The sequence below is a fragment of the Nelumbo nucifera genome, chromosome 1 (assembly GCF_055504915.1).
Source record: "Nelumbo nucifera cultivar China Antique chromosome 1, China Antique-T2T, whole genome shotgun sequence".
NCBI lineage: Eukaryota > Viridiplantae > Streptophyta > Magnoliopsida > Proteales > Nelumbonaceae > Nelumbo > Nelumbo nucifera.
In genome coordinates this window covers 58,035,806-58,164,514 of record NC_142649.1, presented here as the reverse complement: position 1 = coordinate 58,164,514, position 128,709 = coordinate 58,035,806, and the positions used below count along the sequence as shown (strand labels likewise).

The 128,709-nt window shown below is 40.0% G+C and overlaps 4 protein-coding genes across 44 annotated transcripts; 1 reads left to right on the top strand and 3 right to left on the bottom strand.

The window, feature by feature from the left end:
• The first annotated feature begins 10,468 nt into the window (after positions 1 to 10,468).
• Positions 10,469 to 112,554, top strand: LOC104585828 (uncharacterized). 38 transcript variants are annotated; one of them, XR_016080591.1, is made up of 7 exons: positions 10,470 to 10,863; positions 29,631 to 29,785; positions 29,987 to 30,183; positions 52,307 to 52,360; positions 53,570 to 53,731; positions 54,062 to 54,184; positions 54,335 to 56,105. XR_016080591.1 is itself a non-coding variant. In XM_088895149.1 (5 exons), exons 1-4 carry the CDS (start codon positions 10,650 to 10,652, stop codon positions 52,353 to 52,355), a joined length of 615 nt encoding a protein of 204 aa, XP_088751275.1. In that variant the 5' UTR covers positions 10,470 to 10,649; the 3' UTR covers positions 52,356 to 52,360; positions 55,130 to 56,105. The 38 variants fall into 38 exon arrangements, 6 of the variants coding, with proteins under 6 accessions (XP_088751275.1, XP_088751319.1, XP_088751245.1 ...); XR_016080438.1 differs by lacking the exons at positions 10,470 to 10,863; positions 29,631 to 29,785; positions 29,987 to 30,183 and adding an exon at positions 43,571 to 51,046 and having other exon boundaries at positions 55,130 to 55,240; positions 55,704 to 55,793; positions 55,935 to 56,105; XR_016080528.1 differs by lacking the exon at positions 52,307 to 52,360 and having other exon boundaries at positions 10,469 to 10,863; positions 54,067 to 54,184.
• Positions 41,200 to 42,681, bottom strand: LOC104585830 (putative F-box protein PP2-B12). Of its 2 annotated transcripts, none has more exons than XM_010242834.2 (3): positions 42,159 to 42,681; positions 41,922 to 42,023; positions 41,200 to 41,842 (listed from the first exon to the last, which is right to left on the bottom strand). In XM_010242834.2, the coding sequence occupies exons 1-3, from the start codon at positions 42,350 to 42,352 to the stop codon at positions 41,350 to 41,352; spliced, it is 789 nt and encodes a 262-aa protein (XP_010241136.1). In that variant the 5' UTR covers positions 42,353 to 42,681; the 3' UTR covers positions 41,200 to 41,349. The 2 variants fall into 2 exon arrangements, with proteins under 2 accessions (XP_010241136.1, XP_010241135.1); XM_010242833.3 differs by having other exon boundaries at positions 41,922 to 42,040; positions 42,159 to 42,590.
• LOC104585826 (putative F-box protein PP2-B12) lies at positions 82,137 to 83,610 on the bottom strand. The gene is made up of 3 exons (XM_010242829.3): positions 83,235 to 83,610; positions 82,925 to 83,043; positions 82,137 to 82,823 (listed from the first exon to the last, which is right to left on the bottom strand). Exons 1-3 carry the CDS (start codon positions 83,568 to 83,570, stop codon positions 82,328 to 82,330), a joined length of 951 nt encoding a protein of 316 aa, XP_010241131.1. The 5' UTR covers positions 83,571 to 83,610; the 3' UTR covers positions 82,137 to 82,327.
• Positions 112,555 to 113,376: 822 nt separating the features above from the next.
• Positions 113,377 to 114,766, bottom strand: LOC104585825 (putative F-box protein PP2-B12). 3 transcript variants are annotated; one of them, XM_088895396.1, is made up of 3 exons: positions 114,391 to 114,766; positions 113,578 to 114,199; positions 113,377 to 113,508 (listed from the first exon to the last, which is right to left on the bottom strand). In XM_088895396.1, coding segments are annotated over exons 1-3 (909 nt in total). In that variant the 5' UTR covers positions 114,676 to 114,766; the 3' UTR covers positions 113,377 to 113,506. The 3 variants fall into 3 exon arrangements, with proteins under 3 accessions (XP_088751522.1, XP_010241130.1, XP_088751498.1); XM_010242828.3 differs by having other exon boundaries at positions 113,377 to 114,023; positions 114,081 to 114,199; positions 114,391 to 114,764; XM_088895372.1 differs by having other exon boundaries at positions 113,377 to 114,199.
• Between the last annotated feature and the right edge of the window lie 13,943 nt (positions 114,767 to 128,709).

Sequence of the window (128,709 nt, the reverse complement as noted above, 5' to 3'; positions counted from 1 at the left end):
AAAGTAGATTCAACAACATTATTTCAGCAAAATCAGTTCCCAACTTGCTTGGATCAACATGGATGTGTGAACCTAGTATCCTCTAATGTTTTTCTTCCAAAAACACATTAGAGAACCGATGAGGATCAGCCCCTAACATAGTTGATTTGAATTAGGTTTTGTGGGAAGCAAGGGAGAAGATAAGAGAGCAAGAGGATGGAGAGAATAAAGTGAATTGTTCCTCCCCTCTTAGTCCCTTATATAGAGCACTCTCCTAATCCTATTAGGAGCTTATCCAAATCAGATTTGGATCAAGACTTTATCTCTAATTGAATAAGCATTATGTTCTTAAGAGAGTGGGTGCTCCATACCTAGATCCATTCCCATTTTCGATTCAAATAAAATGCATGTGATCACTTAACTAATCACATTAGTAATGAGCCTTAGGCCTATTTTTTTAATGGCTCACATCCCAAGGTGTTGTATGGCCACTTAAGGCCTGAATATTGTATAACATGGGACCCACAAAATTCTTACATAAATCCATAAGGGTTCAACCCCACCTAGAGAAGAGATTAGGCCGAATTCACTACTCAAGGGCAATGAACCCTTAACCCAATCAACTTGGACTCAGTTTGGGCCCAACATTACACATAAAATGATTGTTGGATTTAACCACCCTATGAAGATCCAAGGACAATGTACTTATGTAAGATGAAGCACAATAGGTAATCAACCCTATAATTGTCTCTTACACCTAACCTCTCGGCCTATAATCATCAAAACACTATTCATAAGGAAGGACATCTTCCTCTATTGCAAAATGTAGTATCACACTCTCTGCTTAGATGGATCTTGGGATTAAAACCTTTTTCAGAAAATAACAATATAACATATAAATACATTTTGCAAATCAAATTTCAAATACAATTGAAATCCACTATTGATAATTTAGGTTTCCATTAGAGAAAGTATAAATCCTAATATTCACTTTATCTGTCGATCCTATCACTATGACCACCCACTCATAGGAATGTCAATGAGTTAGCATATTTGGCTTTAGGGTTATATTACGGTTTTGATTCTTCAACCCAAGTTGAGTTTGGGTCGGGTTTGGGTTTTGATTGACCCGCCCTGTCGGGTCATGATACCTTGCATGTATACAATGTATTCTTGTAACTTTTTGACTTCCAACTCTATAGCTTTAAAGTTTAAGATTTATTTGCATGTTTGTTTTGATTTTCTTCTTTTTTTTTAAATGGGAAAAGTGACACCTTAAAATCTATAAAACAATTTCCTAACTTAAACTATTGGATTTTAGGTCTTCAAAACGTGTTAAAAATACAATTGAAATGCTATGGGTCAGGTCGGATTAGTATCAGGTTAGATTCTATAGGGTCGGGTTGGGTTCAGAAATTATGTATTTTTAAGACGGATCAGGGTTCAAGTTGAGGTCTTGGAAGGTTAGGTTAGGGTTGAGGCAAAACCATGTCAAACCCACCTTGTTGACATCCCTACCCTCTTAAGTAATTTCCTAAACAGCTCTAACATACCCAAATATTTGACCCCTAATGGATCGCATTGGTTGGCATATCAAAGACAATTTAATCCAAAACCTAGTGCAGTATCATAATAAAGTTTGTGGTTAAGTGCAACTTTCTAGTTTTGCTCGTTTATCTCTAAGGAATAGGGCATAACTGAAAATTAGTCTAAATTTAATGTTTCTTCTAAACACCAACTAGTTGTACTTAGGGTCTAACCCTAGCAGCTGAGACAAACTTGTCTACCAATTTAGCAATACACCAGTACCAGGCTTGTCAAGGTAAACAACTCAAATCTATCCAATGGCTAAAAACATTATAAACTAATACGAGTCTCATAAGTGTCTAGTTTAAGGAATAATTCATAAAACACAACAATTTGAACATAAAATAATAATGTACTTAATTTATTTATTGATAAATGTTTATGTACATCAAACTAATTGGAGCTAAGGGCATACACTATCTAATACATCCATCTATATAATGTACTGATGTTTAGCCATAATCTAATGTATTCCAAAATTAGGTTGATGCATCATTTGGATGTTTTTATTATAAATTTATGTTATTTTTGGTATTCTATTATATTTAATGTTTTTAGAAATTTTAATACATTAATTGAAGGGCTAAGGTCAATTGAGATATTTGGACTTACTTAGACCATCATCATCTTAGCGTTATCCCAACTATATGGGGCTAGCTACATGAATCTTGTTTTGCCATTCCATTTTGTTTAATTAATACCCATTTTTGTATTTCCCTAGCTCTTCTAACCTCTAAGCATGTAACCAAACCATCTCAGTTTACTTTCTCTTATTTTACTACTTGCTATATCTACTCTCAGGTTCCTATAAATGATATCTTTTCTAACCCTATCCTTTCTAGTTTTTTACTCATCCATCCTAGCATACATATTTCTACTACACTCATTGTTTTGGACATGTTTCTTGATTGCCCACTTATCTATACATAATTGGCATTACAATTATTCTATAGAATTTTTTTCCTTTTAATCTAAGTAGCATTTCTTTTCACATAAGAATTTTGATGCACTTCTCCATTTTTCCCATCCTTCTTTAATTCTATAGGTGACATCTTCCTCAATTTCTCCCTCATTATGAATTATTGGATTTAGGAAGATAGTTTTAATCAATATACTTAAGGAGGAACTTACTACGGTGGTCATGAGTAGGGGTGGATTCAATTCGAGCCGAGCCAAATAGTACCAGGCTCAAACTCGGCTCGAGACTATTCTACAAGGCTCGAGCTTGAGCTCGAACTCGGTTCGAGCCAGAACCTTGAGCTCGAGCTCAAACTCAGTTTGAGCCAGAACCTTGAGCTCGAGCTCAACTCAAGTCAAGAGTTCATAAGCTCGAGCTCGGCTTGGCTCATTTTATATTTTATAAAAATATTTTATAAAAATAAAAATTATATATTTAAAAATTAAAAATTATAATATTTTATTATATATATTATTTTCTATAATTTTATTATATATTATATATATTAAACATCAAATATATATATATATATATATATATATATATATATATATATTCGAGCCAACTCGCAAGCCTCACGAGCCAAGCTCTAGTAGGCTTGAGCTCGGCTCATTTAATAATTGAGCCACTGAATTGGGCTTTATCTCGAGCTCGATCTCGGCTAAAACCAAGTCAAGCCGAGCCGAGCTTTTCATGAGTCGAGCTCGAGCAGCTCGTGAAAAGCTCGGCTCATTGCCACCCCTAGTCATGAGTAATTAATTAATTTCAAGAGACCACTTTGATATCATAAATTCTTGGGTTGAATTATTTGGATGGCTCAAATTAATTCAAATCCAAGTACATGGATGGTTGGGATTAGTTCATTGATATTAGGAGCTAACTTTGATGTTCTCGATCTTTAGGTTGATTTGGTACATCAATTACATGACCTAAATTTGGTACAATACTTAAATGTAAAGAGATTACTTGATTGATATTAAAGGATGCTCACCCTATGTGTTTTGATGATAACAAACTCATTGAGAATACTAAAAGTTTGAAACATAAGTGTATAGACAATCCAATTATTCACTCAAATGGATTAAAGATTATTCAAAGGATGCAAACCTACTCTCATGGACAAGAATAAGAGGATGTTAAGTTGTAGATTCTACAAAGCATATTTTACATTTATTAAGGCTTGATGTAATCATATTACAAGAAGCACTACAGTGGGCTAAACTTAGACCTACCTTTGTTATACCACAACCTTAAAGACCAATGACTAAGTTAGAAAAAGCTCTTAGGTTTTTCCAAACTTTAACTTGGACAAAAACATGAAAAATCTATGTTTGGAAACCTAAGGAGTTGACTCCCAGACCACAGGAATTGCTTAATTAAATGAACTAAGGTTGGGTTACACTCAGTAATTGACTATTCAAAAGGTAGTAATCGATTAGCTATGATAGTTGAGCCTAGTGTCACTTAAGAATTGATTACCAGAAAGGTAGTAGCCAATTTAGTTATGATAGTTAAGCTAGATGTCACCTAGTACTCGATTATCCAAAAGGTAGTAAACTAAGTGTAATAGTTGAGATTGAGCTTCAATTAGTAGTTAGACTACCAAAGAAAAGAGATTCTCCCCTATGAGTAGTGGTAAATTACTTGGTCTTGATAGTTGACTACCTACCTCTAACAAGATGAAGCGATCAACTACTCGTTTATAATAATCGACTATTCCACGATGAAACATTATTTTTTTGACCATTTGAAAGCTTAACAACTTTTCTTCTTTTGGTAAACCTTTAACATCATTGGGAACAAGCTTTGAATGTTTCTTAGAGTGGATTCTTCCTCTCCCAACAGCTCAATAATGGCCATATGTTCTCTAACTTTGATTCATGCTATTTATGCATGAATTTGAGCAAAAAATTGTAAGGAAGTGCATTGTACAAAAGTTCTATCTAAGAAAGAGAGTAAGAAATAAGAGAGAAAAAGGGAATAAAGAGATTCTGAACAAAAAAGAGTTTCATCTTTGTGAGAAAAGCTAAAAATCCATTTGTGCTCGATTCTTACTAAAGAAACTTGAATCTCTTCAAGTGTTATAGTCCATATACTTTACTATGCATTCTCTTGCATAATAGTATAGTTAGTATTTGCATATAAGCTTGAAAGAACCATTATATTGTTTATCATTGATACACTTGTACTTGATTAGCTAGTGGTTTTCTAGTTGAGAGTTGTAGAGTATTTTGTGATTGAACACTACAAGGTTGGGATAGCACCCACAAGTCTATCTAGTGAAAGTTCTTGTTGGCACTCAGAAGTCCAATTGGTGTAAAGGTTTTGCTTGTACCCGGAAGTCTAGCTGATATAGTGGAAACTATCAAGTGTTGTGTTTAGAGAGGACGTAGTTTGAGTTTAGCTAAACCTCTACAAATTTTGTATGTACTCTTTGTTATTTTTCATTTGTTCTTGATATATCTTGTTGATGTTCAATATCAATCTTGTTGTTTTTGTATATTCTACACTTAATATTATTGTTCTCAATTATTCTTGCATTGATATTTATTTTGAGGAGGCAATAGTTGGGGAGGAAATATATAGAACCCAATCCACCTCCTTGGATTAAGTTGCTTGCCCAACAAGGGGTGTTTGGTATTGTGGATAAATAAAGCATGGAGCATTTCAATCTACTAGGCACTATTGTGACATGAGCCATAACACACTTTATCAAAGCATTTTGTACTATGGTGTGGATGCAAGGATTAAAGAATTGGTATTAAGTATCGTATCAGATAACTTGGGTACGGATATGGATATGGATACGCTTTGGAAACGCATGGATATAGACGAAAAACATGAAAACACTAGGAAAATGAATATTAATTCCATAAATATATTACTAACAATAGGTTTAATGTCAAAATAGCTACAAATAATGTATAAATATATAAGAATTGTATATTTTGACAGTATATATGAAGAAATATATTACAATTAATATAGAAGAATGTGTTATTATACAATTTTATTGATATGCATTAATCAAGATTCCAAGAAACATATTATATAGATTTTTACAAATTAATGAATGCACAAAGCCATTATTATCTTATTTTATATTAAATCCAAGGCACAAAACATACACAACTATTATATTTCAATTATTATATCAATTTTTTTTTCTATTTTACTACTTATAATTTTTAACATTAACAAAAATGTTAACTAAAAATTAATTCTCAAAATTTTGGTAAACTATTTTCATTTTTGTAAAAAATAAATATGTTATTATAAAATACAAATCAAAATTAACTGATAATTTATAAAAATATATAATCCTAATTTAAAATATATCAAATCTATTTAAATTTTAAAGATATATATTATATGAAATTTCACAAATTTGAATTACTACAATAATTATTTCATTATTAATATTTTTATTTTTATAAAATTCTAAAATACAAAAATTATTTTTTAATATAAATATATATTAGTGGATTTGATAGATTAAATTTATATTACATTTTTAAATATTTTATAAATGATATTTTTATTTTTGTAAATGATAAATACATGGTTATTTAATGCAAATTAAAATATTAATTAATAATTTATAAAAATTTTGAGATATATATCATGTGAAAATTAGTAAATTTTAAGTATTAAAATAATTATTCTATTATTAATATTTTAAAATTTCTTTAAATTAAAAATAAACTTTTTGATATAAATGTGGATTTGGTAGATTATTTATTCTATTGGTTTATAAAATATTAATTTTAAATATTATTCTTTTTAATTTATAATTGGAGTTGTTGAAGATAAGTGTATGTTGGTTGTTGGGATTTTATGTAATATTGAGTAATAAAAGCTAATATATTCCATTTATTACCATGAAAGATATGTTGTCTCAGTGGCTAAAGATGGATTATTATTCGGCGTTAGGTGAGTTGTGGTCTTGGGTTCAAGTTGTGCTAGCCGCATTTTTTATATTGAAGTTGTCAAACGGAGGTTTGATACGCTTCTGTATTGATGCGTTGAACTGTATCGGCTGATACTGCACGATACACACCAATACGGTGGCGTATCGATCGGACTAATATGCATGATTGGAAGGATACATTTCCAGTCGTAGTGTATCCTGTGCTGGTATGACCCGATACCGATACGATACACCCTATTCAATCCACATCCACGATATAGCGTGGATTGAACTGCTTAATTGTAGGTGCCAACCACTCCACACAAGGCATTCCCTTGCTCAATGGGGTCCAACATAAATGAAACAACCCCTATATCCAATGCCACTTAAAAGCTTGATTTGGATTGGTTTAAACCAATCTTCAAGCTGAACTTGAGCTTAGTATGTAGGCTCGTTTACTAATGTAGCCGAGCTCAAGCCTAATAAAGCTTAGCTCGTAAGACTTATGGGCCTAAGTGACCTTATGTTATATATAATATTTTTAATTTTTATATATAATAACAAATAATTTTTTATATGTATGACTTTTAATTTTTTATATGTATACCTTTTTATTTTTTATATGAAACTTGGCTCACTATCAAGCTTGAGTTGAGCTGACCTCGAACATATAAGCTTTTAAGTCGAGCCAAAATTGAGCTCATGTCTCTAGCTCGAATTGAACTCAAGCCCGAACTTAAGCCTGATGTTTTTATGTTGAGGAAAGCTCAGATAACCAGATATTTGGCTTGACTTGACTCAAAGCTACCCCTACTTAAAGGCATGGTGTGGCTAATATTTTCTAATAGAGGAAGACTCACAAAGAATAACCAGTGACAACAAGAAAAGTTGCAACAGTTGATGATTGAAGCAGCAAAATAATAATAACCTCTCGGTTTTGTAACTCATAGAGGCAGTGATCTTAACCTTTACTCAAGTAGATGATTGTAGGAATTTTGGGGGTCTTTGTGGCTCAAAAATAAGTTCAACAAGAGAGAATAGGAAGAAGATGCCTAAGGGAAAAAGGTAATAGCTTGGTTCAATTTAACCAAAAAGTTGTCTATTACAAGGCTTAGCTTAGCTTATATAAGGCTAAGAGAAAATGTTTATAATTTTGGTGCCCAAAACATTGCACCAAAATAGATAAGCAAAAATGTGATTAAAGTGAATAGACAAGTAGTAGCTAATAAAGGAAATTAGCAAGGGAAAGGTGTTTGAATACCAATTTGAATGTGTGAGGTAGGTGACTACTCAATCGAAATTAGACTTGTTCATGGGTCGGGTAGCCCAACGGGCTGGCCCGGACCGACCTGTTCTAAGTCAGGCTTGGACATTATTTTAGGCCCGTGGTCTCAGGCTCGGGCTTTCTCACAAAAGCCTGGCCTGAGCTCGACTTTATAATATATATATATATATTATATAATAAAAAATATATTTTATTTAATTACATATAATACTTTTTTCTTTGTTCCTCTTCTCTTTTTTCAAGTAATAATTGATCTTTTATTATTTTTGAGTTTTGAGGACTTTTAATATAAATAAATGTTATTGAATAAAAAAGAAAAAATCTATTTTTAAATTTCTGGCTGGGCTTGGTCTCGAGCCCAAGCTTCGGGCTTTATATAAGGGCCAAGCTCAGGCTCAAGACCTAGGCCCGATGGTCGGGCCGGGCTCGAGCTCGAACTTGAATGTTTTCTATTAACACATAGGCAAACCTGGCCTGACCCATGAATAGGTCGAACCTAAATCATGCTAACAGTCCACATAAACTTGCACGCTTTGCCACTCACGAGGTTTTGACATGATGATGAGATCAAAGTTAAGGGTGCAATCTTACAACTTGGTGGCGATTTCACTCCAACCTTGTCCTTTGCCTTGTGGTCCATGGTCTCGTAGTCTACATTAGGGCATCAACTTTCACTTGCGATATATCAACACTCAAATCCAACCATTAACATTTTGTTAGTTATTGGAGTACGTGATGTCACGTGTGTGCCTTCTGAAACATTAAAAAATTACAAATGTCCCTTTGCATATTTCATGAGACTCTTTTGTACCCTCGTTTGTTGAATATCTAAAATCCTAGTTCTTAACCCTTCTTTCCTATTTTCTTTCTTGTAGTTGAATTAATGAAGAAACAATGCAATGATTAATGCACTACTCCATGAACATTTCGATAAATTTAATACTCAACATAATATCAATGATCGGACTTTAGACTTGAGTGTTGAATTTAATTTCTAAATTGACCATCTTGTCACAAATGAAAGTTGAGGTTTGTATTAGCTGAACATAATAACCGTTCAACAGGCTGTGGAACCAATGGTAATGCCCCATGTTAGTGATAAAATACATGGACCCATAGTGAGAAATTAAATGGTATGTTGTGGATTTCGTATATTTTATTACATATTTGGAGAGTTATATGGGTTCTACAACATGTTGAACAACTATTGCATTCAACTAGTCCTTATTGATCCTTACTCCTTTTTGAGTAGGGTAAATTGCTGAAACTAGACCTCTTCATGGGCCAGCCCGATCTAAGTCGGGTTTGGACAGGACTTCAAGTCCGCAAGTTCGGGCTCGGGCTTTCTCATAAAAGCCCTGCCCGAGCTTGAGGTCAACTTGATAATGTGTAATATAATAAAAATATATTTTATATAATAACAAATATATAATAATTTTTTTCTTTATTACTTTTCTCTTTTTTCAATTAATAGTGAGATCTTTCATTATTTTTTAGGTTTTGAGGTATTTTAATATAAATAAAGCAATTGTTTATTGAATAAAAAAAGAAACCAAATCTTTTTCCAATTTTCTAGTCAGACTTTAGGCTTGGGCTTCGGGCTTTATATAAAGGTTGGGCTTGGGCTCGAGGCCTAGGCCTGATGGTCGAGTTGAGCTTGGGCTCAAGCTTGAGTATATTCTATTAATAAAAGACAAAGCCCGACCTAACTCGGCTTGGCCCACGAATAGGTCTAGCTGAAACCTTCCCTAAAGTTTTTGATTGTTGCTAAAACCTTCCATAAAATTTGGTAATTACAAGCACCTCCCTTGAACTTTTTGATATAATTGGGAGTAGACCCCTATGTTAGAATCTTCTAATAAGAGGCATAAAAATGTCCAAAATACCCATACAATAATTATTGAGAACCATTTTTATAGAAAACAATACAAACTTTATGAACAACAAAAAAAAAAGAGAATTTTTAGTTGTGGGTTTACCTTTAAGCGATTGATGTGAAAAGGGAAAATTTCTGAAAATAAATAAATTTTACAAAATAAATTGGAAAGCGTTTAAGGCAACGTTCATATGAAGAGAAAAATTAGTAAATAAACATTTATGCTTATAGATTAGGGGTGTTGATGGGTCGGGTTGGGTCGGTTTATTGGGGTTTTCCCAACCGGCCCGACCTGATCGGGTTACTTGAGGTGGAAACTGAAACCGACCCACTGATAGGCCAAACCGACCTGGTCGGTTTGAGTTAGATGGGTTGGGTCGGTTTCGGTTTTGCTCCTGTACAAAAGGACACCTAATTGAATTCTAATTGTAATTGCCTAATGGGCCTTCTAGTTCTAGTAGAAGACTAGTTATAGTTAAGTAGGAAACTACTCAAACTAGGAACTACCGGACTAGTGGAAGACTAGTTCAGTTCGGGTGTGTAAAAACTGAAACCAACCCGATATATCATTTTATATATTTGCCCAACCCGAAACTGACCGGTACTGATGAAAACCCGGCCGACTCGGGTTGGGTCAGTCCGGGTTGGTCGGGTTGGACATTCTTATGAACAGCCTTATTATAGATGAATCTATTTGCAACTATTTTAGAAAATTTAGGGAGGTTACTATAATTATCAAATATAAAGAGAGAAACTTCAGGGACGTTTTAGCAATTTACCCTTCTAAAAATCGCTACCTCCAAATTACAGGCTAACTCCCTATAATTTTTCCTATTCAAAATATCTCACAAGGCATGTGGACATGTTCGTTCTTTCCATTCCTCTGGACGATGGTTTGGCTTCCACGTGACCTCCATATGGTTGAAGTTGAATTCCGAAAGTTCTGCAACTAAGAAGTCGAGAACATTTTTCTCGTCAATCATACCAAGAAATCCCGCCGACCCGCCCAATCTTTTGGTCCTCTGCGAGAGAGAGAGAGAGGAAGTGAGGGAGAATGAATGGGATTTCGGCTTATCCCTCTATATCTCCTCCTCAATTGAAACTCAAAACCAGCTGTTTCTGTTTTCCACCTACTTTTTCTGTTCATTATCAACGTCGCCGTTATCTCTCAGACAACAAACTAACAAGCATTAGACTCACTGGAGGGTCTTCAAAGCTCCAGGTACAGTGCAGCAACAGCAGCGGCAGACCTGGGGGTTCTGGTTCGGGTACTGTTTGGATAGATAAGCCTTCTGTTGGAATTGGATTATCATTATAATCTTGGCATTTGATAATTTCTGTCTTAATCGTGAAAATATATCATGTCAATTATTACTTCTGTTTATTTTTTAATCTAATCTCTTTATGGCCCTTCTTGATTCAAACGTTGAGATGATTTCATTCAGGAAAGCCTTTTACTTCTTAAGGGATTTCTTTGAAACCTGATACCTCAAATTTGTGTTTTACCATGATAATTTGGTTTTATGGATTGATATTGAATTGGTTAACCTCTGCTTCTCTTGGATTGTCGTTATGGTGTTGGCATTTGATAATTTCTTTCTTAATTGTGAAAATATGTTGTGCGAATTATTATTGCTTTTTTTATAGTTTAACTAATCACACAGTTAATGGGTTCAGAATCATCTGAGGAAGATTATGAAGATATTGTTATTGGTCAGAGGGAAAACGATTTTATTTAGTTAAACTCTCTTGGAGAGGTCACTGATTTTAGCATAGCAAAAGTTATGGTGAGGGTGTCCCCGAAGGATGTGGTGGTTGGGATCTATTGTTAGAGGAAGCCATGCAGGACCATAGGAAATTTTTGCTAGTATCATCAAAGTTTCAGAATGATTGCTAAGATGGATGAGTGGAAAAACTAGAAAGGATAGGATAAAGAATGAAGCCGTTAGTAGAAACCAATGTTTTAGAACGTGGAGGTGTGACGTGAGGAGTTCCACTACCTAGAGGCGTGAGGCATAGTTCAGAATGCAAGAGGCATAAGCCTCCCGAACACAAGGAGGTGTAAGCCTCCTTAAGAGGAGGGGGGTTAGGATGAGGATGAAGAGGAAGGGGGATCTCATTTTTTTCTTTATTTTTAATAAAAATCTTTTATATTAAGAAGAATAAAGATGCATAGCATTAGTTGAAAGGGGGGGTCTTGTTGAAGTGGAGGCAGGGGGAAAATCACTTTCTTTCCCCTTATCTTTTCTTCCCTTCCCTTCCCTTTCCTTTTCTTTCCTTTTCTCTTTTTTTCTTCTCTTTCTTTTTCTTTCTCTTCCCTTTCTTCTCTTTTCCTTTCCTTTCCTTCATTTTTTTTTTCTTTTTTCTTTTTTTTTTCTGTCTTTTTATATCATATGTGCATGAGGCGCATGTAGGTCTCATGAAAAAAGCGCAAGAGGCGTACGCCTCAGAGGTGTTAGTGCCTCTGGCATATGCCTTAGGGCATTTTGGGAGTGCCTCGCCTGGAGGCGTACGCCTCCCATGCCTTTTAAAACAATGGTAGAAACCTAGGAGTAGCTCCAATAAGTGATAAAATGAGAGAGAGTAGGCTAAGATGGTTTGGTCATGTGCATAGAAGACCACCAACAGCTCCAATTAGAAGAAGTGATTTGTTGCAAGTGGAAGGGGCTAGAAGAGCTAAGGTTAGACCAAAAAGGACATGGGTAGAAGTAGTAACAAATGATTTAAGCACTAATAATTTAACAGTGGACATGGTTTTAAATAGAACAGAGAGGTAAAACAGGATTCATCATTCATGTAGCTGACCCCATATAGTTGGGATAAGGCAAGGCTCAGAATATTGAAAATATCAGCGCGTATCGTATGATACATATCGTTTTTCAGGGTCACCAATACACAAAGTATTAAGATTTGGTAGGTTTTAAGAGTTTTAAATGATAATAAATGTGACATATCCTCTGACAAAAGATTAGAACCAAAAATTAAAATAATAGATTTTTGGTTCATTGAAATTCGCAATATACAAAATATGTGTTTTGAGAATATGGATACTTGAACCTTGGTATCATGGCAGATTCTAAGAAAGGTGTGGTTTGGCTGCATAAGAGACTTTTTGACTGGTTATCATCTTTACAGTTCACTGCAGTGGAAAATCATGGGGTTTATGTTATAGATGTTACATACATCCATGACTGAACTTGTTATGGCAATGCAAAGTGTAGTTTCCTTGGGGGACTTGTATTAAAAAGGTTATTTAAGAGGACTACTATTCCTTAAGATTTTTTCAGCTGCAGGCTGAATGAGGTTTGTCTTATCCTGGAAACTCTGATACACATCTGACCTCTTGGAGTTGGAGGTTGGACTACTTCAAATTACTACTGGGTTTAGTAAAGTGTATATAAATTGTTAAAGGTTGGGGTTTTGGGTCTTGAGGACAGTTTTCTACCATTTGCAGGGTTATGCAGAAAGGGAGGAATAAAAGTACCAAGTATACTATTTGTTGAAATAGTTTACTTTATTTCTTTTTTCTTATTTCGCCTAGTTAGGGTCTGTTTGGTCTGTTTAAAGTAATTATGTTATGGCTGTTATTGTACTTTAGTTACAGCAGGGGCACAAGGATCTTTTCCCTTTTTATTTATGGTCGCCCCATAAATATTAATATATTCTGGCGCTGCCAGAGATTATTATTTCTCGCCAATCATTTTTCTTCTCTTCTACCTTCACCCTTCTTCCTCTCTTTCCTCCTCCCCCTTACTTTCAGCTGTTCCTCTTCTGTTAAGATGGTATCAGAGTGGGTCTACTGGATGTGAGAGCAGATCGAACAAAGTCTTCCCACTTCAACTTGCTGTCTTCTCCAGACTGAGAACAAAAACACTGACCTACGACTGGTACAAACCTTCCTTTTTTTTTCCCTCTCTTTTCTTGGTCGTGTACCAAGAGGAAACTCAGTGAATCTGGTCTGCTGAATGTTGTGAGAAATTTTTGAGGTTTAGACCTTTTTTTCTTGGATCGTATGATCCTGTACCTGTGAAAGGGATGACTGTAGGTCACGGATGATCTGTTATTTCCCAGTTTTGGTGTGACTACAATTTTTTAAGGATCTCTCCTGATGGTTAATGCACTTAGACGTTCTGGAAGATTGGTAGGTTGGAACTGTTTACTCCGTACAGGTCTGAAATCAATCTGAACTTGCTTTTTGTTTGGAAATTGGTGTTGTTTGTGCTCAGTTTGTGTCTAAACCGAAGTGTGTATGTGGACTGCTTATTTGGTGTGGTGTTAGGATTTGTTTTTTGGTGTAAGGAGGGATCCTAAGTTGTGTGTTGAGACTGAATAGGTTTTTTTTTTAACCATGTCTTCTGAGAATTCTGCAACTTCTGGGGTTTCAGGAAGCCAAAACAGAATGAGAGGGGTTATGGATATGAGTTTTCCCATGGCTGTAATCCCCTTTGATGGACTAAACTACCTTGAATGGTCTAGGGGAATTAAACTTTACATTTACTGCTAGGGGAAAATAGGATATAGTAATGATAAAGTGAAGGAACCGAAGACTGGAAGTACTGAATATGACAGGTGGAACCAAGAAAATAGTATGGTGATGTCATGGCTCTTGGTTTCTATGCTGCCACAAGGAAGACATTCATGTGGGCTGAAACAGATTGTGAAATATGGGAACAAGCGAAATCTACTTATTCAGAGCATAGGCACTATGCCAAGATATACCAACTACAAGTTGAATCCTCTACTTGCAAGTAGGGGGAGAGAAGTCTCTCAGTGTACTACTCAGATCTGACATCAATTTGGAAGGAATAAGATCACTAACAAAATGTGAATTGGTAGTGCGATGAAGATGCAGGGCCTAAAAGTCACTTGTTTCTCAGCAACGAGTATTTGCTTTTCTTTTGGGGTTGAACCCTACATGAGTCTATTAGGGTACAAATCTTGGGAAGTAAAGGCTTATCATCAGTTCAGGAGGTTTATGCCTTAGTTCAGTTTCAGTTTGAAAAGAGTTGAAGAAGTATGATGAATTGTGTAGAGGGGGAGCCGGTTGCTCTAGCTGTCCGAGGGGGTACAAATTCAAATATCAGAGGCTCCTTTAAGAAGGGTGATTCTCAGAAGAGAGTGGACGACAAGGACAAACTTTGGTGCACTCACTGTTAGAAGACCATGTAAAGAGACTGGGCCAAATGGGCCATTATCTATTCTTGTAGTTTTTTTTTTTATTTGTTGCTAATGGGCCAATTTTAATGGGCCTGTTGTATCTTTTTTCTAGTTCTCTTTGTGTTACTGCCTAGCTGGCCGCCCACTTAAGGGTATACTTGTAATTATGTTAAGACTGAAGTTTAGTAAAAAGGACTAGAGAAGGGAGGGAAGAGACATTTGAATTCTTTTTCTTCTTCCTCCTCTTTTCTCCATCTTCTTTCTCTTGTACTGCTGTTCTCTTCTTTTCTTCCTCTTTTCTCTCTAATTTTTTCCAAGTTTACATTTGTTTTAGAGGACTGATTTACATCTTGGTATTAAAGCAGGCTTCTTTCTTCTTTCTTTTCTTCTTTCTCTTTTCCCATACACCCTTCGATTAAGAGGGTGTATGGAGAGATAGGTTCTCTATAGTTCAGAGGATCTTTTGCCTAGTTGGTAGAGGGTTTGGAGAGTTTAAATCTGGTCGGATATTGCCAAGAAGTGGTGCTGTACTGTTTCTGCCCAAAACCCTAGCTGACTAGAGATTTTCGAAGTTACAGGTAAAAGTGAAGCTTTGGGTGTGGCGCTCTGTGCTTGGGAGGTGTCTTTTGACTTCTAAAAGAGGGCGGTTTAGGTTTGGAAGAGATTGAGAAGCTTTGGTAGGAGCGGCTGTATCGTTTCTCTTTCTCCCCAATAGCCGAACGTAGTAAAACCCTAGTTTTCAAGCATCTGGGTACTGGTTTGACTTCAAGTAAGTTTATAAAGATAAAATTTCTGGTTTTTTGATTTTCGTTTGATTAATGGAGCAATACGGAAGTGAGTTCAAGTAGGCGCCGATTTCTGGGCTTGGCTCGGTAGATTCCGTTTTGATTGGTGTGACCACAATTAAGCTAGATGGGACAAATTATCTTGCTTGGGCACAATCTATAAGACTTTATGTCTGTAGCAGAGGAAAATTAGGGTACCTCATAGGCAGTAAATTGAAACCCTAAGAGACAGACCCTGAATTTGAGAAATGGATGCAGGAGAACTATACTGTCATAGGATGGTTAGTCAACTCTATGCAGCTTCATATAAGTCAGCACTATCTTTGGATGTCCTCGGCCAAGGAGATTTGGACAGTGTTACTGAAACTTATTCACAGAAGTTGAATGTGGCTAGAGTCTACAAGCTAAAAAGTGATGTGAAGAACCTAAGACAGGGGGAGAAGAGTGTGGCAATGTACTACTCTATACTGAAATCCTTATGGCAGGAAATCGATGTTATGAAGACAGTTGTATGGGAGAGTAAGAATGATGCAGAAATGTTTAGGAAGTTGGTGGAAAGAAACAGGGTTTTTGAATTTCTTACTGGACTCAACCCTGAGTTTGACATTATTAGGCAAAATATTCTGGCCAAAGATGAGATTACTCTTGCCCAAGCATATGCTATAGTGAGTAGTGAGGAGATTACTCTTGCCCACCTACGGAACACTTTGCACATGCTGGAATAAAGCCGAAGGGTCCAACTAAGAAGGAGCAGGTATGTGAATATTGCAAGAAACCGAGGCATATGAAGGACACTTGCTGGAAGCTTCATCATGATCTTCTACTTGATTGATTTAAGGATAACAACAATTTTAAGAAGGGCAGTCAGACAGGAAAGCCTAAGACAGTTAATGTTGCCACAATACCTGAAGGAGGAAGTAAGGAGAGTGAAGAGAAGTCCACCATTGAACAGTTGGCAGCAATGAAGGCAAAATTTGAAAAGTATGGAAGGTTGTTAAATCACTTGGAGGCTACTGTTTCTACATCTCACTCTTCAGGCAACACATCATCATCATCAACTTTTGCTCACTTAGGTATTCGTGCTTCTGCAAACCATGCTTCAGTTTCAGGAAATCATAAAATCCCTTGGATCATTGATTCTGGTGCATCAGACCATATGACCAGCTTGTTTAACCTTTTCTGTTCATTCCATCTTTTCTCTGGTAAAGAGAAAATATCCCTTACTGATGGGTCTTTTGCTCCCATTTCTGGAAAATGGGATATAAAGACCTCCGACACCCTTTATTTATCATCTGTCCTTCATGTCCCTAAACTTAATATAATTTTTTTATCTGTTAGTAGCTTAACTAAATTCATGAACTGTAGCATAACCTTCTTTCCCACTCATTGCATTTTTTAGGACCTACAGTCTCAGAGGATGATTGGGAGTGGCCATGAGGCGAACAAAATATACTTGTTGGACACACTTGATAAGCTCTTGGTCCACCTCATGGAGTTGCCTTGGAGTTAGTCTTGTCAGAGTTTGTTGACAAAGCCATGTTATGTCACTTTCGGTTTGGTCATTTGTCTTTTTCTGCTTTGAGTCATTTATTTCTAGATATGTTTAAGGGAGTGTCTTTATCAAGTCTTCATTGTGAGTCGTGTGAACTGGCAAAGCATTGTAGACAATCTTATTCAGTAAGCAATAAAAGATCTATTTTTCCTTTTCATATTGTTCACTCTGATATATGGGGGCCATGTCATTTGCCTACTATGGGGGGTTACAGGTACTTTATCCTTTTTATTGATGATTACTCTCGTTACACTTGGATTTATCTTATGAAATCCAGGGATGAAGTACCAACTATTGTGCAAAAATTTCATGAACTCATTCTCACCCAGTTTAACACCCAGATCAAAATATTCTGTTATGATAATGCTAAGGAGTATTTTGAGAAAAACCTCTCAGCCTATCTTGAAACTTTTGGGGTTATTGATCAAAGTTCTTATTCCTACACTCCACAATAGAATGAAGTGGCGGAAAGGAAGAACCAACATGTGGTTGAAGTTGCCAGATCCCTCATTTTTACATCCCATGTTCCTATAAAATTTTGGGGAGATGCTGTCCTTACTGCTACCTTCTTGATTAACCGTATGCCTTCCCCGGTTCTTAACTTCAAAACCCCCTTTAGCCTTATCTTTCCGGATGAGGATCTCTTCTCTCTTCCTCTCCGTGCTTTTGGGTGCATTTTCTATGTGCATGTTCACTGCCATCAAAGGCACAAATTTGAACCTAAGGCTCGTAAGTGTGTTTTTCTAGGATATGCCTCCACACAGAAGGGATATTGCTTTTTTGATCCAGTTAGTGGCACCCGCTTTGTATCTCGAGATGTCACATTTGCTGAGTCGACTCCTTTCTTTAGTATTTCTCCTAGGGGGGGGGGAGAAATTTGAGGAACCCTTTGCTATGTCTCTAGTAGTTCCTCTTCCCGTTCCTTTTGAGTCATCTCATGAGGTGTCCACTTCTCCCACTGGACCTACCTCCAATATTCTTGTTCCTCCTCCTCCACCTCATCCTCCTGTAATTCCTCCTCATCCTATTCTCCAAAGGTGGTACCAAAGGCACAGATTCAGACATGAGCAAGTTGTTTCCACTCCTACAGAAGAGCCTCTTGCTCCTCCCATCATTATTGAGGTAACAGGTCAGCCTTCCTCTGACTCATCTACTTCTTTCCCAGATCTTGATCTTCCTATTGCTCTCCGCAAGGGCAAGCCGAAGTGTACAACCCATTGTATCTCCAAACACCTGTCTTATAGCCTTCTATCTCCTACCTACTACTCTTTTCTTGCTTCTATTTCTTCCCATGTGATACTTAGGTCTGTACCAGAAGCCTTATCTAAACCTGAATGGAGAGATGCTATGATGTCTGAACTGGATGCTTTGCATAAGAACCATACCTTGGATATTGTTGACTTGCCTGAAGGGAAGGAACTAGTGGGTTGTAAATGGGTATTAAGGCTAGGCTGGTTGCTAAAGCCTACACTTAGATGTATGGTATTGGCTATCTTGAGACATTTGCTCCTGTGGCTAAGATGACCTCAGTCCGGGTTTTGTTATCTCTAGCTGCTACTTTTGATTGGCCTCTCCACCAGTTTGATGTTAAAAATGCCTTTTTGAATGGAGATCTACATGAAGAGGTCTATATGTCTTTGCTTCCGGGGGTGTATGGAAAGGAATTGCAGGGGAAGGTGTGTAAACTGCAGAAATCCATTTATGGTCTCAAACAGTCTCCTCGGGCTTGGTTCGAGAGGTTCATGGCTGCTCTTGTCTCCTTTGGTTACACACAAACTCAATCTGATCATACCCTGTTCTTGAAAAGAAGTGGCTCTCTGGTGACCTTTTTGATAGTTTATGGTAATGCCACCCAAGAGGTTAGTAAAATCAAAAGATTTCTTAACTCCGAATTTGAGATCAAGGATTTAGGAGATCTTCGATACTTTTTGGGCATTAAAGTTGCTAGATCTAAGGATGGTATCTTCATTTCTCAGCGCAAGTATGTTCTTGACCTCCTTGTTGAGATTGGTAAACTTGGTGCTAAACCAGCCTCCACTCCTATTGATCCCAATCATAAGCTTTCTATTACAGATGGTGAACTTTTATTTGATAGGGGAGTGTTTCAGAGATTGCTTGGGAAGTTGTTATATCTTTGCATGACTTGGCTGGACATTTCCTATGCAGTGAGTGTTATTAGTCAATTTATGCATTCTCCCAGAGATACTCATTTAGCTGCTGCAGAAAGAGTTTTGTGCTACTTGAAAGGTACTCCAGGGAAAGGTATTCTATTTGCCAAACATGGACATATGAAGCTGGAAGCATTCACTGATGCTGATTGGGCAGGATGTACTGACAATAGGAGATCCACCTCGGGTTATTGTGCTTTGGTGGCGGGGAACATTGTTTCATGGAGGAGTACGAAACAGTCTCTAGTTGCCATATCCTCGGCTGAAGCAGAATACAGGGCAATGGCACATGGTGTGTCAGAATTACTGTGGCTACGATCCCTTTTAGAAGATTTGGGGGTTGACTATGAGAAGCCAATGATGCTCTACTGTGACAACCAAGCAGCTATCAATATTGCACATAATCCTGTTCAACATGATAGAACTAAGCACATTGAGGTTGATAGACATTTTATACGGGAAAGAGTTTCCTCAGGAGAAGATTGTTTGCCATTCATCACCTCTGAAGAACAGTTGGCTGATATTTTGACCAAGGTAGTTCCAAAAGGGAAGTTGACACACTATATAAGCAAGCTGGGCATGATTGACATCTATGCTCAGCTTGAGGGGGAGTGTAAAGAGACTGGGCCGAATGGGCCCTAGTATCTATTTTTGTAGTTTGTTTTTATTTATTTGTTGCTAATGGGCCTATCTTAATGGGCCTGTTATTTCTTTTTTCTAGTTCTCTTTATGTTACTGCCTAGCTAGCCGCCCACTTAAGGGTATACTTGTAATTATGTTAAGACTGGAGTTTAGTAAAAAGGATTAGAGAAGGGAGGGAAGAGATTCAAACTCTTCTTCTTCCTCCTCTTTTCTCCATCTTCTTTCTCTTGTACTGCTGTTCTCTTCTTTTTTTCCTCTTTTCTCTCTAATTTTTTCCAAGTTTACATCTATTTTAGAGGACTTATTTACATCTGACTAGACACACTAGAGATACATGTTGGGAACTCCATGGGAAATCTAAATGGGCATAGGAATTGAGTAAGAAATCAACGACTGATGAGAGTAAGAAGCCAATCCAGCAGAATTAGAAGGGGAAGAGGGGGTGTTAGATACTCCCTATTCTGTTCTTTCCAGGCCTCCCTGGTTTCAGAACCTTCTTGGTCCTCTTTCTTATCAGAAAACACCTCAACAATTTCCTTCTTCTGTCCCTCCTGTGGTTCTCCACTTGGATCAGCAGAGTTGACAAGTTTCCCAGACTGTTTATCCTTGCTTTAGCTTTGAACTGGTTGCACCGACATGTTTCCTAGAAGTGGAGAAAGTGGTGCTTCACCAGGACTAGTAGGCTCTTCTCTTCTTAAATTTGAGACCTCCACAGTTCTATTTTTCCTTTGCTCTCAAGTTGTCTGAATGCAATTCTGGCTCAGTCCCTGCTTCCAGGATTTGGAACCCTTTCTCGCCTTCAAAAATCATTGCTTTGGTGTGGGCAGCAGATCTAGACAGGTGTCTGTCTAAGGCAAATCTGATCAGAAGGGGGGGGGTGCAGATTTATGATCAGAGTTGTATTCTTTGTGGGCAGGGGTCTGAATACACAAATCATCTCTTCATCCACTGTCCTGTTGCATCCTGTTTCTGGTGGCACTACCTTTCTGCTGTGGGGGTTTTCTGGTCATGCCTAGTACTGTCATGGATCTATTGTGGGGCTGGAACCTTCAAGGCCTCTCAAATCTTGCAAGCTGTGTCTGGGTTACTATCCCAGCTGCTGTGATAAGTACTGTTTGGGCTGAAAAAAAATAGAAGGCTGTTCCACCAGACCTCACAGGATATGGAGGAACTAATTTCCTTTTCTTTCAGAAATCTGGAATTTTGGGTCTCAGCTGCTAAGTGATTTCAGCAACATTACTTGGCATTGTTGCTGAGTTCTAAGCCTGTGGGAGTTATAGCCTTGTTGTGTTGTATTATCTTTGGCATGGCCAGGGGTTCATTCCTTGGGGGTTTGTTGTGATATTGTTTATAAAATTTACCAAACAATGACAATATAAACTCCAACCATATGAGCTTCTCCGATGGTACAGAGAGAAGGGAGAAGAATGGAGATGAGAAGGGAAAAAGGTGATTCAGATATTCCTTCTGTTTTTTAGGGTCTCTCATGAGCTATTTATATCTCATCATATCAGGCTTTCATCACGCCAATTACAAGCACATGGGGAGGTCGAGCTAGTTATGCTGATGTGGCCTCCTTGTGTATACAAACTTGATAGGCTGTGCTATATGAGATACTTCCACTGATCTGTTAGCTTTAATGCCTGAAGAGATGGCTGGGCTTGGGCCCTATATGCCAATGGGGGACTGCTGTGCTGGTCCATGTTCCTATCAACTCCACCCTCTTTGGAAACAACCTTGTCCTCAAGGTTAAAGTCAAGGAATTTGTACTGCAGCTTCAAAATGTCTTCCCATATTGCATCTTCCACAGGTAGGCTCTTCCATCTAACAAGAGCTTGCTTAACTTGTTTTGCACCAGACTTGATCCACCTGAAACCACTGACGGACTGAGGTTCCAAGATGAGTGCACCTTCCTCTGAACACTGGTAAAGTGTTGCTGACTTTGGCAGATTAGCTGATGGAGAGATGCATGGTTTTAGCAGCCTAACATGAAATACCGGGTGTAATTTGGATTTAGCAAGGAGATCCAATCTGTATTCAATCTGGCCCACTCTTTCAATCACCTTGAATGGTCCAAAGTAATAAGGTGCCAACTTTTTCCAGGCATGCTGAGACAATGAAGTCTGCAAGTAGGGTTGGAGTTTAAGGTAAACCAGATCCCCAATCTGAAACTCCAACTCTTTGTGCTTCTGGTCATATGAAAGCTTCTTTCATTGTTAGGCCTTTTATAAGTGTAATTTGAGGTTCCTGAGCATTTCATCTTGAGTAGACAACTAATCTTCCACTTAAGCAACCGCAGTAGAGCCCTTTCATAGGGCAACACGGTAGGAGGATCACGCCCCTAGAGAATTTTAAAGGTAGTACCTTCCGGGACTTGGTAAGAGGTGTCATTACCAGAACTCAGCCCATGGAAGCCATTGGGCCCATTGCTTGGGTTTGCCCCTGATAAGGCGACATAAGTAGGTCTCTAGACAATGATTGACGACTTCAGATTGCCCATCTGTTTGTGGATGATAGCTAGTCATGTGCAGCATCCAAACTCCTTGGGCTTGAAAATAAGCCTCCCAAAAGTGAGTCATGAATAGGGGGTCTCTATTAGTGAGTATGGAGCTAGGTGTTCCATATAACTTGACTATCTCCTTAACATAAGCCTTAGCCACATTGGTTGCTGTGTATGGATGCGGGAAAGCCACAAAATGAGCATACTTGCTCAACCTGTCAACTGCCACCAGTATTACTGATTTTACCTGAGACTTATGTAGTTGAATAAGGAAATCCATTGTTATTATCATCCCAAATGTTGTTTGGAATAGGTAATGGCTGAACCGTTGAAGCAAACCAATTGGAACCTGTGTACTGTATTTTTGTAGTTGCAAGTAGGACATTTGGCAACATATTCTTTTGATCATGGACTTCATCCCCTTCCAATAGTAATGCATGGATAGACATTTATAGGTATGTAAGACCCCAAAATGACCTCCAACCACTGAATCATGAAATATCTGAAGTAAGTCATCATAATGGGCTGAGGGGTTGGCAACCACTAGCTGTCCTTTGTAAAATAAGGTGGAATCAACAACTGCATGCCCTGGAGCAGATGCTGGATTAAGCTTCCACTTGGAACAGATCTAAATAAGAGTTGAATCTTGTTGGGCCTCGACCTTTATCTGATCCAAGAGTGGATACTTAGGCCTGGAAACTCCTGATGGGTGCAGCTCCCCAGCCTGAGAAAGCATATCAACTTACTGTATTGGCTGGACTGTGTTTATATTCTATGTGAAAGTCATAATCCAATAACTTAAAAGCCCAACATTGCTGCTCTGGGCTGAGTACACGCTGGTCCAAAAGGTGGTGGATGCTCCTATGGTCTGTGCAGACTGTAAACTTCCAGCCCAAGAGATAAGCCCACCGTTTTTGGATGGTTAGGACTATAGCCATTAATTCCTTTTCATAAGTAGATTTAGACTGGGCCTGTGGAGATAAGGCCTTGTTGAAATAGGCTATAGGTTGTCCTCCTTACATCAACACAGCATCAACTCCATGACTCAATGCATCTGTTTCAACAATAAATTCCTTGGAGAAGTTGGGTAGAATCAAAGTGGGTGGAGATGTCACTGCTTGTTTGAGGGACTGAAACACTTGTTATTGCCTTTTCATCCCATTTAAATGCATTCTTCTTCAGTAATTGAGTTAAAGGAGCTGCCAAGATGCCATAACCTTAGATGAATTGCCGGTAATAACTGGTCAGGCCCAAGAATCCTCGTAAGGACTTCTGTGAAGTGGGATGGGCCCATTCTGCCATACAACTTGAACTTATTTCCTCTGGATCAGTATAGACCTTGCCACTTGATATAATATGGGCCAAGTAATGGACCTTGGTTTGGCCAAAGGAACATTTGTTGGGCTTGACAAAAAGCTGATGTTCCCGGAGAAGAGTCAAAGTGCTACATAGATGCTCCGTGTGTCGCTGCCATGATGAACTAACTATAGACAAAAATGTCATCAAAGGATACCAAGATAAAACGGCACAAATATGGTTTGAAGACATCATTCCCAAGTAGTTGGAAGGTTGAAGGAGCATTGGTAAGCTCAAAGGACATAACCAAAAATTCATACTGACCATCTTGGGTCTAAATGTTGTTTTGTGAGTATCATGTGGGTGCACAGGTATCTGGTGATAACCTGATCGTAAATCTAGTTTAGAGAAGAATATAGCTTGGCCCAGTTCATCATGTAGAGACTGAACTTCAGTCTCTATACCTCAAACAACTCAATAAGAGGGATGGGAAATCTATCATTCACAGTGATGTGATTTAAAGCACGATAATCAACATAAAATTGCCATGATCCATCCTTCTTAACAAGAACGGGAGATGAAAAGGGGCTGCTACTTGATTGGATAAAATTCTTTTTCCAATAGGTCCTTCACCATTTTCTCAATCTCCATTCTTTGGTAATATGGGTAATAGGAATGCCCCACATTGGTGGGAGCTGCTCTGGGTTGGAGTATTATATTATGCTCGTGAGACCACTCTGATGACAAGGATTTGGGCTCCTGAAAGACATCTGAAAACTCCCTCAAGAGTTGCTGAAGCTCTGTTTGTAGTTCAGTGATATCTTTTCCATTGTATTTTTTAGTCAGAATTGGACCTTGGCCCATGAGGCCTAGATGCATGAAAGTGGAAATACCATAGGGTTGGCATGATTCAATATGGCCTTAGGAGATTCGTAGTGGTAGCTTTTGGTTCCAATCCCTTGAGCTGATGGGGCCCACTTGGTGGAGCCATGGGATACACGAGTCAATATAATATCAATCCTGAAGAACTCTAGAGGGTGTGGATCTATATAGAACGAACAACAGTGTATCCACAACCCAACCATTTTACAAACTCCATCAGACATGATTTTATGTCTGTTAGCCACATGGATTGCAAAGGGAACTATTGATTTACCACCATTCCCACTTGATTGATTAACTGGGTGGTAATGAAGTTCAATGAACTTCCACTGTCAATCAATATCACAACCTCTTGGCCCATGAGTGAGCCCATCATCTTCATAGTCTGAGGGGCCCTAACCCCAGTAAGGCATGTGAAACCTCATATGTTTCTTGAGCACTGTATCAGTGGGGTCCACTGGGGAATCTTTTGCCTCCTTGGTTTCGCTTTAACTTCCTCGGGTGTGTAAAAGAAATAGCTGTTGGGCCTTGCAACAGTGTCCGAGAGCGAAATTTTCCTCACAATTATAACACAACCCCTTATCTCCATGGGCTTGCATCTTGGCCCATGAGAGTTTCTTAATGTGGACTAGGACCTGGTTTGGTGTCTTGGGTATGCCCAATTCAACCCGTGTTGGAGGGGCCTTAAGGATTGACCCCTGTTCTAGTCTAACTGGTGGCTTAAGGGGGTTCTTAATGAGTGGTGCTAGGGACCGATTCACCTTCTTGTATCTCTCAATCTTTTCTTCAAATAGTCAGGCCAAACCCACAACAGCCATTACTGTCGATGATTACATAGTTTTCATCTCTAGTCTGATATCCTCTCCAAGGCCCCCTACAAAACACCCCGTTAATGCTCTCTCAGGCCATCCATGAATCCTAGAAGCCTGTCTCTCAAATTGGTTTTGATATTCTCTTACAGTCCCAATTTAGCATAATTTGACAAGCGGTTTGTTGAAGTCTTGAAACCTAGAAGGGCAGAAGCGAACTTTGAGAGTTTTAGTAAAATAATGCCAGGTTAGTTGAGGATGAGACCTTTTGTACCATTGGTACCATAGGCTGGTTTCCCTATCTAAGTGAATCGAGGCAATCTGGATCCTCTGAGAAGTAGGGATGTCATGAAATTGAAAGGACTGCTCAACTTTGTAAATCCAGGGTATAGGATCCTCACCTGAGAAGATTGGGAAGTTGATCTTCACTGCTTGCACAGATGGAGTTCCCATCTGTCGATGGCTATTCCCACTGGAACCTTCTTGATTGCCTTCCTTGTTCGATTGCATTGAGCTTTTGTTGAACTGAGAGATGAACACAGAGAAAGTTTCCTTCATTTCCTTCAAATCCCCATCTAGCTTGGTAAGTTGTACTTCAAGCTGATCCACTTGCTCATCCACTATGCTGTCTTTGGTGTTGGACATTCTGGATTGTTGACTTTGATAACAATTGAAAATTGATAAACCCTGAAGTCTGATCATATGAGCTTCTTGAAGAATGAATACAGCAAGAAGGGAGAAGAATGGAGATGAGAAGGGAAAAAGGTAGCTCAGATATTTTTGAGATGTTTATATCTCATCATATCAATCTTCCATTACACCAATTACAAGCACATGGGGAGGTCGAGTGAGTTATGCTGATATGGCCTCCTGGTGTGTACAAACTTGATAGGTTGTGCTATGTGAGATACTCCCACTAAGCTGTTGGCTTTAATGCCTGAAGCATGAGGTAGCTGGGCTTGGGCCCTAGGTGCTAATGGGGGACTTCTGTGCTGGTCCATGACTTCCTATCAGACAACATATTTGGTAATGATAGTTTAGCTTATTTGGAAATGTATTTTGTCTTCCAAGCGGCTAGTCTGTTTTCAAAGCACTCTATTACTGGATCCTATAGCAATTTTAAGATGCAACTAGCATCAAGTGGGAGATCCACATATCTTGAGTGGAGTATGCCTTTTCTGTACCCTAACATTGAGGCTAACTCATTTATTTGGATGCACTCCAACATGTATGATACTTTTGCCTGACGCTGCTAACACAAAAAATAACATGTCATTTGCAAACCACAAAAGCGAATCCTTCCTTGTCTCCCTACTGGAAAACCTTTAATAAAGCCTTAATCAATTCCTTTGTTTGTCAAGAGAGGACAACAGATCACCTTATCATGTTTTAAAACATGGAGGCGTGACATGAGGCATTCCACTACATGGAGGCAAACGTAAGAGGCGTAAGCCTCCTTAAGAGGAGGGGGATGAGGAGGAAGGAGGAGGAGGGGGAGGAAGAAGAGGAAGGAGGAGGAGGGGGAGGAAGAAGAGGAAGGAGGATCTCATCTTTCTTTTTTTATTAATAAATATCATCCATGCCTTATTCCCATATAGTTGGGATAAGGCATGGATGATGATGATGATCTTTTATATTGAGGAGGATCTTATTTTTTTCTTCTTTCTTTTCCTTTCCCTTCCCTTTTCTTTTCTTTCCTTTTTCTTTCTTTTTTTTTTCATTTTTTGTTTTTTTTTTTTGTATGAGGTGTGCATGAGGCGCAGCACATGAGGTGTACGCCTCTAGCACACCTCATGCCAAAGGCGTACGCCTTAGAGGCATCAACGCCTCTGGCATACACCTCCGGGCATTTTCGGGGTGCCTTGCCTGGGAGGCATGCCTCCAGGCGTACACCTCCCATGCCTTTTAAAACACTGGTCTAATTCCCCTTGAGCTTTTAAAGAATCCTGTGGATGATCCATTTATGAGAATTGTGAATTCCATAGTCATTACACATACCTTCATCCAATTTCACCAAGTCTGAACGAAATTCATCATATCCACAATATAGTAAATGCTGTCAAATTCTTTTCAAAAAAGGGTAATGAGTACTGCATCATATAAAAAATATGTTATCGGAGCTATTGGCCTTCTTCAGGGAAAACTTTGTTCTTGGTGATGATTTACCTACTTTACAAAACAATCTTTGTATGCATAAGGCTGATGAAAAAAAATTCTTGTAACTGTAAAGAGTTACTACAGCACTATTAATTAGGTTATAACTTAAGAGATTACTTAACATTTCCATGCATGTGATATTTACCACAATTTAAGGTATTTGTCTTACATAAAATGTGATACAAAAAGGGAAAAAAAAACAGTGTGGCTTTGTAGTAAAATGATTTTCTGTATTCCGTTAGGACTTAGGATAATAGGAAAAATCTCTTAAAACCTGAGGCCTTGGAGTGATGCTTTGGTGTTGAATTTCTTTAAATTGGAAGCACTAATAAGGCTATGGAAAATACTACATATCTTTCTTGTTATGTATCTTCTCAATAGCTTTTATCAAACTACATCAGCTTTCTTCTGACTATTAACTATATAACTATATATGAGGAATGAGTGTGAACTTATAAGATGAATTTATTTTCCAATTTTCAAGTTCGAAAGCCATTAACTTCTTGCAGGCTTCTCCTTTTGGTACTACCAATTCATTTTTGGAGTTTGACATTTCTTGAGATCTTCTATTTCTTTCATTTTGAAACATCTTCCCTCCTGCAGTACTATGTGTACCAGATTACATGGTTTAAAATGACCATAGGACTAAGAGATGAGATTTGGGGGTCCAGTATTGGATATAACTGGTTGATGTTCATATTAGAAGGATTCTCAGGTTGTCTCATTACCACATGGGACATGAGCACAATTAGAGGTGTCAATTGGACTGGATTTGGTCCAACCCGACCCAGTCCAATGTGAGTCCACTTACAAATGGACTGGACCCAATCCAATCCAAATCCAATACAAACCAAAACCAATCCAATCCATTAAATGTAAATAGATTGGATTGGATCCAATCCAAACCGAATGAAATATAAAAAATTAGATAAAAGCACTTTTGACATTGAAAAAGCACTTTTGTAAAAGTATTTTGATAAAAGTATTTTCATAGAAGTGGTTTTACAAAAGCACTTTATTGAAAGTATTTCGTAAAAGTGCTTTTGTAAAAGCACTTTTAGAAAAGTACTTTATAGACTTATAAAAGTGCTTTTGTAAAAGTACTTTTACAGTGCTTTTATAAAAGTACTTTTACAGTGCTTTTATAAAAGTACTTTCATAAAAGTCCTTTTGTAAAAGTACTTCCATAAAAGTGCTTTCGTAAAAATGCTTTTGTAAAAATGCTTTCGTAAAAGTACTTTTATAAAAGTACTTTCGTAGAAGTGCTTTTGTAAAAGTGCTTTCGTAAAAGCACTTTTGTAAAAATTCTTTAGTAAAAGTATTTTTATGTGTACTTTCGTAAAAATAATTTTCATAAAATTACTTTTATAAAAGTGCTTTTGTAAAAGTGTTTTTGTAAAAATGCTTTCGTAAAAGCACTTTCATAAAAATAATTTTATGCTGGCTTTGATTGATTTCAAATTGGATTAGGGTTTGGCCTCATGATCGGTTTATTGGAAATTTGGTTTAGGTCCAATTCAAACCAATAAGATAATGGACCAATTTATTTGCATTGGCCCAATCCAATAATTATAATGGACCGTCCAAATCCGATTTGATAAGGTTTGGATTGGATTGGATCCAAACCAAAACCGGTCGATAGACACCCCTAAGCACATTTTTAAAAATTGGTGAAATAAGAGGAACACTTTAAGATTTGTTTTAAAGTTGATTGTGCACTATGAACTCTTTTTTTTATTCTACCTTTCTATAGTTCTATTACTTCCTTTTTTTTGTCTTTTCACATTATATGGTTTTCTTGTTCTTGTTTCATCATAGATGGCTATCATGTGTTGCATCTAGGCTTATCTTTTTTAAAGAAAGGGAAACAATATAAATATCCAATAAAGAGACAACTGACAGGGAGAGGAAACTGTTTATGTTGTTATTCATAATCTTCAATGGGTTTACCATTCCATTTTTTATATAGATTAATACGGTTGATCTCATATTATCAGTACAGATAAACTTAAATACACTAGTGTTTAGCATTATATATTATTACTTCCTTTGATGTTTATTTGAAAAAGTGAGATTGGATCTTGCAGATGAAAATGAGAGCAGGAGCATTTTAGATGCCTTTTTCCTGGGCAAGGCTCTGGCAGAAGTACTTAATGAGCGTATAGAATCTACAGTTGGTGAATTGTTGAGTGCAGTTGGCAGGTTACAAGCTGAGCAGCAAAAGCAAGTACAAGAATTCCAGGTAGAACTCAGCTTTGACTGATGAGTTGCTAACTTGCTACTGCATTTTTAATGCCATCTTGGTTACTTCATGCTTATATTATTATGTTTAACCTTGAAAAAATACAGGTAATTAGTAATCTGCAAAGCGAAGACCTGCATCCTAGTATATTTTCATGCTATGTACACTTATTATGTTTATCCTTTTTCGTGGTTAACATAGGAGGATGTGATCGAAAGAGCCAAACGAGCAAAGGAGAAGGCAGCACGCGAAGCAATGGAAACACAAGGGCTTATTGTCAAAGCTGCCGCAGAAACACCTGCAGTCAGTGATGTGACTCCTGAAGTTTCATCATCTTCATCTGAGTCGACAATCACCAGCACTAATGGAGATCCTACTAACAAGGACCCCATACTTGGGTAATTACTTCCTTTTTTTAATATGGGTATGTGCCTCCATATCTGATCTGCAATTCAGATCTGAGCATACATGTTCATTTCCTAGTAATCCAGTACAGCATATGTTTTGTCAAATGCTCACTTGGCAATGGAAAGCTCCATGGTTGCTATCATATCCCATTTATTTCAACCAGGTTTTTCCAGTTGCAACTCAAGTAAATTTAGGATGCATAGGGATGTCATGGCAAATCCAGGTGGTTAATCTAATGAAGACCCTTAAAAATAGGCTTTGCTGCCATATGGTGCTGTTGGGGTTTGGATTCATACGTGTGGTCCCTTTTATGGGGCCTCCATTTTTTCATGTAAATGTAAATGGCGAAAATCATTTGAAAGAAATGGAGAATGAGGTTTCTGGCAAAAGGATGATGGCCTAAGATGAGGAGAAAGACCCAACACCAATGAAAGAAGTTATACTTCATCTTATGGTTCTTATCTATTCAGTCATTGCTTACTTTCTGTAAAGGTGGCACTTTTGTGTATCTGAACTGCTCAATTCATTACCAAGAAAATGCTCAATTCAATAATGAACTAATAGACATTTCTAACGAAGTAAAAAATCTTGAAGCAAAAGAAAAAAAAAAATCTTATAAACAAAATGGTGGCTAGAGTTGTAAATCGGATCATGCCGGGTTGGCACATGGCTTTGTGGGTTGCCCGTGCTTTGGCAGGTTGTGCTTGCCTCCTCTGGGATACATCAAAGGTCAGCCCCGATATGACCCATGGCATGGGTTGTGGGCTGAGCCTTGGGCCAGATCAGGCCATGAGAGGCTTATTTAAAAAAAAATGGAAAAATAATGAAAAATTGAAAATAAACAAAAGAGACAAAAATTGAAAAAATCTTAAAATTTTATTTTATATGAATTTTGATGTATATAATTGTTTATAAAATGAAATATTAAAATGAAATTAAAAAATTGCAATATAATTAGAATAAAATAGTTAACTAATGTACGTAGATTGGTGGGGACTTGTTTGATGTAACGACAACACCAACCATTCCTTGGTGTCAAGGTTCAAAGTATTGATACGTATCGGCCGATACGTATCATGCTGATGCTTACTGATACACCCCTCTAGGGGTTGTATCGGGCCAGCCATCTATTCAAAGGGTAGCCGGGCCTTAAATCGACCCCTCTGAACCGGTTTCGGAAAAAAATAAGTAAAACTAATAAAAATGTATCGACACAGGCCTATATGCCCTACCAGTGTATCGGCCCATGTCGATATTTGGAACCTTGCTTGGTGTAATGGAGAAATCTCGGATTGACAAACCAGAGAATACTGGTTTAGAGTAAGAGTAGCCACTTTATGGAAAAAAAAGGAAAAAAGGCCTTAAGTTCAGGTCTTGTATCCATAGGATTGCAAATGGGTCAAATTGAATATCTAAATTTGGATTCAAATGGAATTTTATCCATTGTTTCTTTCATCAAATACCAATCGAATTTGGATTGCAATTTTGATATTGAATAGTATTAATAAACTAAAAATAAATGATCAAAATATTACATATTATTAATAAATGAAACTTGAACCAACTTATTTAGTAAAAACACAACATTTAGATTAGCTTTACAAATAGATAAATATAAATTTTAGGCATTAGCCTTCGGTGCATTCTATGGAAATTGTAGCAGCATAACTCCAAATGCAAATGAACCAGTTATAAATCAATATGTTATAATGGCATCTTTGATGTTAAAGTCTTAAACACACTGTGAAATGTGGAAGTACACTTGTAATGTGAACCAATAAAAAGTAAATAAATCATGTGATGTGTTTAATGTATTGGTTGAAATTTTAATTAACATGAAACAAATATTTGAAATAATCATGGTTGGACTTTAAATTTTGATTATAACATGTAAGTTTTAATTAAATGGGATACTTGAATAAAAGAAAGAAAAATCTGTTTTCTGATGTGATTCAGAGAGAAAAAGAAGAAAGAGAAGAAAGATTAACCTAGAAACGAAGAGAAGAAGAGAAAAGAGAGAAGAAGAGAAAAGAAAGAGAAGAAAGATTAACCTAGAAACGAAGAGAAGAAGAGAAAAGAGAGAAGAAGAGAAAAGAAAGAGAAAGGGTGCAGTTAGTTAATTCTAGCCACCCCATTAATTCTTATTTATACTTGTAACTTAACAAAAGGTAGAATTCCCCTTATACCCCTACTAACTTCATAAGAAAACAAAAACAAATAAATATGGCCCAATTGGCCCAACTACCATAACTGTCATGAAGTAACATAAAGAAATAAACACAAAAATAAAGTGTGGGACCATACACTTTAGGGAAGACACACTTCCCTCAAGTTGGGAGTAGAAATTCGTCATTCTGAACTTGCGTAAATCCGTCTCCAATTGATTTTTGTGACTGTTTTAGTGAAGAGATTAGCTAGCTGTATATCTGAGGCAATATAGGGAAGACACACTTCTTGAGATGCAACTCGCTCTTGGATAAAATGTCTGTCCAACTTAATATGTTTAGTCCTGTCATGTTGTATTGGTTTGTAGGCAATGTTAATGGCAGCTTGATTATCGTAATACACCATTAGAGGTTTCTCATATTCAACCCCCAACTCATCAAGTAAAGATCTAAACCATAACACTTCTGCAACACCGTTGGCTATGGACCTGTTAGCTTCAGCATTGGAGCGATCAATAACATTTTGTTTCTTGCTTCTCCAAGAAACATGGTTTTCCCTTAGAAATACACAACACCCAGAGGTAGATTTCCTTTCATCAATACATCTAGCCCAATCAACATCTATACATACCTCTATCTTCATGTGACCACTATTTCTGAAGAGTACGCCTTTCCCCGGGCACCTCTTCAAGTAAGCAAGTATCATTTCCACCACAAGAAGGTGGATGGTCTTAAGAGAATGCATGTACTAGCTAACAACACTAACAACATAAAAAATATCTGATCGTGTTAGGAAAAGATAAAGAAGGTTCCCAGCCAACTTTTGATACATAGCTTTGTTCAAGAGGTTCTCCACCTGCACTTATTTTACGGTTCAACTCAATGGGTGTGTCAACAGGCTTTACTCCTAACTTTCCAGTTTCTTCCAATAAGTCAAGAACATACTTTCTTTGAGAGGCAAAGAAAGTCAATGTCAGTACAATATCACTTCAAAGAAAGTCAAGAACATACTTTCTTAAGCAATACTTTCCCAAGAAATAGTGCAATTCCCCCAAGTTCTTCACTTCAAATTCCTAGTGAAGATATTGCTTAAGAGAGTCAATGTCACTAATATCACTTTTTGTCACTACAATGTCATCTACATAGACAACAAGTGAAGTCAAGGAGGAGTTTGTCTTCTTGAAGAAGAAAGTGCGATCTGATTGAGCTTGCATATAACCAAACCTTTCCAAAGCCAGTTTAAACCTATCAAACTAGGCTCTTGGAGATTGCTTTAGCCCATATAAAGCCTTCTTTAGTCGGTACACCTTCTTTCTTGCTTCTGTACTATAAAACCAAGGGGTAACTCCATGTACACCTCCTCCTACAAATCTCCATTGAGAAATGCATTCTTGACATCCATCTGAAACAGTGGCCATGAGAAATTTGCAGCAATTAATAGTAGGACTCTAATAGCGTTCATCTTGGCAACTGGTGCAAAGGTTTCCAAATAGTCTATGCCATAAGTTTGTGTGAATCCCTTTGCAACCAATTTGGCCTTATATTTCTCTACAGAACCATCAACATTATATTTCACTGTAAACACCCATCTGCACCCAACATGTTTCTTCTTCTCGAGCTGGTCAACTAGCTTCCATGTATTGTTTTTAACAAGAGCATCAATCTCTACTTTCATTACTTCCTTCCACTCATGGATCAATAGGGCTTCTTGCACTGTTCTGCGAATAGGAATAGCAACAATCGATGCCAAGAAAGATCTATAGGATTTTGAGAGACAATCATAAGAAAGAAACTTGGAGATACAATGAGAAGTGGATGAAGTACAACAACACTTCCCTTTACGAATTGCAATTGGGAGATCAAGGTCATCTAAAGGAGAAGGCTGAGGCTTAATAGTGTTAGATAAAGCATCTGTAACAGTAGGCTCAATAGTGGAAGTAGTGTTTGGATATGGGGTTGTAGAAGATGTTGAGATCAGCCTGGACTGTTGAGGACAGGAATCAACTTGCTTCCATTGCGTGTGATACACTCCTAATTCCCTACACTTCTGACAACCCTCTTCATGGCACTCCCCCTCAATGACTGGAATAGGTAATGGAATTTTTGGGGATGAAATTGCTTCCTCACTACTCTCCCCCTGAGAAGAAACCCTATGATAATAGGGCACATCCTCAAAGAATGTAACATCCATAGACATAAAACGCCTCCTGAAATAGGCTCATGATAGCAATACCCCTTTTGATTTTGTGCATACCCAAGGAAAAAACATTTGGCAACTTTGGGATCAAATTTGGAGCGATGAGGTCCAAGGGTTTGAACAAAACAAGTGCACCCAAAAGTTTTAAGGGGAATAGTGAATAGATCATTGTCTGAATATAGGAGGATGAATGGTGTTTTCATGTCTAAAACCCGTGAAAGAATTTTGTATGTCTACCCCATTCTACTGAGGTATACGAGGACAAATGCTCTGATGAATGACTCCATGATCTAGGAGATATGAGGCCAAGGATTTTGCAAAGTACTCCTTGGCATTATCGGATCTGAGAATTTTGATCATAATTCCAAATTGGGCCAATACCATCTGATGGAAAACCTGGGTTAGAGAGGGGACCTCATCTCGAGAGTGCATAAGGTAAACCCACGAGAAGCGGGTATAATCATCAACAAACAATAAGAAGTATCTGAACCCCCCATAGCAAAAATATGATATGGTCCCCAAACGTCTGTATGCACAATTTCAAAAGGAAGATTGCTTCTTTTATTGCTCAAAGAATAAGTTGATCTACAATGTTTTGCAAGTTCATAGCTTTCACACCTCAAGTTAGACACTTGGATTGACTCAAACAAATTAGGAAACAGACTCTTCAAAGACCTAAAAGACAAATGACCTAATCGGTTATGCCAAAGCATAATCTGACTCAAAGATTGAGAAACAAATAACCTCCCAACTTCATTCTCCTTCCCCTATGGATGCTCAAGCAAATAAATTCTATTTGTCTCATGACCAATCCCAATCACCTTCCTCGTTTTTAGATCCTGAAAAACACAACGATCAGGAAAAAATGTCATTGAGCAGTTTTGATTCTTAGTAATACTACTAATTGAAAGCAAGTTAGAACTAAGTTTAGGGACATGCAATACTGAGAACAGGCATCAAACAGTTTAGTGTCTCCCTTGTCAGAAATAGGCACAAAGGAGCCATCAACAATATATACTTTGTCTTTGCCACAGGATAGACAATAGGTGGTAAACAAGGTGGATAAACTGGTCATAAGCACTTGAATCTATTACCCAAAAAGGTATAGTGTTACTTAGGGCTGATGTATGATATGCTGTAGCTCTTATTCCTGAGTGAGCAAAGGCTGAAGTGGGAGTAGCAGATGTAGTATCTGATGGTTGAGATGTGGATTTAGAAATACTAACTTCATTCTCCAATTGTGCCAAGGCAGCCCGAACAATAGCTAAGGCATCTAAGGATGTGGTCCTTGTGCTGGAAGTGGATGCACTGTTTGTATTAACTACCATATTAGAATTTCCCTTCTTGCTTCTGAGTCTTATTGGCATCAGGTGGGGATGCAACTTCCAACAAGTGTCCCTGGTATGTTTTGGCTTGTTACAATGATCACAAAAAATGTCTCTTTTATCTCATTTCTTCATTTCCCTTTCCTTCTCCCCTCCAACCTTAGATTTTGTTGCTGTTAAGGTTGACCCCATAGACTGAAATTATAACATAACCTTTCTCCTACTCTCTTAACTGTGTACCAATGCGTAGGCTTGAAATAGTGTCACACTTTCCCTAGTAAGTAGTTGTTGTCTTACAATATCAAAATTTAAATTTGGACCAGCTAGGAACTCAAACACTCTGTTTGTTTCAATCAATTTTCTATATGTTGTTGCATCCCTTTGACTTTCCTACTCGGTTGTTTCCAAGTGATCAATTTCATGCCATAGGGATTTTAGAGTAGTAAAGTAAACTGAGATTCTTCCCTTGCTTCACTTCGCACTTCAGCTTATAAGCCCTAGCAACATTAAGGGGTTGGGAGTATGTCTCTTTCATGTTGCCCCAAATCTCCTTAGTTGTTTTTGCCCATAAGTAGTTTCGGCTGATGTGAGGTTGTATAGAGTTGCATAGCTAAGTCATCACTAAATAGTTCTCTTGAACCCATTTGGGATGTAATGTGTCATCCTTGGTTGGCTTCTTTGTGTCCCTAGACACATAGCCTAATTTACCTCTACCTCCATTAGCCATCATTGCTGTTTGGGCCCATTCTGTGTAATTGGTTCCATTAAACCTAATAGTGGTAACTTGAAAATAATTTTTAGTCATGCTACCAGTCCCTAAAAGTCCTTCCCTTGAGTCTTCAGCTCACTTCTAGCCTTTTCCATTCTATATAGAACACTAACAGGTAAAGACTTCAAGAAAGCAACCATAAAAAAAAAACCTTTTTTATGCTGAAAACCCTAAAGAATTAAAAATAACAACCCAGAATTCATTCACAGCCAGGAACAATCATCATAGTCACCTTCCAAGAAAAACATCCACAATCAATAATCAACCACCTAATTCATCATCAGTATGAAAAATCAGTCTTTGAGTCTAAAAACTGATTGTAGGGTTTGAAAAACTTAGAGAAATCAGCAGGGAAGACAGATTTACCAACCACTGCTCATAGAGTGGCTTAAACTGCTTCTAACTAAGGTCGGCCTTACTAAAGAATGTACCTTTCTCAGAAGGACATTGATCACCACCTCAACTGAAACCCTGAGCTTGGACTCACCTGTTTTCTTTAATCCTTCCTGGCCACTAGGCAATCTCCAAGGATCTTTCAATTCCTTGGGAAGTTTCCAATACTCCAACAACCTCCAAGAATCAGGCACTACTGCAGAACATCCAGTCCTAAGGAGTTCTCATGCAGCCGACCAGATCAAGCTCACATGAGAACCCTAATATGTCTTCGCCTTGCTTTGATACCAACTTGAATAAAAGAAACAAAGAAAAATCTATTTTTTGATGTGATTCAGAGAGAAGTAGAAGAACTATTAACCTAGAACCAAAGAGAAGAAGAGAAAAGAGAGAGAAAGGGTGCAGTTAGTTATTTCTGGCCGCCCCACTAATTCTTATTTATACTTGTAACTTAACAAAAGGTAGAATTCCCCTAATACCCCTACTAAATTCATAAGAAAACAGAAACAAATAAACATGGCCCAACTGACCAAACGACCATTACTGTCATGAAGTAAGATAAAGAAATAAACACAAAAATAAAGTGTGGGACCACACACACTAACAACCTATCAACTATCTCTACAGGGATATTGTCTAAAACTTACCATGACTTTTTTGCATTTCTCTTATTTCAAAACCTCTAGAAAGCCCCCTATAAGTTATCTACGATAAAAAGATAAGTGGTGTTATCGGATTTCCAATCATATCCCTCCAAATATCCAGAACTGTTAGGAAAAGCATTGTTCATGTTTCTTCCCCCGGACGAACCAGAGATGCTTCTCTCTCTATCTCTCTCTCTCTTTTCCCCTTTTCTCCCCCTTCCTTGTTTGAAACCTATGGTAGAGAAGGTCTTCAATAAATCAAACACTGTAGCTGGGTCGGTTAATCAGTTTAAGAATATAAAGAAGTTCAAGCAATTTGATGTATTGTTCTTGAGTCAATCTGTCATGCCAGTTAGGGTGAGTATTTTCGATTCTCAAAATACAAAATGTGATCCCTTGGTTGGGTTCAGACAAGATACCCGTGTCCATGGTCACTGATGTCCTTTATGGCCTTGATGTCCTAGCCTTGAGAGCCTTGATGTCCTTTGTGGCATAAAGCACATGGCCTATGCTCTCTTTATCCAAATTGCATATTTGAACCTATGTATTCTAAATTCCAGGGATTTTCCTTGAAACCCACTAAGGACCCTTGCCAAGAGATTGAGAGCCCTTGTGCTCGACTGAAATTCAATCTTCTTGCACCAATCCATGTATCTGTGAATTGTTTCATAGTTCCCACCAATCTGTGCTTGATAGAAGCCATTTGCTTGTAGCAATTTAAAGTCGTTAAAAGTGACTGAATACCATTAAAATAATCTCATATTCAATAACCTTTGCTGGCTTTGGTTACCATCCTTTAGAGGTAACTCAAGGTCTATTCGTTTGCTCTGATGTCTAACATCTGAAAGTGCAATAATGACATTAAGAGGTATATTGGTATGGATGAACTTTTCTTTCCTTTGAACTCTAAGTGCAGAGAATGTTGTTCTAAATTATGAATTCTGAAAGTTGTCAAATATCCATTTTGACCCCATATATGAGAGTTTTTGTTTGTCTTTTTGGGGGTATCATTGGAAAACAAAAATTTGTATGATTGCACTTTAAGAGATAAGAGATAAGAAGAAATGAACAATAATTTTTCTCTTAAAGTTAAAAGATTTCTCCTAAGAGATAAGAGTTAAGAGGAAATGAACAGGCCCTCAGTTCCAAGCCCTCCATACAATAATGGTTACTAGCTTACCACAAATCTGCAATCTAAAAAGTACTTGTCACGCTTGTCTTCATTACGTCTACACATCCTATTGATTAACATCCATTGATCATACATTAACCAAAATTTGTCCACTCCAAGAGCCTCACAAACCTACAATAATGGATCCAAAAGATTCAGTTGTTGTAAACGAACATCGCCAAGACAAATGTTCCTCTATTTCAATGCTGCTGCAACTTATAACCAAAACAATAGAGTTTATCTCCACCGGAGCTCCATAATGTGGACTTCAGTACTGGTAAGCCCTGGTTCATGCTTGCAATGACCACCCTCTAACAGGGCTTGTAAGCACTTCGAACTGTAAACCATCCATGACAATTATGATTTTACACCCATTCGCCTTCTTTTTCCTCTATCGTTTCATATCAAGTTCATGTTATCAACAAAACCACCAAAAATTAATTCATTCACCGTTGGGTGTATTTTGGTCATATACATTACTTAATTGCTTACAGGACAACTTCTGTGAATGATCACTAATTGTGATATGAAATGCTAAAAAGTCATGGTAAGTTTTAGATAAATTCCCTAATTAAATTAATGGTGGATCCATATTCAATTCAATTATAAACGAATCAATTTTTGATCACCCTTAGATTAATTTGGAATTTGGAAAAATAGATACCATTTACATCTTGTATCTAATCCATCCATTCCATGACCATATAGCTGGGATACAGGATGGATAAAATTTGATATTGTTTTTACATTGTAGTCTTTCATTTTTCATTTTTCCAAAAATGGTCCTTGTATTTTGTTTTGCTCTTTAGGAGAATGGAGTCAAACGATGTAAATAGTTCAACAAACTTATATAAAAGATGCAACTTAAATTTATACAATTGGATAAAGTTTTAATGTTTATTTATGATGCAATTTCTTTTTCTCTTGTTAGTATACACAACATGAAGTATTAGGGGGTGTTTGGAAGTGCTTATTGTTTCTATACAGACTTCTAATAAGGGCTTATTAAATAAACAGTTTAGTGTTGGTGAAAAAAATGCTTATTTCAAATGGGGTAGTATAGGTGTTTTGAGCACAAAAGACGGGCCAAATATCGGATGGAGGGCCCTTGAATCCTCTCCTTCCTCAGTGATAGTTTTCCCTTTATACACACTCCCTTAGACCTTGTTCCTTTCTCCTTCGCTAGAAGAAATCAAGGGAATTATGGCTGCCTAATCCGTCTGAAGAATATGCAGTGCAGCCCCTTGCGGGGTCCTGCCACTTTTCTTGCTCCCTTCCAGGCAGATCAGATTTGGCTGTTTCCTTTGGACCTTTGGAAATCTCAACCATCGCAAGACGGAACAGGATCTGCTCCTCACACTTGGGCGCCTCACATGCACATCCACTGTGCATTGGGAACATCTCCTGTGAAAAATAACTTACAAGCACGGGAGATGTTCCCAATGCATGATAGGATGCGCGTGTGAGCCGCCCTATGTGAGGAGCAGATCCGGTCTCCGCCTGTCCATACCCTTGTATATGAAAAGTGGATTGGCTGGAGATAAAATCATGTACACGGGGATGGGTTACCTAGCACGATTGAACATACTAGTATTCACTGTGGGCCGTGTTCACTCATAGGTAGCCCAGCTCAGTCTGCGATTTTGTCTCCGACTCAAAAGCATGAAATCATGTTTGCAATGCTTAGGTTTTATCTTATTTTGTTGACTTGACCCAGATGCCTATTCCACCTTTAACCGACTAGCACTTCTATTAAGATACGGTTGTACATACCCATTTCAAGGTAATCAGGTTACAGCATATGATTCCTAATGATCATCTACTTGCTTGGTACAGTAAAAACACAGGATGTTAGATGTTTCAGGAGTTGGCTTCAGTCGGGGCAAAAGCCCATTCGGGCAATTTTTACTGACTCGCATTGAAAATATCGTGTGCTTTATTTCATGAAGTGATATTTCTAATGAGGCTGTTAAAATGGTGTGGGCACAGATTTGCCTGATAGAAGCCGATCTCATGTTTCAGACTTTGGACACAAGATTTTCAGAGAACGAACTACTGATTGGTTTTCAAGAGGCTGTCCAAACTTACATGTCTCTAACCCAAGGGCTACTCCTCCCAGTTGAATTATTAATGCTTAAATCATTTCTTACTATGTCTTGTTTGGACAATTAAGTACATATTAGAAATTTTTACACTGATTCACACTTAACGAATCCCAAACTGATTGGTTTTCAAGAGGCTGCCCAAACTTACATGTCTCTAACCCAAGGGCTACTCCTCCCAGTTGAATTATTAATGCTTAAATCATTTCTTACTATGTCTTGTTTGGACAATCAAGTACATATTAGAAATTTTTACACTGTTTCACACTTAACGTAATCCCAATCTGTGACAGTTTACATTACAGAAGCATCATTGAAAGTTTAAAAAGTTTAGAAGGTTCACATGTAATCAGTAAAGCTATCTGTGTGACAAAGGCACACCACACTGGTTTATTTACTCTGCTTGGGCCTGAGTTCAATTCCTTGGATGATGATGCCGGACTTCCAGTGACCTCCTTTCACCTCCATTAGACTCATCTCCACCTCTCCATCTTCTCCCGGGCCATTAAAGAACTCACCCATCTGAATCTCCATCCAACCATCTTCTCGCTCCCGGGGGAACTGTCCCTCTGCTATCTGCAACAACCGGGACACAAGTTGGGTTGTGTTGCGGAGATATCCGAGCCGCTCTTCAATAGATGGACGTTGCTGCCCGTATGTGTTGGGTTTCAGAAACACGTTGCGCGGACCATTACAAGCGCCCCCACCTCCGACGAACCTCACCGATGCCTCTGCCGGCTGAGTGTCAAGCCCGCGTCCGCCCTCCACAAACTTGAGCACGAGATAAGCTACATAATTTGTTGCAGTAGACAACATTCGTCTCTCCATTCTGCCATGGATTTCGAGCCATCGCACATTCAAGAGCTCAGCCACCTCCGAGAACCTGCTTTTGTCAAATTCACCTCTTATATCCATCTATTTCTACCATAAATAGAAGAATTTACAGAGAGAGAGAGAGAGACCTGGAATTAGGGAGAGATCTCCACCTCCAGTACTGGGGAACGTCTCCCCATACAATTGAAAGCTCTCTTGCTGCTATCATGAAAGATTTCTTTCCACTGCATCTGTCCAGTGCAAAACTCTGTTTCATCATTCATGCTTTTACTCAGAACTATGGATTAACAGCACTTTTTGTTGGTTCTAATCAACCCCAAACCCAAACACTAGTTTTTCTTTTTTTATTTTTCCTGGTTGGTTACCTTGTTGCCGTTGTCGATGAGAATGGGATGATGGCAGAGATGGAAAAAGAGGTGTTTTTTGGATGAGAAGAGGAGCGGAGAGTCCGATCTAGAGAGTATCTCCTTGTAGTCGGACGGCAGAAACCTCTCCCAGACGACGTCTGACTCTGCAACTGATCGGAAGACCAACGAGACAGCGGACGATCGGCATGCATCTCTAGGAGACGTGAGTGAAATGATGTCGGAGATGCAACCCTCTGGCAACGCGTAGAAATCCACCCTGGTATCAGAACCACTACTCTCTTCCTCCATTTTTGGAGCTCGTTATTCTTCCTCTCTTTTTTTGTCACCAAGATTTCCGTTCATATATATCAAATTGAAGGCTTCGTCGCAGGTTCTTCTTCAACTTTTGGTCAGAAAATTGAAGTTGGACTATGTCGTCTGTGGCTTAGAATGGTTGTTAAACGACAAGACCTTGGGCGGCTATAAACTATCGATATAAAGATAGAATGGAAAAAAAAAACACGTCATTGGTTTGATTGAGTTCACTTTTGCTACTGTGCTGGTGTGAGATCTAATCTGCTATTCACACAGCGCGCCTCACAACATCTTTACAGTGCATCGCATCGTGCATCAGGAACATCTTCCCAAGAATGATAACATCATTTATTGGAGATGTTTTTAATGCACAGCTGGCATGCACCGTGATGTTGATGTGAGGCATGCCTCTCTGAGGAGCAGATCTGATCTCTCCTGTTGTAGCGCAGGACTAAAACAGAAAATCATGGCCTTACATGTATTACATCTGCATGACCCCACCAAGAGTCAATTCATTGAAGATGGGGCCATGACAGCGAATCAAAGGTTTTGATTTACTTGTTTCAGCGCAGGTGTTGGACAGTATTGTAGCAAATGTGGGTTTTTTTTGAGAGGCAATTTACTCCTTTTTCAGAAAAATGATGCCACCCTGATGGGAAACGAGCAAATGACACCATCCTCACAGCCTTTTGCCAATGTGAGTCTAAATTTATTTCTCATAGAGCACATGGACTCACAGCATGTAGAATATTTCTCATATTTATAAATTATTATTTTATTCATGGAAGATGTTTCCATTAGATGATGAGATGTCACTGTGAGAAGCGCTATATAAGGAGAAAATCTCAATTCTGTCAATGCATAACTGCAAAGAGGTGTGGGAAAATGATCAATTCCAAATTTGGGTTTGATTTAGAAACTTGCCGTTAATACACAGACCAGAAACGGCTGGTTGAACAAGGGCTGAACGATCTAGCCATTAGGTTAATTGATAGGCAGGTTTTCTTGACCTACTGAGTTTGATTTTTCCGAAGTGGGAAATATATGTTTTTTTTATCATGTCAGTTAAATCACTGAGGTTTTAAAAGGAAGAGTGAGGGTAATAAAAAATGATTATCATGTGAAGCTCTAAACTTATATAAACACCCTTTCGCGCAAAACGGAATCTTACTGTTTTAGTCTAGTTAGCATTGTATCAATGAATTGCACGTGTGAACAGTGCATAAGGGATAACGCGTGTTACTCTATTTCTCCACTTCTCTCCTCAGTGCTCACCTCGCGTTCTTTCTCTCTCCTGATTTCAGACAAGTTATCTAAAATCACTTCTCTCTCCCTCCATTTTGCATGCATAACGCGTGTCTACTTTTTCCTCTCTGTCTTCCCACTCTCCCTCTCATCTCTGCCTCTCTTTCTATATGTGTCACTCTATTTCTCCACTTCTCTCCTCAGTCCTCACCCCGCGTTCTCTCTCTCTCCTGATTTCAGAAGTCAGAACTGAAGTCAATTTTCCGCTCATACTAGATGATAGAGAGGATTTGCGGCAAGAGTAGGCCACTCTATTTCTCCCTCTCTCTCTTCTTCTTCTTCACTGTTCTTTCCCGGTAGGGGTTTGCGGCAGGCCTTCAATGGAAGATATGTGATCCATTGAACGACCGATCTGCTCTTCAAGCCCATCGCTTCCTTGCTCTGTTTCTTTTTCGCGCAGGTATTTCTTTTCTCTTTTCTTGATTTTTCTTCACATACACTTATTTCTTCTGTTCATTTTTTAATCTCATCTTCCGTGCGTTGTTCCTGTCATCTAAGGTTTCTTGTTTCTGTCGTCGCTTCTCATCGTCATCGTCGTCATCATCTTCTCCATCGTCATCCTCTTCCTCTTCCCGGTTCCTTAACTTTAATCCCTCGGACTCCGACCTGCTTCTTGGGTTTCCAGCAGCAGCAGCAGTGCCCTCGGGTCTCTCGAACTCTCTTGGGTAATGCTCCCTCTCTCCTCGAAGACTCGAACAGTGAGTGAAGTCTTCTCCTCTCTCTGTCTGGAAAAAAACTTCAACACAAAAATAAAAGGGTGAGACCCACATTCAATAACCTCTCACAGAGCAAGACAAAATCAAAATGGATCTCTTAAACTCAAACCTTCAAATCCCCTCAAGCTTCTCTTGACCTTCTTAGCGCACCCCTCGCAATGCATGTAGACTCTAAGAACGACTTCTTCTGGTGGAGGAGGGGGCTCCTTCTCCTTGGCTTCTTCTGAACCCTTGGAATTCCTCTGTTTTCTTCTCCTCCTTCTCCCCACTTGGCTTATCGGGCTTGGCTTCTTCTTTCTTCTCTTGTTCTGTTTTCTTCCCTTCTTCTCCTTTCTTCTGATCTTCTACTTTCTTCTCCTCCGGTTTCTTCTCTTCCTGAAACAAGACACAATACCGTCAGTCCGTCACCAGTCAAGAAATCCAAAATCGATAAAAGAGAATGAAAAAAAACACAGAACAGATAGGTAGTTGGACAAGAAGAAGAGGGTGGAAGTTATGGTTGCATAACTCCCCATTTTGATTTTATTTTCTCTTCTTTCTTGTGGTTCGGGTTGCAGATACAACAATAAAGAGAGCTCGAATGCGGTAGGTGATGGGCCGCGAAGGTGGAACAGGGTGCCTACGCGCAACCCAAAGTACATAGACTAAAAGCCTTCATGCATGGCCCATGCAATCGGTCAGGGTGTTAGCCACAAGAATCGGTCAAGAAGTTAGGTTGTTAAGTTGTTGATTGTTAGTTTGTCATGGCATGAGAATCGGCCAAATAGGTTAGTTGTTATTCTTATTAAGTTGTTATTATGAGATGGCATAGGGATCGGCCATGTAATTAGAAGGCTAATCCCTTACTTTGAGGCTATCTCAGTGGTAGGTAGTTAAAACTTTTTGTATTTAAACATCATCCAACCACATGGATGGGGCAGTTGGAAGTTAATAAAATCTCGTGGTCTTATTCTCACCCTAAGCAGAATACTCTATCACTCTAGCTTTGATTGGGACCTATCATTGGTATTGGAGCTAGGCACCATGGCCACTAACAAAGAAAGAATAGAGAGTTTGGAAGCTGGGCTCGGGGGACTCCAAGCAAATTTGAGCAGGCTCGAGTTAGGTGTTAATGACAAGTTACACCAACTCAAGGCAGCTATTAGTAGGATATCCGAAGCCTTGTTGACTCGACAGGAACCATCTCTGAGCCACGCTAATGGTCGCAGTGGACAGTCCTCCCCCGAACCTTCTCGTGACAACACAGAAGGAGGATGACCCATGTTCTCCTCGAAATTAGCCAAGCTCGAGTTTCCCAAGTATTCCGGTGATGACCCAACCGAATGGTTCGTCTGTGTTGACCAGTTCTTCGAATACTAGCACACCGAGGAACCACAGAAAGTATCGCTCGCCTCATTCCATTTGGAAGGGGAGGCAAACCAATGGTGGCAATGGTTACGTTGGGCCTATCACGAAGACAGAAAGGAGGTAACATGGAAGATTTTTGTAGAAGAGCTTTGGGCTCGTTTCGGCCCAACTGATTGCGAAGACTTCGATGAGTCGTTATCAAAAATACGACAAACGGGGTCTCTGCGGGAATATCAGAAGGAGTTTGAAAGATTGGGCAATAGGGTGCACGGATGGACCCAAAAGGCGTTGGTGGGCACGTTCATGGGAGGTCTCAAAACGAACATAGTCGACGGAATTCGGATGTTCAAACCGAAATCCTTGAAGGAAGCCATTAGTTTGGTGCGAATGAAGGATGAACAACTGCGTCGTCATGAGAAGACTCTGCGTTCAGCCACCAGAACCACCGACGACTCTTTCCTGACAAAGACGAAGACGACTCCACCATTGAAACGTCTTTCTTAGACAGAAATGCAGAGGAGGCATGTTCAAGGTCTATGTTTCAATTGCGACGAGAAATTTGGGCCCGAACACAAATGCAAGGGGTCGCAGCTGCTACTACTCGCCGGAGACTGTACCGACGATGAACCAAAGGATGACGAACAAAGCTTCATCGACCCGCGCAAGGAGCCTGAAATATCACTCCATGCCCTTACGGGATGGTCGACGGCTAGAACCATGCATGTCACGGCCAAGGTAGGATCCCACGAACTGATTGTTCTTATCGATAGTGGATCCACCCATAACTTCATCAACGACCGAATAGTCGAACTGCTGCACTTACCGGTCGTGCCTACCGAGCCCTTCAATGTCAAAGTAGCCAATGGCGAACCCCTTAAGTGCCGAGGAAGATTTGAAAATGTGCAAGTCTTACTACAAGGTATCCCGTTCACCTTAACACTTTATTCTTTACCACTGATTGGGTTGGACATGGTACTAGGAATCCATTGGCTCGAGCAATTGGGCATAGTGGCGTGTGATTGGAAGAAAATGACAATGGAGTTTTCTTGGGCCAACCAACACCGGCTGTTGAAGGGGGTCGACAACCAACCAATTCAGCTTGCATCCTTCAAAGGATTCTCAAAGGGGATTAAGCAGGGACATTCGCTATTTACCGTCTGTCTCCAAGCAGTCATGAAAGAAGTATCACCACAACTACACCCGGATATGTAGCAACTACTGACCGAATTCAAAGATCTCTCTACCAAGAGCCCACACAATTGCCATCGCGGAGAGAGATCGACCACCGCATCAATCTCAAAGAAGGAACGGAACCCATCAATGTCCGCCCGTATAGGTATGCCTATTTCCAAAAAGTTGAAATAGAAAAACAAATACAAGACATGTTACGGTTGGGGCTAATACGATCTAGCACAAGTCCCTTTTCTTCCCCTATCTTGCTAGTTAAAAAAGAAGGATGGGACTTGGCGTTTCTGTACCGATTACCGGGCACTCAATGCCGTGACCATTAAGGATTGATTTCCTATTCCAACGGTTGACGATATGCTAGATGAACTACATGGAGCCTTTTTCTTTACTAAACTTGATTTACGATCCGGATACCATCAGGTACGGATCCACCCACGGGACATTCATAAAACGGCATTTCGCACACACAATGGTCACTATGAGTACTTGGTTATGCCCTTTGGCCTGTGTAATGCACCTTCCACCTTTCAGGCTATTATGAATTCTGTCTTCCGCCCCTATCTCCGAAAGTTTGTGCTAGTTTTCTTTGATGATATTCTTATTTATAGTCCCAATTGGAGCATGCATCTTGAACATGTTAGAACAACTTTTGAGGTTTTAAGGCATCACCAATTTTTTATCAAGTTTAGTAAATGTATATTCAGCCAGCCAGAGGTGAAGTATCTGGGTCACATTGTCACTTCCCAAGGGGTCAAGGTAGACCAAGGGAAAATTGAGGCTATGCTTAAATGGCCTCAACCCACTCATATTACTGACTTGCGCGGCTTCTTAGGCCTTACAGGATATTACAGGAAGTTCGTCCGCAACTATGGGATCATAGCTCGACCCCTCACTACTCTTCTCAAAAAAGGTGAATTTCGTTGGACCACCGAAGCCCAAGAGGCATTTACAGCCTTAAAGAAAGCAATGACCACGACCCCCACACTGGCAATGCCTAATTTTGATGAGCCTTTTATCATTGAGTCGGATGCGTCCGGGGCAGGTATTGGAGCAGTATTGACACAACAGGGACGACCCATAGCATTCATGAGCCGAGCTCTGGGCGTCAACAAACAAAGTTGGTCCACCTATGCCAAAGAGATGCTTGCCATTGTTCAGGCAATATGGACATGGCGACCTTACTTGTTGGGCCGAAAATTCTACGTCCAGAACGATCATCACAGCCTCAAGTATCTCTTGGAGCAGCACATTGGGACACCGGAACAACAGAAATGGGTGTCCAAACTGCTCGGGTACGACTATGAGATCATTTACAAGTCTGGACGGGAAAACTCAGCTGTAGATGCTCTATCTAGAGTACTAGGCAGTCCTAGCCTTAATACTCTCTATATTCTTCAAACATTTCTGTGGGACACCATCAAGAAAGAAGCCAACACTCACCCCTACATGATCCACGTCGGCAAGCTTGTAATGGAGAGTCCTGGAGTTCCCTACACATGGAAGAATGGACTGGTATGTTACAAAAACCGGGTCGTGATCCCTCCTCAGTCCCACCTCGTCCCTACCCTCTTACATGAATTTCATGACTCCCCATATGGTGGACACTCGGGGGTACTAAGAACATACAAGCGTATGGCACAGCAGTTCTATTGGCCCTCCATGTATAAAGATATTCAGCAATACGTAGCCTCTTGCGTCATTTGTCAAAAAAATAAGGCAGACACTTTATCCCCAGCAGGACTGCTACAACCATTACCCGTTCCCTGCCAAGTATGGGACGACATTACCATGGACTTTATAGAAGGTCTACCACCCTCCAAGGGCAAAACCACTATTTTCGTGGTAGTAGACCATCTCACTAAATCAGCTCATTTCTTGACCTTACCACACCCTTATACGGCGAAATTAGTAACCGAAAGGTTTGTAGAAGGAATTGTGAAGCTCCACGGTATGCCAAAGATGATCGTTAGTGACAGAGATCCTATCTTCGTCAGCCACTTTTGGCGGGAATTCTTCGAGATGTCCGGTACCAAATTGCACATGAGCTCGGCCTATCACCCCCAAACTGATGGGCAATCCGAAGTGGTCAATCGTTGTCTAGAGCAGTATCTTCGTTGCTTTGTTTTCCAGCAACCTCGGAAGTGGAGCTCCTTTCTCCCAAGGGCAGAATTTTGGTATAACACCACCTATCATTCCTCTATCGGAATGACGCCCTTTCAAGCCCTTTATGGAAGACCACCACCTCGTATTCCAAACTACCAAGGTGGAACACCCCCGGTAGAAGAGGTGGATCAAGTCATGCTCTCTCGAGATGCCATTTTGCAGCAACTCAAAATAAACCTACATGCAACAATTAACCGCATGACCCAAATGGCTAAGTCCAAAAGAAGAGACGTGGAATTCCAAGTGGGCGATCTGGTCTTTCTCAAACTCCACCCGTACTGACAGCAGACTGTTCATGGGCAAGCCTATCACAAGCTGGCCAGTCGCTATTTATGGACCATACCAAATTGAAGAACGAATCGGCAAGGTGGCCTATAAACTTTGACTTCCCGAGGGCTTGCGCATCCACCCAGTTTTTCACATTTCCCTACTCAAAAGACAGGTGGGCAAAACCACTGCCACTAGCACCGAGTTACCGCCCATAAACGAGGATGGAGAACTTGTCACAGAACCGGCAGCCATTCTGGATACCCGCTGGGTGAAGAAAGGATCCACCTTCGTGGAAGAAAGCCTCGCCCACTGGAAGAACCTTCCCAGCGAAGATGCCACATGGGAGAATTCTCAAGAGCTGCGCGAGAAGTACATAAATTTGGACCTTGAGGACAAGGTCCATCTGCAAGATGGGGGCAATGATGGGCCGCGAAGGTCGAACAGGGTGCCTACACGCAACCCAAAGTACATAGACTAAAAGCCTTCATGCATGGCCCATGCAATCCAACTCATCATGCATGGCCCATGCAATCCAACTCATCATGCATGGCCCATGCAACGGCCTAGTAGAATAGGAATCGGTTAAGGAGGTCAGGGTGCTAGCCACAAGAATCGGTCAAGAAGTTAGGTTGTTAAGTTGTTGATTGTTAGTTTGTCATGGCATGAGAATCGGCCAAATAGGTTAGTTGTTATTCTTGTTAAGTTGTTATTATGAGATGGCATAGGGATCGGCCATGTAGTTAGAAGGCTAATCCCTTACTTCGAGGCTATCTCAGTGGTAGGTAGTTAAAACTTTTTGTATTTAAACACCATCCAACCACATGGATGGGGCAGTTGGAAGTTAATAAAATCTTGTGGTCTTATTCTCACCCTAAGCAGAATACTCTATCACTCTAGCTTTGACTGGGACCTATCAGTAGGCGTAGGATAAGCTATTAAAGACGAATACGGCAAAACCTACTCAGACTAAAAACTCACTGTTTTTTTTCTTTCTCCATATCGTGACTACCATCAGATGGGAATCATCTTCCTGGTCTGCACCATCATCATAATGTGACATGGCTTTTCAAGGAGTGGCACATGCGAAGGATGGTTAATGGTCATAGTACAGTTAAGAGACAAATGGTACTGAAGTATTCAACGTTTTTTTTTGGACTTTTCTGGTATATATATATATATATATTGTGTACCTTTTTTCCTAGTAAAAATTTTGCAAATGTAAACATCGAATCATAGCCCTGAAATTTTTGTTGCAAAAAAGAAAAAACCGCAATCCAAGAGTTAAACGTGGAGACTGGAGCATAAACGAATCTCTCTCTCTCTCTCACATTGAATGGATGAGTAGTGAGGTCCTGTGAACTCTAATCAGATGGATAGCATGAACCAGTTTGCTGCTGGTTTCCCTGCATTTGTTGTAAGTTATAACGTCTAGGTCAAATGTGCTTTGGGCTGGGTTCGCACAACGAATTGGTATTAGAAATTATGGTTCACAACCAGAAGGCCCAGCATCAATGGTACAACTCATTGGAAGGAGGAGACACAACATTGAGAGAAATGAGGAAGATCTTAGCTTCAGCATGTGCATGCAAAAAACTTGTGCAGGTAAAAAGGTTTTGTCCTGGCTTCAAAATTATGAGTTACTTTTATCTTTATGATTAAAAGGTTTGTCTTAGATAATCTGCAAATATGCAGAGGAAGTCGTAGCATTACCCCAAATAAATGAAATTAACATTAAACTATCCTTAAAACATGTAGAAAACATAGAACTGATGTTCTTCTCTCACAATGATAATTCATCTCTATATTGGGATTCTGGATTGTTCATATTTGGAGGCTTCAAGGAATTGCAATTAAACATTTTATTTTCATTGATAAAAAAATTGAGCATTTTATTTTCAAAATTATTAAGAAGACAAATATATATTCTAACAAATTTTCTCAGAAAGTCATTAGGAGCAAGTTTTGACTCCAGTTGAAAGAGTGCAAATGCAGAATCATGGTCACATTCCTGATTTGATACGGTGCAAAAATTCTCTGTATTGGCTTTTTCGCCCGTTCTATACTGAAGTCATGTAACAAAAAATTGTTTTTTATTCTAATAACATATAGTTTAACAAATGTGTTTTGCGTGGCAGAAGATCCTGATTTATTGCAAAACAATCATTGTTGATTGTTTTGCAATAAATCTTAAAATTGCACTCACATTTGATAACTCCTGAAAAAACATTGTTTTATTTGTTTATATGATACATGTGCCTTTGTATATTTACATCTCAAATAAGATAGGGCTCAATAATTGTACTTTGATACATGAATGCTGGTTTTGTAATTTGTACTATTGTATTTGTGGTTTCCATGACATGTTTGGGAGTCTAAAGATACTGTTTTATATTCAATTTCTATTTTTGATTCAAATTTTGAATCTCATAAATGTATTTCAAGACTTATAACTGACAAGTAAGACATAGTGAGCTAATAATCTCAAATTAAACCATTGTTGCCAAGGAGAGAAGATGGCATTGTAAGGGAGAGTTTAGAGGTGTTTCTATCGAACCAGTTAGGATGTCGCACAATTGTAAATTAGCATACTCATTGAGCATTTGAGCACAAATTATCAAAAAAAAAAAAAACTCATTAAGTATTTGAGCACATCTTGGGTAAAGCAATAGCGATAAGAGTTGTGTTTTCTTAACTTAATTTTCATAATATTTTAATGATTAAGTGTTCAATTCAAATATGAGAATGAGATTCTACTTAATTTTCTATAATCTAAACTGCAAAAGGAACAGAGAATTCTACTATGTTTTTTTCCTAAATTAGAATAATAGTCTTGACTCTTGATACTTACCTTTGGGATTCAAGGGTGAACAATTTTGATGGAAGAAAAAGACAAGCTTCAACAGTTAGTTAATAAAGGTACATACTCATATAAGATCCTCTAGCAACATTAGACTCCTCAAGGCATTCATTATTCATTTATTTATATTTTTTGTAAGGACCAATGGCATTTATTATGTTATGTGGTATCTCCCCATAAATTTTTTACTATATTCCAGTATTTCTTATATTTCTTGATTAGTTGATCTTCTTGGGTTATGAACTTTATTTGTACTTTTCTTTCTATAGCTTTCATTTTAGCATAAAGTGATTGTGTAGGAAAATCTTACACTTTATTATCAGCCCTAATCTTCTTTGCATAGGTTTTTGCTAAGAAAATTGGAAAGGATACCAACCTATTGATTTCTACCCAATGAAATGGTTAACTTGGTTGTTTAACAAGTACAATCATAGACGAGTAATGACATATGTAAGGTTTATGTACATATAAAATGGATAAGGTTCATTATTACAAATGTCAGCCTTATACATCATGGATTTCTACAATGAATGCATTTTTTTCCTAGGACCTATAAAAAATTTGAATTATTCATATATACAGTTGCTTATTGTTGTACTTTGGATAGTTACTAACAATGACTTGATTGTTTAGGAGGAATAGCCTAGATAGTTATAGATACCAGGGAATGCATATAGGAGGGATTAGAATGTTAATTACATGTACAATTATAGATATTCAAACAGTGTTAGCTATCTATATGATGGGTTTTCAAGGGTAATCACATCTAACATTTCAAACTTAGACTCTTCAAACCAAGTACTTGAATTTCACCATTTTCTGATATGGAAAGTGTTGCTTAAAATGGTTCAAAATCTATTTTAACATTTTTTCTGTGTTGCCCCTCTTACACTTCGAACTTGATTTTATGGAACAAATCAAGAACTTCGAATTGAATTTAATTCCATCTAAGTACAAAGTATTCTGTTACTTTATTAAAGAAACCAAGTAGTTCAGTCTGTTTTTTGTTCCCCCCGCTAGTATATATATTAAAGCGAAAGGGGTGGTCTAACGGAATCTTACTATTCTTTCATTGTAGATTCAAATTCAAGCTTTTTCACGCATTCATACTTTTTTATATTTTTTTCATTGCATGTGTCCGAGCGATTTGGTTCGGCTACAAGGCCTTCATTGGGATCTAAAGTTTTTGCCTATTTTTTCTTTGTCTTGGATGCTTGACGATGTGTCTGATCATTTCAGTGGTGCCGGTGTGACGATGTGTTTTCTAGGGAGCGTCTGGCATGCAAAGAGCTCACGATGGCATCTTCACCTGGTTTTTTCATAGGAAGTGTCTCGTGTTTTCGTGGGCAGCATCTGGAGATTCTCTGACGAGATGGGTGCAACCCAGTTGTTCGATCAGCTTGCCCACCATGCCTTGGAACGCTCTTGTGGTGCATATCTTTTTCTACTAGTATTGTGATTTCCCATTACTGGTTCCGTGTTTCTGGGTTTCAAAGTATTTATTTCTTTGATTTTGCTATTTCTTTCCCTCAACATTTTTGTTGAAGGACTAATGGAGTGTTGAATCAGATCTCCACACCTTACCTTCTATTTCTTTCAAAGAGGGATTTTTCTTCTTTTTTAAGGGGGGGGGGGGGTAGGGGGTGAATGGAAGGCATTCTTTGTTCCTTTTCCTTTTCTATGGTTTTCTTTGTTCATACTTTAATAATAAAACAGAGAGAAACATAGACTAATTGTTCTTGCTCTGTTAATGTTTGTAGGATAGAATGGTGAGCGAGCTTCACTCACAAGGAAAGATGATTGAAGACATAGCGGGGTTGCTTGAAACGGGATCCATTGCATACCCATATCATCACAACCATTAAATCTAGGCATGCATTAGGGTAATTTTTTTACTTTGACATGATTTCTCTTTCCATTTTTCTTTTGTTGAGAGAAGAAGAAAAAAAAACTTTAATAATTAGAACTATTTTTTAGCAGACTGAAAATAATAAAAAAGAACTTTAACGCTGATCTTTTACAAAAAAATTCAGATAGAGAGATGTTGAGGATGATGCCCGATTGTCGACATTTCTTTCACCTCTGCTGCATTGATGCTTGGTTGAGGCTTAATGCTTCTTGCCCTGTCGAAGCTTATGCCATTATCGCAATATCTAGGGAATCGAGGGAGGTCACCCTTCTTGTTCCCTGACATGTTTTTGTTCCTCATCATTTCTTCAACTATCTATTTCTTGCATTAGAGCTAAATGTAGCCCTCTTTCTCATCATAAACCACTGATCAACGCCAACAGATGAGGGGTGGGTAGGTTTTATTCCTCATGTTCTTTATTTTATCTTTTTTTATAGCTTTTTTTTTTTTTCTTATTTTCTCTTCAATATCTGCTATCACTAGCAGCAGACTCTAAAGAGGGGAAAGGAAACAATTATTTCTTTAAAAATAACACGAAAAGAAAGGAATTCATTTTTTGTAACCTGTTTAGCCTTTCAATTTTACTATGTTTTCTCACTTATTCTATTTGTTAGTCAAACCAGGTCAGATAGCTAGGAAAGCATACCCAAGGACTTGCTACGCCCTTGCTCCTCATTTGAACATCTCTTTTGCCTGCATAATCCAAGTGTGATGGCAATATGGAATGCATCTGTTTCTTTTTTGGTGTAATTTTGGATAATCTAGTGATTAATGATGACTGCATCTTACAAATTGTATTGGATCTTTTCTTATTTATGTAATTTGCTTCATTGTTTTTCTTATTTATCTAATGGTTGAAGTTGTGCTACAAATGCTACTTTTCTTTCTTATTTATTTTTACTTTTTTAACACTGTGCAGGTTTTTGGATGAAGAGCAAATCTGTCAAGCCTTAATTGCATCTTGCATATTTAAGATAGTTGCTATGTGAGGTTGAAGATTTTGCATTTCTAGTGAATTATTAATATTAAGGTGAGCCTTTCCACTTTCCTTTATTGTTTTCAATGGATAAGGCTATGGTCATTCCAATTTCAAGTTGGTTCTAAAGGTACAACTAACCCACTCTGAGCCCAATATATGCTTTGATTAATCTCAAACAAGCTTGACTTCAAAAAAAGTTTAAGTTTGAACATGATATTTAGGCTGGTGGTTAATTCAGTTTCAATATTCAATAGTCTGGATTATTTAAGTGAAACCACCATAGAATTAAAATTGAACCCAATTTCCTAAAAATTGCTGTCAAGTCATGTCAAATTTTATCCATCATTTATCCATGAAACAATCTTTTGAACAATTCTTGGATCATTGTTGTTTTGGTCCTATCAGCATCAATACCTTGGTAAAAATTAAATTTTTGACCTTGGAAATGAATACAACAGATCTGTCCAATGTTCAAACTCTTTATTTTTTTTTTCTTCTGTTGTGTTTGGAATAGGAATTTGTTGTTGAATCTTGTGTAGTACTTCAACTAATTGGCCAATCTCCTATATGTTGAGTCTCCATGATTTGGGACAACATCCTACAGGTATTACATATTCCAAGCCTCTTGGTATAAAGGGGGAAGTGGGGAACCACATCATCTTGCATTCTATACCTGTATTCTCCTTCGTTGCTACTTGTATTATTTAGACCAGTTGACATATTGATGAGAAGTTGTTATTTTCAGTTGCTTTGTGTAACATGGGGCTTTTGTGATCAAGTGTACTAAGATTATTCAACTTTAGTGGCCAAGTCTAACTTCTATGAGAGGTATTAGAGGGAAGAAAAGATCCATAGATCTTCCTTGAATTCTTTTCTTGGAATTAATCATTAATGATATGAAACTTAAAATTCTGTACTCGTAAGCACTGCTTGATGTGTGGAATTCTTTACTTAGTGTTTATATATTTGGATGTTTGGTTTCTGATGACACATTGTTTAAGGCTTCTAAGCATTCTTTTATATATTTGGATGTTTCATATTCTTTACTTAAAACATTGTTAAGCAATGGTTCTGAACTATTGAGTAAATATACTCTTATGATCTTAGACCATAATTTGACCATGCAAGTAAGCATCTATTTTGAGCTTAGACCAAAATTTGGCATTCTTTGAATTTGGGTTGTATTTTTAGAGTTGTTATATGCTTTATTTTCTGAGTTGTTGAGTTATATTTTCAGTTTCTGAGTTGTTGATTATGAACTATTGAGTAAATATACTCTTATGATCTTAGACCATAATTTGACCATGCAAGTAAGCATCTATTTTGAGCTTAGACCAAAATTTGGCATTCTTTGAATTTGGGTTGTATTTTTAGAGTTGTTATATGCTTTATTTTCTGAGTTGTTGAGTTATATTTTCAGTTTCTGGGTTGATTATGATTAGACCTCTAAATTCCAGCTTTATTTTCCAAGTCCTTGGGTGCTTTATTTTCTAAATTGTGGTGTTTTATTTTTAGATTTTGGATTGATTAAAAAGGTGGTTGAGTGTTATTTTCATCTTCAAAAATGTCCAAAGCTCTCCAAAGTTGCTACCAAAGTAAGTGTCTGTTAAGTCTGTCAACACCATGAGCAAAGACAGGATTTTTACAAAATCTGGGGTTGGGAGGAACTCTACTAGGATGCAGGCCACATTATATAACCCCCAACCTGTGATTATAGTCTTCTAGGACACTTGAACTTTCCATTAAATACACTTCTATTTCCTCCATATCCCCAAATAAATAAATTTCTTTTTCTCCCATTAGAGGAAGGCCAAAGAGAGAATATCTAATGGGGAAGAGATGGGCTAAAAACACATCTAGGGAATAAGTGAAGAAATAAGTGCCCTCATACTAAGCCACCTAGCAATGGATTAACCTTTTCTTTTATTTGGTAATTGATTTTCCACCTTTTCTCGATTTTTGGAAGCCTTGCACTATTATGCTATGAAATCTCTCCTGAACTGCATCATTGGTAAGGTTTATCATTTATTTTCTTTTTTGTCCATGCGACTCTTTTTAGACCACTGTAGTCAAACTTTGGCTGCATAAAGTATTCTCTCACTTGCCATTGTATGGTGGAGTGATTTATGAAAGAAATACAATGGTGTTGAGATTAAAATCAAAGTTGCAGGAGATGTGTGGTCTCATGGTTGTATACAACAGTTTGATGAACATAAGAAATTGTTTGTTTCTTATCATGATTCCTTTCTTGATAACATTTTATAGTATCATTTATAGAATTATTCTTAGTGAATTGTGAAACCCATTTTATTTTATTATGCTCCTTACATTGCCATTTTTCTTTATCTGGATGGAATTGAATTATTTTGTGTGAACATGTCCCTTGCAAAAGATCTTGACTCTCATTGCAGCTTTGTGGTGTTAAGGCTCTTAGTAAGAGAGGGCTGATTCTTTGGGAGTTGGTTCCTGTAGTCATATGTTGGATCTTGTGGATTGAACAGGAGAGGCGTTAGATGATAGGATTTCCTCCCTATAAACAACCATAGGAAAAACATAGAGGTCCCTCTTTGAACAGGCAAACATACAGGAGTCTCATGCCTTGAATTTCTCCTTCGTAGCATAGAGTCATATGCTGGCTCGAGTTTCTTTTAAGATGGCTCTCTTATTAGCTAATTTTGGTTTAATTCTTATTTCCTGTTTTTATGTTGGCTATATGAAACATAACTGAAAGGAATGGTGTTTTGTCTTCACAAATGAAAGTATAACTTCTTGGTTGCATTACTAGCCAAATGCCAATTACGCATTGATGATTTCCCTTTGTTTTCCCTACAATTTGTACACAAGTCAAAAGTGGATTTACCTTAAATTGCCAAACTGGATAGCATAAAGTTGACATTGATGATACTCTTATCTCAATGAGGCCCTTCACGTCTTGCACAAATTCTTGCACTCCTAGTTGTAGGATGCCACGTTAGTATCAGAGCACGTGTATTTCACATGTGCAAGAAGATTAATAAGGTTAAATGTCCTCTCTTATTTGCTATTAATTTTCTTCATTTTTTATTTCTTTCAATTATTCAATACTATTCGCCTATGTTAAGCACGGGTACCCCTCGATAGTGTATATAAAAATAAAGGGGAAATAACACTTTAGTACCTGAACTTTGGAGGTAGTGTCAATTCAAATGTCTCACTGCAGTACCTAAACTTTCAGAAAGTGTCAAGTTGGTTGTTGCCGTTAATCGATTGTCAGTTATCTGTTGGAAATGTCAAAACTACCTTTCAAAAGAAGACACTGTTTATTGTCTTTTACCTTTAGATTTGAAATACGTTATTGTCTAGTTATTTTTTTGTTTTTAATTATTGTTTCCTTCTATCATATTTTATGCTTTTTTTTTCTCTTTTTCTTTGAAGATAATCGATTTAGTATCAAGGTAGAAAATAATGAACAATATCTTCTTTTGAAGGGTAGTTTTGACATTTTTAATAGATAATTGACAATTGATTAATGGTACGGACCAACTTAACACTTTTTGAAAGTTTAGGTATAATTTGATGTTGAAGTTTGACCTGCCATAGAATTCTGTTTTGTTCGTTGACTGTAGAGTAAAGTAGACAGCAAGAAGTAGGAGAGGAAAGAAGAAAAGAGAGAAGAGAGAAAAGAGAGAAAGGCTGGTTCGAATTAGGGAAAAAAGTTAATCCCTTGATTCGGCCAGACCTGTTATTATATTATTAACTTATTGGAAAAGACTTGAGTGCCCTTCTTTAAGTAAGAGGCACTCGAACTAATATAACAGTACACATCAGCATTTTCAACAAGTACAAAGACTGAAATACCCCTTCACTAACACCACTAACACTCCCCCTCAAGCTGGTGAGTATATATCATATAATCCCAGCTTGTTACATATGTAGTCCACTCTCCCCCGACTCAAGCCTTTTGTAAACAAGTCTGCCCACTGGTTTTCCGTACTAACATATGCAGTTTCTATCACCCCATTCAGCACCTTCTCTCTCACAAAATGAGTCAACTTCGATGTGCTTGGTTCTTTCATGAAACACTGGATTGGAAGAGATATGAACCGCTGCTTGATTGTCACAACAGAGCTTCATTGGAGTACTGATGTCATATCCTATCTCCTGTAGAAGGTTCCTCAGCCACACTAGTTCACAAGCAGTATGTGCCATGGCCCTATATTTTGCTTCTGCACTGTTTTTTGCCACAACTGTTTGCTTCTTACTTTTCCATGTTACCAGGTTACCCCTCAGAAAGGTGCAATAGCCTGTGGTAGATCGTCTATCAGACATAGAACCTGCCCAATCAGCATCGGTGTATCCTTTTACTACCAGTTTTTCACCACTTCTGTACAGCAAACCACGACCAGGAGCTCCTTTCAGATACCTCACAATCCTTAGCACTGTATTCCAATGTGGGACCAAAGGTTTCTGCATGAACTGACTCACCACACTAACCGCAAATGAAATATCTGGCCGAGTAATGGTTAGATAGTTTAGTTTGCCTACAAGTCGTCGGTATCTGCCAGGCTCTTCAAACACTTCACCTATATCACTGCTCAGCCTCGTATTTGTTTCCATAGGTGTCTCAGCCGGTTTGGTACCCAACAATCCTATTTCTTCCAGTAAATCAAGCATATATTTCCTCTGGCACAAATTAATGCCATGCTTAGATCTTGCTACTTCTATGCCCAAAAAGTATTTCAACGTGCCAAGGTCCTTTGTCTGAAAGTGTTCCTGTAGGAATGCCTTCAATCTGTCAATGCCCATTTTATCATTCCCAATCACAACGATATCATCCACATACACCACCAATATTATTTTACTTGTCGAAGAGTCAAGACTGAAGACAGAGTGATCAACTTGGCACTGTTTCATACCAAACTTCTTGACCACCTCACTGAACCTACCAAACCATGCTCGAGGGGACTGTTTAAGTCCATAAATAGCCTTCTTAAGTCTGCATATCTTACCATCCTCCCCCTGAGCAACAAACCCGGGTGGTTGCTCCATGTAGACCTCCTCGAGCAAATCCCCATGCAAAAAGGCATTTTTGATATCGAGCTGATGGAGAGGCCAATCAGACATAGCTGCAAGAGAGATGACGACACGAACTGACCCTATCTTAGCAACCGGGGAGAACGTCTCCGTGTAGTCAATGCCATAGGTTTGGGAGTACCCTTTGGCAACCAGCCGCGCCTTCAGGCGCTCAACACGACCATCTGGCAAGTACTTAACACTATACACCCACTTACAACCGACAACCTGCTTCCTAGGAGGAAGAGCGGTGAGATCCCAAGTGTGATTATGATGCAAAGCAGAGAGCTCTTCTTCCATAGCACGACACCACTCTAGAGAGGTAAGGGCTTCCTGGACATCCTTAGGAACAACCACGGAGGATAACAAAGATATGAACTGGCGATGGGAAGCGGAGAGGTGGGTAAGTGAAACAAAATTGGAAATAGGGTGAAGGGTGCAAGTACGCTTACCTTTTCGTAAGGCAACAGGAAGATCTAGGTCGGAGGCTGGTGTCGGAGCTGGAGCTGGATCTGTCGACGGTAATGAAGCTGGAGGAGCTGCAGCCGGTACACGTGGGCGATGTGTATACACGTGACGGATGGGTGGACGGTCAACCAATGGTGGCACCGGAGGCAAGGACGTAGGCATGACTGGAACTAGAGGAGGTGGATCAGCCACAGGAAGAGAAAGAGGAGGTGGTGATGTGGGGGAAGTAGCAGCACCGGACCCCACGAAGAACGGAGTAGACTCGAATATTGTAACATCAGCACATACCAAGGAACGACGAGAACTAGGATGATAACACTTGTACCATTTCTAAGTTCGGGAATAACCAAGGAAGATACACTTCATGGAACGTGTATCTAACTTGTCAATCCCGGGACTCAGATTATGAACGAAGCAGACACACCCAATACCCGAGGAGAAAGCGGAAACGGAGACATGTTGGGGAATAAGACATTAAAAGGAGAACGACCATCAAGGATAGACGTGGGCATCCGATTAATTAAGAAACAAGAGGTGAGCATTGCATCGCTCCAAAAAGTTTTGGGAACATTCATGTGGTGCATGAGGGAGCGTGTCGTTTCTACAAGATGGCGGTTCTTTCTCTCAGCAACCCCATTTTGTTGCAGAGTATAGGTACATGAAGTTTGGTGTATAATGCCATGTTGGTCCAAGAATTCTCGAAAATATGAAGACAAGTATTCACGACCATTATCAGAACGGAAAATTTTGATGTGAACACTAAATTGATTGCGGATCTCAGCATAAAATTTCTGGAAGATGGAAAATAATTCACTTCTTTCTTTCATTAAATAGAGCCACGTCATTCTTGAACAGTCATCAACAAAAATAACAAAATATCGGTATCCATTATATGACATCACTTTATAAGGACCCCAAACATCTGAATGAATTAAAGAAAAATGACTCGACACACGGTTATCGACCCTAGAACGAAAGGGAACACGATGGTGTTTCCCAAATTGACAAGACTCACAATCTAAAACAGAAAGTTGACTCAATGAAGGGACTAAGGACTGTAACACTTTCAGCGAAGGATGACCAAATCTATAGTGCCACTGGAGAGGAGAAATGGATGACTGAAGAGCCGTTGACGTTCGTCCACCACCATCAAGATAATACAGTCCACCGGCTTCATGCCCTCCACCAATCTTCATCCCCGTCTTGAGATCTTGAAAAACACACATAGAAGGGTAAAAAGTGATGGAGCACTTAAGGGACTTGGTCAGCTTACTAACAGACATAAGATTAAATGGAAGCTTAGGTACATATAAAACAGAGGATATGGATACAGGGTCTAGGTCAACATTACCAACACCACAGATAGATGACGTGGAGCCATTAGCAAGGGTAACAGATTGTGATGTTGAGCAATGAGTGAGAGATGAAAACACACCTGGAGTTCCCGTCATGTGATCGGAGGCTCCAGAGTCAATAATCCAGGGGTTGGGTGTGGATGCCAAACAAGCCATACCTGAGTGTGCAAAGGAAGCTGTGTTCTGCTGCGACTTGGATTGAACAAACCTCTCATACTCATCACGAGGAACACTCACCATCTCCTTGCCTGGACCATCTGAGGGAGTAGAAGGCATCGGGTCAGCTGACCGTTTCTCCTGTGTAGAGCTGAAACTGGTGTCACTAGTCATGGCATGGTTGGCCCACGTCGAGGGAGGACCATGTAAGTCATAGCAGTAGTTAATGGTATGTCCATCCAAACCACAGTGAGTACACTTCCGTGGATCCGAGCCACGTCCTCTACCACGAGCTCCCCCTGAATCTCTGCCTCCAGTACGACCACCACCACGGATATGTGTAGATCCACCACTACCACTCCTGCCAGGCTGGGTTCCTCGAGTCCCACTTCTGCCACCTCGGCCTCTTGACACTGCAAATGCTGATTTATCGGAGACATTAGAGTCCATAGATCCAATGGAAGCTCTCCGAAGACGAGCAAACACCTCCTCTAAAGATGGAAGAGCAGATCCCCCTAGTATCTGGGCTCGTACTGGTTCATACTCAGACTTCAGCCCCACCAGAAACCGTGTCACATCAAGCTGCTCTCGCTGTTGCTGTTGAACTTTGACATCTGAAGTGAGAGGATGATAGACATTTAACTCATTACGGATATTCCTCACATTGGCATAGTACTCCTCAAGGCTCTGATTTCCCTGTTGCAGATTGAAGTATTCCTGATACAGTTGATATACCCTAGTGGTATTATCCTGACCTGAATACAGTTTCTTAGCATGATCCCACACCTCTTTGGCTGTGTCAAGAAACATGAAGTTCACACTGATTTTGGGTTCCATACTGTTCCACAACCATGAAATGATTTGTGCATCTTCCTGTTCCCAGTCTTCATACTCCTGAGAATTTGCGGGGGGTTTCTCCTCTCTTATATTCTTTACTTTCTTCTTCGCCTTCAGAAAAACCTCTACAGACTTGGCCCAAGGGACATAATTCTCTCCATTTAGTTTAATGGAGGTCATTTGGACATTCAGGTAGTCAATAGATATCATGACACTAGGTTTACTATCACTGTTATCTGCCATTGCCGAACTCCCTTAATTCTGAGCACTGAATTAGGAGCACTACACATTGAGCACTACACACAGACACTTCATCGAAATCTGCACACTGATTTCAACAGCTGAGAACTGCAACACCACAAACCCTACTCACCGAAATCTGTACACTGATTTCAGCAGTATTAAATGCTGAAAGCTACAACACCACAACCCCTACTCACCGAGGTCTACACACTGATTTCAGCGATATCAAAAGCTGAAAACCACACTTGTAACACCACCAACATTAATCCACAACTATAGGAAGCTTCACCATTCAGTAGACACTATTGCCATTCGAATCACACACAAACCAGAATAAACCCTAGCATACTGCAATATGAAAAACCCATCATGCGAACTGTACTACACCTCTCATGTATTCCGTAGCAAAAAAAATATATAAAAAAACTTTACCTCGTCGCCTGAAGGCCAACCATACGAAGGGCTGAGACACCACTGCACCACACGTACCAGCCCTAACTAGGGCTTAGAAACCACAACAACCAATCACCAATGACACAATCGGAGGCATAGAGACCTCCTAGGGAAGAGGGCGATCACTCCTTTTCAGCCTTTTTCCCAGTCTCCAACTCACAACTGAGAACCCCAAGTGAAACCCTAATTCGAATGCGCAGAAGGCAGAATTCTAGCAAGTCTGATTTGGTAAACCTAGCTCTGATACCAGGTTGAAGTTTGACCTGCCATAGAATTCTGTCTTGTTCGTTGACTGTAGAGTAAAGTAGACAGCAAGAAGTAGGAGAGGAATGAAGAAAAGAGAGAAGAGAGAAAAGAGAGAAAGGCTGGTTCGAATTAGGGAAAAAAGTTAATCCCTTGATTCGGCCAGACCTGTTATTATATTATTAACTTATTGGAAAAGATTTGAGTGCCCTTCTTTAAGTAAGAGGCACTCGAACTAATATAACAGTACACATCAGCATTCTCAACAAGTACAAAGACTGAAATACCCCTTCACTAACACCACTAACACTTGACACTACCCCCAAAGTTCAAGCTACTAAAATGGAATTTTCATGAAAAATAAAATAATCTGTTCCGAATGGCCAAACAATAATATATAAAAAAGAACAAAAAAATGCAGTGAGCCTAAATTAATGATAGTGAGTTCAGCCATACCAAAGTGAAATTCACTAAAAACAAAAAATTAAACAGAGGCTAGCCCAACCAGAAAGTACAACAAAAATAGGCTATAGAAACAAGAGAATGGATAAATTAATAGAAATGGTAGGGTCATGGTAATAAATCAATGGACAAATTTCTTAATCTATCCTTATTTATTAATTGACTAATTTCTTTATTATTTACATATTGTCTTAAAAGTATCCCTGATCTTTAACTATTCCTCAAATTTGCAAAATAAAACCTAGATGATGAAAAGATTGTTAATCAACTGATTGTTATATTGTTATTTGCTTTTTTGTCATTTTTCTAAAAAGGATTTTGTATTTTTATTTGTCTTGATAACTCTTATATAATTTCGGATACTCAGATACCATTTATATCCCTAATGGTTTGTCCATCCCTCTCTTCCTTTATATAAAGCACTCTCTTAATTCTATCAGGAGTTGTATTCAAATCAGATTTGGATTATAATTTATCCTTGGATAAACTCTATATTATTAGAAGAATGGGTGCTCCATGCCCATATCCATGACCCATATTTGCCCTGTCACATTACAACTTAACTAGTTATATTAGTAATGGGACTTAGGCCCATTTTCTTTAATGGCTCACTTTCTTATACACTACAAGACCATGTAGGCTAGAACATTGTATGGAGTGGGATCCACAAACGTTTCACACAAGTTTATAAGTGTTCGGCCCCACCTCTAGAAGAGGTTAAGCCAAATTTACTATTCAAGGTGTTGAACCCAACATTTAGATATAAATGATCATTAGATTCAGCCACCCTATGAAGGGGTAATTGACTTATGTAAGATGAAGCCCATCATGTAATTAGCCCTGTAATGGTCTCTTACATTTAACCTCTCGGCCCATAATCATAAAAACACTGTTCACAGGAAATGATCTCTTCCTTAACTATAAAATGTAGTGTCACACACTTTACTCGGATGGATTCCAATATTAAAACATTTTCATAAAATAGTAATATAACATAATAGTATATTTTCATAATCAAATTTTAAATACAATTGAAATCTACTACCGATATTTTATGTTTCTATAAGAGAATGTAAACCCTAATATTAACTTTGTTTGACAAAGGGGATAATTCTGTCACTATGATCATTCACTTAAGTAATTTTTTTAAATTGACCCAACATGCTCAGATATTTGACCCTTGATGGATATCATTGGTTGGTACATCAAAGACGGTTTGGTCCAAAACCTAGTGTAATATCATAATTAAGTCAGTGTTTAAGTGCAACTTTCTAGTTCTGCTCATTTATCTCCAAGGTCTAAGGCATAACTCTACCTATGCGTAGGGTATAAGCCTATCAGTTGAGACAAACTGTTCCCCCAATTTGATAGTATATGGGTGTCAGTTTTGTCAAGATAAACTTCTTAAGTCTATCCAACGGCTGAGAATATTATAAACTAATATGAGTATAGTAAGTGTTCAATTTAAGGAGTAATTTACATAAACATATTAAATATGATCATAAAACTATAATGTATTTATATTATTCGTAAATGTTTGTGTACATCAATATGATTGAAGCCAGGGGCATATATGTTTAACAAATAGAGTAGAGTAGTTAGGACGCAATCTCATTCTAAAAGATTTTCAAGTGAAACACATGAAAAGAAAAGAAAAGCAAAAGAAATGTAAGGAAAAAATTTCTTAATATTGTATGAAAATAGAAAGTAGAAAAATTGGAATCCAAAACAAAATTAAGCAAATTTGAAGGAGACAACAGGATTAAACAAAGATACTGAAGATGTACCATGTAAAGAAAAAGGACTCAATGCTTATAGGCGGCACCACATTAGTCATGGCATTGAGTGCTCAAAAATCAGCTACTCCATTTGGAGTAACGTATGGAGTTGTCACTCATCATTTTAAATGAATTGGGAGTGATGAAAACGGTTCACTTGGACTGATTTGGAGTTGCCACTCATCATTTTAAATGAATTGGGAGTGATGGGTCTCTTGAGTTTTTCCACTTAAAATCATTTTGGTCCTTTAGTGACTAAAGGTACCAATCTAACCAGCTCAGGTAAGACTTGGATGGGAAAGGAAAGGGATTAGTCACCTCTCTCCCATAGTCAATAAGTAGGACCCACATGGGGTAGCAAACTACCAAATGGCATCATTCGATAATTAAGAGAGGGCCGTGTAGATATAAAATTTAAAGGGAACAATTGAACCGAGGCACAAGATGACAAAACGGTTAATCAACTTGATTCTTATTTGATTCGTATCAACTTGATTCTTACTACTTATTTGATTAGTATCAAAAGAGAAATTAGACGTTGACATCAGGAAGATAAATACAAGAATTAATAGGGATAGTACTGATGATGCGCGATCTGGTGTTCCTTGTTGGTAGACAGTTTGAATGCCAAACTGAGTAGGTCGCCTAGTTGAGTTGTAAAGAAAGAGATCAAAGTGTCCGAATTGTTTTACTTGGGGTGGGCACTCTGATGTTTAAGTCAGCGAAGAGTTTTGAGAGAGTTAAAAAGCGAAAAAGCTAGAGATCTGTGAGAGTTAAATCGCACGTACATTTTCTGTGAATGGGGGTGCCTTTATATAGGCTATATGCTGTGAGGCTCACGAAGCGCATCCGAGATCTCCGACCCATCTGGTTTGGAGGTGGTTTCATGCCGAGAGATGGACTCCACATAAGTGGGTAGTGTCTATCCACTCCCGAGTCGATGCTACTTTCGCAAAGGGAGTAGCTCGTTGTCAATCTCTGACCCGTGGTGACTCGTTTGGTCGGTTCGCAAATCACCTGGCCTATCGGCCTAACTCGGCTCGAGGGTGGACTAGCTCGTGGCAAATTCAAATTTCAAATTTTAAATTGGACGTGCAAGTTGGGTGCGCAAATTTTAAAATTCAAATTTTCCCGTGAGTTGTGTGACCTTCTCAACCATTGAGAAGGTCCCTGTAGGGGTCCCATTCGTACTGTTCTGAGATTTCTGGCGAGAGTGAGGCGAGTGATTGGAGGCGAATTCTGCTAGGAGGTCACTATCAGTTCGGTCAAGCGAGGTCAATTTTTGTTTCCCAATTCTGGTCAGGTGAGGTCGATTTTTATTTCCCAAAAAGCTGGTGAGTCTTTTTCCCTCTTTTTAGTCATGTCTTTGAGTGAGTTAGAAGGGGGTCCTCTTGTTCTGCTCGAGCCGAGGAAAGGACTTCGGTGCGAGATCGGTGAGGTTTCCATATTGGGACCTCAAATTCTCAGCAAGAACTGCAGTCCAACTCCTAGTTTAGTTCCAACGAGCTAAGCAGGGAAGAAATTTTTGGTTTAGTGTCTTCATTTCACATTCCGAATGAGTTCAACTATATTCTACCTGGCCCAGATCAGTTCCCTAAGAGCCATGGCTGAGGCAAAGTCTATGTCTTCGAGGAGGCATTGATCGCCGGCCTTCGATTTCCTCTGCATCCATTCATTGTTGATGAAGAGTTGAGTGTTGAGGTCTAATGCCTTATACATCAGCGGTTAATGATAGATCAGTTCTTGGCTGAGCCTATGCTCATTCGGGCTAGCCTGAGTCTTGTAGGTAGGTTGGTCTAATCGTCACTTGTCTTTATATTGAAGGTTACCTTCTAACTCAGCTAACTCACTTTTCTTTTGTGTATTTCATTAGAAATGGTGAGTACTACTTCCCTCCTGCCAGTGGCCAAGAGGCCCTCAAAAAAGAAGAGAAGGGTGGCTGACTCCTTAGTTCGCTCGTTAATGAAGGGTTCGTCGGCCAGTGCCAAGGAGAGGCCTACAATGTGCATACCCAAGGTCGTCGACCCTGAAGGGGGCGGCAATGCCATGTCCGTAGAGCCCGCTCAGGTCGCCATAGGTCCGACCGCCTCATCCCCTTAGGTTGCCCCAGAAGAGCAAACTGCTGGCCCCTCTCACTCTGGCATACCTCATTTCATCCCCAATATTGACATTTTGATTGCTGACTGTCTCACCGATCCTCTAGTTGCCTTGAGAATGGGGAGGGGATTCCTTCTCCCTGAAGAATTCTAGTACTACACCAGGCTCGATCCTACTAATGTCAGCATAAGTATGACTCGATGCATCCTACGGGTGTGTGATCTTCATTTATGATGTTTGCTTTTCTTTTTTTTCCAAGCCTTATTGTTATTGTTTCTTCTTTGTAGGCAAACCCGATGGGCCATGTTTTGCTAAATCAGGTCGCCTTATCTAAGCATGAAAAGCGGGAGATGCAGGCGAACATAGAGGCCCTGCAAGCCCAACTGGAAGGAGCTTGCCTGAGCGTTGAGGTAGCTCACTACAGTGTAGAGGACTATCGATGCTTCTACAAGCTCAGCGTCGGCATGCAGTGCGAGTTGAAGGAGGCCAAAGGGACCATCGCCGCCCTGACCGATGAAGTGCATAGCAAGGATCATCAGCTGGAAGAGCGGTGAACTACATATGCTGATGATATTCATCATGCCGAGGTCGTAACAGTTGATCATTTCAGCCTGTTGCCAGAGTATGAGCAGGAAAATATCAATAACACCCTTCCTTCTATAAAGAGGGGATTCAAGATATACCGCCACTTCTTCAAGTCCCTACATCCCAACTTTGATTTTGGTACTCTATCCTTTAGGTCAGTACCGGATGAGCTATCTGTGCAAGTTGACCAAGAGTCTCTAACTCTAGATGAAGAGGATGGTGAAGTCGGCGATGTGGTGGAGAACGAGGGGATGGATGAGGTCGACGATGACCTGTAGGGCGATGAAGAGGAGTAACTGCTAGTGGGGAGTTTGTTGGTGTTCTTCGAAGAATTGTTGTACTTAGAGCCTGCATGCACCTGAGTGCTTCTCTTTTTAGAGCTTGCGCGCTCTTAAATGTTTCTTTCTTTGCCCCACTTTTTTTGAATGACTGTGTATCCTCTTTCCTTTCCTTTTTGTTTTTGGATGAATGGACCAATCTTTCCTATACACTTTGCACCTTCTTTCACGCCCTTTATTTTCCATAACTGGAAAATAAGTTAAGTATTAAAACACAATCTGAGGTTGCCGAGGTGCACCTATGTCTAGGTGTTAAAGCAAATGGACTTGCAATTTCGGCTACGTCAAAACACTACTGAATTGTATATTTTCTCGGCTAAGTCGAGGCATTGCTAAGCTGCCGACATCTTCCATGGTCGGCATAGGGGGCCTTAGAGCTGAAAGTGGTTTAGCTTCCCCTTATTCATTTAGCGGTTTGACCAAGTCACTGTAGCGGGTGGTCTACACTTTGTTTTATGGACATAGCTTGAAACTTCTGAACTCCTCATAAGTAATATCTCCGTAAGTTATCAACATTCCACGCATGGGATACCTTCCTCCCATCCAACGTTTAGAGCTCATATGTTCCTTCATTGATCACCTTGAGTACTCTATAAGGACCTTCCTAGTTCAGACCTAGATTTCCTACATCGGGCTCAGGTACCTTAACCTTCTTGAGTACCAGGTTGCTAACTCGAAATTGACATCTCTTAACTCGTGCATTGTAGTACCAAGATACCCAATGTTGGTACACTACAGTCCAAATGTAGGCTAAGTCATGTTCTTCCTCCACTATGTCAAGGTTAGTCCGTAACTCATCCTCGTTAGCCTCCTCATTGTACATCTCAGACCACAAGGTCAACACTTTGATCTCAGTTGGGATGAAGGCCTACGTCCTGTACGTCAGGTTTAAAGGAGTCCTACTAGTCGTCGTCTTGATAGTAGTTCGGTAGGCCCAAAGAACACTAGCAACTTGTCCACCCACAAACCCTTAGCTCGAGAGAGCTAAGCTTTTAGTCCGCAGAGGATTGCCCTATTCATCACTTTGCCCTAACTGTCTACCTAGGGTGGGCCACCGAGGCGAAGTTCTGTTGGATTCCCATCTCGATACACCAGTTCTGGAATTTGATGTCTTTGAACTACTTCCCGTTGTCTGATACCAACACCTTAGGGAGTCTAAATCTGTAGACGATGTTCCTCTAAAAGAAATTCTGGGCATTGCGAGCTGTAATTGATACCAACGGCTCGACTTCCACCCACTTAGTAAAATAGTCCACCAAGAACCTTCTCTACCCGGTTATAGGTGGGAAGGGACCGAGGATATCTATACACACTATGCAAATGGCCATGAGCTAGTGCGGTACCCCAGGTTGGTGGTGGGATGATGTAGTATGTTAGCGTACCCCTAACATTTATTGCACTTATGAACTAACTCCACTATGTCCAGATTCATTGTGGTCCAATAGTAGCCTTGTCTTAGTGCTTTGTAGGCCAGTGCAATGCCCCATAGGTGTCCTTCGTAGAGACTTTTATGGATCTCTTATAGCACCTAGTTCGCTTCTGTTGGTCGCAAGTAGTGCAAGTAGGGGAACTTGAATGACCTGCGATATAACTGCATGCCAATGATAACATAGCGAGTTGACTTCCGCTCTACCCTCCGATTTGCGTTGTATCTGTTAGTACGGTCGTTTAGCGTAGGTAGTCAACAATCGGGTCGATCCAACTCGGTTCCGTAGCCAAAACAGGAATGACCTCTTCTACCACCCTTTCTATGCTAGGTCGTGGCAGGTCTTCAATGTAGACCGTTCTCTTTGTGATGTCCATTGCATCGGCCAAATTCGAGAGCGCATCGGCCTCGATGTTCTCGAACCTCGGAACTTGTTGGATGTACCAAGAGTGGAAGTCGGGCAGGAGCTCTCTAACCTTGGCCAGGTAGGCCAACATGGCGGGATTCCGAGCCTTATACTACCTATTCACTTGGTTCACCACTAGTTGAGAGTCGCTACACACCACGAGATGTTTTGCGCCAGCCTTCTTTGCTAGCAATAGCTTGGCTATCAGCGCCTCAAACTTAGCTTCATTGTTCGAAGCTCGAAACACAAATCAAAGAGCGTACTCTAGCTTAACCTCACTAGGTCCATAGAGGATTTTCCCAGCTTCGCTTCCACACTATTTGGATGAGCCGTCCACATGGAGGATCCAGGTCTCATCATCCCAATCTAGGTTGAGTGTCACACTAGTAGATGCCTCTGTGGGCTCGACTACTTTAGGGGTTGGCATGCTTAACATGTATTCAGCGATGAAGTCTAGGAGGACTTGGGCCTTGATCGTTGGGCGTGGCTCAAACCAGATGTCATATTCACTGAGCTCGACTACCCATATTGTTAACATTCCCAAGACCTTGGGCTTCTCAAGGACTTGTCTTAGGGGTCAATTGGTCAGGACCACAATGGTATGTGCTTGAAAGTAAGGGCATAGTTTATAGGCTGCTAGCACCAATGAGAAGGCTAGCTTTTTGATATTTGGATACCTCATCTCGGTGGCATGCAGGACTTTACTTACGTAGTAGACTGGTTGTTGCACCCTGTCCACGTAACGAATTAAAACTGAGCTGACTGCCTTGTCACTCGCTGAGAGGTAGAGTTTTAGCTCGTCTCCGCGCTCTGGCCTAGTGAGCATGGGTGGTGAACTTAAGTATCTTTTCAACTCGTCAAACACGAGCTGGCACTCTTTGTTTACAAGGAGTTGGTAGGCCACTCCAACATTTTTTAAACCAAAGGGCATAACTTTATAATAGTACAAGCCCGTTTTAATTATAAAAGCGGTTTTTTCCTAGTCAGCTAGATCCATCTGGATTTGATTGTAGCTGGAGTAGGCGTCCGTGAAGCTCAACAACTCGAACCTTGAGGTCATGTCTACTAGGCGGTTTATCCTAGGGAGTGGGGAGTTATCCTTTTGGCAGGCTTTATTGAGGTCGGTATAGTCGACGGACATGTGCCACTTGTCATTGGCCTTCTTCACGAGTACTAGGTTTGCAATCCAACTCGGGTATTGGACCTCTCTAACGAAAGTCTGCTACAAGGAGCTTCCCTACCTCCTCGTTCACTATAAGCAATGTTCCTTTTCCTCTACCGGATGGTCTAACTAAAGGGTCAACATTCAACCTATGAGTTATGATAGAGGGGTCTATTCTAGAAATTTCTACTGTCGACCAAGAAAAAACATCAAATTATTAATTAAAAAACTTACCAGTTCAGAGCATAGTGGTTTCGTAAGGCAAGCTCCAATCTCCACCGTCTTCGTGGGGTTGGTATCCAAGACTGACACCAAGATGGTATCCTCCATAGGGCGAGCTCTCTCATCGCCGTTCTTTGGGGGTGGCTTTAAGTTGACATCGGTGGCTTGCTTTCCTTTGCCTTTGAGCCGGGCCACATATCACTTCCGCGACTCGAGTTGATCTCCTTGCACCACTCCCACTCCAAAGTTTGTCAGGAGCTTCATCGATAGATGATAGGTTGACTCCACGGCTCTGAGTGAGTGCAAGATTGATTGGCCCAAGATGGCATTGTAGGCTGAGGGAGTCACGACCACTAGGAAGTTGTGGTCAAAGTGCACTTGGTTCGGTGGCAAGTTCATTGTTATTGGCACTCTTATTAAGCCTAAAGGTCGCACTTGGTTTGGTGGCAAGTCCTTCCTCTCTAGCTCCATTCATTCGAGCATCTCTAGGAAGATGATATCCATCGAGCTGCTAGAGTCGACCAGAATCTGCTTTGCCTCGAAGTCATTTATCACTAACTTGAACTTGAGGGCGTCATCATGCGGAAAATGAATCCCACGGGCGTCATCCTCAATGAAGTTGATTACTTCCTCCACACGAGAGCGCTTAAGCTGATTCTCGTCCTCATGCATGAGCTCCCAGACTGAATTCTTTCCAACTAAGGTGCTGCATCCTATCACAATGGACCCACTCGTGAACATGTTGGTCACACCACGAATGGACCACTCTCTTGGTGGTGGGTCTCAAGGAGGTGGGTCCTTGTTCTGATCCCTACTCGACTGCGCTAAGTCTTTGGGCTGGTTAGCTAGTCAGTGGTGATCTTCCTACTTGATGAACTGCTTCGGGTAACCTCGACGGACCAGCTTCTCGATCTCGTCCTTGAGATTATGACAATTTTTTGTATCATGGTTGATGTACCGGTAAAAGTGGCAGTACTTGTTTGGGTTCCTATTGGTAGGGTCTCCTCTCATCCTGGGTGGCCCTCTGACGTAGTTGCCTGTTTTATTTGCATCAGGGTTTCTCCCCTCTTTGCATTCAATCCAGTGTACTTGCGGTTCTGGATGGGAGGGGTGCGAGAACACCGGCTTAAGGACTTGCTGCATTTGTAAGGGGTCTTGCTTCTTTGTGGCGACCTGCTACACCGTCTACGAGGGGACCTGTTGCAACTTGGTGACTTACTCTTCTTCGTTTGCTTGCTGCTCACAAACTCTTACTTATATCTCTTTCATTTACCACTCAGCTCTAATTGAGACTCGAGCAACTTTTTGGGATTGTGAACTTAGTGACCTAGTTGAGGAATTCCTTCATAGAGGCTAGAGGGTTCAACTAAACCTCCTAGCACAAGTCAGGATATCGAACGCCATTGACTGCCGCAGTGAGCTGTATGACCGGGTCGAGGTTGGGTATTTGAAGTCGCTCCAGGTTGAACTGATTGATGTAATTCTAGAGCTTATCATCAAGTTGTAGGACCATGTTCAGTAGACAGGTCGCCGACTTCGAGCTTCGCTTGCTCGTTGTGAAATGGGTGGTGAAGAGGTCAACGAACTGGCTCCAACTTTTAATCGAATCCGTGGCCAATCCCGAATACCACATCCGAGTTGTGCATTGGAAAGTTGCCAAGAAGGCAATGTAGTGGCTTGCATCGTTGGCCCCGTGTAGCTTTATTATGGCCTGGAAGTTGTCAAGATGATCGACCGAGTTAGTTATTCTGTGTAGCTACGTTAAGCCCCGTGTAGCTACATTAGCCTGCGGGGCCATGAGGATTCTGTGGTCAGTGAAAAAGCACGGATCACCAGCTAAGCTGATGAGGTGGCGATCTGGCTTACCTCCTCTTCTTTGTTTTCTACCTCCTCGTCATTCGAAGCGAGGCGGATCCTCCCCACATTGCAGCGTATATGTCTACGACACCTTCTTCGGGACGCCTCAGTGGAGATGGTGGCCTCATATGCCACAACTTGTGTTGATTCCATGGCCGGAACCTAGTTCATGTCATTGTGACGACGAGGTGGGTTCGATACTTGAATCTGGTTTTGGTCTCCAGGCTACTGATTCTGGTTGATGTTTTGCCCAGCCTCCTCCTACGCCAAATTGATGAGGGGAAATTTGGCCCCCTAATGACATGATGACGGGTGGCACCTTAAAACAGCAAGTTGACATCTTAGCATCATGTAAGTAACTCGCAGGAGCAGCTCGGATACCTCTCTCCCGCCTTGACGACCTTGAAACCACCTTGACAGGCCGGACTACGAATGGCTCGGCAAAACATCAAGTTAGCGTAAGAGGAAACCTACTTCCACTGACCTGACCCAAGTTCAGCTAGCAACCTACCTGATGTGTCGGGTAACCTCCACGAGCGAGTTTTCATTCCCGACTTCCCCGGGATCACAACGCCATGTCAGAAGAGCCAGTTATCATCCCGCCCACTTCGGATGCGACGAGATAGACACTACCCACGTACGTGGAGACCATCTCTGGGCATGAAACCACCTCTGAACCAGATGGGCCAGAGATCTTGGATGCCTTCATGAGCCTTACGACAGTTAGCCTATATAAAGGCATCCCCATTCATAGAAAAGGTATGCGCGATTTAGCTCTCTAGCTCTCATGCTTTTTAGTTCTCTCAAAACTCTTCGTTGTCTTCAGCATCGAAGTGCCAACCTTGGTAAAGCAACCCGGACACTCCGATCTCTTCCTTTGCAGCTCAGCTAGGCGACCTACTCAAGATGTCTGCCAGTAGGGAGCATCAGGTCATGCATCATCAATTGGCATCATCTGTGGGATCACTACACAAAAGTCATATTTTTCACATTCTCTCTCTCTAACTACATCTTCGATGGCATCTTCTAGTAACATCCCTATTAGCAACGTCAACAACAATGTGCGCATTGACGTCAACACCCCTATCACATTCTCTCTCCTTAACTGGGGGCAAGACCAGCACGCCTTGCACACTGACGTCCCCTCTGTCACTATCGGATAGTTCACGGTGCCCCTACCCTTACTTGGTATCCTTGTCACGTAGAACCCTAACCACCCTCTGCCCACTGTGAATGCACCTCTTCCATCGGTTGAGCCCTCCATGGTTCCCGCCGGAATTGATGGTTGCTAGTTCAACGAACTAGTGTACTTTTTTTGCGGGATTGACCGGCAGATGAGAACATGGGAAGGTCGTTTCGCCACATTAGTAGAGAGCACTAAATCATGCATCATCAAGTAACAACTATTTGATCACATAGTTTTTTTCGACCTCTGAACTGGGACAACATGGATGTGCCTTCGAGTTTGTTACCTTGAATTCAAGAAGGATAGGGGAAATAGTCAACCAACCTTAACTGCGACTGCTCCTCTCAACGCCCAACAAGTTACGGAATTCGTGAGCTCGAGTAGTTGATTAGACTATAGATTGAAACTTGAACATAGACAGTAGGGGATCGCAACACTACTATTTTCTGTTGCCATGGTAGTCCATTTCCATTCTCACTATAGTAGAGGTATGAGGGAGGGGGCGAGGTGAGAGGAAAAGGGAGTGAGAAAAAAGAGAAAAACAAGAAAGGGAGAGAAGGGAGGAGGAGGTGTAATGGCTCTATTCGATGGTTTAGAACGGTGAACAGAGGAGGTATATTGCAGCAGTTGAGAAAAAGGAAACAAAAGAAAAAGAAGAAGAAAAACGAGAGAGAGAGAGAGAGAGAGAGAGAGATGAAGGAGAGCGAAGAATGAAGAAGAAAGAAGGTGAACAGAGGACGTATATTGCAGCGGAAACAGTTGTGTTTTTGAGATGAAAGGGATGAAGAACAGGGGTATGGATGGTAGTGAAGAGGTCCAAAGATAAGGTTGGGGAGTAAGGGACTTCCGGAAATGAAGAAAAAAGAGAAGAAAGTCTTAATGTTGGAGAATACCAGTGAGAATGGGGGAGTAAAACCACTGTCATGAGCTACTTTGTTCTCGTCTAAGAAAATGGTGAACAATAACAGTTGTGAATGCGTGAGAGATAAGGATGAGTTGGACAAACAGTGGTCGGTTGGACTCACAATGAAGGAGGATAGAAAGGAAATGGTTAGGGGTGAGAATGTTTTGGAGACACACCACCACTAGTCAGAGTTGTAATGGCTGTGGTGCTTAGGTTTGAATAAAAAGAGAAACAATGAAGTTTCTTCATAAAATAGCTCGTATTGGGTTTTATATGGGTAAAAGGGAAATTTCATAATTTTGTAAAGTTTAGGGGTATTTTGGTTAGATCGATTAAAAGGGGTAAATAGGGGTATTTTTGCATAAAATTTGATAGAGTAGGGTTTTTGGACATTTTGGATTGATTGGTGGGGTCAGATTGGCCTAACGGTGCTTGGATCAACGGAATTTGAGGTACGAGCATTTCAACTAACGAAAAAAAGTTCAAAATGGGATCTTTATTCGATGGAGGGGTAGACCGAGGAATTTGCATTGAAATTTTATAGGATTTGATTTATTCAGATGTCTTTGGATTAAGGGATTTCAAGGTATAGGTTTGAGTTGAAATTTTGTAGGATTGGTTTTTGAATGTCTTGGATGAATTGAAAAGATTTGATTGGTTCAAATGTGTTCAAATTGAGGGAATTTGAGGTACGGGTGGTCTGACCAATGAAAAGGCTTAGAATGAAATCTTTGTATGATGGAGAGGTAAAATGGATATTTCGAGGGCTAAAATTTGATGGGTGGTGAACAAGAGTTTTTGGAAGGCATTGGTAGGGTTTGGGGGTCTTAGGAGAGGTATTAAGAGGACCTGAATCGGAATCTTTTCAAATGAAGGGGCAAATGAGGGTTTTGGGTTTATAATTTGATAGGAGGTTATCTTAGGATATTTAGAGTCTAATGAGAGTGTTTGATGGATTTATAGGTGTTTGAATCATAAGAATCTAGGTTATGGGCATTTCGGCCGATAAGGGGAGTTAATTTGGAATCTCTTCAAATGATAGGGTAAAATGAGAATTTTAGGGATTAAAATTTGATGGATCATGGATCAGGGGGTTGATGGAGGTTTTGATGGGTTTGGCAGTGTTGGATTATGGGTTTTAATTGTAGTGTCTGGTTCATGAAAATAGAATCTTTGACAGGTAGATGGCAAAATCAAGGAATTTAAGGGTGAGATTTGGATCGTGGGTTTTAATCATAGCATCTGGTTCGTTAAAATGGAATCTTTTTTGGGTTTTGTTTCATATGATGGAGTCTAATCATGTGATAAGTGTGGTGATGGGGTGCATTTGTGGCCGTCAAAAGGGAATCTTGTAGTTTTAATAGTGAATTTAGGATTGTTTGAGTTGAAATTTGGTCTTTTACGGTTTTGACATGCTCTGGAGAGATTGGTGAAGTCTGATCAGGCATTTGGAGTGTGAGGAGTGGGTCAAAGAGGGGACTGAGCAAAAATCGAGTATTGACATAGGGCTAAAACCATGAATCAGAACCTTTGATGTATTGAAGTGGCTCTCCACCTTGAATTCGATTAAGTGTCATAAAGTAGGATCAAAGGCCATAATTTTATGGTTTTAGCCCAGCTCTTCTCCAAGTGGAGTAGCTAATTTCTTCTTGGCATTGAGACTTTACCTCACATGCAAGGAGTCTAGATGAGGTGGCCTAATTATAAGCACTCCGTAAATTTTCTCACACAATCCCCTAAATACCCTCATTCTACCATTAAGCTTAATTTGGAAAGAGTGCAAATACAAATATAGACATTACAAATACATACAAAATACAAGGTTTTGCACTAGATATTTGTATTTGTACTCCTTCCAAACTAAGCCTTTGGGAAGAGTACAAAAACATATACAATGCAAATATAAGGTTTAGAATTACAAAATACAAGATTTGCACTTTACATATTTGTATTTATACACTTGTGCATTTTTTTATGAATTATACTCTAGTGCATATTTATATTTGCATTATTTTCAAATAGAGCCTAGCAAATTTTTAAGAGACCCAAGTAGATTAGGAGAATTGCTTGGAGAATGTTGTTTCTGACAATCCCTAGAGATTAAGAGACCTAAGGAGATTATGAGCCAAGCAAATTTCTTAGGAGAATTGCTTCAAATGGTTGTGTTATATGGAAATCCTTGGAGAATGTTGTTTTGAATTTGAAGACTTAGCTTGTATTTTTTCCAAAAATTCTGATTTTTTTGTACTTGATGCTACTCGATCCGAGGTAGTGCACGAACCGAGGAAGGCAGTCAAATAATCCTTGCCAATAGGGTAGTGCCGAGGTAGAAGGACGAGGCCGCACTTCAAGATCTGTGATCAAGAAAGGGAAGTCAAAAGATCGAGGAGTTATCCCCGGGTAGGCACTCCGATGCTCAAGTTAGTAGAAGGTAGTGGATGGTCGGGCCGAGCAATAAGGGTGCTGGTCCAAGCAGAGTAATAGTATGGGTGTCAGAAGTTCGATCCCTTACCTTAAGCATGGAATACCTCTTTATAGCCGAAGATTCGTGTCCTAGTTGGGTTGGGCTTCCGGGGTTGCCGGGATGAGGTTAACTGCCGAGGTCCTTGGGATAGAGTCCTATTCCCCGGCGGAGTTGTCTTCCTCTCTCCTCTTATCTGTAGTTGTGCTTATTCGTGTTATGTATAGCTAACGTGGTTGAGAGGATAAGATGAGGGGCCACAGTAATAGCGTAGCCCGGTCGAGGCCGTGGAGCCAGTGTATGCCGCGGAATTGGCCGAGCTATGCCAACGTAGCCGGGATGACCAGGCGATGATTGGGCAGCCACGTGTCTCTTAGGACCAGCTCAGCCATGACCCGAACACCACTCCCTCAGTTTTGAAGCCGAGGAATGAAGTGTTTGGCTGAGGTGTAACGCGACAGGACGCTTTGTTCCTTGGCTGAGGAACTCCAAGTTGAAGTCTGGTTGAGCGTCTGGTCTACTTGGTGTTCCTCGATGCTTGCCAGAATTTGGGGTCCACGTAATGTGGGTTGTGGCCGAGGAGTCCTTCAATCGTTAGTTGTAGAACTCCAAGAATCCTAACTTCGGAATCCAAACACCACTCCCCCAGTTCTGGAGCCAAGGTGTTGCGCGGTCATTTAGCCTGGCAGGGCACCGAGGTGTTGAGTTCCTTCGTGGTCTGGATCTTCCTGATGCTTGGTGGTGTTGTGCCGAGGAAGGGCTCTTCGTTCATCGGCTGAAATGCTGCATGGTCGTTTAGCTCAGCTTGTTGCTGAGGTGAAGTTAAGCTTCGAAGTCGGGGCCTCTCTGATGCTCGGCAATGCTACGCCGAGGAAGGTGCCGCGCTCCAAAGTCGGGACCTCTATGATGCTCGGCAATGCTGGGCCGAGGAAGGTGCCGCGCTCCGAAGTCGGGACCTCTACGATGCTCGGCAATGTTGTGCCGAAGAAGGTGCCGAGCTCCGAAGTCGAGGCCTCTCAGATGCTCGACAATGCTACGTCGAGGAAGGGCTCTCTGTTCTTTGGCTGAGGAATTCGTTCTTGAAATTTCAGAATCCAAATACCACTCCCCCAGTTCCGAAGTCAAAGAGTGGAGTGCCCGGTTGAGGCACAGTGTGACCTCCTTTGGTTGGCGTTCACTGTTGGGCGTCCTAAGGAGACCTGAGAGGCTGATTCGATCGGTGGTCCTGGGTGGACCTCGGGCATCCGCGGCGTTGGTTGGACCGGTGCTTCCGGGCAAACCAGGGCAATTAATATCCTTATTGTTGCTTGTCAAGATCGTCTCTTCGGTGTTCCCGAGTTTCGTCAGAGCAGCGCTTGATCCCCATCGTCGATCTAGCTTTGATTCATGCTCTTGAGGGTTATAAGGGGTGGATGGGCATTTCTCTTTTGCCATTTGCGAGAGGGATTGCTTAATTAGCTTGGCGAAGGGTTGTTGCGTTGCTTGGCTTTTGTTTTTTGGTTTCGCGGCTTCAAGTCCGGTAAGATGTCTTCCCCATCTTCCCGTTCTTCCTCCTCTACTTCCTCTTCGAGTTCTAGTGGATCTGATTATGAGTCTGAGGTTGGGGATTTTGAAACTGCCGAGGTTGAGGAGGTCGAGGTTGGTCTCTCTAGGGTAGAAGTAGAGCGTCCCTTGCGGGCTAGTCACCGGTTTGGGACCACCCTCTACATTTTGACCTCCGGGAATATGGCTAGAATCCAAGCTGTATGACATCCCCGAGGAGTTCGGGATGAGGTGTCTGCAGCCCGGTGAGATGCCAACGGATACTCAACCAGGTGAGATATGTTTGTACGAGAACAATTTAGAAGCCGGACGGAGATTTCCTCTAAATGAAGGGATTGCCGGGGTGTTTGGGTGGTACCGAGTATTGCCAGTGCAGCTAATGCCGAATTCCTTTAAATTTTTGGTTGGCCTTATGTCTTACTATGCGGTCTGTGACATCGAGTTGACCCTGGGTATGGTGAGCTTCCTCCTTCAATTGAAACATCACCAGCAAGGCTACTACTATTTCTTGACTAGGAAGAATATCAAGCTGTTGGTCGGGGCCCCCTCTTCTGTGAAGCATTGGAAGGAGACTTTCTTATTCGTGCATTGTCCCGGGGGCCTCCCCTTCCCATTTGTGTAACAACTACCGAGGACGAGAGTGTCGTAGCCTCAGTGGTCTGTGCTCACCTGGGAGGAGAGGTCGGCCTAAGCATGACTTATGAGATAGACGTAACAGCATACACATGCTCTGAGATGTTGATGCTCGCCGGGTTGATGCGTAGGGTGGTCAGTCTGTTCTTTTTGTCGCTTCGGTATACTTGTTGAACCCTTACTTTTTCTTTTTTTGATCTTATGCTTATTGTTACGATTCCGTGGTGCGGGTGTGGAGATGGCAAGCGAGAAGGAGATTGTCCGCCGAATGAGGGAGAATCGGCAAAGGCAGAACCGGGTTGATGCGTAGGCGCAGGTTTGCCCAGAGGTAGTTCCTCCACCGAGGTCTTCCGAGAGGGCAACCCGTCACGAAAAAATGATTCAGCAGTGGGGAAATGATGTTGGGGGCAGCAGCTAGAATATCCATATGCCGCATTGGTTGGTCCGTAAGAGGGACGGGCTAGAGACCAGGGTTCCCGAGTAGCTACTCCACGGAACAGCGTGAGGAGGTCGAGAATACTAGAAGCTGCCGACCGCCGCTGTTAAACGAAGAAATTTTTGAATTTTGAATTTTTTTAAATATATTACTTTTATTAATATTAGGGCCCAAAAGTTGCCCTTATATGCTAATACTCATCCCTGTATTTTGTTTGCTACGAGAAAACTCGAAGTAAGGTGTGACTATTCTTTTCCTTTTTGGATGAGCAAGCTATGGCTAATTCCTTTTCCAATCTGGACCTATATATCATTTTTGTTGGAATGAGACAGGGACCAATAAGGCAATGATTGGTGAAGCAATTCATTTTTGCCTGGAACAAGCAAGAAATTGGAGGATACCCCGAAAATTAAAATGAAAAAAAAAATCAACATTGTCTATTTTATGGATTTCAGGTTTGCAATCTAATGCGTTCAATCTTTGAGGAAATTTTTGAATCCACAGAACACAAATGGATCAAGAACAAGAAAAACAAGCACACATGATATAGCTGAGATTTACATTGATTATGTCAAAACATATTTGTTCAATTCCCCTCTGTAAGATTCATTAGAATGAAAAGATATATAGTATATACAGAGTAGAGAAGAGCAAAAGAAAGCACATATTATTTGTTTATTTACTCTGTTTAAACACATGATATAGCTAAGTTTTACATTGATTCTGTCAAAACAATAATTGTTCAATTCCCATATGTAACATTCATTGGATTTGGAATGAAAAGGTATATGGTATATAATACAGATCAAAGCAAAAGAAAAGCACATATTGTTTGTTTATTTAATCTGTTTAGGCCTAATCTCAATTCCTTGGATAATAAGACCACACTTCCAGTGACCACCCTTCACCTCCATGAGATTCATCTCCACTTCCCCATCTTCTCCTCTGTCGTTAAAGAACTCACCCATCTCTATTTCCAGCCATCCATCTTGTCTCTCCTGCGGGTACTGTGCCTCCTGTCGACCCTCCAACATGGGCGGTCGCAACAGGCTGAACCTACGGCGGAGTAGCTGGCTGAAAGTCATTCTATTTCTATGATACGGCTGGCGAGGCGATTGAGGATCCAGATACACACTGCGGACGTCTCCGCCCTCAGTTCCAGCAAACCTCACGGACAGCTCTGCTGGGAGAATGTCAAGGCCTCTTCTATTCTCCGCCAGCTTGAAAACTAGGTAAGCTCCGTAAATTGTTCTCGGGGACAGCATTCTTGTCTCTATCTTGCCATGGACTTCAAGCCAGCAAACTTCCAAGAGTTCAGCCACCTCTGAGAACCTGCAAATTCCATTTGAAACTCAGATTTCACACATATATTCATAGCCTCATAGCAAAGAGAGAGAGAGAGAGAGAGAGAGAGAGAGAGAGAGAATTGATACCTGGATTCAGGGTGGAATCTCCAGGCCCAATACTGGGGAGTAGAACCCCATACAATGGAAAGCTCATTGGTTGCAATCATAAAGCATTTCTTCCCACTGCGTCTTTCCAATGCGAAACTCTGTTCCAAGTAAAAATTCAGTTTGAATTACTGGAATTAGGAAGGGGAAGATATCAGAAACTCGCGTGTTCTCCACGCGGTGCGAATCTGATCAATACGCAAAATCAACCAAAGACAAAGAAGCGAAAAATTTTCAGGTGGTTTGGCGATTGGTATTCACCATGGAGCGGAGAAGTCAGAAAGGGGTTTACCTTTTGGCCGTCGTCGATGAGGATGGGGTGATCGCAGAGGTGAAAATAGAGGTCTTTCTTCGATGGGAAATCCACTGCAGAGGCTGATCTTGAAAGGATATCTCGATAATCAGACGGCAGAAATCTCTCCCACACGGCATCTGAATCTGCCGCCGATCGAAACTCTGATGAGACCACCAACGATCGGCACGCATCCTGTGGAGACGTGAGCGAAATGATATTCGAAATGCAACCCTCCGGCAAGGCGTAGAAACCCACTGTTGTGCTGCTACTCCCTTCTTCCATTCTATTCTCTCTCTCTCTCGCCTCGTCTTCTGAATTTTGATTGTCCGCCATTTGTTGGCTCTGTATATATGGGATAACAGTGGAACAGGAATAGAAGAAATCTTCGATGTCAAGGAATAAGGATCAGCGGTGGGGTTAAAATTACTAAACTGCTCGGAAAATTATTACAGTTTTACACTTTTACCACACCCATGAACGCGCTGAATTTTGTTGTCGACAAGATCGGTTTCGTCCCACAACGTCTGCGCCCCACAACGTCCCACAGCACATTCGTGTATTGGGAATATATTCTGATGATGACATCTAAGGGTGTAACATTTTATATTTGTATGATTGCAAAATTGAGAAAAGCAATTAACAAGGGAATTTATGAAGTTCACATCTCATCCCACAATGGAGCCACTCACAATGCCCTACAGCATATCCCCGTCGTGTATTAGGAATATTTCCCGATGATGATATCATTGGGACTGGTACTATCACCGGGAGATATTCCCAATATATAACGAGATGTGATGTGGGGTATTATGGGGCGGCTCGTTGTGGGGTGGAGATATTATCTTGTCTTTATGATACATAAGCATCATTAGGCACCACATCAGCAAAATATCGATAAATGTTTACCTATTTTAGGAAGCTTCATAAAATAGGAGAAACACACAAAAATCAAGTTTACTTTTGCAAAGTTTAATGCATACAAATGCAATTGATGAGGCATTTGTTGATAAGGCGCCTATATGGCACCGTCAATAAACATTTAGTCCGCAAACAAAAACAGAACCAAATATATACATTATCATTTCTACTATTATAATCGAAAGAGATGTGTTGTGGAACTTGTGGGGTGCAGATCTGAACTCCATCTTGAAGGGCTTACACAGTGCCGTCTGGCTTAATAAAGCAATGGTATTGAAAACCTACGATATGCTTTAATTAAGGAGTCCCGTATCACTAGTCAACGAAACACATTGCAACAAATCGCACAAGCCATGCATTATGTATGATGTGCCACCTCAGATTCGGTTGGAAAAGTATTGGAACGTCCTGTGTTGGTAGGTTATCCAATTCTCTATTTAGTCCTTAATGAATTCGGATTCAGTACTCACAAAACTGAATTTGAATGTATTCATCATAGGTGTATTTATATTTTTTGTGTAAAATAGTAAAAAAAGATTTTTTTTTCGTTTTAGTTATCGAGCTTCAAACTTTTATTTTTATATATTTTATATATTATGAAAAGCATATAAACCAAGTGATAGTGCTTCAATTGATACCTTATCTAGTTAGTTGTAGTAGAGACTTGAGTTGTGTAGTCTTATAAAGCCAAAAAATGTGCTTAGCATGAGACTAATAACCAATTTAAAAAACAATTTCAAAATTGAACTGATAAAGATAACCAAAAACTCACATTTAGTTCTTCCTACTACATTTTATTATTGAACCAGAACAATCCATTAAACAAATCTGCATTAAATTAAATTAATAAAAACAAAGGAAAAAACTTGAACCCAAGGAAAGGAGAAAAATAGAGGAAAAAACCTAGTAATTCAAAGATAGGAGCAATGATTTGTTTAGATTGGATCACCCTATGTATTGATGGGCAAATTTGGGTCCAAGCTAAAGTTTATATTTAGATTGATCCTTAATCTAACCCGACCCATCTAATTTACACCCTACTTTATTAGAAAGAGTCAAAAGGGATTAAGGGATATTTAAGAGGAGAATAAGGATTGAATGGGGAGGAGAAATGTTACAAACATTGACCATTAAGGAGAGGGAGAGATTTATTAGAGAGTAAATATGGATTTTATTAGAGACAATAAAGACCCATGAGGTTTTTAATGATTTAATATAAAAATAAATGTGCACATGTGTGAGAAAGGAGAGGAGGAGGAGATAGTGTAAGATCTGTGGTGAGAGGACCCTCACCTCCCTTCTTTCCCCTTTATATTATATATGTAGATTTGCCCTAAATATGAGAGATGATCCAAATGCATGGACCGATGTGACTATGGGGTGTTTTTGGGGTGCCCTCTTTCTGGGGAGTCCATCTGAATTCCACAATACTGTTCTTATAATCCATTGTAGTTGTGCATTAGAAATATCTTCCCATGAATAAAAAAAAAATACATGGGAACAATTACCAAAAAAGAATAAAAAATACAAATATGGAGATATTCCCAATGCACATGGCTGCAAAAGGGTGTGAGAACGATGTGACTTGTGAGGATGGTTTTGTGAGGACTAAATCTAACGTTGTGTTTGATTTGGAAGAAAAGGTAAGGAAAGGAAGGGAATGTCAAGGAAACCTTAACAAATCTTGTATAGGTTTCCCCAGTGTTTTAAAAACCAACTTGGAGGTCGAACCACTTTTGCCTCTAGGTCGAGGGTCATCGGTTCAATTTTAAATTTTTATTTGTAAAAAAATATTAAAAAATGCAATTTGAGGCCAAAAAAGTTTTTTTTTTTTGGAAAAAAATAATGACGCAAGGAGCCTGATCTCAAAAAGTTACCAAAAATAAATAAAAAAAATCACCTCAATTGGACACCGGAGTGCAAAGTTATGGCCTCATGAAGTTTGCATACACACTTAGTATGCAACCTGAAACCTTGTCATCAGGTCGAATGGGTTAATCTAACTGTACGAGTCAGACAGGTTTTGACCAAGTCAATGGGTTTTTTTACCCTCTCTAGGTTTTACTTAAACCGGACCCGGAATCTTGATCTAGTGACAGTTTGAGCAGTTAAACCAGTTGGGTCAATGGCAAATTGAAAACACTGGGTTTCCCTACCATTCCCTTCCTTACCCTACATTTTTTTCAAACCAAAGACAACCTAAATACACAAAAATATTTAGCCAACTTCATATTTAAGTCCAACTTATCCTGGTCCAAAAGACATTAGAATCACTCCAAAGCAAACATTTTTAGCCACCTATGAATTAGAAACCACCAGCACATTGTCCCATCCCCTCATAGCTATCAAGGTCATCCTTCTTAAAATAGCCCCTAATTCAACTTCCAAGGGCCTACTTACACAAATTATACCTCTTCATATAGCCAAAATTAAAGAGTTATCACTATTTGGAACACCAACCAAAAACAACCTAAATTATCATTTAAAACACCCCCATCACAGTTCACAGAGGAAGATTTTGCAATATGAATCAACAAAACCCTCCAAATTAGACTCTCATGAAAGAATAACAGTATAACATTCCAATAGCACTAGAATTATCAAACAAGGCCCTTTGAATTTTCCTAGGAATTATAACAGGGGAGGGGTTTATTTTCTCATTTCTCTCTTTCTAGATAAAACACCAAGCCTCCAACTTAAGATATCATCCAAAACAAGAGCAATCACCACATTATAAAATAAGTAATCAAGGAATTGTTGGAGAGAAGAGAATCCTATGGCTCTCCTAAAGACATCAGACTAGCTGCTAGCAAAGCAAATGGCCCACGAAAAAAGGACACTCAATGAGAAGATGAAATAATGATTTCAATTCCCTTTGGCACAAAGTGCAATTTGAATCTTGAGTAATTTCTTGATTAACTAAATCTTGTTTAGTCATTAAAATGAAATCGTTTGCAATTCTCTTGAGAAAAGGCTTAAGTCTAGGGGAATTTTCAATTTCCAAACTCGTTTTAATTGTTGATTAACTTGTTGCGTCTGTATTGCTTATATATATTAGAATCTCTAGGCTCCTCATACTGGTAAACTTTCTTGGTGGACAATTTACCATTACCTGATCTAGTCCAAATCACTCTATCATCCACTTTGTAAATGTGTTTCAGAAATCAAATCCATTTCCCTTTGTTGGAAAACATTTGCCAACATTTGCATATTCCATTCTTACGAATGTTACACAACTAAATCTTTGATTTTCAAATCATTTAACTCAAAAGGGGGAGGCCCCATAGGACAAGTAAATCCATCTTCTATTTTGATCCAGGGGTTATCCCAGACACCCAAATTTGTCAGTTCTTGAACTCGAAAACCTAGTGACAGGACTAAATCCTATAGCTCTTGAGCAATATTTTTCCAAACCAAAGATGTTGATGGAGGAATCTTTCTTGTAAGTCACTCATTATTGGATAGGTGTTTACCACGTAGAAGTTTGACCCATAATTTATCTATCTCATTCAAAAAATGCCAAGTAGTTTGGCAAGATAGCACCTTGTTTAATAAGTTCATACATCCAAGCCCATGCTCACCTTCCTCTTTTAATTTATAGATGTTACTTTAGATAGCCCATTTCATTTCCTTCTCCCTTTCTTTTCATTCCACCATAACTTTCTTTGAACCCCTTCCATTTCCTCTAGTATTGTCTTAGGAAATTTGATCACTCATGTAGTAAGTTAGAATAGATTGAAGTACAGATTAAATAATGACCTTTTTCTAGCATAAGAGAAGCTTTCCATCCATTTCTCTCTTTTCCCTATAAGGGGATATTAGCTGCCTTCTGATCATTTGGGCTCCTTTAGAAAGGCTTCTTTTATTAAAGTAAATACTTGATTTTTAGAAATTCACTTGTAATCCAGAAAGGAGTTGAAACTGACCCAGAAGTTCCTTAAAATCCCAAGCCTCCTCTCTATTTGCCTTATCGAAAACAACTACATCGTTGGCACATAGATGATGAGAAATAGTAGCTAGGGGCTTGTCTACTAACCCTTATCCTCAATAACTTCCCTTGGTCATTAGCCCGAGCAATTATCCTAGAGAAATCCCCCCATGGCCAATACAAAGAGGTATGGGGAAATTAGGTCCAGATGCTTGATTCTTGTAGAAGCTTTAAAGTACTCTTAGGCACACCATTAATAACAATTGAAAAAGAGACTAAGAAAGTGCAAAACCAAATTAACTAGCACCATTCCTCAAAAAAATTCAAAGATTTCACAACTCACAATAGGTAATCTCACTCTAGGGAATCATAGGCTTTAGAAATGTCTAGTTTAATTACTGTAAACCCATTCCCCAATTTCCTGGTCTTCATAAACTAGCATAATTCCTAAGTTACATGTAAGCTTTGGGAAGCTCATGGCCAGATCAAAAATATGGAGTTGCCACCCATTTTTTAGAGGAAATGGGCCCTCATTTTCATATTCAAAAATTGATTTATTTGCTTTGATAGTGGCTTCGTTCTCCATGGGAAAAGGCACACAACCGAGAGATTTAGGACTCCAAGGATAGGGAGAGGGAAGGTGTTAGACACCCCTCTCTCCAAGCTTCTATAGCAGCCCGATACAAGAGTTGCTCATGCTCAATTTCCAAGAAAAGGGCTAAGGGAAAAGATTGCTTCCAACAAAATCTGGTGAAAATGCTCCCAACTTTATCTATAATTGATTTGAGGTGATGTTATCAGGTCTTAGGTACTGATTTTCCTAAGACCCTTGCCTCTCTACTTCTTTCTCTTACTCCAAAGGAAGATAGGAATGCAAGTTCCCCATGGTTTCAAGACTTCAATCAACCTAGAACTAAACTGAAAAACGAAGAATATAAAATCAAGCTTAGAAAAACGATAGAATGAGAGACTTAACTCACGTGTACAACTTTGAGAAGAGTTTTCCAGTAGTTAAAAAAATTCAAATGAAGCTTGGACGAACTATTAAGTTGGGGTGAGTGTTTCTAGTTTCAAATCTTTAGTTTGAAAATAGGGGACGCAAATTTTTGGCTTGAGCTTCAAAGGTCTTAGAATTTTAGGTAAAGTGGTGGCACTGTAGAGACTGGAGAAATGCTCTTCTTCTTTCCCCCCTTCAGATCCACCCAAGGTCCTCTCCTGTAGTCCCCTTGAAGCTTTATTTCTGTCCTATTTATATTGAAAGGAAAGGGACATGATTGAAATTCGTCCAATAAAATAGCTTGGGCTTCAAGAAAGGTTTTGAAGGAAAATGGGTAAGGATTTTTCAAAGAAAAAAGGTGCTCAATCAAATTTTCCTCTTTAGTGAAAGATTTTCTTTGATTCAGGAGTGTTTTCACGGGTTTTGTGTATCCAATGGGAGCTTGGGGCATGCCTATGACGGTCTCATATTTGGGGATGACAGTGGCAGGAAATGTAAATTTGACCCACTTACAAATGCTATTTTGTCTTTTCTTAGTTTTAAGTGGGGGGTATCTTTGGGTTTTTGGGCTTTTGGGTCTATTAGGTTCAATTTCATTGGTCTATGTGTTTTAAAATGTCAAGAATGGGTATTACATCATCCATCACCCCCTTGAAGTTTCAAGTTGGGACAGATGACAAGGTGATTCAATCTGACGCATTGAAATGGTATTATATTTTTAGTTTAATGGTCAAATAGGTGAATTAGATTATGAAATTTGATGTCCTAGGGTTTTTTTTTGGTCTCTGAACACAATGGTGAGGTTTGATTGGCCAAATAGGGTCAGGATGATGGTGATCTAATGGAAGTGATGGAATCTTTGCTTGATGAAATGTCAAATGGGGAATTTTGGAATAAAAGTTGGTAGGTAGGCACTTTTGAATTCCCTGACTCTGATGGAAGTGATGGATCTTTGATTAGAGGTGTAGATTTATAGATTTAGTTTGGGTCCAGGTTTCAGCTAATGGTTTATCAATTAATGAGAAGGCTTGAAATGAAATATCACTTTTTTAATAGTTGAATGGAAGAGTTTGGTCATAAAATTTGATAAGTCGAGGTTTTTTGAGGTCTTCGAACATAGTGGTGAGGTCTAATTGGTCAAATAAGGTTGTGATAATAGATGATAAAATCTAATCAATGAGATTTGTTGAAATAGGATCTAGGCTTGATGGTGGGTCAAACAGGGAAGTTTTGAATTGAAATTTGGTGGATAGACACAGATTAAGGTGAGGAGTCAAGTGGATGGTTCTGATTTGAGAAGGAAATGGTTAAACTTGGTTTTATAACTCTACTCGTGCATGGCTGTCAAAATGGAATTTCAACGTTTTTTATTGTTGATCATCATAGATTTGTAGTGGGATTCATTAATTGATTGTATCCTAATGACCTTGAGGTGATGGATGTCTTGGATTTAATTTTGGGGAGTTGGAGTTTGAATATCACGTAGATCGGGGCCGTTAGAAAGAAAGTTAGCGTGATGAACTAAGTTATAGTTTCCTAAATCCGTGGATCATATCTGAATGGATGTTGATGTTGTTCTCAAGGTTTTTATTTGCTCAATGGATTGTGTCAAAAAAAGAAATTTTGGCTTTAAAAGTCTCAATTTTATTTGGTTGTGTTTCCAAGTTTTTAGGGTAAAAAAGGAGGGTACAAAGAGGTAGGGTGAAGGGACCAAGCAAAAATTGGGTGCTGACACTACAATTACATTATCTTGTAGTTGTCTCACAAAAGTGAAGGCTCCATGAAAGGGAGAGATACATTTATGTAATAGGGGCTTCAATCTATTGGCCAAGAATTTAGTAATGATTTTATAAAGAACATTGCATAAACTAATTGGCTTAAAATGTGAAACCTGACTAGGAATTTTGACCTTTGTAATCAAAGTAAAAAAAGTATGATTAATTCTCCCCAAGAATTGTTTATTCCTAAAGAACTCCACCATAAATTCATAAATATCCTATCCTATAAGAGTCCAAAATTTTTTATAAACTAAAGTTGAGACACCATTAGATCTAGGAGTTTTTAAAGCTCCTAAGGACAAAATAACTTCTCCAATGTCCTCTAAAGAATGAACAACTATCAATCTTTCACCGTTCAAGTTCAAAATGGAGAAGTCAAATAATCCTAAAATTCCTTCAAAACTTGATTTTCTTCGAGATTGAAATTGTTCCTCAAAATTTTTCACAAAAGCTATATAGTTTGGATCATCAGTCCACTCTCCACTTTCATCCTTGACACATGAAATTTGGTTTCTGTGTCTCCTGAAATTTACAAAGGGGTGAAATGATCCCCTTCCTTGATCCAACATTGTCTAGATCTCCGCATCCAATTTAATTCTTGTTGTAGTAATTTCCTCTACAAATATTCAAGGTCTTTGGATAACGTTTGCTCTTCCCAATTTAGGTTTCACGAACCTAATTCTAATAATTTTTTATTAACCCACTTTAATCTTTGGTCTACCTCCCCAAAAATCTCTTTTCTCCACCTTTTTAGGTCTATTTTTATCAAATTTCACTTTTCACTTATTGTGAAAACTAGCAAAACCTAGGAAATGGACACGTAAAGCTCCAATTGGATCTTCAAAAAATCAGACCGAAATGGACTTTTCATGTCTTTTAGGCACACTGACTTTTGGCGGTTAGATTTGTTATGAACCATACAGAAAAAGACCATGGTGCGGTCTGCCCGACTTATGAACAATCGAAAGACAGCATAGAAAGACGTGCTCCCACAACGGCTTTGAAGTAACCAACTTTGAAAAAGCCTAAAAAGGGGTGGGCTTGTAAATCCATGAACTATTTATTAAGAATTTTAGTGTTTTCTAATCCAACCCACAACGTGCTCCCACAACAACTTTAATTAATTTAACTTCTTATACACTTTACCCACCTCCCTTTGCCCAAAGGCTCAGTTTGGAAGGAGTACAAATGCAAATATGTAGAGTGCAAAATCTTATATTTTGTATTATTTTATATGTATTTGCACTGTACATATTTGCATTTGTACTCTTTCCAAACTGAGCCTTACTCTAGGTATAGTCACCCCCTTTGCCTAAATTAACTTTTGAGAGTTGTAGGTCTTGAGAGTTGTAGGTCTTGAACAACTCGAGGAGCTCGCTACCAGTCAGCTCGCCATCGAACAACTCGATATCCTATAGGTGACACGCCTACCGTTTAGACCTCCGAATGGCAACCCCAAGGAGCACACCACAGTACTTTGTGTCCTATAGGGCCGTACCTCATAATGGTCACATTCGTTCACCAACTCCCTGGTTGAGCCTGTGAATGCCCCACTTCCCCATATAATGGGTGCAACCTCCGTTGAACCATCCAAATGCAACAGGTCCAGCAGTTCCAATAGTACCAACAACAAGTTCTGCACCACATGTACCAGCAGTAGTTCCCACCGTTGCAGCAGAACCAGCAACCTACCCCACCTCAGTGTCCAATCACCCCGAGCAAGCCTCGCCGCCAAAGTAGTCGCCCTTGCCATGGAGAGACCTCTCAGGTCTCATCCCATGGTAGGAGAAAAAGACAAGTCCCTCCCATTTCTCAACAAGTAAGCAGGTCGAGAGATACTCGGCCCGCCGGAACCAGCCCACCTCGACCTTCGCGACCCAAAGGTACTCTTACAGGAAACCGATTCGAGGTCTTAGCTAAGGACTCCAGGCAAGACGTTTCAGTCCGTAGTAGCCGGCAGTCTGAATCACTTCCGACCAAAGCAACATCTGACAGTGCGGAGGTCAGCAGCACCGCTGCGGAACCAGTCAAGCAGCGGCCAAGGAGACATGCTGGAGCACCCCAGGCGGTAAATCTTGGCCAGCTCGCGCGACCTAGTTGACCCGGGTAGCCTAAAGGTAAAATGGAGGTAAGCTCAGGAGTCACAAAAACTGCTCCCCTCCTCTCTGTACCCTCTCCACTTTCCCCCGAGCTCATGGCCTCCCCGATGCCGACGAACTTCAGGGTTCCCCCCCTGGACAAGTATGATAGGTCTTTCGACCCAAACGACCACGCGGATTCTTTTTAGTCCCAGATGCATCTTGCTGGGGCTGACGAAGCCTGCATGTGCATTTCCTTCTCCGCAACCTTCAAAGGGGTAGCCCACACTTGGTATAGAAACAATGCGCCTGGGACAGTTAAAAGTTGGGCGCAACTCGTACAGTTGTTCACCTCGCACTTCATCACCAGTAAGAAGTGTCCGAGGTCACAAGAAAGCCTTCTCAGTATAGTCCAGAGGGAAGGAGAGTCGATTTGAAGCTACATCAAACGCTTCAATGACACTTGCCTGCTAATCCCGGACTTAGACCCGGCCGTGAGACTTGCGGCAGCAAAAAAGGGGATCACTCATAGAGAGTTCAAGTGGCATGTGGTGGCAAACAAACCCAAAGACATCCCATAATTCCTTAAGCTCACCGATCAGTTCATTGGGACCGAGGAAGAGATGAACCAGCGGACTGAAGCCCCAACAAAGAAAAGAAAGAGGGAGGACCACAGCTCGAACAACGGTTGCGGCAAGAGAAAGAAAAGCAAGTCCCCCACCAAGGGAGGGAACAAGCCAAATTTTCATCCTCGAGATCCTCCCGGTTGAAAGAACGAGCTTCACACCCCTCAATGCGAAACGAGGGGAGATTCTCATGGCAATCAAGGATGCATCCTTTGCGAAGTGGCCACCCCGGATGAGAAGCGACCCAACCCTTAGAAGTAAAAATGTATATTGTCACTTTCACAGAGACCACGATCATAGCACTGAAAATTGTAAAAACCTTCGTGACAAGATTGAAGAGCTCATTCGTCGCGGGTACCTGAGAAACTTTGTGCAAAGAAGTAATAAAGGCCAGACATATCAGCGAGGGGAGCAAAAGAAAGATGCTCCCGAGTCCAGCAACAGGCCAAGCGAACAGAGGCAATTGCCCGAAGAAAGACCATTTCGCGGGATAATCAACACGATCACTGGTGGGTCGGTTGTTCCATAGCAGCGGGGAAAACTTCAGCTCGCGAATTAGAGCGTGAAGAGCAGAACCCTCCAAAGTGGCTGCGGCCTAAGGACCCTATATTCTTCACCGAGGATGATGCGCGCGGGATTCAGTACCCCCACGATGATGCACTGGTCATAAGAATGAAGATCAACGACTTCGAAGTCAGGTGCGTCCTGGTAGATTCTGGAAGTTCGGCTGACTTCCTGTTCAAAGGCACCTTCGACAAGCTACAACTCCGGGAGAGTGACCTCCAGCCCGCAAGCACTCCTCTAGTGGGCTTCAGCGGAGAAGAAGTCAAGCCCCTCGGGCGAATTTCTTTACCTGTGGAGGTCGGTACATGGCCCAACATCGCAAGGTTTGAGCATGCCTTCCTAGTAGTCGCAATGCCTTCCCCGTACAATGCCATTGTGGGATGACTCGTCACTCACGTGCTTCGTGCGGTGGTATCTACTTACTACCTGGCCATGAAGTTCCCCATGGAGTTCGGGGTAGGGGTAGCTCGAGTCTCGGAAGTGTTACGTTGCCGCTCTCAAAGGGAAGGCCAAGCTGGCAGATGACCTCGAGTTAGAGCGACCTATGGAGTACTTCGAGGAGCGAGCTACACCAACCGAAGGGACGATCCACATCCCGACCTCAGCGGAAGATCCAGCCAGAACTCTCCAGATCGTAGCCGCGATCAAAGAGCCTCTCCACTCTCGGTTGGTAAGTTTTCTACTCAAGAATTTAGATGTGTTTGCCTAGTCCGCGGCAGAAATGTCCTGTATAGATGCTAAGGTTATAACTCACAGGTTGAACATTGATCCTCTAGTCAGGGCAGTTAGACAAACAAAACGCAACCTAACCCCTATGCATTGGAAGATAGTCGATGAGAAGGTCAGGAAACTCCTCACAGCCAATTTCATCAGGGAGGTCCACTACCCGAGCTGGGTGGCTAACCCCATTCTGGTAAAAAAGACCAACGATAAATGGCGCATGTGCATCGATTACACCGACCTGAATCGAGCTTGCCCAAAGGATTGTTTCCCTCTCCCTAAGATCGACCGTCTAGTGGACGCGACCTCAGGGCATGAGTTCCTGAGTTTTCTGGACGCATACTCGAGCTATAACCAAGTCAAGATGGACCCCGCCGACGAAGAAAAGACAACATTCATAACTAAGTTAGGACTATACCGTTACAAGGTTATGCCCTTCGGGCTAAAAAATGCTAGGGCAACCTTTCAAAGACTTGTCTACAAACTTTTTGAGCCGTTGATTGGCGATAAGGTTGAATGCTATGTAGACGACATGGTCCTCAAAACCCAATTCTTAGACTGTTTAATAAGTAACTTGCAATGTGTTTTTGAAATTCTGCGCAAGTATAGTATGAAGTTAAACCCTAGTAAGTGTGTCTTTGGTGTCACCTCGGGCAAATTCCTAGGTTACATAGTTAGCTAGCATGGCATTGAAGCAAATCCCGAAAAAATCAAGGCTATCCTAGAAATGAAGCCACCTCGCAAGTTGAAAGAGGTTCAAAGGCTGAATGGCCGCATGGCAGCCTTTAGCCGCTTCATGTCAAAGTCAGCAAATCGCTGCCTGCCCTTTTTTAAGGCAATCAAGAAAAGTAAAGACTTCGAGTGGACTAAAGAGTGCCAGCTCACCTTTGACGAGCTAAAGAAATACCTAGTTAGTATCCCGGTTCTGACCCGACCCGAGGAGGGCGATGTTTTAAAGTTGTACCTCTCCACGAGTGATGAGGTGGTTAGCTCGGTACTGATAAAAGAAGTAGATTAGGTCCAACGACCTATCTACTATGTGAGTAAAGTTTTGCAGGTTGTAGAAACCAGGTACCCAAAAATCGAGAAGTTGGCGTACACACTGGTCACGGCGGCTCGGAAGCTTCGCCCGTATTTCCAAGCTCACACTATCGTAGTCCTCACAGACAAACTTTTGAGGCAACTCTTACTCAAGCTCGAGATATCTGGAAGACTGACGAAATGGGCCATCGAACTCAGCGAATACGACCTCCAATACGAGCCTTGGACGGCGATTAAGGCCCAAGCCTTAGCCGACTTTGTAGCAGAATGTACCTTCACCACCGCAACCCTTGAACTAACAGAGCTCGAACACAAAGAAGCAGCTTCAACCAGTACGGCACCGGTCCCGGTCAAAGCAAGGCTAACTTGGGACGAGGAGCCCCGGATCCTCCATGTAGACGGCTCGTCCAATCAACAAGGAAGCGGAGCCGGCGCTGTTCTACACGGACCAAGCGGGGTGAAACTGGAGTATGCACTTCGGTTTGAGCTCGCGATATCCAACAACGAGGCAGAGTTGAGTGTTGAGGTCTAATGCCTTATACACCAGCGGTTAATGATAGATCAGTTCTTGGTTGAGCCTATGCTCATTTGGGCTAGCCTGAGTCTTGTAGGTAGGTTGGTCTAATCGTCACTTGTCTTTATATTGAAGGTTACCTTCTAACTCGGCTAACTCACTTTTCTTTTGTGTGTTTCATTAGAAATGGTGAGTACGACTTCCCTCCTGCCAGTGGACAAGAGGCCCTCAAAAAAGAAGAGAAAGGTGGCTGACTCCTTAGTTCACTCATTAATGAAGGGTTCGTCGGCCAGTGCCAAGGAGAGGCCTGCAATGTGCATGCCCAAGGTTGTTGACCTTAAAGGGGGCGACAATGCCATGTCCGTAGACCAGCTCAGGTCGCCATAGGTCTGGCCACCTCATCCCCTCAGGTTGCCCCATAAGAGCAAACTGTTGGCCCCTCTCACTCTGACATACCTCATTTCATCCCCAATATTGACATTTCGATTGCTGATTGTCTTATCGATCCTCTAGTTGCCTTGAGAATGGGGAGGGGATTCCTTCTCCCAAAAGATTTCTAGTACTACAACAGACTCGATCTTGCTAATGTCAGCACAAGTATGACTCGATGCATCCTACAGGTGTTTGATCTTCATTTCTGATGTTTGCTTTTCTTTTTTTTCCAAGCCTTAGTGTTATCGTTTCTTCTTTGCTGGCAAACCCGATGGGCCAGGTTTTGCTAAATCAAGCCGCCTTATCTAAGCGTGAAAAGTGGGAGATGAAGGCGAACATAGAGGCCCTACAAGCCCAATTGGAAGGATCTTTCCTGAGTGTTGAGGTAGCTCACTACAGTGTGAGTTGAAGGAGGCCAAAGGGACCATCGCCACCCTGAATGATGAAGTGCATAGCAAGGATTATCAGCTAGAAGAGCGGTGAACTACATATGTTGATGATATTCATCATGCCAAGGTCATAGCAGTTGATCGTTTCCGCCTGTTGCTAGAGTCTGAATAGGTAAAGATCAATAACACCCTTCCTTCTATAAAGAGGGGATTCAAGCTATACCGCCACTTCCTCAAGTCCCTACATCCCAACTTTGATTTTGGTACTCTATCCTTTAGGTCAATACCAGACGAGCTATCCGTGCAAGTTGACCAGGAGTCTCTAACTCTACATGAAGAGGATGGCAAGGTTAGTGATGTGGTTGAGAACGAGGGGATGGACGAGGTCGACGATGACCTGTAGGGCGATGAAGAGGAGTAACTGCACGTGGGGAGTTTGTTTGTGTTCTTCGAAGAATTGCTGTACTTGGAGCCTACATGCTCTTGAGTGCTTCTCTTTTTAGAGCCTACGCACTCTTAAATGTTTCTTTCTTTGCCCCCCTTTTTTTGAATGATTGTGTATCCTCTTTCCTTTCCTTTTTGTTTTTGGATGAATGGACCAATCTTTCCTATACACCTTGCACCTTCTTTCACGCCCTTTATTTTCCATTACTGGAAAATAGGTTAAGCATTAAAACACAAAATGAGGTTGCCGAGGTGCACCTATGTCTAGGTGTTAAAGCAAATGGACTTGCAATTTCGGCTAAATCAAAACAATACCGAATTGTATATCTTCTCGGCTAAGTCGAGGCACTGCTAAGCTGCCGACATCTTCCAAGGTCGGCATAGGAGGCCTTAGAGCTGAAAGTTGTTTAGCTTCCCCTTATTCATTTAGCGGTTTGACCAAGCCACTATAGCGGGTGGACTGCACTTTATTTTATGGACACGGCTTGAAACTTCTGAACGCCTCATAAGTAATTTCTCCTTAAGTTATCAACATTCCACACATGGGGTACCTTCCTCCCCTCCAACGTTTAGAGCTCATACGTGCCTTCATTGATCACCTTGAATACTCTATAAGGACCTTCCTAGTTCTGACCTAGATTTCCTACACCGGGCTCAGGTACCTTAACCTTCTTGAGTACCATGCCGCTAACTTGAAATTGGCATCTCTTAAATCGTGCATTGTAGTTCCAAGATACCCATTGTTTGTACACTACAGTTCGAATGTAGGCTAAGTCACGTTCCTTCTCCACTAAGTCAAGGTTAGTCCGTAACTCATCCTCGTTAGCCTCCTCATTGTCCGTAACTCATCCTATTTGGGATGATAGCCTACATCCCATACGTCAGGTTTAAAGGAGTCCTACTGGTTGCCGTCTTGATAGTAGTTCGGTAGGCCCAAAGAACACTAGCAACTTGTCCACCCACAAACCCTTAGCTCGAGAAAGCTAAGCTTTTAGTCCGCAGAGGATTGCCCTTTTCATCACTTTGGCCTGACTATCTACCTAGGGTGGGCCACCAAGGTGAAGTTTTGTTGGATTCCCATCTTGGTACACCAGTTCTGGAATTTGATGTCTTTGAACTACTTCCCATTGTTTGATATCAACACCTTAGGGAGTCCAAATCTGTAGACGATGTTCCTCCAAAAGAAATTATGGGCATTGCGAGCTATAATTGATACCAACAGCTCGACTTCCACCCACTTAGTAAAATAGTCCACCAAGAACCTTCTCTACCCGGTCATAGGTGGGCAAGGACTGAGGATATCTATCCAACACTATGCAAATGGCCATAGACTAGTGAGGTACCTCAGGTTGACGGCGGGATGATGTAGTATGTTAGTGTACCCCTGACATTTATTGCACTTCTGAACTAACTCCACTACGTCCAACTTCATTGTGGTCCAATAGTAGCCTTGTCTTAGTGCTTTCTAGTCTAGTGCAATGCCCTGCAGGTGTCCTTTGTAGAGACCTTTATGGATCTCACATAACACCTAGTTCGCTTCTGTTAGTCGCAAGCAGTGCAAGTAGGGGAGCATGAACAACCTGCGATACAACTGCATGCCAATGATAACATAGTGATTTGACTACCGCTCTACTCTCCGATTTGCGTTGCATTCTAATAGTAGGGTCCTTTATCGTAGGTAGTCAACAATCGAGTTGATCCATTTCAGTTCTATAGCCAAAACAGAAATGACCTCTTCTACCACCCTTTCTACACTAGGTCGTGGCAAGTCTTCAATGTAGACCGTTCTCCTTGTGAGTTGACTACCGCTCTACTCTCCGATTTGCGTTGCATTCTACTAGTAGGGTCCTTTATCGTAGGTAGTCAACAATCGAGTTAATCCATTTCAGTTCTATAGCCAAAACAAGAATGACCTCTTCTACCACCCTTTCTACGCTAGGTCGTGGCAAGTCTTCAATGTAGACCATTCTCCTTGTGATGTCCATTGCACTGGCCAACTTTGAGAGCACATTGGCCTCGATGTTCTCGAACCTCGGAACTTGTTGGGTGTACCAAGAGTGGAAGTCGGGTAGGAGCTCTCTAACCTTGGCCAGGTAGGCCAACATGGCGGGCTCCCGAGCCTTATACTACCCATTTACTTGGTTCACCACTAGTTGAGAGTCGCTATACACCACGAGATGTTTTGCACCAGCCTTCTTTGCTAGCAATAGCTTGGCTATCAGTGCCTCAAACTTAGTTTCATTGTTCGAAGCTCGAAACACAAATCAAAGAGCGTACTCTAACTTTACCTCACTAGGTCCATAGAGGATTAGCCCAGCTCCGCTTCCACACTAGTTGGAAAAGCCATCCACATGGAGGATCCAGGTCTCATCATCCCAAGATGGGTTGGGTGTCACGCTGGTAGATGCCTTTGGGGGCTCGACTACTTTAGGGGTCGGCATGCTTAACATGTACTTGGCGACGAAGTCTACTAGAACTTGGGCCTTGATCGTTGGGCGTGGCTCAAACCGGATGTCATACTCACTAAGCTCGATTGCCCATTTTGTTAACCTTCCCTAGACCTCAGGCTTCTGAAGGACTTGCCTTAGGGGTCAATTGGTCAAGACTACAATGGTATGTGCTTAAAAGTAAGGGCGTAGTTTATACGTTGCTAGCACGAACAAAAATGCCAACTTTTTGATATTTGGATTCCTCTTCTCTGTGGCATGCAGGACTTTACTTACGTAATAGAGAGGTTGCTGCACACTATCCACCTCATGAATTAAAACTGAGCTGACTACCTCGTCACTCACTGAGAGGTAGAGTTTTAGCTCAGCTCTCGGCTCTGGCCTAGTGAGTAAGGGTGGTGAACTTAAGTATCTTTTCAACTCGTCAAACATGAGCTGGCACTCTCTGGTTCACTCAAAGTCTTGGTTCTTTTTTAAAGTTTTAAAGAACAGAAGACACCATCCAGCCGACTTAGACATAAACTGATTCAGGGTGGTTATCCAACCTATTAACCTTTGGACCTCTTTAATTGATTTAGAGGGCTCATATCTAGGACAACCTGGATTTTGTCCAAGTTGGCCTTGATGCCACATCGGTTCACTATGTACCCGATGAACTTGCCAAATGTGACCCTGAAGACACACTTATTCGTTTTGAGCTTCATGTTGTATTTTTTTACAATATAAAAAAAATGAAATTTATGTAAAAAAATTATAGAATTTGAAAACTGGGTTTTAGCAACCATATCATCAGCATAAGCTTCTATTTTATTTCCAATTAAATCAGAGAACACTTTGTTTACAAGGAGTTGGTTGGTCACTCCAACATTTTTTAAACCAAAGGGCATAACTTTATAATAGTACAAACTCATTTCAGTTATAAAAGCCGTTTTTTCCTATTCAGCTGGATCCAATTAGATTTGATTGTAGCCGGAGTAGGCATCCATGAAGCTCAACAACTCGAACCTTGAGGTTGTGTCTACTAGGCTGTTTATCCTAGGGAGTGGAAAGTTATCCTTTTGGTAGGCTCTATTGAGGTCGGTATAGTCAATGAACATGTGCCACTTGTCGTTGGCCTTCTTCAAGAGTACTAGATTTGCAATCCAATTTGGGTATTGGACCTCTCTAATGAAAGTCTGCTATAAGGACCTTCCCTACCTCCTCGTCCACTATAAGCAAGGTTCTTTTTTCTCTTCCAGATGGTCTAACTAAAGGGTCAACATTCAACTTATGAGTTATGATAGAGGGGTCTATTCCAGGAATTTCTACTATCGACCTAGCAAAAACATCAAATTATTAATTAAAAAACTTACTAGTTCAGAGCATAGTGGTTCTATAAGGCAAGCTCCAATCTCCACCGTCTTCGTGGGGTCGATATCCAAGACTGACACCAAGATGGTGTCCTCCATAGGGTGAGCTCTCTCATCACCGTTCTTTGGGGGTGGCTTTAAGTTGACATCAGTGGCTTGCTTTCCTTTGCCTTTGAGCGGGGCAACAAAACACTTCCGCGACTCGAGTTGATCTCCTCGCACCACTCCCACTCCAAATTTTGTCGGGAACTTCATCGATAGATGATAGGTTGACACCACGGCGTGAGTGGGTGCAAGATCGATTGGCCCAAGATGGCATTGTAGGGTGAGGGAGTCACGACCACTAGGAAGTTGTGGTCAAAGTGCACTTGGTTCGGTGGCAAGTCTATTGTTATTGGCACTCTTATTAAGCCTAAAGGTCGCACCACTTCTCCATTGAAGCCGACCAATGGGATGTTGGCAGGTAGCAAGTCCTTCCTCTCTAGCTCCATTCACTCAAGCATCTCTTGGAAGATGTTATCCGTCGAGCTGCTGGAGTCGACCAGAATCTGCTTTGCCTCGAAGTCATTTATCACTAACTTGAATATGAGGGCGTCATCATGTAGATAATGAATCCCATGAGCGTCATCCTCAATGAAATAGATTACTTCCTCCACACGAGAGCGCTTAGGCTGGTTCTCGTCCTCATGCATGAGCTCCCAGACTGAATTCTTTCCAACTAAGGTGCTGCATCTTGTCACAATGGAACCACTCGTGATCATGTCGATCACAACCATGAATGAACCACTCTCTTGGTGGTGGGTCTCAAGGAGGTGGGTCCTTGTTCTGATCTCTACTCGATTGCGGTAAGTCTTTGGGCTGGTTGGCTGGTCAGTGGCGATCTTCCTGTTTGATGAACTGCTTCAAGTAACCTTGATGGATCAGCTTCTCGATCTCGTCCTTGAGATTTTGATAGTTTTCTGTATCATGGTTGATGTCCTAGTAAAAGTGGCAGTACTTGTTTGGGTTCCTATTGGTAGGGCCTTCTCTCATCCTGGGTGGCCCTCTGACATACTCGCCTGTTTTATCTGCATCAGGATTTCTCCCCTCTTCGCATTCAATGCAGTGTACTTGCGGTTTTGGATGGGAGGGGTGCGAGAACACCAGCTTAAGGACTTGCTGCCTTTGAAAGGGGACCTGCTTCTTTGTTGCGACCTGCTACACCATCTATGAGGGGACCTGTTGCACCTTGATGACTTACTCTTTTGCCTTTGCTTGTTGCTCACAAACTCTTCCTTCTATCTCTTTTGTTTACTACTAAGCTCTAATTGAGACCCGAGCAATTTTTTGTCCTTTGTGAACTTAGTGACCTCGTTGAGAATTTCCTCCATAGAGGCCAGCGGGTTCAACTCAACCTCCTAGCACAACTCAGGATGCCGAATGCCATTGACTGCCGCGGTGAGCTGTATAACCGGGTCGAGGTTGGGTATTTGAAGTCGCTCTAGGTTGAACTGATTGATGTAATTCTGGAGCTTATCATCAAGTTGTAAGACCATGTTCAGTAGATAGGTCGCCGACTTTGAGCTCCGCTTGCTCATTATGAAATGGGTGGTGAAGAGGTCAATGAACTGGTTCCAACTTTTAATTGAATCCGTGGCCAATCCCGAGTACTACATCTGAGTTGTGCATTGGAAGGTTGTCAAGAAGGCAATGTAGAGGCTTGCATCATTGGCTCCATGTAGCTTCATTATGGCATGGAAGTTGTCGAGATGATCGACCGAGTTAGTTATTCTGTGTAGCTGCATTAAGCCCCATGTAGCTACATTAGCCTGTGGGGCCATGAGGATTATGTGGTTAGTGGCAAAGCACGGGTCACCAGCTAAGCTGACGAGGTGGCAATCTGGCTTACCTCCTCTTCTTTGTTTTCTACCTCCTCCTCATTTGAAGCGAGGCAAATCCTCCCCAAATTGCAGCGTATATGTCTATGGCACTTTCTTCGAGACCCCTTAGTGAAGCTGGTGGCCTCGAATGCCACAACTCGTGTTGATTCCATGGTGGGAACCTAGTTCATGTCATTGTGACGACGAGGTGGGTCCGATACTTGATTCTAGTTCTGGTCTCCAGGCTGCTGATTCTGGTTGATGTTTTGCCCAGCCTCCTTCTAGCACCAAATTGATGAGAGGAAATTTGGCCCCCTAGTGACATGATGACGTGTGGCACCTTAAAACAGTCAGATGGCATCTTAGCGTCATGTAAGTAACTCACAAGAGCACCTCGGATACCTCGCTCCCGCCTTGACGACCTTGAAACCACCTTGACAGGCTAGACTGCGAATGGCTCAGTAGAACATCAGGTCAGTGTAAGAGGTGACCTACTTCCACTAACCTAACCCAAGTTCAGCTAGCAACCTACCTGATGTGCCGGGCAACCTCCACGAGTGGGTTATCGTTCTTGACTTCCTCGGGATCACAATGCCATGTCGGAAGAGCCAGTTATCACCCCGCCCACTTCGGATGCGACGAGATAAACATTACCCACTTACGCAGAGTCCATCTCTAGGCATGAAACCACCTCCAAACCAAATGGACTAGAGATCTTGGATGCCTTCATGAGCCTTACAACAATTAGCCTATATATAGGCATCCCCATTCATAGAAAAGGTATGCGTGATTTAGCTCTCTATCTTTCTTGCTTTTTATCACTCTCAAAACTCTTCGCTATCTTAAGCATCAAAGTGCCCACCCTAGGTAAAGCAACCCAGACACTCTGATCTCTTCCTTTACAGCCCAGCTAGGCAACCTACTCAGTTTGGCATCCAAGATGTCTGCCAGCAGGGAGAATCAAGTCATGCATCATCAATTGGCATCATCTGTGGGATCACTACAAAAAAGTCGTATTTTCACATTCTCTCACTCTCTAACTACATCTTCGATGGCATCTTCTAGTAACACCCCTATTAGCAATATCAACAACAACGTACGCATTGATGTCAACACCCCTATCACATTCTCTCTCTTTAACTGGGTGCAAGACCAGCACACCTTGCACATTGACATCCCCTCTGTCACTATCGAACAGTTCACTGTGTCCCTACCTTTACTAGCAAGACCAGCACGCCTTGCACACGGATAGTTCACGTTGCCCCTACCCTTACCTGGCATCCTTGTCACGTAGAACCCTAACCACCCTTTGCCCATCGCGAATGCATCTCTTTCATCGGTTGAGCCCTCCATGGTGTCCGCCAGAATTGGTGGTTGCCAATTCAATGAGATAGTGTAGTTTTTTTTGCAGGATTGACCGACATATGAGAACGTGGGACGGCTATTTCACCGCATTAGTAGGTGTTAGACAGTGTATGCCCTTAGCTCCAATCAAAATGATGTACCTTATGACATTTAATGTCAATGAATAAAGTACATATTTGATTCAGGTTATTATGGTGTGTTTCTGTGTAATACCCTTAAACTGGACACATATGAGACTCGTGTTAGTTTAGAATGTTCACAGCCATTGGATAGATCTGGGGAGATTTATCCTACCAAGGCTGACACTGATGTGCCGCCAAGTTGGTTGGGGTGGCTTGTCTCAACTAGTAGGGTGAGACCTAAGGTACATGTAGTGTGGGTTTTCTTGAAACCCTGAACCGGACTAGAATTCCAATATTGCCCTGGACCTTGGAGATTGATGGGCAAAACTGGAATGTGACACCTGACCCCTAGATTCGATTATGATACTGCACTAGGTGTCGGATTGGGCTGTCTTTGATATGCCAATCAGTGAGATCCTTAGAGGGGGTCAAAATTTGGGTATGTTGGGATAGTCCAAGAATTCATATGAGTGGGTGATCATAGTGACAGGATCAGCCCCTGTATCGGACAAAGTGAATGATCAGGGATGCACTCTCTCTGATGGAAACCTAAACTGCCGGTAGTTGATTTCAATCATTGAAATTTGTTTTGCAAAATATATTTATATAGAGATATACATATACATACATACATACATATATATATATATACATATATATACATACATATATATACATACATACATACATATATATATATACATATATATATATACATATATATGTATGTATATATATGGTTTCAAAATGTTTGCAAAAGGTTTTAATTCCTGGGATCCATGTGAATAGAGAGTGCAACACTGTACCTTGTAGTCGAGGGAGAGGTCCTCTCTTGTCAGGCAGTGTTTGATCATTATGGGCTGAGAGGTTAAGTGTAAGACCATTGTGGGTAATAACTGTTGGGCTAATCTTGCATCTGCATAGTTCTTGGGTTTTTATAAGGTGGCTTGACCCAGGGACCACTTAGTGTATGTGGTGGGCCCATTAAGAGCCCATGGTGATGGGCTCAGGGGTTCATTGTCTCCTACAGTGAATTCAGCTAGGCCTTGTAACAAAGGCTGGGCTGAACCCATGTGGCTAATGTGTAGATCAATGTTTGGGTCCCACGCCATACAAGGATATCTAACTAGGCAGTAGTTTGGAGGATAAGAGAGCACATGGACTTAATGGGCCTAGAGCCCAATTCGAACTGGTTTAATTTGATTAATTAAAGAGGGTGGTTTTGGGATTTAGATCAGCAGATAGGGTAGGGAGTTATCCCTATCCACTCAGAGAGTCCAGATCCAAATAAAGATTTGGATTAGGAAACTCCTAATAAGATTAGGAAGGCTGATCTTTATTTGTAGATAAGATAAGGGATTATCCTTATCTCTTAAAGAGAGTCAAGATCCAAATACAAGATTATGATTAGGAAACTCCTAATGGGATTAGGAGAACCTCTCTTTAAGGCTATAAATAGAGGAGGAGGGTGAACCCCAATTCCCCCCAATCAGGTTACACATTCAAGAGAGAAGACAGCTCCAGTAAGATTGACGCCATCTTCTGCTCTTGCCTCCTCCTGTTGCTGCCGCCATTGCTAATTCGATCTTCACCTGTAGGAGTGATCAAGAAAGGTTCTTGATATCTGTTTTTGGTGAAAAATTGATCTGAAGTCGTGCTCACTCACCCTCCATCGAATTCTTGCTAAAGAGTCTGGTTCTTGCTGAAGAACCACCTGCTGATTTTGCTCCACCCTACGCTTTGTCATCTTTAGTGGGAGTAGTCTTTGGCGTTTTCCTTGGGCGTGAACACCTTTGTTGGGAGTTACTATTACTTCGTATCAGGTATTTCCCACTCCTACCTTTTGGTTTCAGATCTGGTCCGGTTTAGGTTCAAGATTGATCATTGAAAATGCAGTTTTCTAAAATAGGGAATGTGATTCCCACATGGGAGAGAGAGAAATTTTTGAAATTTCGCCCAACATACCTATAGGGTTTGGCCATCCATATAATGGATCTCTCATCCCTTCAGTATGGAGCACTAAATCGCACACCATCAAGTAACAACTATTTGATCACATAGTTTTTTTCAACCTCTGAACTGGGACAACATGGATGTGCCTTTGAGTTAGTTACCTTGAATTCAAGAAGGATAGGGAAAATAGTCAACCAACCTTAACTACGAATGCTCCTCTCAACGCCCAACGAGTTACGGAATTCGTGAGCTTGAGTAGTTGATTAGACTATAGATTGAAACTTGAACATAGACAACAAGGGATTGCAACACTACTATTTTCTGTTGCCATGGTAGTCCATTTCCATTCTCACTATAGAAGAGGTATGAGGAAGGGGGTGAGGTGAGAGGAAAAGGGAGAGAAAAAAGAGAAAAACAAGAAAGGGAGAGAAGGGAGGAGGAGGTGTAATGGCTCTATTCGATGGTTTAGAAAGGTGAACAAAGGAGGTATATTGCAGTAGTTGAGAAAAGGGAAACAGAAGAAAAAGAAGAAGAAAAACGAGAGAGAGAGAGAGAGAGAGAGAGAGATGAAGGAGAGCGAAAAATGAAGAAGAAAGAAGGTGAACAGAGGAGGTATATTGCAATAGAAGCGGTTGTGTTTTTGAGATGAAAGGGATGAAGAACAGGGGTACGGTATGGCAGTGAAGAGGTCCAAAGATAAGGTTGGGGAGTACGGACTGCAGGAAATGAAGAAAAAAGAGAAGAAAGTGTTAATGTTGGAGAATACCAGTGAGAATGGGGGAATAAAACCACCATCGTGAGCTACTTTGTTCTCGTCTAAGAAAATGGTGAACAATAATGGTTGTGAGTGCATGAGAGATAAGGATGAGTTGGACAAACAGTGGCTGGTTGGACTCACAATGAAGGAGAGAAAGGAAATGGTTAGGAGTGAGAATGTTTTGGAGACGCACCACCACTAGTCAAAGTTGTAATGGCGGTGGTGCTTCGGTTTGAATAGAAAGGGAAACAATAAAGTTTCTTCACAAAATAGCTCGTATTGGGTTTTATATTAGGGTAAAAGGGAATTTCATAATTTTGTAAAGTTTAGGGGTATTTTGGTTAGATCGATTAAAAGGGGTAAATAGGGGAATTTTTGCATAAAATTTGATAGGGTAGGGTTTTTGGACATTTTGGATTGATTGGTGGGGTCAGATTGGCCTAACGGTGCTTGGATCAAGGGAATTTGCGGTACGAGCATTTCAACTAATGAAAAAAAGTTCAAAATGGGATCTTTATTCAATGGAGGGGTAAACCAAGGAATTTGCATAGAAATTTTATAGGATTAGATTTTTGAATGTGTTGGATGAATTGGCAAGATTTGATTGATTCAGATGTCTTTGGATTGAGGGATTTCAAGGTATAGGTTTGAGTTGAAATTTTGTAGGATTGGTTTTTGAATGTCTTAGATGAATTGAAAAGATTTGATCGGTTCAAATGTGTTCGAATCGAGGTAATTTGAGGTATGGGTGGTCTGACCAATGAAAAGGCTTAGAATGAAATCTTTGTATGATGAAGAGGTAAAATGGATATTTCGAGGGCTAAAATTTGATGGGTGGTCAACAAGAGTTTTAGGAAGGCATTGGTAAGGTTTAGGGGTCTTAGGAGAGGTATTGAAAAGACCTGAATCATAATCTTTTCAAATGAAGGGGCAAATGAGGGTTTTGGGTTTGTAATTCGATAGGAGGTTATCTAAGGATATTTGGAGTCTAATGAGAGTGTTTGATGGCTTTAAAGTTGTTGGAATCATAAGAATCTACGTTATGGGCATTTCGGCCGATAAGGGGACTTAATTTGGAATCTCTTCAGATGATAAGGTAAAATGGGAATTTTAGGGATTAAAATTTGATGGGTCAAGGATCAGGGGGTTGATGGAGGTTTTGATGGGTTTGGCAATGTTGGATTATGGGTTTTAATTGTAGTGTCTGGTTCATGAAAATGGAATCTTTGATGGTTAGATGGAAAAATCAAGGAATTTAAAGGTGGGATTTGGATCGTGGGTTTTGATCATAGCATCTGGTTCGTTAAAAGGGATGGTTAGATGGAAAAATCAAGGAATTTATGGGTTTTATTTCTTATGATTCAGTCTAATCGTGTGATAAGTGTGGTGATGGGGCGCATTCGTGGCCGTCAAAAGGGAATCTTGTAGTTTTAATAGTGAATTTAGGGTTGTTTGAGTTGAAATTTGGTCTTTTAGGGTTTTGACATGCTCTGGAGATATTGGTGAAGTCTGATCAGGCATTTGGAGTGTGAGGAGTGGGTCAGAGAGGGGACCGAGCAAAATTCGAGTGCTGACATAGGGCTAAAACCATGAATCAGAACATTTAATGTATTGATGCGACTCTCCACCTTGAATTAAATGAAGTGTCATAAAATAGGATCAAACCAACGCATCAAAGGCCATAATTTTATGGTTTTAGCCCAGCTTTGCTCCAAGTGGAGTAGCTAATTTCTTCTTAGCGTTGAGGCTTTACCTCATATGCAAGGAGTCTAGATGAGGTGGCCTACTCATTATAAGCACTCCGTAAATTTTCTGATACAATCCCCTAAGTACCCTCATTCTACCATTAAGCTTAATTTGGAAAGAGTGCAAATACAAATATATACATTACAAATACATACAAAATACAAGGTTTTGCACTCTAGATATTTGTATTTGTATTCCTTCCAAATTGAGCCTTTGGGAAGAGTACAAAAACATATACAGTGCAAATATAAGGTTTAGAATTACAAAATACAAGATTTGCATTCTACATATTTGTATTTATACTCTTGTGCATTTTTTTATGAATTATACTCTTGTGCATATTTATATTTGCATTATTTTCAAATAGAGCCTAGCAAATTTTTAAGAGACCTAAGGAGAATTGCTTGGAGAATGTTGTTTCTCACAATCCCTGGAGATTAAGAGACCTAAGGAGATTAAGAGCCAAGCAAATTTCTTGGGAGAATTGCTTTAAATGGTTGTGTTATATGGAAATCCTTGGAGAATGCTGTTTTGAATTTGAAGGAAGACTCCGCTTGTATTTTGTCCAAAAATTCTGATTTTTTTGTACTTGATGCTGCTCGATAGGAGGTAGTGCACGAACCGAGGAAGGCAGTCAAATAATCCTTGCCAATAGGGCGACACTGAGGTGGAAGGAAGAGGTCGTGTTTCAAGATTTGTGATCAAGAAAGGGAAGTCAAAGGCCTTAGGAGTTATCCCCGGGTAGGCATTCCGACGCTCAAGTCAATAGAAGGTAGTGGATAGTCGGGCCGAGCAATAAGGGTGCTGGTCCAAGTAGAGTAAAAATATGGGTGTCAGAAGTTTGATCCCTTACCTTGAGCATGAAATACCTCTTTATAGCAGAAGATCCGTGTCCTAGTTGGATTGGGCTTCCGGGGTTGCCAGGATGAGGTTAACTACCAAGGTCCTTGGGATAGAGTCCTATTCCCCGGCGGAGTTGTCTTCCTCTCTTCTCTTATCTGTAGTTATGCTTATCCGTGTGACATATAGCTGATGTGCTAAGAGGATAAGATGGGGGCTACAATAATAGTGTAACCTGATCGAGGCTGTGGAGCCAGTGTATGCCACAGAGTTGGCTGAGCTATGCTAACATGGCCGGGATGACCGGGCAATGACTAGGCGGCCATGTGTCTCTTAGGACCAGCTCAGCCATGACCCGAACACCACTCCCTTAGTTTTGAAGTCAAGGAATGAAGTGTTCGGCTGAGGTGTAATGCGATAGGATGCTTTGTTCCTTGGCTGAGGAGCTCCAAGTTGAAATCTAGTGGAAGTCTGGTTGAGCGTCTGGTCTACTTGGTGTTCCTCGGTGCTTGCCAGAATTTAGGGTCCACGCAATGTGGGTTGTGGCCGAGGAGTCCTTCAATTGTTAGCTGCAAAACTCCAAGAATCTTAACTTCAGAATCCAAACACCACTACCCCAGTTCTAGAGCCGAGGAGGGGGTGCTCGGCCGAGGTGTTGTGCGGTCATTTAGCCCAACAGGGCACCGAGGTGTTGAGTTGCTTTGTGGTCTGGATCTTCCTGATGCTTGGTGAAGTTGTGCTAAGGAAGGGCTCTTCGTTCCTCGGCTGAAATGCTGCATGGTCGTTTAGCTCAGCTAGTTGCTGAGGTGAAGTTAAGCTTCGAAGTCGGGGCCTCTCTGATTCTCGGCAATGCTGCACCGAGGAAGGTGTCGTGCTCCGAAGTCGGAACCTCTATGATGATCGACAATTCTGTGCCGAGGAAGGTGTCGCGCTCCGAAGTCAGAACCTCTATGATGCTCAGCAATGTTGTGCCGAGGAAGGTGCCGAGCTCCGAAGTTGAGGCGTCTCAGATGCTTGGCAATGCTATGTCGAGGATGGACTCTCTGTTCTTTGGCTGAGGAATTCGTTCTTGAAATTTCAAAATCTGAACACCACTCCCTCAGTTCCGAAGTCTAAGAGTGGAGGGCTCGTTTGAGGCACAGTGCGACCTCCTTTGGTCGGTGTTCACTGCTGGGAGGACCTCGGGCATCTGCAACGTTGGTTGGACTAGTGCTTTAGGGCAGACCAAGGCAATTAATGTCCTTATCGTTGTTTGTCAAGATCGTTGCTTTGGTTCCCAAGGCCTTGTGCGTGCGGTGACAATTGCGATGATTGGTCTTCCCGAGCTTCGTCAGAGCAGCGCTTGATCCCCACCGTCGATCTGGCTTCGATCCACGCTCATGAGGGTTATAAGAAGGGGTGGGTGGGCATTTCTCTTTTGCCATTTGCGAGAGGGATCGCTTAGTTAGCTTGGCGAAGGGTTGTTGCGTTGCTCGTCTTTTGCTTTTTGGTTCTGTGGCTTCAAGTCCGGTAAGATGTCTTCCCCATCTTCCTGTTCTTCTTCCTCCTATGGTTCCTCTTCGTGTTCTAGTGGCTCAGATTATGAGTCTGAGGTTGGGGATTTTGAGGCTGCCAAGGTTGAGGAGGTCGAGGTTGGTCTCTCTAGGGTAGAAGTAGAGCGTCCCTTGCGGGCTGGTCACCGGTTTCAGACCACCCCCTACGTTTTGACCCCTGGGAATATGGCTCGGATCCGAGCTATGTATGACATCCTCGAGGTGTTCGGGATGAGGTGTCTGCAGCCTGGTGAGATGCCAACAGATGCTCGACCAGGTGAGATATGTGTGTACGAGAACAATTTGAAAGCCGGGCTGAGGTTTCCCCTAAATGAAGGGATTGCCGAGGTGTTTGGGTGGTACCGAGTATTGCCGGTGCAGCTGATGCCAAACTCCTTTAGATTTTTGTTCGGCCTTATGTCTTACTGTGTGGTCCGTGACATCGAGTTGACCCTGGGTATGGTGACCTTCCTCTTTCAATTGAAACATCACCAGCAGGGCTACTATTACTTCTTGACTAGGAAGAATATCAAGCTGTTGGTTGAGGCCCCCTCTTCTGTGAAGCATTGGAAGGAGACTTTCTTCTTCGTGTCGAGGACGAGAGTGTTGTAGCCTCAAAGGTCTATGCTCACCTGGGAGGAGAGGTCGGCCCTAAACATGATTCATGAGATAGACGTAACAGCATACACATGCTCTGAGATGTTAATGCTCACTAGGTTGATGCACAGGGTGGCCAGTTTGTTCTTTTTGTCGCTTCGATATACTTATCGAACCCTTACTTTTTCTTTTTTTGATCTTGTGCTTATTGTTACGATTCCGTGGTGCAGGTGTGGAGATGGCAAGCGAAAAGGAGATTGCCGAATGAGGGAGAATCGGCAAAGGCAGAACCGGGTTGGTGCATAGGCGCAGGTCTGCCCGGAGCTAGTCCCTCCACCGAGGCCTTCCGAGATGACGTCCCGTCGCCAAAAAAGGGTTCAACAATGGGGAAATGAAATTAGGGGCAGCAGCTTGAATATCTATATGCTGCATTGGTCGGTCCGTAGCAAGGACGGGCTAGAGACCACTGAGGTTCCCGAGCAGCGGAATGATGATAGCGTATATAACTGAGGAGGCCGGGAATACTAAAAGCAGCGCCTTAGAATGCCGACGACCCGCCGCTGTTAAACAAATTACAAGAAGATGAACAGTGATTTTACTTTAGTTGAACAGTGATTATTTTTAAAAACTTAACCTAATTTTGAAAATTTTTTAAATATATTAGGGCCCAAAAGTTGCCCTTATATGCTAATATTCATCCCTGTATTTTGTTCGATACGAGAAAACTCGAAGTAAGGTGTGACTATTCTTTTCTTTTTTGGATGAGCAAGCTATGGCTAATTCCTTTTCCAATCTGGACCTATATATCATTTTTGCTGGAATGAGACAGGGACCAATAAGGCAATGATTGGTGAAGCAATTCATTTTTGCCTGGAACAAGCAAGAATTTGGAGGATACCCCGAAAATTAAAATGAAAAAAAAAATCAACATTGTCTATTTTATGGATTTCAGGCTTGCAATCCAATGTCTTCAATCTTTGAGGAAATTTTTGAATCCACAGAACACAAACGGATCAAGAACAAGGAAAACAAGCACACATGATATAGCTGAGATTTACATTGATTCTGTCAAAACATATTTGTTCAATTCCCCTCTAATATTCATTAGAATGGAAAGATATATAGTATATACAGAGTAGAGAAGAGCAAAAGAAAGCACATATTATTTGTTTATTTACTCTGTTTAAAACACATGATAATAGCTAAGTTTTACATTGATTATGTCAAAACAATAATTGTTCAATTCCCATATGCAACGTAACATTCATTGGATTTGGAATGAAAAGGCATATGGTATATAATACAGATCAGAGCAAAAGAAAAGCACATATTGTTTGTTTATTTAAATCTGTTTAGGCCTAATCTCAATTCCTTGGATAATAAGACCACGCTTCCAGTGACCACCCTTCACCTGCATGAGATTCATCTCCACTTCCCCATCTTCTCCTCTGTCGTTAAAGAACTCACCCATCTGTATTTCCAGCCATCCATCTTTTCTCTCCTGCGGGTACTGTGCCTTCTGTCGACCCTCCAAAATGGGTGGCGGAAACATGGGCGGTAGCTGGTGAGGCGATTGAGGATCCAGATACACACTGCGGATGTCTCCGCCCTCAGTTGCAGCAAACCTCACGGACAGCTCTGCTGGGAGAATGTCAAGGCCTCTTCTATTCTCCGCCAGCTTGAAAACTAGGTAAGCTTCGTAAATTGTTCTCGGGGACAGCATTCTTGTCTCTATCTTGCCATGGATTTCAAGCCAGCAAACGTTCAAGAGTTCAGCCACCTCTGAGAACCTGCAAATTCCAGCCTCATAGCAGAGAGAGAGAGAGAGAGAGAGAGAGAATTGATACCTGGATTCAGGGTGGGATCTCCAGGTCCAATACTCGGGAGTAGAATTCCATACAATGAAAAGCTCATTGGCTGCAATCATAAAGCATTTCTTCCCACTGCGTCTTTCCAATGCGAAACTCTGTTCCAAGTAAAATTTCAGTTTGAATTACTGGAATTAGGAAGGGGAAGATATCAGAAACTCGCGTGTTCCCCACGCGGTGCGAATCTGATCAATACGCAAAATCAACCAAAGACAAAGAAGCGAAAAATTTTCAGGTGGTTTGGCGATTGGTATTCACCAAGGAGCGGAGAAGTCGAAAAGGGGTTTACCTTTTGGCCGTCGTCGATGAGGATGGGGTGATCGCAGAGGTGAAAATAAAGGTCTTTCTTCGATGGGAAATCCACTGCAGAGACTGATCTTGAAAGGATATCTCGATAATCAGACGGCAGAAATCTCTCCCACACGGCATCTGAATCTGCCGCCGATCGAAACTCTGATGAGACCACCAACGATCGGCACGCATCCTGTGGAGACGTGAGCGAAATGATATTCGAAATGCAACCCTCCGGCAAGGCGTAGAAACCCACTGTTGTGCTGCTACTCTCTTCTTCCATTCTATTCTCTCTCTCTCTCTCGCCTCGTCTTCTGAATTTTGATTGTCCGCCATTTGTTGGCTCTGTATATAGGGATAACAGTGGAACAGGAATAGAAGAAATCTTCAATGTTAAGGAATAAGGATCAGCGATGGGGTTAAAATTACTAAACTGCTCAGAATATTATTACACTTTTACCACACCCATGAACGTGCTGACTTTTGTTGTCGACGAGATCGGTTTCGTTGAGGCAATACAAACAAAACTGAATTTGAAAGACATAGTTGTAATTATATTTTTTGTGTAAAATAGTAAAAAAGATTTTTTTCCTTTCTTCAAACTTTTATTTTTATATATTTTACATATTCTGAGAAGCATATAAATCAAGTGGTAGTGCTTCAATTGATACCTTATCTAGTTAGTTGTAGTAGAGACCTTGGGTTGGGGTAATGGGTTACCTCCCATTGTGTAGTCTTATAAAGCCAAAAAATGTGCTTAGCATGAAACTAATAATTAAGTTTAAAAAACAATTTCAAAATTGAACTGATAAAGATAACCAAAAACTCACATTTAGTTATTCTTACTATATTTTATTATTGAACCAGAACAATCCATTAAACAAATCTACATTAAATTAATAAAAACAAAGGAAAAAACTTGAACCCAAAGAAAGGAGCAAAATAGAGGAAAAAACCTGGTAATTCAAAGATAAGAGCAATGATTTGTTTAGATTGGTTCACCCTATGTATTGATGGGCAAATTTGGGTCCAAGCTAAAGTTTATATTTAGATTGATCCTTAATCTAACCTGATCCATCTAATTTACACCCTACTTTATTAGAAAGAGTCAAAAGGGATTAAGGGATATTTAAGAGGAAAATAAGGATTTAATTGGGAGGAGAAATGTTACAAGCATTGACCATTAAGGAGAGGAAGAGATTTATTAGAGAGTAAATATGGATTTTATTAGAGACAATAAAGACCCATGAGGTTTTTAATGATTTAATATAAAAATAAATGTGCACATGTGTGAGAAAGGAGAGGAGGAGATAGCATAAGATCCGTGGTGAGAGGACCCTCACCTCCCTTCTTTCCTCTCTATATTATATATATAGATTTGCCCTAAATATGAGAGATGATCCAAATGCATGGACCGATGTGGCTATGGGCTGTTTTTGGGGTGCCCTCTTTCTGGGGAGTCCATCTGAATTCCATAAAACTGTTCTTATAATCCATTGTAGTTGTGCATTGGAAATATCTTCCCATGAATAAAAAATACACGGGATCAATTACCAAAAAAGAATAAAAAAAATACAAATCTGGAGATATTCCCAATGCACATGGCTGCAAAAGGGTGTGAGAACGATGTGACTTGTGAGGACTAAATCTAAGGTTGTGTTTGATTTGGAAGAAAAGGTAAGGAAAGGAAGGGAAAGTCAAGGAAACCTTAACATATCTTGTATAGGTTTCCCTAGTGTTTTAAAAACCAACTTGGAGGCCGAACCACTTTTGCCTCTAGGTCGAGGGTCACCGATTCGACCAGTTGAGTCAAACAAGTTAGATTGTGCCACATTAGTCATATAGAAATTCAAATATATATATATATATATATGTGTGTGTGGGGGGGGGGGGGTGCGTATGTATAAACATGTATTTTATCAATAAATAATGTATAATTATGTTTTACATGTAATATATGAAATATTTTATATTTAATTTATATTATTTAATTCAATTTTAAATTTTTATTTGTAAAAAAAATTTTAAAAAATGTAATTTGAGGCCAAAAAAGTTTTTTTTGGAAAAAATTAATAGCGCAAGGTGCCTACGGACCTTGAGAGGCATAGATCTCAAAAGTTACCAAAAATAAATAAAAAAAAATCACCTTAATTGGACACTGGAGTGCAAAGTTATGGCCTCATGAAGTTTGCATACACACTTAGCATGCAACCTAAAACCTTGTCATTAGGTCGAATGGGTTACTCTAACTGTACGAGTCAAACAGGTTTTGACCAAGTCAATGGGTTTTTTTACCCTCTCTAGGTTTTATTTAAACCGGACCCGGAATCTTGATCTAGTGACGGTTTGAGCAGTTCAACCAGTTGGGTCAATGGCAAGTTGTAAACACTGGCTTTCCCTACCATTCCCTTCCTTTCCCTACATTTTTTTTTCAAACCAAAGACAGCCTAAATTCACAAAAATATTTAGCCAACTTCATATTTAAGTCCAACTTATCCAGCTCCAAAAGACATTAAAATCACTCCAAAGCAAACATTTTTAGCCACCTATGAATTAGAAACCACCAGCACTTTGTCCCATCCCCTCATAGCTATCAAGGTCATCCCTCTTAAAATAGCCCCTAATTCAACTTCCAAGGGCCTACTTACACAAATTATACCTATTTATATAGCCAAAATTAAAGAGTTATCACTATTTAGAACACAACAACCAAAAACAACCTAAATTATCATTTAAAACACCCTCATCACAGTTCAAAGAGGAAGATTTTGCAATATGAATCAACAAAACCCTCCAAATTAGACTGTCTCATGAAAGAATTACAGTATAACATTCCAATAACACTAGAATTATCAAACAAGGCCCTTTGAATTTTCCTAGGAATTACAACAGGGGAGGGATTTATTTTCTCATTTCTCTATTTCCAGTTATAACACCAAGCCTCCAACTTAAGAAATCATCCAAAACAGGAGCAATCACCACAATAGAAAATAAGTAATCAAGGAATTGTTGGAGAGAAGAGAATCCTATGGCTCTCCTAAAGACATCAGACTAGCTGCTAGCAAAGCAAATGGCCCACGAAAAAAGGACACTCAATGAGAAGATGAAAAAAGGACACGCAATTTGAATCTTGAGTAATTTCTTGATTAACTAAATCTTGTTTAGTCATTAAAATGAAATCGTTTGCAATTCTCTTGAGAAAAGGCTTAAGTCTAGGGGAATTTTCAATTTCCAAACTCGTTTTAATTGTTGATTAACTTGTTGCGTCTGTATTGCTTATATATATTAGAATCTCTAGGCTCCTCATACTGGTAAACTTTCTTGGTGGACAATTTACCATTACCTGATCTAGTCCAAATCACTCTATCATCCACTTTGAAAATGTGTTTCAGAAATCAAATCCATTTCCCTTTGTTGGAAAACATTTGCCAACATTTGCATATTCCATTCTTACGAATGTTACACAATTAAATCTTTGATTTTCAAATCATTTAACTCAAAAGGGGGAGGCCCCATAGGACAAGTAAATCCATCTTCTATTTTGATCCAGGGGTTATCCCAGACACCCAAATTTGTCAGTTCTTGAACTCGAAAACCTAGTGACAGGACTAAATCCTATAGCTCTTGAGCACTATTTTTCCAAACCAAAGATGTTGATGGAGGAATCTTTCTTGTAAGTCACTCATTATTGCATAGGTGTTTACCACGTAGAAGTTTGACCCATAATTTATCTATCTCATTCAAAAAATGCCAAGTAGTTTCGCAAGATAGCACCTTGTTTAATAAGTTCATACATCCAAGCCCATGCTCACCTTCCTCTTTTAATTTATAGATATTACTTTAGATAGCCCATTTCATTTCCTTCTCCCTTTCTTTTCATTCCACCATAACTTTCTTTGAACCCCTTCCATTTCCTCTAGTATTGTCTTAGGAAATTTGATCACTCATGTAGTAAGTTAGAATAGATTGAAGTACAGATTAAATAATGACCTTTTTCTAGCATAAGAGAAGCTTTCCATCCATTTCTCTCTTTTCCCTATAAGGGGATATTAGCTGCCTTCTGATCATTTGGGCTCCTTTAGAAAGGCTTCTTTTATTAAAGTAAATACTTGATTTTTAGAAATTCACTTGTAATCCAGAAAGGAGTTGAAACTGACCCAGAAGTTCCTTAAAATCCCAAGCCTCCTCTCTATTTGCCTTATCGAAAACAATTACATCACTGGCACATAGAAGATGAGAAATAGTAGCTAGGGGCTTGTCTACTAACCCTTATCCTCAATAACTTCCCTTGGTCATTAGCCCGAGCAATTATCCTAGAGAAATCCCCCCATGGCCAATACAAAGAGGTATGGGGAAATTAGGTCCACATGCTTGATTCTTGTAGAAGCTTTAAAGTACTCTTAGGCACACCATTAATAACAATTGAAAAAGAGACTAAGAAAGTGCAAAACCAAATTAACTAGCACCATTCCTCAAAAAAATTCAAAGATTTCACAACTCACAATAGGTAATCTCACTCTAGGGAATCATAGGCTTTAGAAATGTCTAGTTTAGTTACTATAAATTCATTCTCTAATTTCATGGTCTTCATAAACTAGCATAATTCCTAAGTTACATGTAAGCTCAGGGAAGCTCATGGCCAGAAAAAAAGATGGAGTTGCCACCCATTTTTTAGAGGAAATGAGCCCTCGTTTTCACATTTGAAAATTGATTTATCTGCTTTGATAGTGGCTTCTTTCTCCATGGGAAAAGGCATACAACCGAGAGATTTAGGACTCCAAGGATAGGGAGAGGGAAGGTGTTAGACACCCCTCACTCCAAGCTGCTATAGCAGCCCGATACAAGAGTTGCTCATGCTCAATTTCCAACAAAAGGACTAAGGAAAAGGATTGCTTCCAACAAAATTTAGTGAAAATACTCCCAACTTTATCCAGAATTGATTTGAGGTGATATTATAAAGTCTTAGGTACTGATTTTCCTAAGACCCTTGCCTCTCTACCTCTTTCTCTTAGTCCAAAGGAAGATAGGAATGCGAGTTCCCCATGGTTTAAAGACTTCAATCAATCTAAAACTAAACTGAAAAATAGAGAATATAAAATCAAGCTTAGAAAAACGATAGAATGAGAGACTTAACTCACATGTACAACCTTGAGAAGAGTTTTCCAGCAGCTAAAAAAATTCAAATGAAGCTTTGACGAACTATTAAGTTGGGGTGAGTGTTTCTAGTTTCAAATCTTTAGTTTGAAAATAGGGGACACAAATTTGAGGGTTAAGCTTCAAAGGTCTTAGAATTTCAGGTAAAGTGGTGGCACTGCCGAGACTGGAGAAATGCTCTTCTTCTGCCCCCCCTTCAGATCCGCCCAAGGTCCTCTCCTCTAGTCCCCTTGAAGCTTTATTTCTGTCCTATTTATATAGAAAGGAAAGGGACATGTCTGAAATTCATCCAATCAAATAGCTTGGGCTTCAAGAAAGCTTTTGAAAGAAAATGGGTAAGGATTTTTTAAAGAAAAAAGGTGCTCAGTCAAATTTTCCTCTTTAGTGAAAAATTTTCTTCGATTCGGGAGTGTTTTCACGGGTTTGGTGTGTCCAATGGGAGCTTGGGGATGACAGTGGCGGAAAATGTATATTTGACCCACTTACAAATGTTATTTTGTCTTTTCTTAGTTTTAAGTGGGGGGTATCTTTGGGTTTTTGGGCTTTTGGGTCTATTAGGTTCAATTTCATTGGTCTAGGTGTTTTAAAAGGTCAAGAATGGGTATTACATCATCCATCACCCCCTTGAAGTTTCAAGTTGAGACAGATGACATGGTGATTCAATCTGACGTGTTGAAATGGTATTATATTTCTAGTTTAATGGTCAAATAGGTGAATTAGATCATGAAATTTGACGTACTAGGGTTTTTTCTGTCTCTGAACACAGTGGTGAGGTTTGATTGGCAAAATAGGGTCAGGATGATGGAGATCTATGGCTGACAAGTTTGAATCAATGATATTTGTTGATAGAATCTTTGCTTGATGAAAGGTCAAATTGGGGATTTGGGAATAGCAGTTGGTAGGTAGGCACTTTTGAATTCCCTGACTCTGATGGAAGTGATGGATCTTTGATCAGAGGTGTTGATTTATAGACTTAGTTTGGGTCCAGGTTTCAGCCAATGGTTTATCAATTAATGAGAAAGCTCAAAATGAAATATCACTTTTTTAATTGTCAAATGGAAGAGTTTGGTCATAAAATTTGATGTGTTGGGGTTATTTTAGGTCTTCTAACATAGTGCTGAGGTCTGATTGGTCAAATAAGGTTGTTATAATAGATGATAAGTTCTAATCAATGAGATTTGTTGAATAGGATCTAGGCTTGATGGTGGGTCAAACAAAGGAGTTTTGAACTGAAATTTGGTGGATAGGCACAGATTAAGGTGAGGAGTCAAGTGGATGGTTCTGATATGAGAAGGAAATGGTTAAACTTGGTTTTCTAACTCTAGTCGTGCATGGTTGTCAGAATAGAATTTTGGCGTTTTTTATTGTTGATCATCATAGATTTGTAGAGGGATTCACTAATTGATTGTATCCTAATGACCTTGAGGTGATGGATGTCTTGAATTTAATTTTGGGGAGTTGGAGTTTGAATATCACGTAGATCGGAGGCGTTAGAAAGAAAGTTAGTGTGATGAACTAAGTTATAGTTTCCTAAATCTGTGGATCATATCTGGTTGGATGCTGATGTTGATCTCAAGGTTTTTATTTGCTTAATGGATTGTATCAAAAAAGGGAATTTTAGCTTTAAAAGTCTCAATTTTATCTGATTGTGTTTCCAAGTTTTTAAGGTTAAAAAGGAGAGTACAAAGAGGTAGGATGAAGGGACCAAGCAAAAATTGGGTGTTGACACTACAATTACATTATCTTGTAGTTGTCTCACAAAAGTGAAGACTCCATGAAAGAGAGAGATACATTTATGTAATAGGGGCTTCAATCTATTGGCCAAGAGTTTAGTAATAATTTTATAAAGAACATTGCATAAACTAATTGGCTTAAAATGTGAAACCTGGCTAGGATTTTTGACCTTTGGAATCAAAGTTATAAAAGTATGATTAATTCTCCCCAAGAATTGTTTATTCCTATAAAACTCCACCATAAATTCGTAAATATCCTATCCTATAAGAGTCCAAAATTTTTGATAAACTAAAGTTGAGACACCATTAGATCCATGAGTTTTTAAAGCTCCTAAGACAAAATTACTTCTTCAATGTCCTCTAAAGAACGAACAACTATCAATCCTTCATTGTTCACGTTTGAAATGGAAAAGTCAAATAATCCTAAAATTCCTTTAAAACTCGATTTTCTTCGAGATTGAAATTGTTCCTCAAAAGTTTTCACAAAGATTTGAGCTATAGTTTGGATCATCAGTCCACTCTCCACTTTCATCCTTGTCCCAAGAAATTTGCTTTCTGTGTCTCCTGTAATTTACAAAGTGGTGAAATGATCCCCTTCCTTGACCCAACATTGTCTAGATCTCCGCATCCAATTTAATTCTTGTAATAGTAATTTCCTCTACAAATATTCAAGGTCTTTGGATAACGTTTGCTCTTCCCAATTTAGGTTTCACGAACCCAATTCTAGTAATTTTTTATTAACCTACTTTAATCTTTGGTCCACCTCCCCAAAAGTCTCTTTTCTCCACCTTTTTAGGTCTATTTTTATCAAATTTCACTTTTCACTTATTGTGAAAATTAGCAAAACCTAGGAAATTTGTCCCTTATTGATCTTAGGGGCCATTTGGCAAGCCTTTTTGGGAAGATCTTCTAGTAGTTCTGACAGCTAAAAGATGCATTGAGCTTTTGCATGAAGATCTGAGCAGCCCAAAGCTAGTTTGGCTATCATGCATCTTTCCATGTCTTTCCGCATGAGAATAAAGCGAAAAAGACACAAAAAGCTCCAATTGGATCTTCCTAAAATCATACCAAAATGGACTTCTCATGTCTTTTAGGCACACCGACTTTTGGCGGTTAAATTTGTTATGAACCAAACGGAAAAAGACCGTGGTGCGGTCTACCCGGTCTATAAACAGTCGAAAGACTGCACAGAAAGACGCACCAAACGAGGCCTTAATAATCCTCACATACTTCTTCAAGTAACCAACTTTGAAAATGCCTAAAAAGGGGTGGGCTTGTAAATCGATGAACTATTTATTAAGACTTTTAGTGTTTTCTAATCCAATCCCCAACGTGCTCCCACAACAGCTTTAATTAATTTAACTTCTTATATACTTTACCCACCTCCCTTTGCCCAAAGGCTCAGTTTGGAAGGAGTACAAATGCAAATATATAGAGTGCAAAACCTTATATTTTGTATTATTTTATATGTATTTGCACTGTACATATTTGCATTTGTACTCTTTCCAAATCGAGCCTTAGTCTAGGTATAGTCACCCCCTTTGCCTAAATTAACTTTTGAGAGTTGTAGGTCTTGAACAAATTGTCTAAAAGTCTTATCTAACAAAGAATTATGCACACCATGATCAAACAAAAATCAATATCAGCACCAACAAAATGATCATAATTGAAATCACCAACAAATGGACAAGGCCAACCAATAAGGTTGAGATCATGCAGTACTTCTATAAAATTAGCCCCAAAAACCTCTGTTTAGTGTTTTATCAAGTTCAACATAGACACAAGAAAGTAGTCATTCCTAATCAATTGGATATGATTTAACTATTACCAACTAAATCTTCTTTTTTTTTTTATTTTGGGCAACTAGGATGTCTTTTACAATATTATTTTTCCAAAAAAGAGCTAGACCCTAGAAAATTCTTTAGTACCGATCAAAACAACATTTTGATATTTTAACCTCTTTTGGATGGAAACCGTTTTAGAATGCATAAGTTTTGTTTTAGATAAACAAATGAAATTGGAAGGTTATGTTTTTCCCTATTTACCATATTTTGCATAAAAAAATTTCTACTAGCACCCCAAAAATTCCAAGCAAAGATAGATAACATACCCTTGTCTTATAGTTTCAAGGCTTTAGAACATACCTGCAAGTCCCACAACCCTCCTAGGTTAAGAAACTATTAAGGTGTTCTTGAGCAGAATAATGATCACAGATTCACAGCTCCTGCTTGAGTCTCCCCGTTCATTGATTCATATCCCCCCTCCTCCACTAGCTGACACCATTGGCTCTTCTATCACAACCTCACTCTCTTGCACATTCTCCCCTCGGATGACTTAATGGATTTCTAGATGAACCTTGCCTTCATAATCCTAATTTCCTAGGGTTTTAAGAAGGCCCAAATCAAAATGCTCCAAATCCTCCTCAAAATGTCTCCTTGGTCGCTAGACCCAGTAATCCACTTGATCCTATGAGAGACCCATCCTAAATAAGATTTTGACATGCTTCTCGAACATTTATTGTTGAAATGAAAGCAATTAGAATCTCTTACCCACAAGAATCCTGCCCACTCCTACCCACAGGACATTATAATTATACATTGGGAACATCTCCACATAATGTTAATATGTAGATAGGGAGATGTTTTCAATGTGCAGCTTTAGTTATGTGTGGGTAAGCATGGGTAGGGACCTTGTGGGTAGGAAATCCAAACACAAATGAAAGAGGCATGGATAGCCACCAGCCTATATGTATCACTCGCTTTCCTCAACTACTGCAAAATCCTCCTTGCTTACGTAAGCAAGTTAGGGGTGAGCAAATGATTTATTCAGTTAAAAATTGAATCAAATAAGAAAAAAATTTAAATGAAAAATCGAACCGAAATTGAAATTTTTAGTTTGATTTTTGGTTAAAATCAAATTTCATCACTATATGTATTTTCTTATATATTATAGATATTGTATATGTATTATATGTATATATAATAATAATAATAATAATAAAGTTTAGTTAATTTGGTTTTTTTTCAGTTATCCAACTTTCCAAACTTGAAAACTGAAACCAAAATAACAAAAAACTGAAAAACCGAATCAAAATTTTTGGTTTGGTGGAATCATGATTAGCTTCCATTGCCTGACTTGACCTATTGTCACTATTTCTCGGACTCCCTCCCAACTGCATGTGTTCTACATCAGCACTACTCCTACCGGCACTTTATAATAATTTTTAATATTGTTTTTTTATTGAATTATATAGACAAACAAAAATTCTCTTATATGGGGTTAAATTGGACATTTGGCATTTTTCAGAATTCAAAACAACATTCTCTGCATTCAGAATTCAGAGAAAAAAAATTCACCAATACCAATATACCTCTTAATATAATTATTGCATTTTCAGATGTCAGACGTTAGAGCAAACAAACATGCCCTTAGACAATTTCCCTATTATATATAGTTAATACTTTCAAGTCATAAATGTTCTATGCGTGTGCATAACATGTGCTTTTATACTAGTATCATTAGAAACCCTTTATTGGGTTTTTGAAGAATAATTTTGGCTGAGTTTTTTCTATTATGGGCCCTTGAGTTTATTAATTGATTAGATAATTTCGAAATTAATAGATCTGAACCGATAAAATGAAGTTGTTAGAGATTATAATACAAAATATTGTGAAGCCTAAAGCCTTCATTCTCCCAACCAGCATTATGGGGTGTCCTGTAAAGTGGGCCAAACACATGCAGAGCTTAGAAAACCTATTCATTAATGGAATACAAGTGGCATTCTAGAAAAGAGACCGGCTTCAGTGAGGGCAAATCTATGCCCACACCGTTCTAACAGCTTTGCCCAACCTTGCATTAGGAATATCTTCCCATGATATAAAGCATATTTATATGGAGATATTCTCAATGCAAGGCAGTAAAGGCTGCCAGAACAGAGTTTGCCCTAATTGAAGCTGAACTCTCTAGAAAAGCAACATGTATCGATCAAGCTATATAGACCGAAAGAAATATGGAAAAGACTCATAGATTTACCAAATAGGGAAAATCTATGATGCAGGAAAGACATGGTATTTGGACAATCAAAGCACCCCAGCCTGTGAATAAGGTTAAATAGGTTTTTATTCTCGAATACTCGAAAGTGCATCAGGCTTGAAGTGTGGACAAGCACACGCACACCCATACCTTGTTCCTTGTTTATTGAAACTTAATTAATTATAATTGAAGCAAATAGATCAAACACTAAACCAATTGATCAAATATGCTTGATACCCTCTCAAAAAGTTGTTCAACCTAAAAGCTTAAGGTGTAAGCAAGTGAGGTCCCTGAATAGATTTTTCTTCTCTAGCAGGAAGAAACCCATGAAAGGAGATTTACCAAATAATCAGTGTCAAGTAGATCTATAGGCTGCTGGTTGGAGAAGAAGAGAAACATGCATACACTCACAGGAAACACAGATCAGGAGATGACCTCCTTAGGTTGAGTTTGGAAGGAATACAAATGCAAATATGTAGAGTGCAAAACCTTATAATTTATATTATTTTGTATGTATTTACGCTGTACATATTTGCATTTGTACTCTTTCCAAACTGAGCCTTATAGTCTGACTACCAAGAGTTGTTAAGAGAAAAATACCTTTAAAATACACTCTCAATCTTCTTCTCCTTACAGCCAGCACTCACACTCTCTCTCTTTCTGCTGGTTGTACTGGTGGTCGTCGACATCTTTTATAGATGTGAAGAGAGCACCAATTTCTTCTCTCCTAAGGAATTTCTCGTTTTTTTTTTCTCCTTTATTCTGAGGATCTCTTTTTATGAAAAAGAGAGCAAAAGATAGATAAAGAAGAGTCCTTATTATTCCTTAGGCTATGTTTGGGTTGAAGGAAAATATGGGGAAAGGAAAGGAAAGGTAAGGAAACCCATACAAGGTTTCTAAATGTTTCCTTATCTTTCCTTTCCTTTCCCTATTTTTTCCTTCTTCTCCTTACAGCCAGCACTCACACTCTCTCTCTTTCTGCTGGTTGTACTGGTGGTCGTCAACATCTTTTATAGATGTGAAGAGAGCACCAATTTCTTCTCTCCTAAGGAATTTCTCGTTTTTTTTTCTCCTTTATTCTGAGGATCTCTTTTTATGAAAAAGAGAGCAAAAGATAGATAAAGAAGAGTCCTTATTATTCCTTAGGCTATGTTTGGGTTGAAGGAAAATATGGGGAAAGGAAAAGAAAGGTAAGGAAACCCATACAAGGTTTCTAAATGTTTCCTTATCTTTCCTTTCCTTTTCCTATTTTTTCCTTCAAACCAAACACAGCCTTAGTGGCTAAGGGCGAATCATTGTTTCTAACTCTCGTGTCGTGTGAGTCCATAAAAGGTTAAGTGGTAAAGAAGCCAAATTAGAAAATGTGTGTGAGACCCAGAAACATATTTTAATTTACAAGCTCATCTTCTGTACCAACCAAACTTTGGCAAGTCATAGATAGAAAGAAAGATATTGTGGAAAAGTGCCCAAGTATTTTGTCTGACAGCTTTGAAATTGATTCTAATATTGTGCCTAAAAGGCTCATTCTCAAGGTGAAAGAGCCCCTAAATCACTGTCCAGTGCCTTTTGCTTTGTCCACATGTTCCAGTTTTTTGAAGCTCCACTGAGCTGTGAGTAAAATTAGGCAACATATACTGTGTTGGATTAAAGGTGGTGATAACACATAACTCTATATACTAGTTTATTGAATACAAAGACGCAGGAAAGAACAGAAATCTTTAAGGCTGTACTTAGACTTTTGCATCAAAATAAGTGGGAAAAAAACAGTGGGGGATCACATCTAATTGAGTGGCTATAATAAGAAAGTCATAACCTATAATGCGAATGTTGTATTTGTTTTGGGTGTTGTGCATTTAAATTGATATAAAAATATGTAACAAAATCTATAATGCAATAACGTGATTGGTTGAATGTGATGATAAATACATATTTTTAAACCATGAAGTATACATTGTGAATAAATGTGAACCAATGAAAATTTAATTAGTAAATTTTAATGTGATTGGTTGAGATTTAGATTTAACATACAGCCAATATTAGTGAATGCAACTTAGTGGGGAAAGAATATAATTATCAATTTCTTTGAAGCCTAAGAATTATCAATTTTAAAGTTTAATTGTACTTATATATACTATGAATGATTTGAATGTGGTGGTGGATACTTAGAACAAAATATTTTGAAGTAAATCATTTTATTCTGACTCTTGGATGAGATTTTGGGTTCTTTAATTTGTTTAGTTTCTAAAATCCTATCGGCTATAATTGTCTCTTTACAAAAAACTAATTACATCCTAAAAACCCTTGATTTCATAATCTCTCCACATTACCCTGAAATCTAGTAGTTTAGTCCATGATCTCATTTTTTGAGCTTGTATCGAATTTCAACCAAATATTATGAAGTTATTTGAGAAAAATAAATTTCTATATAAATTAGTTTTCTTTTACAATTTTTATACCATCATATTTCTTATGGATCCAAATGTAGGTTTGATTTGCCTTTATTTTTTATTAGTAGAGGTACATTAAAGAAAATGAAAATGCATATCCTAATAATAACTGCTAGCATGAGAAACGCCACTCTGTTCTTTTTTTTTTTTTTTGTTAATCATGGTGTGATAAAATCCCTATATACGTATTTACAAAACAGTTTCTGGGGCTCGATTTGTTTGCAGTATTGGTGTAAATGCATGGGAGTGTAAATAAGTTGAATGCAAACTCTCTGGTTTTGCTTTTGCTTCATATTTGGTTTTACTTGACTTGTTTGTAAGAGTTAAAATAGGAAGTAAAAATGTAAAATGATGTGGTTCCATCTTCCAACTTTATACTAGAGAAAATTGATGTAGGAGGGAACTCAGAGGTGATGCAAATTTTGCATCAGTTTTTGCGATATAAAATTTGCACTACACACCAGGCACTACAATTGAGATAAAATACAAATTTTGCATCATGTAGAAATACAAATCATATTATAAAAGAGGTAAAATACAAAAATCTCTCCTGGAGTTTCTGACAATCATAAAAATCTCCCCTATAGTTTTACTTTAGTAAAAAACCTCCCCTAGATTTTTAAAGAAACAAAAAAAAAACTCCATAGCTTCCATCAATGTCCAAGACGGAAAACACTAAACCGAAAAATCATTTTTTTCAAATACCTATTTTACCCTTTTGCATATTAATTGCATCTATTTTTACTAAAATAATGGGTCTGGATGTAGTAGGCATGTTAGGTAAGCACAAGGAGTGACCACCTAATAGCTGTGTGACACTTGTCCCAGCTAATGTGCTTTTCATCTAAACGTTTTTCTTCCGTTAGACAAGAATTATCTATTATTTTATTATTTTTCTTCTACTGTTTATTGTCTTCTCCCTCTGAAGGCGAAACAGCGATGGCCACCTTG

Coding starts and splice junctions, on each gene's coding strand:
- LOC104585826 (XM_010242829.3), bottom strand. CDS start 83,570: ATGGCGGACAATCAAAATTCAGAAGACGAGGCGAGAGAGAGAGAGAAT. Junction 83,044..83,234: donor TCATCGACGACGGCCAAAAG/GTAAACCCCTTT, acceptor TACTTGGAACAG/AGTTTCGCATTGGAAAGACG. Junction 82,824..82,924: donor AGATTCCACCCTGAATCCAG/GTATCAATTCTC, acceptor TGGAATTTGCAG/GTTCTCAGAGGTGGCTGAAC.
- LOC104585825 (XM_088895372.1), bottom strand. CDS start 114,675: ATGGAAGAAGAGAGTAGCAGCACAACAGTGGGTTTCTACGCCTTGCCG. Junction 114,200..114,390: donor TCATCGACGACGGCCAAAAG/GTAAACCCCTTT, acceptor TACTTGGAACAG/AGTTTCGCATTGGAAAGACG.
- LOC104585830 (XM_010242833.3), bottom strand. CDS start 42,449: ATGGAGGAAGAGAGTAGTGGTTCTGATACCAGGGTGGATTTCTACGCG. Junction 42,041..42,158: donor TCATCGACAACGGCAACAAG/GTAACCAACCAG, acceptor ATGATGAAACAG/AGTTTTGCACTGGACAGATG. Junction 41,843..41,921: donor AGATCTCTCCCTAATTCCAG/GTCTCTCTCTCT, acceptor TGACAAAAGCAG/GTTCTCGGAGGTGGCTGAGC.
- LOC104585828 (XM_088895119.1), top strand. CDS start 10,650: ATGAATGGGATTTCGGCTTATCCCTCTATATCTCCTCCTCAATTGAAA. Junction 10,864..29,630: donor ACCTGGGGGTTCTGGTTCGG/GTACTGTTTGGA, acceptor TGGATCTTGCAG/ATGAAAATGAGAGCAGGAGC. Junction 30,184..112,463: donor AACAAGGACCCCATACTTGG/GTAATTACTTCC, acceptor TCCGTGGTGCAG/GTGTGGAGATGGCAAGCGAA.